Source organism: Silurus meridionalis, chromosome 3 (genome assembly GCF_014805685.1).
Source record: "Silurus meridionalis isolate SWU-2019-XX chromosome 3, ASM1480568v1, whole genome shotgun sequence".
Classification (NCBI taxonomy): domain Eukaryota; kingdom Metazoa; phylum Chordata; class Actinopteri; order Siluriformes; family Siluridae; genus Silurus; species Silurus meridionalis.
Window position 1 is genome coordinate 12,842,185 of NC_060886.1, and position 133,423 is coordinate 12,975,607.

Genomic DNA, 133,423 nt, shown 5'->3' on the forward strand with positions numbered 1-133,423 from the left:
CACTGGTTGGAAGAGGAGACACATCCATTTACAGAAATGTGTTGACTAGTGAGGAGAGTGTATTGAGAAGATGGAGGGAGTATTTTGAGCAGCTGATAAACTTTCTTTCGGCTTCTTCCATCAGGGGTCGCCACAGCGGATCATCCGCATGTTTGATTTGGCACATGTTTTTTACAGTGGATGCCCTTCCTAACACAACCCTCCCCATTTATTCGGGCTTGGGACCAGCACAAAGAGTGGCTGGGGTTGGTTCCCTGGCCGGGGATCGAACCCGGGCTGCAGCAATGAGAACGCAACATCCTAACCACTAGACCACCAGGGGAGCAGCTGATGAACAAGGAAAATAAGAGTAAAGTTTGGATGGTGTGGAGATGGTAAAGCAGGAAGTGAATAGGATAAGTTAGGAGGAAGTAAGAGCAGCGATTAAGAGGATGAAGAGTGGAAAGTTGGTTGGACCAGATGACACTGGACAGTGGAATTTTTATCCAGGTTCAACAAGATTTTGGAAGGTAAGAGGATGCTTGAGGAATGGAAAAGGAGTGTAAACCTTTAAATCTTTAAAGAATAAGGGAGATGTACAGATCTGCAGTAACTACAGGGAGTTGTGGTATTGTATGAGGAAATCAGGTGTGTCGGACAAGTATGTGAGGGTGGTGCAGGACATGTGTGAGGACAGTGTGACAACAGTGAAGTGTGCAGTAGGAATGACAGACTGGGTTAAGGTCAAGTTTGGACTGCATCAAGGATCAGCTCTGAGCCCTTTCCTGTTTGCAGTGGTAATGGACAGGTTGACGGACGAGATCAGACAGGAGTCTCTCTGGACTATGATGTTTGCGGATGATATTGTGATTTTGTGGTGAGAGTAGGGAGCAGGTTGAGAAGAGCCTGAAGAGGTGGAGGTACACCCTGGAGAGAGGGGAATGAAAGTCAGTAGAAGTAAGACAGAGAACGTGTGTGTGAATGAAAGGGAGAGCAGTGGAGTGGGCGCGGTTGCAGGGAGAAGAGGTGGAGAAGGTGGAGGAGTTCAGGTACCTGGGGTCAACAGTACAAAGTAATGGAGAGTGTGTTAGAGAAGTGAAGAAAAGTGTTCAGGCAGGGTTGAGGGTGGAGACAAGGTGAGGGAGGCGAAATTAAGATGGTTTGTGTATGTGCAGAGGGGGGACGTAGCAGAGTGAAGGCAAAAGGGCCAACAAGTGCCAAGCATCTCTCGGGGAACTCCTTCAAGACTGTTGGAAGACCATTTCAGGTGACTACCTCTTCAAGCTCATCAAGAGAATGCCAAGAGTGTGCAAAGCAGTAATCAAAGCAAAAGGTGGCTACTTTGAAGAACCTAGAAAATGATATTTTTCAGTTGTTTCACACTTTTTTGTTATGTATATAATTCCATATATAATTCCACATGTGTTAATTCATAGTTTTGATGCCTTCAGTGTGAATCTACAATTTTCATAGTCATGAAAATAAAAAAAAAAACTTTGAATGAGAAGGTGTGTCCAAACTTTTGGTCTGTACTGTATGTGTCTGAACACACCAGCTTCCTGCCAGGAGTTTTCATGAAGTATAGCTGGAGAGACCGTGTTGGAACCTATCCTTTCCATGAATCCTTACCAGAGGTGGTAAATAACTTTGTACAAAGACTTTGTTTCTGTATTTAAGTAGATTTTTCTTGTATCAATACTTTACTATTTATTTTTTGGACAACTTTTTACTTTTACTAGTTACAGTTTGTTTTTGTATTTATTTGTTTCCATTTATTACATTTTCAAACCAGACTAGTTACTTTACTTGTAGTCTATTTGGTGACATGATCAATATTTTTTCTTCTCATTGCGTGCAATTTTCAGCCCATCAGCCTATTTCCTGTCATTGCACTGCCTTTCAACCGATCATCATTTCGTGGTTATCAGGTTTTACAGACGTTGGCTAGCCTACCAAGCTAACACCGAGCAAGGCAGAAGGCAACAAGAAGTTTGGCTAACGTGGATGAGACAGAGGAAGTCAGCGATGTAAACATGTCTATGAGTACAAAGACATTCCTGATCACTTGATAATGATAATCTTTTCTCTGCTTGTGTGCTATATGATGGTTGTTCAGCCTGGATACATTCATTAGATAACAAAATTTTTTATTTGTTTAGTTTTAATATATTAATATGATGCAGAGGTGGAAAGTAACGAAGTACAAATACTTCGTTACTGTTCTTAAGTAGATTTTTCTGGTATCAATACTCCACTATTTATTTTTTGCACAACTTTTTGCTTTCACTCATTACATTTTTACACAAATATCTGTACTTTCTACTTCTTACATTTTCAAACCAGCCTTGTTACTTTTAGTATTATTTAACAGTAACAGTATTTAATAGTAACGTAATTAGTTAATTTTTTGGGGAGTAACTCAATATTATAATGCATTACTTTTAAAAGTGACGTTACCCAACACTGGTGAATTCTGAGGGAGTCACTGATGTGAAAATAAACAAAAACAAAGACATTCCTCAACACCAATGGCCAAATATAAGGGAAATGTTCAAAATTTCGGTGTAAAAAAGTACTGGCTTTGGAGAATTTGCCGTCAAATTCAAGAAAAAGCACATACAGGTAATCTAACGTTTTATTGTTTTATCTAAGTTTTTTTTTTACAATTTTGTTTGTCTTTTATATAAGGGATGCTGCCACATGTTGCTATTTTTTAAAATAAGAATGTTCTTAATGTTCTTACTTTCTGTAGTATGTAGCTATCATTTGAAATCTGAGGTTTAGTCAGATAGTTTTAGTTGAAGTATAAATTATAAACTTCCTGTTTGAACTTTAATAAAATGCACAGGATAACTCACCTTTAAATCATTCATCATTCGTAAGTCGTCATCATAACTTTGAGTTGTTTTCAAGGACAGCTGGAATAACCCTACAATCTGGGATATGGCCTGGTGGCAAATAAACATAAATAAATAAAAATATACATTTTATATATATATATATATATATATATATATATATATATATATATATATACACACACACACAGTGCGGAAGAAAAAAGTATTTAGTCAGCCACCAATTGTGCAAGTTTTCCCACTTAAAAAGATGAGAGAGGCCTGTAATTTTCATCATCAGTACACTTCAACTATAAGAGACAAAATAAGAATAAAAAATCCAGAAAATCACATTGATTTTTTTAAAGAATTTATTTGCAAATTATGGTGAAAAATAGGTATTTGGTGACCTACAAAAAAGCAAGATTTCTGGCTCTCCCAGACCTGTAACAACTTCTTTGAGAGGCTCCTCTGTCCTCCACTTGTTACCTGTAATAAAGGCACATGTTTGAACTCGTTATCAGTATAAAATGCCCCTGTCCACATTCTGAAACAGTCAGACTCCAAACACCACTATGGCAAAGACTAAAAAGCTGTCAAAGGACACCAGAACAAATTTGTAGACCTACACCAGGCTGGGAAGACTGAATCTGAAATAGGTAAGCAGCTCGGTGTGAAGAAATCAACTGTGCGAGCAATTATTAGAAAATGGAAGACAAACAAGACCACTGATAATCTCCCTCGATCTATGGCTCCATGCAAGATCTCACCCCGTGGGGTCAAAATGATCACAAGAATGGCGAGCAAAAATCTCAAAAACACACGGAGGGATCTAGTGAATGACCTGCAGAGAGCTGGGACCAAAGTGACAAAGGCTACCATCAGTAACACACTACGCCGCCAGGGATTCAAATCCTGCAGTGCCAGACGTGTCCCCCTGCTTAAGCCAGTACATGTCCGGGCCCGTCTGAAGTTTGCTAGAGAGGATTGGGAGAATGTCATATGGTCAGATGAAACCCAAATACAACTTCTTGGTAAAAACTCAACTTGTTGTGTTTGGAGGAGAAAGAATGCTGAGTTGCATCCAAAGAACACCAAGCATGGGGGCATGGGGGTGGAAACATCATGCTTTGGGGCTGTTTTTCTGCAAAGGGATCAGGACGACTAAACGTGTAAAGGAAAGAATCAATGGGGCCATGTATCATGAGATTTTGAGTAAAAACCTCCTTCCATCAGCAAGAGCAATGAAGATGAAATGTCGCTGGGTCTTTCAGAATGACAATGATCCAAAACACACTGCCTGGGCAACAAAGGAGTGGTTTCATAAGAAGCATTTAAAGGTCCTGGAGTGGCCTAGCCAGTCTCCAGATCTCAATCCCATAGAAAATCTTTGGAGGGAGTTGAAAATCCGTGTTGCCCAGCGACAGCCCCAAAACATCACTGCTCTAGAGGAGATCTGCATGGAGGAATGGGCCAAACTACCAGCAACAGTGTGTAAAAACCGTGTGGAGACTTACAGACATCTTTTGATCTCTGTCATTGCCAACAAAAGGTGTATAACAAAGTATTGAGATGAACTTTTGTTATTGACCAAATATTTATTTTCCACCATAATAGCAAATAAATTCTTAAAAAATCGGGCAATGTGATTTTCTGGATTTTTTTTCTCATTTTGTCTTTAATGAAAATTACAGGCCTCTCTCATCTTTTTAAGTGGTATATATATATATATATATATATATATATATATATATATATATATATATATATATATATTACCTTTCCTGCTATATGTGGTTCTTCTCCAAACTGTTACCACAAATCTCGATTGTACAAGATGTCTTTAGATGCGCTATAATACAATTATGCATTCACTTGAACTTGGAAACCCAAACCTGTGCACATAGTGAGCTCCTTGAAGATCTGGTTTACATGCTTTGGAGAGAAAGATCTTAAGTGGCCTGCTATAGAGCTCTGATCTCATCTCTACCATATACCTTTGGGATGAATGTGAACACTGACTTCACCCCAGGTCTCCTCACCTACATCAGTACCTGCCTTTCGTAGCACATTTGTGGCTGATGAACACAAATATCCTTAACTTCTTAGGCTTCTGGGTTACGTGAGCGCAACTGATATCCCATTGTTCTCAGGTGTCAATGTTTAGCAATAGATTAAATAAAAAGGGAGAAGAGTAACCATCACTAACTATACATCATTTTAAAGCTCTAAGCCTCAAGCAGCGATTTTAGATCACTGTTTTTCAATAGAAAACGTATAACGAATGTATTTGCTGAATGTGTGTTAGCAGTACACAACAACAACATGAATAAAAAAAAACACCACTTACATTATTATTGTAATAACGAGTCACAAACACTCCAAAAATCTATTGGAACATCTTCCCAGAAGAGTGAAGGGAATTATAAGAACAAATTGGGACTAAATGTTGAATTCAATGCTTAAAAATTACATACCGTACTTATGACCAAGTGACCCAATACTTTTAGAAATATAGTGTGTGTGTGTGTGTGTGTGTGTGTGTGTATGTATATATATATATATATATATATATATATATATATATATATAAAATATATATTTAAAAATATATATATTTATTCATTTATTTATTTATTTATTTATTTATTTATTTTTAAGTCATCTTAGTCTTTTCTCTGCTTGTATTCTATATGGTGGCCTGGATACATTCAGTTTTTGTATTAAAACATAAATATCATGTGAGGTTCAGTTACCAGCATGACACAAAACAGGTAGTAGTAACGGCTACTTTTTACTTAAGTACATGTCAGAGCCCAAATTTCTTTACTTTAACTTGAGTTAAAAATTATAGTCAGTACTTCAACTTTTACCAGAGTCTGTTTAAACATGAGTATCTGTACTTTTAATTAAGTGAAGGATGTGTGCACTTTTGCCACCTCTCCTCATCACAAATGCACATCAATGATGCATGCTGAGCTCTCTCCTATACTCACCTTTGACTGTGGCCACAAGAAACCCTGGGATCAATGCTAAATCGATGGACGACTTCAGTTTTCTAGGTCTGATGCCATTAAAAAACACAAATCGCTCTTTATTATCAACAGTTTTAAAGTCCTTGGTGTCCACTAAGGACTTCACCTGGCACATGCACAACAGAGCTGCTCTTTCTTGTCATTGCAACCTAAGGTGACTTAAGAAATCCTGTCTAAGCCCTAGACTCCTGAGATTATTCAACACCTGCACCATCAAAAGCATCTTGACAGGTACTGTCTCATATTGTTTTTTAAACTGCACTGCCATCATCCACAAAAAACTGCACTGTGTAGTACAAACTTAATAACGTATAATTGGAGCTGTCCCTCCCTCCAGGACATTTACTCAACACAGTGCCTCGGACCCTACCTATCCAAAACACTATGCACATTGCAGCACTCTGCCAGATGATATTGCAGCATTATTACACGCATGAACAGGCTCAGAGACAGTTTTTCCCACAGGCCATTAAGCTGTTGAATTGCAGCACAGGCTCATAACGGGACATCACACTCTGTACCATAATTCACATATCATACTCAGCAATTTACATAAAGTTTACATTTTTCCCTTGTCACTTTATTTAAGGTTTACACCACTATAATGCATTTATATATTTACTGCATCTACTATAAAACTAACCAATTAGGTATACACCATACAAAATAGAGTATAGTTGTATATTATTAAACTTCTAATAAAGAATAGCTTTATACTGTTTTCTATTATATACAATATAATACCATCTCATAGATCTGTTTCTTTATGGACTGATGTTGGAACTATTTAACAGAATCATTTCACACAGAGTAAACTGTTATATGACAATTAAATTCAAAGTTTTAATTGTGATGATGCATCTCTGGTGAAGTACTTATGGTAATGTATTTGTAATTGACCGATCTGTAATGACACATTGCTGGAAACACATATTTTATATGATGCACCTCACTCATACACTCAACAACTTTATCCTTCAAACTAGATTAGGGATTTGCTCCAGAACCTATACATTTACATTTACATTTACATTTGCGGCATTTAGCAGACGCCCTTATCCAGAGCGACATACAAACGTGCTTTAAATCTCTAGTAGTGAATAAATCTACACTGGTACGCAAGAATACAAACTCAATATAAATATAACTCGAATTCTACAAACTTGGAAAGTGCTAATTTAGGTATTTCAGGAAGCGGTAGGTCTTCAGTCGTCGCTTAAAGATAATCAGGGACTCTGCTGTACGGACATCTAGGGGAAGTTCATTCCACCACCTCGGTGCCAGAACAGAGAAGAGCCTTGAATTGTACTTACCTCTCATTCTGAGAGAAGGTGGTACCAGTCGAGCAGTGCTGGAGGATCTCAGACAGCGTGGTGCAGTGCGAGATGTGATGAGGTCACTGAGGTAAGATGGTGCTGGTCCATTTTTGGCCTTGTAGGCAAGCATCAGTGTTTTGAATCTGATACGTGCAGCTACTGGAAGCCAGTGAAGGGAGCGCAGCAGTGGGGTGGTGTGGGAAAACTTGGGCTGATTGAACACAAGTCGTGCAGCTGCGTTTTGGATCATTTGCAGTGGACGAATAGCGTTCAGGGGAAGACCTGCCAGCAGAGAGTTGCAGTAGTCCAGTCTTGAAATGACAAGAGACTGAACAAGCAACTGGGCAGCCTGTATGGACAGAAATGGTCGAATCCTTCGGATGTTATAGAGAAGAAATCGACAAGAACGAGCAACATTAGCGACATGTGGGAAAAAAGACAGTTCATTGTCCATAGTTACCCCAAGGTTACGAGCAGTGGCTGAAGGGGAGAGCAGAGAGTCATGAAGTGTTATTTGTAGATCTTGACCTGGAGATGAATCACCTGGGATGACCAGCAGTTCTGTTTTGCTGGGGTTGAGTTTAAGTTGGTGAGCCCTCATCCATAAAGATATGTCTGACAAGCATGCTGAGATCTGAGCGGAAGCTGTGGTATCTGATGGAGGGAAAGAAAAGATGAGTTGAGTGTCATCTGCATAGCAGTGATAAGAAAACCCATGTGAGGATATGACTTCACCAATGGAGTGGGTATAGAGGGAGAAAAGGAGGGGACCAAGTACCGAGCCAGTGGTGAGTCTGCATGGGGCAGATGTGGATCCCCTCCATGTTACCTGGTATGAGCGACCTTCCAGGTAGAAAGCAAACCATTCCCATGCTGTTCCGCAGATACCAAGGCTCTTGAGGGTTGACAAAAGTGTCTTGTGGTTGACTGTGTCAAATGCTGCTGAAAGGTCCAGAAAGATAAGTACAGATGATAGCTTGGCTGACCGAGCAGCATGTAGTTTCTCAGAAACAGCCAATAGGGCCGTCTCTGTGGAATGTGCCGCTTTGAACCCAGACTGGTTCGGATCGTGGAGGTTGTTCTGTGAGAGATAGACAGACAGTTGGTTAAAAACAGTGCGTTCCAAAGTCTTAGAAAGAAAGGAAAGGAGTGATACCGGTCTGTAGTTGTTGATGTCTGATGGATCCAGAGCCGGTTTCTTCAAGATAGGAATGACCCTTGCTTGCTTGAAGGTAGTTGGTACATAGCCAGATGTTAATGACCCATTGATGATTGTGGAGATGAAGGGCAGGAGATCTTGCGTGATGGTCTGGAGCGTAGTTGAAGGGATTGGATCCAGAGGACAGGTGGTGGGATTGCAGGATCGGATGACTTGCAGTATCTCATCTTCTGTTAAGGTTGAGAAGCTTGACAGAGACGTAGTGGATTGTTGGCTGTGTTGTGTAATCATTGTTGGAGAGGAAGTGAAGGTATACCATACAGTATACCATACTGTATCCCTGATGAGCAAACCATGGCGACTGTGGCAAGGAAAAACTCATATAGATGTTATGAGGAAGAAACCTTGAGAGGAACCAGACTCAAAAGGGGAACCCATCCTCATTTGGGTGACATCAAGACTGTGATTATAATATTTATACAATACAGAACACTGGAGAGTGAGAACTAACATGAGCACTGAAGTGTAAGATTATGAGTAATGTTCAATACCCTGGATTTGATCAGTTCTTCATATTGTTTCATGCACACACATTCTCACACATTCATGTCCATGGGCAACCTACTGGCATGTATTTTGATGGTTGGAGGATATCAGAGAACCCAGAGTTAACACACACACACACACACACACACACACACACACACACACACACACACACATGTGCATAAGCAGTAACCTAAACTCAGGCTTGAACTGGGTATCTTAAACCTTTGAAGCAGTAACTCTACCCACTGTTATGACATATTTGTAATGATACATTGGTAATGACTATAACAAGCTTTATTATTATTATTATTATTCCTGTGTCGACATAGTAATTGAAACACATTTCATACTTTTTATTCAGGGTAAACTGTGTAAACTGGGATGTGACAGTAGACTCTAAAGTCTAAAATATGTGATACATCCGTGATTAAATATTTTCTGGGGTACAGTGTTACACTTAGGTTTAATCGGTTTTTCACATGGTATCATACACACACATATTTATGCCCACGGGCAACCTATTGGTATGCATATTAAAGGTGGAAGAAACCAGAGAACCTAGTTACCACACACACACACACACACACACACACACACAGAAAAATAAGTGCATATGCATAAAATCCAGAGAAAACGACAGCAGTCCGAACTCAGGATCAAACTGGGTAACTTGAAACTATGAAGCAGCAACTGCTGTAATGACGTTTTGGTCTTGATGCATGCGTGATGACGGATTTAAAATTACAGTTCTCGGATGATTATTACAAGTTTACTAGTGACTCATGGCTTTTTGGGAACTCCATGACGTAGTTTTTTACAAATTATTATTATTGTAATTTTTAGGTGACACTGAAAATTCGGTTCTGATGGACATTAGAGGATAATGAGAGTTGTGATGGTGAGTTCCGGGTGGACAGTAGTAGCAGTAGCAGTGTTGGAGAGATAGGGATGTAGATGGACGGATGCTCGTCCCAGTAGCCGGCCCACACTGGGCGCTCGCGCGCCGCCCCTCTTTTGTAGCCCGGCCCTGGTGACGTCAGTGGCGGAGAGTGTCGCACGCAGGGTGCACTCCTGCCTGCCTGCTTGGGCCCGCACACACATGCACACACACACACACTGTTTCTCACGCGCGGACACCAAAAACCTGTGAGAAACCGACACCAAACGGATTGACGCTACATTTCAGTGCCAAAAAAACCCCCCAAAACCAGGTCACTCGAGTGTTTTCCCGGATCGCCTCTGAGCGCGAGCTGTCTGTCCGGAGTTGCTCGACGGTAAGCGCAGGCGGAGATCTGAACTTGCTGAAGTTGGTCGTACTGCTTTCTTTGGAAGCGAACCGTGGCAGACATGGTGCTCGGTGTCATTTGCTTCAATCGGTTTTTATAAGATTTCGTGCCTAAATCTTACGAAATTGCTGCGGTTTTATTTCCAGTTTGGGGTTTTATTTATATCTATATATATATATATATATATATATATATATATATATAGATATATAGATAGATAGATAGATAGATAGATGTCTAGGAATAGGAATAGGACACCTTTTCTACAGGAGCTCCGGAATGATGATGTGTGTAAAGTGACTTGCATGCCGTATTGTCAGTGCAGGTTGTGTGTGTGTGTGTGTGTGTGTGTGTGTGTCGCCCTGACTGTGAACACACACGAGATGAGGAATGAAATGATCGCTGGCGGAAAGAGCAGTAAAGCCTTTTGTCACACGCGCTGATTTCTGTTCCAGCTTCTCTCTCTTTCTCTATCTCTCTGTCTTTGTGTGTGTGTGTGTGTGTGTGTGTGTGTGTGCTCGCGTCTCTCTTCTTTTTCTCGCTAAACTGTTTGCTCTGTGTGTGGATTAATGAACGGAACTACCCGAGATGCCTGTCTGTAGCACCTTCATGTCTATTAGACAACGTGTTGGTGCTTATTGACAGCGTGGAGAGATTTCACTGCTCTCTCTCTCTCTCTCTCTCTCTCTCTCTCTCTCTATTAACCAGCTGTTTTCCCTAAAATTAGTTGAAACTTCAGCACAGGGGTTGTAGGATATAAATAATAAACAAAGCGTTTCAATAATCTTATATATAGAACAAGAGATTTCCCTGACTGCAGCTTGAGGTCTTAATGTGCTGTGTATTTTGATATGATTGTTTTCACGCCTGTTTTCATGAAGCCTCTGAATTGAACTGTTGCGCCTGAAACGATACTGTTGTTTAAACAAATTTATAAAATATATTTCCGAAATAATATCAGTTTGGCTTGCAAATGTGTCTGATAAAAGGTTGCATTCACACTGTTAGGAAAATTCTTTTACTCATCGTGTAATTTTTAAAAATGAGAGTATGAATAAAAAAATATGAAAGAAAAATGTGTTTGTATTGAGTTGAATGTGGCTGTGACAATGACTGCCACATGACTTAAAAACACAAGTAGTTTTTTAAACATTGCTTTTTCTCTCGGTTCACACTACAGAGAAAAAGACAGCATTTTCAGATGTATCCAGTTGGGAGAACGTTTTTTGACAAAGCTCAGTTTTTCCTGCACAGAAACACTGCCTCTGTGTGCCGAGAAAATCTGGGTTTTCATAATATTTGAATTAATGACTGACCAGATTTGGGCATTTCCATTGTCGCAGATTTTTGTATTGGTGGGAGTTCATTTAAGATGAATCCTTGTTTGTGAACCTTGAAACTCCCTTCAGACTGGTGTGGCATGTGAAATTTTCACATAACTGTTTGCGGGTTTTATTAATACAGTTTTCACACTACTTGCCAATTACATAGAGCATTTCAACATTATGGAATGTAATGGATGTGGAGTAAACGAGCAGCTTCAGGGAGTGGAGAAATCCGAAATCCTCCAGCTAGCTCACTTGGCAAGTAAAATCCTTCAGAGTGCTCCAATTTTATTTTGTGTTTTCTGAAATCCTAGCTGAATTGTCTGCCAAATGATTTAAAATGTCTAGTAAGATTGCATTAATACAATCTGGTGTTTTGGCTTGATGTGACATTATTGGCATTAGGAATTTGCATTTGATATTGTTATAAATTATATGTCATACATGAATGAAAGTAAAAACTGTCAGACAGGCCATGGCATGGTGTGTATTGACACGTCACACTGCTGTAAAGTGCGTAAAGATTATTAGATATTAAACATATCAAATTTCTATTGAAAAGTAAGCAAAACTGTTGACTTTGATATCTTAACGGTTGCTTGATTAAACCAAACGTACAAATGTGTTTGATTGCACTGTATATAGTTTAATGGTGTCGTTTTTATGCGGTTGGTGCTTACTAATGTTGTAAGTTAATAAATGACTGTAAGCACTCTTGTGAACTAAGATGCTTCCCTGTTACTTTGGATGTCTTCCTTTTCTTCCTCTCTTCACTAAACACACTCTCAGACCTTCTTGCATTACAGTAATTAAATTGTAAACCAGTTAGGGTATCACCTGCTCAGCTTCTGTGCTGTTAGTGAATCGAATAGTTCACCACTTTGAAGGCTGTAATCCTGTATTCATAGGCTTATAAGGAAACTTAATTGGAGAGTTGATAGATCAAACCTGCTTATCTGTTTCAATGCTCTTGCAAGAATCCTTGGATCTAATGGTAAGGAAGCTGCCCAGGCAGTGTTCAGTTAAAGTTTAACATATTCTCTTTTTTATGAAGAGTAAATGATGCATTATTCATCAGTATAGAGTTTATCACAGCTTTGCACATTTGTGTCCATTTCGGTTGATGCTCTTGCACAATCTCTTATTTTGTACAAACTCAGGACCATGAGTTACAACAGCAGTACACTGACTAATGCTTGTGAGGGTTCCAGTACTTCCCTTAATAGGGAACAAATATCAGTCACACTGCTAGATGACCATTGCATAATGCTGCAATCCAAACATCACTGAACAGGAAGAATTAGTCTTTCTGAACTGAGTAAAAAGTGACCATGAGCCAGTGGGTATAAAGATGCTCCGAGTAAAAGGGTGTTAAGCACCGCATTCCTGCACATTAATTTATGAAAAGGTAAAGAAAGTACCGATAGTTCATTTTAAGAGTCGACAATGCTCATTTTTTGCTCAAGAAATCACAGTATTACAGGCAGTAATATAGAAACTGTGTGATAACTGCTGATTGAGGCACAGCTATCATGTGCTTGCCTGGCTGCTCTGTTTCTTTGTTAAAATACAGTATGATATGTGGAATGTGAACAGACACACAGGTTATAAATTGCTTCTGGTCTTACTTAGCATTTACTCACATGCTAACCAAGTAACAGCTTGTTTATAACAACTCTGCTGGAGAGACCGATCAGATCAGAATGAGTCCATGTATGAATAATGCAAACCCAACATTGATGTCACCTTTCAGTGGGGTTTTATACACTCATATTATATTGTTAGATGTGAAAATGAAGAACTTTTTTTACTTGTTTGTGGCTACTTGTGATTTTTGTAATGTCCTGTGATCTGCATCAGGCATTGTGCACTGCATGATCACTATTGGCTGAAATGAATAAGTGTTAGATTGTTATTGTGCTAGAGATATGTAAACTCAAGCCTTTTATTTATATTGATAGATTTCTGAGTAAATTGCTCTCTTCATTGTTTGTTCTGTTTAGTTCAGTTACTCCTTGTGAACTGTCCTGACAACATTGAGTTTATGTAGGAATTAAGGGCCAGTCAAAGTAGACTTTCAGTATGTGATAATTTCTTCAGATACCTGCTGCGAAAATGACATCACTGACATGATCAAATATTCCATCTGTTCCTGTAGCAGCAACATCGCAAGCCCGACAAGTCTCTTTTTGACAGAATATATATTTTTTAATTCTGTGTTGTAAAAAAACGAGATTATTTGACACCGTATTGATGTTTTTTTTTATCTTGGATTTTCTAAAGTGGTCAGGCTGTGATGTTCAGATCTTTTATTGGTCATTACTGAACTGCAAAATGTCTTCTCATTAAGATGAATCATTTAGCATTCACATGCATATGACTGGAAGTCAGTTGTTCAATAGTACACGTTGTGTGTCGTTTTACTAAAGAATTTAAGGGGTAGAATCATTGTTGTTGCCATTTCTATGGACTAGGGATTCATTAAATGAATGTCGACTGTGATGGGCTGAATCCTCCTAAATAAAATTCCAAATCACATTGGTGTAAAAATACAATGAAAATGAAAGGTTTGCTGATTTCATAAATGATAACAGTAGGTGAGGGAACTGGACATACAACTTCTCAGCTGTAGACATAGTTTCACATCATACTATCACTCAGTAGAGTTTTGAATAACCAAAGCAGCATTTGATTGTGAGTCAGTTGTAAGTACTGTTTAATAATAATAATGTAATAACAATTACAGACATTTCTCTTGTTAAGCAATGATAATAGGATGCCTGTGGGTTAAGCAATGCCTGTAATGAGTGTCTTTATGTTAACACCATGTTTATTACATATATACCACTAACAAAATGAGTCAGCGTCTAATATGAGTGAGTGAGCTGATAATTAAAGTGAGAACTTGTTTCAAATTGTACTATCTTTTAATTTCTTTAGAATTTGGATAACTTTTTTTCTATATGTAAATTCGGTTGTATGTGTAGACACGAGCACGGTAGCTTTCATTGAAATTGTAATGACATCTTTAAAATCAGTTTTCTTATTATTATAATGAGTTTCTGAGGTAAGCAAAGCTTAAAATGCTACACAGTGTGCAAATAAGGCAGCAATTTCAGTTCAGGAATGTGTGGAGATTTCAGAATTATATAGAAAATGTCAAAATTAATGTGAAGAGTTTTTTTCAGGCTGAGAGGCATAGGGTCTATTTCTACAGATCCTTTACAGTAGGGAAAATACTGCATAAATCTTTCCATGCACAGGGCTGCTCAGTGTGTAAAAATGACTGACACTGCATAGTCGAACAGGAGATAATCAGCTTCCCATGTGAAATTATTTCAGTGTGAGCAGGGTTTTAGTGAGGTCTTAGGATCTGTTTTTAGAGCTAAAATCCATTGGAAATTTCTTAGTTTTTTTAGACAGAAAAATAACAGTTTTAACGTTAGGATTGACACAATTTTTTTTAAATACAGACCTTTTCTCTAAGTAGGTTAGTAAGGACCCAAAGACGTATGTGCACTCAGGTGTATGCTGCATTCCTATTTTGCAATCAAAACTTTTGTTTTTAGAATTAATTATTCTTAATTAATTAGTCATATTTGTGAAAAGAAATATATTTTTATCTTTGTAGTTTAGTGATGTTTGGTCTAGTATTTGTTATCTTTAGTATTAATGATGAGGCATCCTATTGGGAGGATTTGACTGTTTAATATAAATGAAATGGTCATCATGATTTTTTTCCATATTCCAAAATGTTATTATGCAGTGAAATTGCTTTGAATATTTAGGAATTATTTTGGTATTTTGAGTTAATCAGTGAAATTGTATATGAAAATATCTTGTGTTTATTTGCATAAATGTGTGATTTAGAATAAGGCTGATCCACAGTCACAATAGTGAAACGAGTCTTTAAAATACAGATAGACACGTAACTGCATTCGATTGCAGTATCTTTAAAATAAACCAGAATCTTGCTGTTGGTTTGAACTGTAACCCTGCTGTTATGAGGCTTTGTAAACTTGTGTCCAGGACCTTTGAGTACCAGTCACTGAGTTCAGGACAAAGAGCTTCTCACTGTTTTCACTTGCTTTGTGTGTGGTTCACCACTCCCTAGCTGATCCCCTGAACCGTCAGCATTGTTTGGATTGGATCCGCCCCACCCATGATATACAAGGTTAATAATACTGAGGACAGGCACATTAACCGTGGTCCTGAATAAAAACAGCCTGCCATAAACGGCCGTCTGAGATCCTGTCTGCTTTCACACCACTTATGTTTATCAAGTGGTCTGGATTTGAGTAAAAGGATGAACAGTTCAAACAAAGAAATACCCAACTTAGGCAAAAAAAATGTTGAATTAGCATGCCGCTTCAGACATGATTTGTATAAAATTATAGTGTGTGTCCCCTGATAAGCGTATCCAACTGTGAAATTTGCGAAGCTAGTGTTTTGCGTGTATTGCAGCTAGCTTACTCAAATCTCTCCATGACGAGATCCCTCAGCCCCATGACCTAAATATACTTTCAAGTCTCTAGAAATTGACTTAATTACAGCATTCATAGACTTGGCCATGTCTTAAAAGAATACAGCCAAACCCCAGATATTTTGTGGTTCGGACTTTTTTTTTTATATATATATATTGATGTATCACATGTTAGCAGTTTAATGTGCTTTGCTGCATTAGGGATTGTTAAACAAATACAGTTTTAAATAAGCGGACCCTAAGCATTTCTGCACTTTTTAAAAAATTATTATTATAACTTTTAGGCTCATGTGTGATTGTCTGGAGCAGGATATTTTAATCAGACATTCATCAGACATTTACAATGACTTATCCAGCATGTTTTAGTGTGTATTCTATTTGAAAGGGGTCCGATATTTGTGGTGTGGAAGTGGAAAATTGCTTAATCTTTCAAACAGTGAACTGCCTATGGAATCAGTCCCAAAAGAGTTGGCTTCATTACAATAAGAAAGTCCAGATTGCTAGCTTAATCATAAACCATTTCTTCTAACAGATCACTCAAATGATTTGTCAGAGCGTGATTATTTTTTACCTCAGTTTTTGATCAGGCTGCTGACTCATCACATTTCTACTAAGGTCTGAGTAAGGACTTCAAGTTGAAGGAAAGGTTTGATCACATTAATTTTCTACATGGTGCTATTGTAGCCTTTGGAAAGCATTTTCTACATTTTCTACATCAATGCTTATTTTCCAGGTTGCACTCATGATTCATTGCCTGATTTGGGAGCCAGTGATGTAACTATAAATGTTCTTGTGTTGTGAGTAATTGTGCAAATAATTGTCACACTGTTCCTGAACCTGTGCATGAATTCTTTAAAATGGCTGACTGTTAAAGGATTTTTATTCCCAGTGCTTTGCTGTTCAACCACATCAGCAGAAAGTATGTTGCTTGTAGAAAAGAACTGCGCTTTCTAAGACCTATGTTCACAGTCTCTTTAGCATTCCCGATACAAGCGATTCTCACGTTCTCTTTCTGGACATTTACCACTGATTAGCTCTCACTTTACTGAAGGCTAATTGTAAGATATTTGCATTAAAAAGAGCAGTTGTTGCTATTAAAGTGGATGATGAGTACATTTGAACTGATAGGTTTTTAAAGTTTAGCGCTTATGTTTATTCATGCAGTTGTAAGCTGCATGATTTCCTTTTTGTCAGTGGGTTGCAGCTCATGAGGGAAATTGCAATTCAATTGGATTTTGATGTAGTATGCCACAATTCCATGTGTATCCATTTATAATCTTTACTCTCTGCTGGCCCTGCTATGATTGTATTAGGCTTAGTATTGTATATCATTAAGACTGACAGAAGGAGTAGCAAAAAAATCCGCAGTTCATTGTTAAGCTGTTTTTAGTTTAAGTCAATGGAGGCATGTTTTATAACCTTTTGTAAGATGAAAAGAGAAGAACTCAATTTATTTTATGCCATTCGTTGGTTTTACTTACACTATATGGACAAACGTTTGTATGCACCTAACCATAAGATTTGTACGTGTTTTTTGAACATCTAATTCCACATTTAGTCATTAGGTATGGTTTCAGAAATTTGTGTCTAGCCACAAGAGTGTTAGTAAAGCCAGATACTTATGTAGGGTGAGGAGGCCTAGGGTGCAGTCAGTGTTCCAATTTATCCCAAAAGTTTTCATTAGGGTTGAGGGTGAAAGCTCTGTAGCAGGCCACTTGTGATCCACTCATGTAAACCATATTTCTATGGAGAGTTTTTGTGTGCAGGAGCATTTTCATGCTGGAATGACATTGTGTGCCTCCAACATTGAGGTAACAGTTAGGGGCAAAAAACACATATGACTGGAAAAGTTAAGTCTCAGTACTTTTGCTTATTTAGTGTTTATCAGTATGTATGAAATTTTGGGATACCAATAGTGTTGTAGTAGTGTATATGAAACCATTTGGGATTCAGCTTGTGTGAATTATTACAATTAGTCAGGGGATTTTCAATCAATTAAATTCTATTGATGTATTATACATTCTATTATTGTAATTAAAAAATGGACAACATTTATAGTTTGCTGTTAATGTTATAATTGCATTGAATTATGTAACTGCATCTCTATTTGTGACATCTTGCTTAATGAATTTTTTTTTATTCTTTTACTCCTGCTTCAGCTAATGTACAGCTACACACCCTCATGCACATACACTGCCATGTGGTTTTTGGGTGAAAAGTGTTTTCATAAGCTCTGTTTTAGCATTATGTGGTAAGTGAAGATCTCATACTACAGAAAACACCAGACACTTTTTTTTTACCCTGTAAAGTGACTTGGTCGTTAATTCATTCAGCTGTTATGAACACTTTAAAAGGGCATATTATAGGGCAATTAAGGGTCTTTCACAGGCTTGCACCCTCTCTTAACTGCATGGCTGGGTTTGAATTTCCTCTCCAAAATGGCTAGAGGATTTGAACTGTGTGGCCTGAGTCAGGGGGATGAAATTCAACACCAGCCCACACATGTCCAGAGACGGCCAGGCAGTTGGAGCTCTGTCTTTCTGCTCCATCTCCCTTGCTGATTGGACACCATTACATAAAGGAATGAATAAAAACATCCTAGCTAGTTTCATATCATATTAAAGCTATACTATACGAACAAGACTGGTATGTGCTTTTTGAATATTTCATTCCTCATTTATTTCTCATTCGCTGTTAAAATATCCTCCACTCTTCAGGTAAGATTTATCAAAACATTTTGTATTGTATATGTGGAGATTTGTGATTATTCAGCTACAAGGGCGGTGGTAAAGTCAGGTCCAGATGTAGATTGAGGAGGCCTGGGGTTCAGTCAGCATTCCAGTTTATCCCAAAGTAGGGTTAATGGTGAGAGCTGCAACCGGTTCAATCAAGTGAATCAAGTGAAATTAAGTAAAGGGAATATTTTGGCATCCTTATTCAAATATTTGCCTTCAACTTTGTTGTAACAGATTTGGGAATGAAGCATATCGCAGGTAAGCTAGATATTCCAATACTTCTGTCCCTATAGTGAATGTCCACACATACAGAAATGAAGTGGTCAGGGAATGGTCAAAAAGAGATTGAATTCTGGCATTAGTGACAAGATGTTCAAAGACATGACAAAGTTATGAAAAGTTGAACTTTATTTAAATATGGAGCAGCTTGTTGCAACCACTCCAAATGGACGTGAATACATTAGAGTGCACGTGATCCGTCTCCTGATTTGCGGAATGCTATTTGCGTCATCCACTGATAAAAGAAATGCCTACTGGTGACTTCATATTGCAATGACTGGCAACATTCAGTGATAAAATCACTGCACATATGAACATACTTAACTCTGTGAATACACATGCTTGAGAGACAGAGATTGAGGGTGAGTTTGTGTTTTGTTCTCTCCTGTAAAATGCTTTTAAAAGAAAATATCCAGATTTTATGTTGGGGAAAAAGCTAAATAGTAAACATATTTTTTTCCAGCTACACAAATAATTTTTAGGTTTCTATTTAGGATGTAAGCTCTGCTTCATTACAGTAGTAGTGTTACAGTAACACACAAAGTCAGAGGAGATCAAAGTCACAAGACTTAAAGCGAGAGTAAAGTTCACAACCAGCAGTGTGCTGTCGAACTGAGAGAAAAGAGAAAAGCTAGAGTTTGAGGATTTTAAGAACTAAAGAGTTCGGGAAGAATGGGGAAAGGAGTGAGAAATAATAAAATAACCAAAATAATAAGCAATTTGCATATGCAGTGGGATAAATAGCATGTGTAAATATGGGGTGTGCTGCAGGCGATTTACATTTAACATTTTTTTGAGAGAATCATGTCACTGGCAAAGTGGAAGAGGGTTACAGATAAACATTTATCAAAATATAAGTTTTTTTCAAACCCTCATTCTAATTCTCTAGGGCAGGGACTTCCATTTTTGGCATTCTGCTTTTTTTTTTGTAAATTTTATTCAGGGTGCTTGAGCTTGTATGAAGTTTTGTGAATGGGAATGATCTAGATTTGGATTAAGCTTTGCACTTTACTATGTGATTGTAGCATACACATGTAAGTATAAAGAATATCAAAATGACCTGCACTTTTGTAAAACGTCTTTGTTTCTATAAACACAAGCTTTCAGTAATTCAGGGCCTGAAAAAAAAAAAAAAGGAAAAGGAAGGTAAGGTTGGAAAATCAAATGATGTTTTGTTAGATGTGAAGTTTTATTTGCTGTAGTTTGGTGACAAAAGCTAAAGAGATCTGGTTTTCTGCTTGCTAGAACTGAGCTTTAACTGAGAACATTGAAACGGGTTTGACACCAATAAAATACCAGTTGAGTGAATTTAATTCTTATTCTCCTGGAGTTCCTCCTCAGGTTTCTTGCTTCTTTGACTTCAGGCACAGGTATGAAGTCACACTACAGTAAGTGGAGGTACCAGTTATTTGCGTTGTGCACAGCAAAACTGAAACATAATATAATCTACCTGACTCCAGCCTTCCTTCCTCTTTAAAATAACCTTTGAACATAGGCGAGGTTATGATTACAAGATTACCGTTGCCGTGCAACAGTTTCTAAGGAAACCACTCTATTTTACCCTTGCAGGGGTACTTTCGATGACGCTATGCCATTGAAACTCACCTTTCTTTGACCTTGAAGATGTGTTACCACCATGTTTCTTACATTCTTCCTTTTAGTAATCATGCCCTCCATATATTTCTAACTCCTCTACTGTCTTTACATTGCTAACAGTGTTTTATTATGGTCTGTCGGGTGTGTCATAAACCAGTGTATGTTATGACCTCATCACAGTGATTCAGGGATCTCAAGCTGCAAAGGGCTGAATCAGATTTGCTGGCTCAGACGTAGACATGTCTAAGTGCTAGCAATTATCTTATAAGAGTCGACTGTCAGCAGTCAGCTAATGAGCATGTGCTTACTATTCCTCGCCTCTTATGGTTGCTCATAGAGAGCTGTTGGAAACCGTCTGTGTGTTCTCCGTATTTTGTAATAGATATACGTTTTCGTGGAGGAATGGATGAAAGCTGCATACGCTCTTTTACTATTAGAGTTGCAGAACAAGGGCCAACTGATAATTTAAATAGATTAATATTAAGGTTACTGAACAATACATATGTATATGTAGGAGTGGTTTTGTAATTACGGTTTATATTCATGATTTTTCTGTGATTAGTGTTTTATTTCTGAAGCATTAAGTAAAATCCTGTGTCTTGGCTCCAGCTTCTCCAACACAACAATGCAGGGAGGAATCTTTTGTGATGAAATATGCAACTGACCTAATCATTTAGTTTTTTTTTTTTTTTTTTCTTTTTACTCAAATTACAGTAATCCACTTTTAATCGCGGTGCTTACGTTCCAAAACCGCCTGCGATAAACGGACGCCACCCAAAATTGCTTATTTTATGTATACAGTATTGTACTGTATTAACATTTTAATACAGGATAGAGGACCATTAGTTTCACCCCAACTCAAGTTCGAAATACCAATGGGAACTGTTGTATTTCTGAAATACACTCAACATGCAACCTGTTCAGTTCCTTTTATTTTAATACAAAAATACAGAATGTGTGCACATAATTAGCTTTTTAAATGCTCTCTCTCTCTCTCTCTCTCTCTCTCTCTCTCTCTCTCTCTCTCTCTCTCTCTCTGTGTCTCTCTGTGTCTCTCTCTCTCTCTCTCTCTCTCTCTCTCTCTCTCTCTCTGTGTATATATATATATATATAATATACAGTACAGACCAAAATTTTGGACACACCTTCTCATTTAAAGAGTTTTCTTTATTTTCATGAAAATTGTAGAGTCACACTGAAGGCATCAAAACTATGAATTAACACATGTGGAATTATATACATAACAAAAAAGTGTGAAACAACTGAAAATATGTCATATTGTAGGTTCTTCAAAGTAGCCACCTTTTGCTTTGATTACTGCTTTGCACACTCTTGGCATTCTCTTGATGAGCTTCAAGAGGTAGTCACCTGAAATGGTTTTCACTTCACAGGTGTGCCCTGTCAGGTTTAATAAGTGTGATTTCTTGCCTTATAAATTGGGTTGGGACCATCATTTGTGTTGTGCAGAAGTCAGGTGAATACACAGCTGATAGTCCTACTGAATAGACTGTTAGAATTTGTATTATGGCAAGAAAAAAGCAGCTAAGTACAGAAAAACGAGTGGCCATCATTACTTTAAGAAATGAAGGTCAGTCAGTCCGAAAAATTGGGAAAACTTTGAAAGTGTCCCCAAGTGCAGTCACAAAAACCATCAAGCGCTACAAAGAAACTGGCTCACATGCGGACCGCCCCAGGAAAGAAAGACTAAGAGTCACCTCTGCTGCGGAGGATAAGTTCATCCGAGTCACCAACCTCAGAAATCGCAGGTTAACAGCAGCTCAGATTAGAGACCAGGTCAATGGCACACAGAGTTCTAGCAGCAGACACATCTCTACAACAACTGTTAAGAGGAGACTGTGTGAATCAGGCCTTCATGGTAGAATATCTGCTAGGAAACCACTGCTAAAGAAAGGCAACAAGCAGAAGAGACTTGTTTGGGCTAAAGAACACAAGGAATGGACATTAGACCAGTGGAAATCTGTGCTTTGGTCTGATGAGTCCAAATTTGAGATCTTTGGTTCCAACCACCGTGTCTTTGTGCGACGCAGAAAAGGTGAACGGATGGACTCTACATGCCTGGTTCCCACCGTGAAGCATGGAGGAGGAGGTGTAATGGTGTGGGGGTGCTTTGCTGGTGACACTGTTGGGGATTTATTCAAAATTGAAGGTATACTGAACCAGCATGGCTACCACAGCATCTTGCAGCGGCATGCTATTCCATCCGATTTGCGTTTAGTTGGACCATCATTTATTTTTCAACAGGACACGACCCCAAACACACCTCCAGGCTGTGTAAGGGCTATTTGACCAAGAAGGAGAGTGATGGGGTGCTGCGCCAGATGACCTGGCCTCCACAGTCACCGGACCTGAACCCAATCGAGATGGTTTGGGGTGAGCTGGACAGCAGAGTGAAGGCAAAAGGGCCAACAAGTGCTAAGCATCTCTGGGAACTCCTTCAAGACTGTTGGTAGACCATTTTAGGTGACTACCTCTTGAAGCTCATCAAGAGAATGCCAAGAGTGTACAAAGCAGTAATCAAAGCAAAAGGTGGCTACTTTGAAGAACCTAGAATATGACATATTTTCAGTTGTTTTACACTTTTTTGTTATGTATATAATTCCACATGTGTTAATTCATAGTTTTGATGCCTTCAGTGTGAATCTACAATTTTCATAGTCATGAAAATAAAGAAAACTGTTTGAATGAGAAGGTGTGTCCAAACTTTTGGTCTGTACTGTATATATATATATATATATATATATATATATATATATATATATATATATATATATATATATATATATATATATATATATATATATATATATATATATATATATATATATAGTGGAACCCGGTTATGTCGATGTCCTAGGGGGGTTACTAACAATTTTAGTACTTCTGAAGAGTCAACACTATAGAAATTAAACTTGTATATATTTTTGCCAATGTATATTAGTACAGATTAACTGTCCTCTGAATATTACTTAACAATCAGCCATTATTGTCAAACTAGCTGGCCATTTCATCACCTTCACCTTCAGCAAGTCATTTGTTATCTTGGCAGTGTGTTTGGGGTCATTTTCATGTTGTAAAACTGCCGTTCAGCCCCGTTTCTCAAGGGAGGGCATCATGTTCTGCTTCAGAATGTCACAGTGCATGTGGGAACCGCAGCTCCCCTTTACCAGCAGCACTCATGCAGCCCCAGACCATGATGCTACCACCACCATGCTTGACTGTAGGCAAGACGCAATTTTCTTGGTACTCCTCACCAGGGCGTCTCCACACATGAGAGACACCATCTAAGCCAAACAAGTTTATCTTAGTCTCATCGGACCACAGGACATTGTTCCAGTAACTCACGCTTTTGGACAGGTTGTCTTCAGCAAACTGTTTGCGGGCTTTCCTATGAGCCAGCTTCAGAAGAGGCTTCCCTCTGGGACGAAGGCAAAGCAAACAGACTTGTTGCAGTGTGTGTATAGTCTGAGCATCGACAAGTGGACCTTCCGATTATGCAACCTAAACCTAAAGCAATGCTGGCTGCACTCAGGCATCTGTTTTTTAAAGCCAACTTCAGCACCTGACACACAGCACGAGGACTCAACTTCTTCGATAGACCCTTGCGAGGCCTGTTCCGAGTGGAACCCGTCTTGGAAAACCTCTGTATGACCCTGGCCACTGTACTGTAACTGAGTTTCAGGGTACCAGGTTTTAACTGCTCTAATACAATATACACAAATTTGTTTAGTCCTGTCAAGCAGACAAAAACCTGAACACGATGAATAGGAAATGTGGGTTTTCAGGGTTAAGAGATATAAAGCTGTTATCACATAGGGTGTACTCACTTTTGTTGGCAGCTGGTTTAACAATAATGGCTGTACAGTATGTTGAGTTACTTTCAGAGGACAGTAAATCTGTACTGCTATACAAGCTGTACATTGACTACTACTATATACACATATCAGTGGTGGGCGGTCAGGGCCAGCAAAGCTTTCTCTGCTGACCTACATTTACAACCTAAATTCTAATATTTGTTCCATGAAATTGTGTTCATTTATTTTGAACAGTTTATTTTCTTCATTTCGTAGCGTTTCTCCTGGCTGCACTGCTTCCAGTACGTGTTTGTGGATGTAAGATTTTATTTCCAATCAGATTTCAGCCTCTATGTGCTGCTATGTCAATCTAATCTGCCCAGGGTCTTGAAAGTCAGCACTGCTGGCCTTTTACCTTAGAGAATATTAGCAATGAGTCTGTTTCTATAACCATTTAGATTTCAAATTCGCCTTACAGGGCAGCTAGCTGGCCCAGATTAGCATCAGCATTTTTCTGTCCTCTGATTGGTTGGTCAGAGGAAAACTGTTACAGCCAAGTTCGACTGGCGAAACACGTGTGTAGCACGCTGCACACATGAATATATCTAAGTTAGTCTTTTTTATGCCTACGGAAGAAGAGAAATTTATTTGGTTTCGGACATACTTAAAAATCCATTTTCAAGAAAAGATAGACATCGTGAGGAGAGGTTGGCTATTATTCAAGTAATTTTATTCCAAATTTAAAACTCATATAGATTCATAACTCACAGACTGATATATTTCAAGTGTTTATTTCTTTTAATTTTGATGATTACGGCTTACGACCAATATATTACTGAACAAAAAAAACATTACCCCAGAAATGTCGGACTGAAAAGTATGAGCATGCATAGGACTCAATACTTGGCCGGGGCTCCCTTTTCATGAATTACTGCAGCAATGCAGCGTGGTGTGGAGGAGATCAGTCTGAGGCACTGCTGAGGTGTTATGTAAGCCCAGGTTGCTTTGATAGCAGCCTTCAGCTCTTCTGCGTTGTTGGGTCTGGTGTCTCGCATCTTACTCTTCACTATACCCTAAAAAAACTCTAGGCTGTTTAGGTTGGGCGTGTTTGCTGGCTAATCAAGCAGATGGATACCATGGTCCTTAAACCAGGTATCAGCACTTTTGGCAGTGTGGGCAGGTGCCAATTCCTGTTGGAAAATGAAATCAGCATCTCCATAAAGCTGGTCAGCAGAGGGAAACATTAAGTGCTATAAAACTTGATGGTTAATGGCTGCGCTGACCTTGGACCTGGTAAACACAGTGGACCAACACTATCCGATAGCATGGCTCCCCAAACCACCACTGACTGTACAAAACCGGTGCAAAACAAGCAACTTGGATTCTGTGCCTCCAGACTCTGGGACCTTGATTTCCATATGAAATGCGAAATTTACCTACATCTGAAAAGAGGACTTTGGCCCGTCTTTTTTGTCCTTATCCCAGGTAAAACACCTTTGATGTTGTCTCTGGTTCAGGAGTGGCTTTGCACAAGGAATGTGACAGTTGTAGCACATTTTCTGAATACGTCTATGCGTGGTGGCTTTTAAAGTAATGACTTCAGCTGTAGCCCACTCTTTGTAAATCTCCCTCAAATTCTTGAATGAGCTTCAGTACACCTTTTACTACCACATTTTTTCCTTCCATTTAACTTTCCATTAATGTGCTTAAATACAGCACTCTATGAACAGCGAGCTTCTTTAGCAATAACCTTTTGTGTCTTACCCTCCATGTGCAGGGTGTCAATGATCGTCTTCTGGACAACTGTCAAGTCAGCAGTCTTCCCCATGATTGTGTAGCCTGAACCAGACTGAGAACCATTTAAAAGCTTAGGAAAGTTTTGCTGGTGCTTTGGATTTATATATATATATATATATATATATATATATATATATATATATATATATATATATATATATATATATATATACTGTAACTCTTTCCATAACCCCAAATGATATTTTGCCCAATTAAAACAGCATATATTACTTTTTTTTTCTGTGGTAAAATTATCCCTTTAAAATTTCATGCATTATTGCAGAGAAAAACAAGAAGAGATTAAATTGGGATTCATCTGCAAATAAGTTGCACTTTATTATATTATTTTGTTAAATTATAGTGTAATGCAGCATAGAACAAGCACTAAACATACGCTGAGGTGCTGAGAAGCAATAAGTCAGTATTTTCTGTGTATAAGTACAGTTCATTAGTGAGGGAAAGTTATTAGCAAAATAAAATACAATTCTTGTGGTATTGCTGGGATTTGAATTAGCCATGAGCACACAGAACCAGAGAAAAGTAATGCTTTTTTTTTTTTTTTTTTTTTTGGCGAGGTTGCATTAGATGCTTGTTTAAAAGCTGTGCTTACTTATTCACAAGTGGTATGTCTTTTTGCATTGTTTATAAGTCTGTAGGTTGAGAAGAGCCTGGAGAGGTGGCGGTACGCGCTGGAGAGAAGGGGAATGAAAGTCAGTAGGAGTAAGACAGAGTACAGGTGTGTGAATGAGAGGGAGGGCAGTGGAGTGGTGCGGCTGCAGGTGGAGAAGGTGGAGGAGTTTAGGTACCTGGGGTCAACAGTGCAAAGTAATGGAGAGTGTGTTAGAGAAGTGAAGAAAAGAGTGCAGGCAGGGTGGAGTGGGTGGAGAAGAGTGGCAGGAGTGATTTGTGATAGAAGAGTTTCTGCAAGAGTAAAAGGGAAAGTTTATGAGACTGTGGTGAGACCTGCGATGTTGTATGGTTTAGAGACAGTGGCATTGAGTAAAAGACAGGAGATGGAGCTGGAGGTAGCAGAGATGAAGATGCTGAGGTTTTCGTTGGGAGTGACGAGGATGGACAGGATTGGAAATTAGTTTATTAGAGGGACAGCGCATGTAGGACGTTTTGGAGACAAGATGAGGGAGGCACGATTAAGATGGTTTGGACATGTGCAGAGGAGGGACATGGGGTTTATCGGTAGGAGAATGCTGAGGATGGAGCCACCAGGAGGGTGGAAAAGAGGAAGATCAAGGAGGAGGCTTATAGATATGGTGAGGGAAGACATGCAGGTAGTTGGTTTGAAAATGGCAAAAGACATGAGCCGCTGTGGTGATCCCTAACGGGAGCAGCCAAAAGAAGAAGAAGAAGAAAAAGATAAGTCTGTTATTTTCTGCCATAGACATTTATATCTGCAGTCATCGGAATAGCCAATATCACAGACTGATAATAAAAAAAACAACTGAAGAGACAGAGGGAGATAAATTAGATTTGTTTCAATAAATTCCGCAGATATCAATATACAACAGTTATAGCTGTGTTTTAGAAGGCTTTGAGTTTGTCTGTTCCAAATAGAACATTTACTGTGGCATGTTTACTATATCTAGTGTAAATTCTTCCATCCATTGATTTTATTTTTAGATACAATACATGGGGTGGTGAGGAAGTGTCCTGCTATAAGGAAACCATAGACACCCTGCTGCCAGCCTAACAAAAGCATTGCGTGACAAGGTTTTCATATTGATCAGATGTTATTACACCAGAGTACACTCTTTTCTTCTCCATTAGCATGTGAAGGACAGCATATGCTGATGAGGCTGCCAGCATACGCTGGACTGATGCCATGGTCTTGCACTCAGGGTGTTTTAGCAGGTTTGCCTCGTGTTTATTAAGACAGCGTTCACAGCTTTAATTATTTGCTTGCTTAGTGCTTTAATTTGGCTGTATAAGAAGTTATGCAGTAATGTTTTTTAAGCATCATATCTTTTCTGTGGCACATTTCAATAGACAAATAAATACTAATACTATTCCCAAAGCTGTGAAAGCAAACATCACCTCAGATGGTAATTATAGAATAGGGGCTAGACATGGCATGAATATTATTTTAGTAATCGAGTGTTTTAACGATTATTCACACAGTGAATAATTATCTCACACAGTATTGTGATGTTTTCTTTTCTTAAATTCTTATTCTTATATTTCCCACGCACTAAATTTGTGTATTTATCTGCAGCTTTAAAATGTGCTCCAATACCTGCTCTACACGGCCACTGTGGAGGGACTTTTTGGTCTGTATGAAGCACAGTGCTCCTTGTTTAGTTAAATAGATTCATCGAAGCATTGCCTCGATGAATTTTTGTAATCGAATTGCTTGAGTTACTCAAGGAATCGTTACAGCTCTATTTGGGAGTGGTTAAAATGCTGAGAACCAGAAGGGCTGATGGAGTGGCGAGAGCTCTTACATTTCGTCTGTTTGAATGAGCCGACCTGAACCTGCTGTGCTGAGATCAAAAACTTGGGATATTGCCAGACCCCGTCTGTTTCTGCTAAGTGAGCCAGTGCTCCACAGCCAGATATAAAAATTTGTACACTCGTCTAGGTTTTCTTTTTGCTCCATTGTATACCTTCAGTGGCAATAAGACTTGATTAAAGTTAATAGCAGTTACTGACTTAGCCGTTAGGCACTATGATTACTGCTTTGCCCTGATCCTCCATCTTTTTACTCTCACCCTCTCAGCCTCACTCTCACATCTTCGAATCCCTGATGACTGTAATATAGCCATTATTTGCACAGGAAGTGATACGCTCTCTGACCTCTCCATTTCCTGCACCGGCACGTGTTTGTCCATTTGGTCAAAAGTCAAATTCCATGTGGATTTGGCAGCTTATGCACATATTGTTTCAGACTGAGTTGTCTGCTTTCACTCCCTTTGCCTTTCCTGTTCATCTTCCAATATAATCTTTTTGAACTTATTTGGTTACCTAACAACATAGACTTTATGTGGTTTAAGCAACGTTGTAGAACTTAACCTTAGATGGTTTTATACTAGAATATACACTATATATACAAAAGTATGTGGGCACCTGAATATCCCCAACATGTTGCCACAAAGTTGGAAACAGAGAGCCATATATGGTATGATATACTTCACTAGTACTGAGGGACCCAGACATGTTCCAGCAAGTGAAAACATGATTTGCCAAGAGCCCTAACCTCAACCCCACTGAATACTTTGGGATGGACTAGAACATGAAGTGCACATTCTGCCTCCTCACCTGCCATCAGGGCTTGACTTTTCTAATGCTCTTATGGCTAAAAAAAATAAAGTGGGACGGAGTCTGGAGTGTGATATAAATAAAGCACATTTAGGTACACTTTTGCCTATATAGATTTACTTAACTATTTTGCAATTTTAGTTTGCTTCTAAATGAAATTATTGTATGCCTTGAAGTCTACATCAGGTTCTTTAAACATATTCAATGCCACATTCACTCACTCAGGGCTCATCTGAGTGCACCAGTAATTATTGCACTTGGGGTCTGACTAATACACTTACATCCTTCCCCATTATTGGCTAGAGCAGTCTTGTGAGCAGTCACGTATCAAGTTCTCTTTGCAGTGCAGGCTTATTAGGCAGTGGGTAAGAGGAATGGACAGCTGCTTAATGAAGCAGAGACATTGGGAAGCTGAGGTGTGGGATTAAGGGACAAACACTTCCTAGTCTTTGAGTAGAGCTGTTTGGGAAAAGTTCTCAATGCTTAACTGCCAGTTTACTTGTAAGTTCAAGTCAAATCAGTTTCAAGTAGGAAGTGAGTAAAGTAGAATAGTGCAAACAAATTAGGTTGGTGCAATAAAAGACCCAAAGGTGTCCTTTTTAGTTCTTATAAATTCCACATATCCTACCTTCCAGCACTCAATGTGCTGTTATTGCTTAATAATGACATCGTATGCAGAAAGATAGATATAGAAAACAAGATTGTGAACGAAGGCCAGAAAACTAGGGGATGGACTCCTGGATTTATCAGTGGAAATTGCATGCTGATCGTTGTGTGTGTGTGTGTGTGTGTGTGTGTGTGTGTGTGTGTGTGTGTGTGTGTGTGTGTGGTTGGCTGGGGATAAAAGAATGAGAAAGTGTAAGAGGGCATATATAAATAGCTAATATCTAGATGAAGTGTATAGATGGGATGAGATGGGATGAGTGTTTCTGCTGCTTCAGCAGAACTACAGTGCATTAACTCTTGGTGCATTCTCTGTGTTTGGACACGCTGCCAGACGGAACACGGTAGGAGGTAAGAACACGATCTGCTTTTGATGCCTGCCCACTAATCCCTGGTTTATTGTAGGGCAGTAACTAATTACTGTTATGCAGTGATAGAATATATTGTCTGAGCAGTATTTTTAAAAAATGACAAAATAAATGACCTGTATAGGAAAGCTGGTTAATTAATAGGGAACAATTGGTGCCTCAGTTGCTCTGCTTTACTGATTGAAAGATAACGATTTCAGTTTTCAAGCCACCAGTGTTATGTAACTTTAACATTTATCCCCTTTAAAAATTGTACATAATCAGTTAGTTGGACAGACACATTGAAATAACAGTTAGTATATACAACATATATAATATCACTATTAAATTATACCGTATGACCAAATGTACATAGGTTCCTGACCAGTTACCACATATGCAAATGTTAGACATCCTATTCCAGATTTTTGGTGCCTCTTTGAATTGTAATAACCTTCACTCTTCTGGGAATTTTTGGAGAACGGCTGTGGAGATTTGTTCATACAACCACAAGAGCATTAGTGATACCAGGAGGGGATGTCTGGTGAGGAAGCTTGGCATGCAGTCAGTGTATTAATTCATCCCAGAAGTGTTTATTTGGGTTGAGGTTAAGGTTCTGTGCAGGCAGATTCTTTTCAACCAACATCATATATTCATGGAGATCACTTTGTGCACAGGGGTCTTGTCAGGCATGAACCAGGGTTGAAGCTCTTAGATTTAGTAAAGGAAAATCGTGGCCACAATTTGTCCAAGGCCCACAAATGGGACATCATGTGATGATCATGTGTCTGTATACTTTTGGACAAAGTGTCACATACTTTATTAGTTTTAGGTTGAAATTCCAGTGGTCCTGTTGTGCCCTGATCGTTGATCCTTTCTGTGCTATAGGTGTGCATGTTGACAGAGGATGTTCAAAGGGAATTATTCAGCATGCTAAGCAGAATGAGCTCGATGGAACAAACGCAAGGTGAAGGGCAAACTCAGTGTGAGACAGCTGATCAAGTGCTGGGCGTTTATTCACTGTTCAACTTGTCTCTCACATATAGGATACGATCCATCTGCATCCTGTCACAGATATGAATTCTGTGGTGTATGTTGACATTCTGCTGTTTCTGCATATGAGAATAAATAGCTTTTGTCATGTTTCTCTGCAGATCCACAGAGGCCCGGTCAGCTTATTAAAGAAATTATGCACATGTCTGTTGACTGCTTTGGGTTATGCTCGGCAAGCTCCAACTGGGATTTACTGTCTAAATCATAAACGAGAGGAACATGCAGACATCCATATGGACTATTGGAACATTTCCTCCCCTCAAATTGGAATAAGCAGATCAACATTTCTCCCCATGTTTCCGTCATGGGAGAGTGGTGTTTCAGTGGTGAGAAAATGAACAAATATACATCTCTTGCTTCAGGGGATTATGGTGGATGTCTTGTGCCAGAATTTATTTGTCCACGGATTGTGCACAGCAGTGTGCATTGCTTCAGATATAATGCCTTGGGAAATGCACCATTCTGAATGAATACAGTTGATCTGCGTTCACATGTTATTCGATGCTCAAATTAAATAGAAATGACTCTTTTTATCCCCTGTACTCTTTCTCCAGTTGTTATTGTAGAATATTTTGTGTAAAATACATAATGTATGTTGGTTTTGTATTGTTGGATGTAGAATGACATTTACCAAAGCAGGGATGGGAGACACTAATGTGGCGCATTCTTCTTATATCCCACGAGTGAACGCGATGTGAGACAGTTTTGTGCTGAAGAGAAATGTCTTTAATCTTAGTAGCTAGGTGCAAAATGTTTCATTTGCTTCGATTATAGGTTCTAAATGAACTGTTTGAGTTTTACAACCTCGCCTTTGCAGTCTATTTGCATTTACATGGACATTAGATGTTTTTTAAATCTATTTTATGTATGTTAAAGGAGTTTTTCTTGGTATCATAAAAACTAGACATTGTTGTGTAAGCAATGGCTTTCATTGGTTCAGCATTTACACAGGGAGTTAATTTATATCATTTGTGTATGTAATTCATTTATTCCTTGGCAGAACTCCGCTTTCCAATTCAATTATTATGTAACATATACAATATATATGTTTGTTAACGGATGTTTAAACATCCCATTCTTTATTTAGTCCTCATTTGCTCTTCTACTTACCTCCATTATTCTGGGTTCCACTAGATTTTGAAGATTTGTGCTCATTCAGCCACAAGACTTTTTTTGTAAAGTCAGCGTCAGCATTCCAATTCATCCTTAAGTTGTTTAACATGGTTAAGGTCAGAGCTTTGTAGCAGGTCACTCAAGATCTTTTGCGCCAACCCATGTCAAGCATATCTTCATATATCTGGCTTTGTGCAGTATTGACATGCTTGGAAAGGTTTGGGTCTGCTAGTTAAGTGAAGGGAAAATATTATGCTACCACATCCAGAGGCATCCTATGCAATTATGAGCCTCCAACTTTGTGCTTAAAGCTTGTGGAAGAACCATATACGGTTGGAAAATTGAAGCGCCCCTGGTATTTTTGTCCAAATATTGTATATTATCTATAATATAAAAAAGGACCCAGGAAGTAAATGTAGTGTACTTTAAGGAGGATAGTGAACGAGGTAAGATTCAGAATAATCTTGAAAAATATGAAAAACTATAAAAACTATGAAATTAAAATAATAAATAAAGATAAAGACATGAACTATACAGTTTGTGGAGGGTATGTAAAGTGGGGCAGTGCAAATAATAATTTAAGAGAGGCAGTGCAATTATAATTCTTTCCTGAATATGTCCAAGGTGTAGGGTACTCCTTGTTGATTGTGTTAATGTAACACATGAAATGAACAGTGTTTACATTACTGTTTACGTAACTGTAATGTTAGTGTTTATGGAACCAGGTCAGAGATGATGGTGGGTCCTTGGTGTTATTGATGTACCTATTAATAAATGGTATTATCAAAAAGATTATTATTAACAATAAATATTGCTATTATTAAAAATAGAGCATAAAACAAAAGTTACTAGAGAAGCAAAGTTTTTGTGATGCATTCAGATGTACTTTTGAGGCTGTACGAGGTAAAACATCTGCTCTTAGTTCTCCTCCTTCAGCCTTAGAAGCACTTTGCTTGCTCTACATTTACATTTACATTTACATTTGTGGCATTTAGCAGACGCCCTTATCCAGAGCAAAGTACAAAAGTGCTTTATATAGTGCTCTATATGAACAGTATGCACTGTCATTCATAAATCTGTAGACAGTGAGACAATTTTCTCAACTTTGCAAAGAAACATCGAAACAGGCCACGCCTGATCATGAAACTGCTTATCCATCAAGCACTAAATGTAGCAGTGTGAGGAATGCGAAGACGTTGCGCTTCTCTTTTTCGCTCTTCCTTTCAATTCTGTTCTGTGTTTGAATTGTTTCATCACCACCACCTGTTTGGATAATATCTCCTCTGCGTAAACACGTAGGAATGAAACAGAACCTGTTGCCACTAGTCCTATTTAGTTGCCTTTTCCTGTTAAAACCTGTTTACTGTATGATGGAATGTTTTATTCATATGCACTGGCATTGTTTTTCTTTGTGTTTTTTTTTTTTTGTGAATGTGTGTAGACTTATGAATGTCTCTCTTACATGTGTTATATGGAGGAAGTCTGAAGAACTCTTCTTCAGGCCCATAGCAGCCATTTGAGCCTTCAGGTGTTTCCTTTCCCCTCTGCAGGTCTTTCTGTGAGGCAATTAGCTACACTGTGTCTGGGGAGATGATTCTGTAAGACATCAGCTTGTCTCTTGCATTCTGCAATGTTTCATTGGACTGAGTTCTTCCCTGGAAATGCTTAGGTGCTAAGGTTCTGCTGCTGTGTGGTCTTGGCTCTGTTAATGCTTCGCAAGGACATGCTTTAAATTTGACTTAATCACATGCAAGAGAGAATCTATTTTCTCACAGCCTAAGCTGAAAAAAATACCTCAATAAACTGAACTTGTGATAAAAAACAGCAAGGCGGTTTAGAAAGAGGCCACACAGGAAGTACAAATGATTACTGAAAACACAAATGTGCTTTAAGTAAATTAAATAAGAAAGAATGGAAATATAGCAGATTTGATTGGCAGGTCAGCTGAGGTCCCAATCTAGCTAGTTAAGCATGAGTAAGCTGTATGGGAGAGTTGGTCTTTCAACATGCATAACAGTGTGTTAGGTATAAATGATCTGTTCATTCTTATGTTAATTGTGATTCAATATTTTTTTATGTTCTCATTTATCTCATAATGAATTTCTGGTGCATGCTGTGAAATAATTAAGTCTGTCAGCATCATTGCTCAAATGCAGTGGGCGGAATTCATCATGGAAGTAGATCAGATAAACCTCAGTCCTGACTGGAGATGTGCTTGCTTATTGAAACCCCTGGCTCACTTCTCGATTACAAAAATCACTCTTCTGCAATTTGTCATGCTCCATGTCCACATAAAGTCGTATTTTGTCTCTCCGCTGGGAGTGGAATTTGGGTGGATGCCAGACACTACTTTATGTTCTCTAGGAGCAGTCATGATGCGAAATGATTTAACCATTTAAGGTGCAAACTTATTTTGCTATTTTAACATTTATAAAATATTACTTATAATTCAGTGGATAATTATTTTTTCATTTGTTTATTAAGGTTACCAACACTGTCCATTTATAACTCTTAAGTGCATTTGTATTTTAACGTTATACAGAAAGCATATGCCAGACACATTTGCATATTTGACAATGAACAATCTATTTTGTCCGTTGGGTCACTGCATTGAATGGGAAAACGTTTCTGGTTACAATTTGCATATCCAAATTATTATTATTACTGTTGTTATTATTTGAAGCGTGTAATAATTACCCATTTTCCTGACTGAGTGGCTTCTTCTACAGAAACCGAGGGACCATCGTTTCTGCTGCTCAGTCATTACCTTATCAGTTACCCGAATCTTTCCTTCCAAGGCAGCACAAACTGAGCTCTTTATACAGGATCAGTGTTTAGGGATTTTTAAATTAGATTTAAATCATTAACATTCAGAGTAATCTATAACAAAAAAAAAGGAAGATCATCATCTTTAGAATGTCGACATTTAATTAAATCAGAGAATAAATTGTTCACTTTCACCCATCAATGCTTGTTGTTCAGAATCTTTTCGGCTTTCTGGAGTTGCTGTATGCTGTAGCATTGAAAATGCCTTCTTTAAGTTCAAAGGTAGGCATTCTCATGGCTACAGCATTAAAAGAATGAATAGTAAAATTAATAATTAATTATGTAAATAAATAAATATTAAGAAAATGTTCATTTTTGTTAAAAGATTTTACTTGTATTAAAGTATTTATTTTGCATTGTATTCATTGTTTCACCATGTATATATAATATGCATCAGAAGATCATAATTATTAGACTGTGGTATGAGATTGCTCTCTCTTTTAGAGGCCTAATCACAACATTGCCAGAAATATTTATTTAAAGGAAATTAAATCAGCTTTTGTTTGTTTCTATAGATGCTTTGACTTTTGTACAAGCAGGCCTCCGTTTAACACCTCAGTTCCACTTAAAACTGGGACTTCCCCTGTTATAATATTACTACTATATACTATATGGACAAATGATTTGTGAATAGATGTTTGAACATCTTATTCTACATTTGGTCTCCATTTGCTTTTTTTATTACCTCCATTCTTCTGGAAAGGTGTTTCACTAGATTTAGATTGTGCTTGTTTAGATATGTGCCCATTCAGAACAAGGACATTATTATAGTCAGCATCAGCATTATAATTTTTCCTAAAGGTGTTCAACATGGTTGGAGCTCTGTAGCAGCTCACTCAATATCTTTTATGCTAACTTATGTAAACCATATCTTTGTGAAGCTGGAGCAGGTGCATTGTCATGCTGGAACACCTTTAGGTCTCCTAGTTTAAGTGACAGGAAAATGTTATGATAACACATCCACAGACGTCCTATACAGTTGTGTGCGGTAAACTTTGTGATTTAGAAATTGTGAGGGAACCATATATGGATGGAACAATCAGGCATCCCAATATAGTGTATATCATCCACTATATATTCAAAAGGATGATAGAAATGCCATAAAAATGATACAACAGTATATTATTATTAGTAGTAGTATTTCTTTTTAAGTCATACAAGTTATTCATAGTACTTTCACTTAGCCTGTATGTGGTATGATAGTAAATTAATTGTAAAGGTCAGCTTGAATGTCCTGACCCTTTTGCTTGCCCTCATGCACTGCCATAGCAACAATGCAAACAATAGTCGGAGTGCTAGAAGGTGGGTGAAGAAATGTTAAGGGTGAATGTAGGAGAATGCCGAGGGCTAGAACAGGGATCAGGAGTTTGGCCTGCAGTATGAGTGTGAGAGCTGTCAGACCTCTGACATGGACTGAGGATATATAGTAAAGGTGGTGGATGTAGTCAGAGTGGCACAATGATCCTGCCTTGTTCTTGCATTTGACTGACTGTGATTGTCAGCCCTGATTGACTCGTTTTGTTCATGACATTTTCATTTACGGACACACACACACACACACACACACACACACACACACACACACACACACACACACATTTATACTGTGTATAGATTCGAGCTGAAGCATAGAAAGAGAAGAGTTTAACACTGAAGTGTTTGAGTAAAAAAAAAAAATAAAATAAAAATAAAAAAATGTAGTAGTAACTGATACTCAGGGTTTCAGTAATAGGATATTGAAATGGTCATATATGTTGTTAATAGCTAATGCATTGGTTTTCATAAAAAAAAAAAATAAAAAAAAAAAAAAAAGAGGAATAAAATGCCAAATCTTGCAAAATGCAAAATATTTCTTTTAATTTTATATAATAAATTTTTTAACTTATATATTTAACTTCTATATTATTGAATACTGTATATTGTTGACCATCGCATTGTTTTCTTGTCTAAAACAAAAAATCATAAAAGGCTCTTGACCGAAAGAATTTCAGTTTGTTTATTTCCGAGGCCGAGATCCCAAAGACGATCGTCACAGCATTAAAACTCATGCTGACAATAGAGATTTTGTTTGGTACAACAATAACACATTCATTAGACGAGTGGCTAGGAAACTCATAAAAGAGTAACGCAAAAAATATTGATGTTTAAAAAGAAAGAGATGTGGTTAAATGTGACTAAAAGGCACAATAGAAAGCAGGCAAACCTGCAGCATGTTGACTGACTGAGCATCATTTTGTGCACAGAATCAAGCGGTGAATGCGGTGTTGTACAATGCAGCTCAACTGGTTGCTTAGTTATATATATATATATATATATATATATATATATATATATATATATATATATATACACACACACATTTATTTTATTTTATTTCTTTTTTTATTTATTTAGTTTTATGGTCAACAGGATTGTTTCTTTTGTACTAAATTATGAATTGACTTCCAGGTCTTTTTAGGACTGGGCATGCTTTCGTGATTTGAGGACACACCATTATTACGTTATTATGCTAACCAAAAAGGTTTTTTGGGTTAAATACTTCACATCACGATGTAAAATGTCATTGAATCATTTAGTCATAATGACATTTAGAAATAGTGACTAATAACACTGTGACCTCTTCTCATTTGTGTGCCATTCAAACAGCAACTTGTTAGTCATTGTGCAATCAATAACACATGACAGACCGGATGGTTATTCTATACTGGAGTGATATCACAGTCTTTACACAAACACACACACACACACACACACACACACACACACACACACACACACACACACACACACACACACACACACACACACACACACACACACACACACACACACACACGCTCAAACACTCCCAAAATCTTCATGTCGCATCACAGCCAAAAAATTGTTTCATTAATTGTTTCATGAATACCAGGCACTTCACACATTTGTGTGTATTCTGATTTAGTGGCATGGAATTTAGAAGGCTGTTCCTGGTTTCAGTTCTGTTGTAGCAATGATCAGCTGTTCATGAACAGCTGTTTTTTTCACCAGTATCTCCATTTGTCTCTGGGAACATATGAAAACCGCTCCCAAACATGTTAATCTACCAGCAAAAATTTATAAAAACAATAGCAAGTTATTATTAACCTGTTACAGTCAGACCAACTGTACGAGTCCAGTACAGTAACTCAGTGTTTATGATATTGGATTCTGGTTCTGAAGACCGCAAGTTTAAATCCCAGCACCACCAAGCTCCCACTTCTGCACTGTTAACCCTCAACTGCTCAGATAATTGTAAGTCACTGTGGATCAGGACATCTGCCAAATATTCGATGACAATCTCAAATTACATTCATAAATCACCTATAAATGCTTCAGTCAGTTTATTTGTAAACTGAAGAGGCAACTAAGGTAACTTTGCATTTGTTTTCAGGGTGTGTTTGAACAGCTGCATCATAACTACTTAAGAAACACTGCCACTGACTCGCTGTCAGAGCTTTTTATCAGCATCCAATTACCAGAGAATTTATTCAGTTATTCATCTTATTTTTTGTGTTGCTTTTTTTTTCCAGTCGTATAATGCCCATGTGACGGTCAGCATAGATTTTATGCATTGTAAATTTGCAGTAGTGTGTCACTCTTTCCTCCTTTTCTTTGTCTTAGAAAAAATACATTTATTTAATAAACACAAACGAAGACATTCTGTGAGTGTGAGCTTATAGAACATACAGGACAGTGTTCAGTGTATTGACCTTAAACCTTAACCTGCTCACACTGAGCCAAATTGTGCTTTTCTTCTCTTTTAGCCCAGTTCAGGAATGTTGACGAAGAAATGGTTCGGTTAAACGTGTTTCTGAATGGCGATGAATGTGCTGGTTTTCTTAGCATAATGGAATTGAAGACCGGGTACAAAATAATGAAAATAAAAGGAGAGGTCAGGGTCCTTTCCCAATTCAGTTTGACCCAGAAGGCAAACACAAGGGATCTGCCAGTTTTTTCCTTTTTCATTTTGTCTTTTGTGTCCTCTTTTTGTAAAGGGCTTTGTGCACAAAGCTTGATAACTCAAGTGGGTGTGAAGCGCTGATGCAGCCAAAAGGGGACCGATTTCAATCCTCTTTGAGGGTTCATGCCAGATCTGCGGCACTTTAGTTTAGTTTCAAGCAATTTTTCCTTGACCTCAACTTTTTTATTGGTTTGTTTGGTTTACATGACTAATGTAAATTTATTGTATTAGCATATTTATGTGTTAGTTGACAGACGTATGAGTTCAAAGCATTTGAAACTGAAAAAGGAGTGTGACACAGAGGGCCTGGTTGAAACGCGGGTGTTGAGATAGCCGAACTCAAGCCTCACGGATGTATTATCTGTATTAAATGCTTTAATCCTCCAGAGTGCAAGACAGAATATGGGACTGTTAAGTGCTGCTGGGTTATGGGAAATGTTTTGTACCCGAGAGACCAAATCTCCTCAAGGTCAGATTATGGCTTTTCCATTTCCTTGACAAAAGACAGTTAAAGCAGCTCTTTTAAACAGCACTGTTGCATCTTGTGTGTAACTTTTCTACTGTGCCATATGTGGTCTATTTCATGTTCTCTTCTTTAAGATTTTTTATCTGAAATATGGTATCAATCTAGATACAGCTACTAACCGAACGTGCACGTTTTTATATGCTTTTAAGGTGACACTAAGCCGAGGGTGATTGATCGCTACCAAGTGGTTTTGGATGAATTTTCAGCTGTCGGGATTGATGTCCTTCTCAGTGGCTGAGGCATCGCTCTTCTTAATGATCCTCATTATTAAGCAGGCGTACATATTTGAGTGGGCATGTCTCCCCTCCCCTTGATTAGTTGCTCGATGGCCATCGATCATCCTGCCATTTCCATGGAGACCTAAGTAATGCTGTGAAGGAGTAAGAAGGCCAGGGAAATAAACCCCCTTTTAAAGACAGAGAGATAACACAGGGATCTACCGAGGGTAAAGGCTACAGCTAATAACTAGCACAGGATGTATGTTGATTAGAGGTTGACCCATTTTACCGATACCGATAGCTAGGTTGGATCATACTTGCTGATAATCGATTAATGAATCTATAGTTTTTAAAATGGGTACTGGATAAAAAAACAAACATAAAAAAAAACAGTACTGGATAATGAAAAAGTGCTAAATGAAATACATCTGAATATATAAATAAATAAATATAATTCTGTAATGAAAAACGTTTAAATAATAAATATAATGCTCTCTGTGTAGCGCGCAGCCTAACATGTAAAATCTCTGCCATGTTAGCATCTCAGTTGGAGCAGTGATTTCTTTAGTTTGGACTGAATCAGCCTTAAAATGCTTCAGGAAAACTTTGCTGTGTTCTGGATCATGTTTTCAGTTCACCAGTGTTTATGCTCTCAGTGTCCTAGCATTCACAGAAGCTAAAGTTCTCCCACGCATTCGATTTTAAAACATGTCGAAAGTTGTATTCTTGGTTGTTGTACCCTGTCCATGTGCCAAATCCAGTACAATAACCCCTAGCCACAAACTGTAGCAGCTATCTTGGAAGGAAAAAGAAGCTTTTTCTATTGCGGCTGCCTTTGAAGTAAAGGCCAAGTAGCGTTTTCTTTTTTTTTTTTTCTGGGAGAGTAGGAGCAGGAATGGAACTGTAGATTTGTGAGTATTGGATTTACAGATATATTATTAGGTGCACCGTGCATTTCAAAAGGAAATGTGATACCGTTAGAAATGGTGTTGACTGTACCAAGAGGGCATCGGTTTCTTACAACAGAAAAGCGTACACCACATCATCAGGAGAGCATCTGCTGAAATCCCAATGCTATAGCCATTGGGATGGCAAATGCTCTCTTCTTTGTTGATTACACCAATACTAGCCAATAGGGCTGTAACAATAAACAAAATTCATACCTCGTTTTTTTTGGTACAATTTCAGTACAGGAAGAAATGCAAAACATAAAATTGCTTCCCTGTTTTTATTAACGCAGTTTATTATTATTTACATTTGGGAACATCAAGGTTTTTTTTTAACTGTATTAATAAAATACCTGCTTGGTTAAATACTATATAAAATAAAAAGTATATATTACACAAATTAAAATTAATTAAATAAAACCAAATAGATGAAAAAAAAATGTATTCACTATTTTACATTTGTGAAGATATGATCTACTTAACTGTTCTACTTATTTCAGCATACTTTAACAAATGTCTTCATTCCTTCCACCCTTCATTCATTCTCTCCCTCAATATGATATTTTAAGAGAAATTCTTGAAGCAAACACTAAAGAATCCATATACAATATTTCCAGAAGGGAGTGAGTAGCCACAGTGACACTGCACTAACTCTAGTTTCTTTTTATACCCCTGGCATTGTTATGTATGTTTTCAAGTTTATTAATAATAATAATAATAATAATAATAATAATAATAAAATGTGCTAAAATGACTAAAGACTAAACTTTCCTGAAGGAACTCAGATTTGAAATATGCTCTTTTTAATTCTGAGATTATATGAGGGAGAAACCCTGAGAGGAACCACAACTAAAAGGGAAAGCATCATTTGATACTGGATAGTATGATTATAAATAATTCCCTTTTATAGCTGTGTACTATAATGGTCAAAAAAAGCAAATAACCAGGAAAGTAATTATATTTTTCACCTCATTCTATTCAGTTGAATTTCTTAACTTTTTATTAATGGCGATTTGAATGCAAAACTGTTTTTATTCCAATGGCATCTTCATTGTATAGATGTACCATCTGCAGTTATCTCATGTATCTCATGTAACCTGGGCATCTGTGACCTTTTACTGTACTGTATTATGCTGCACTGTGACTAAAACAGTTGAAGCAGTTTGAAAAGATGTAGTTGGTTAATGAAAGAGAGCTGACATGTGGCTAGGTGTGGGTGGGTGAACAAATTGGGAAGTAATAATAAAAATGTAACAGTTCACATATATTTTGTTATTTATTCATTTTAATATCCAATATTCGAGTTTTTCACAGAAGCAAGTCAGATCATTGTTTTCCTGTTTTGATATCTGATCTAGGATTTAATACTGATATCGCTCAAATATGGCACCTACATATCAGGTTGGTGAGATCTCCATATACAGTGAAGAATAAATGTTTTGTTAGGCTCAGTTTTTCCTCAGTTGATGACCAAGTAAGTGCTTAAGTGCTAATACATCCTCAATTCTGTCTTTTTTTTTAAATTGACACTTGAAGTGTAGCCTCGTCCATATTTCTGTCACACTGTGTACCAGCAGAAAATGAATGACACTTCAGGTCTAAATTAAAGCTCAGGCTCAGTCTTAGCACACTATTGGCCATTGTGAAGTGAAAGAAAAAAATAATTAAAAACGGATAACAGCACTTTTGTAATTCCTGTGTGGGTTTGTAATGCTTTTTTAAAAAGGGTGCTATTTTACAAAATACAGTTTCCCCTTTTAAAAAAAAAAAAAAAAGAAACTGATTATTTATTTATTTGGGTGAGGGCATGTATGAGTAAGCATGCATGGTTGTGGGTGTGTCATGAGTGTGTGTGTGTGTGTGTGTGTGTATGTGTGTGTGTGTGTGTGTATGGCATGTCTTTTTTTGTGTGTGTAGATCAAATAAACGTGATCAAATGAGATGGCATCTTAATTTCCATATGCGTCATCTGAAATGAGGCCACACGTTTCAACGTACGCTGCTCTTTTGTAAAAGCCGGGATTACGCGTGTCCACACATTTATAGAAAGATGCGCACAGATGCTTTCAGTATGATAGCCCTTGTCTTTGAACATACAAACACACATGCACACACACACACACACACACACACACACACACTTAAACATGTTCACTGCTTCCCTAATGGCTGTTTTGACTGAGTGGCCATGCCTGAGGGTCTCTCGCAACAGGAGCGCACGGTTTTAAGTGTGCTTGCCTGCAATACCATGAATACTTAATCACTCAATTACTATTCAGTGCATATTCAGCCATGCAACAGTGCCATCTTATAACCCATGCAATCCATCTGAGAAATGTCAGATTCATTAACCATTTTACTCATTTATAAACACCAGCTGCAGCTCGGTGCGCTCGGCTTTAGTAATAGAAATATGGTTTGAAAAGCTCTGCTCATACTTTGACAGGATGTGTCATTTTTAATATCTCTGTGTGAAGACGCATCTATATTTAATGCCATGAACAGAATGGATTAAGTAACCAAGTCTTTGTAAATGTACATTATCTTTCTCATTTAAAGCACACATGCTCACGAATGTCCTCCTTCCTTTGTGTAACTGTTGCTCATAATATCTTTCTCACTTTCTCGTTCTCATTCTCGTTCTCTCTCTTTCTCTCTCTCTCTCTCTCTCTCTCTCTCTCTCTCTCTCTCTCTCTCTCTCTCTCTTTATCTACCTACCTATCTATCTCTCTGATTATTTCAGTCATTTTCTTGCATCTTTATTGTGCATATTTGATGCAAAAAGAAACTTCTGGGTTTTTTTTGTTTGTTTGTTTCAGCCTATAAACTATCATTATATTAATCTTTGTCTGCCCATCTAAGAGTAAGGAGAGGAGCTCATGTCACCCTATTCTATATTTATATGGTGAACCTAGAAATATACAAAGCTATACACACAGAAAAGAAAGATTGAATGGTGACTACAAGAGTAATAATGTGCTTACCTGGAGAAAAATACACAAAGGACTGAGATAAATACTTTTGCATGAAATGGGTAGAGAAAGGATATAGCTCTGAGATGGAGTGGTGTACCATAACTGACCTTAATCATTACTATGATTCAGACAAAAGACAGACTTGATTATATATGCTCTATTTAACATGGCTGTATCATCAGGTAAGGTAGAGAGAGTCAGCCGGAGAGAGAAAAGGTTATAGGGAGTGAGAGATGTTTTGAAAACATTTCGTTTTTTTGTGGGTAGTACACCTTGTCTTTACCAAAGGATATGTCAAAAGGACATCACGACTGTGCAAAATATCACAGTTTTCAGTTGTTATAATGTTCCTGATATAGTCGTTCTCTTTCTTTCTTTCTTTCTGTGGCTTCAGTGGGACTCGATGAAAGATGACAGAGGAGGTGATTGTTATAGCCAAGTGGGACTACACCGCTCAGCAGGACCAGGAACTAGACATCCGGAAAAACGAGCGCCTGTGGCTCCTGGATGACTCTAAAACCTGGTGGAGAGTCCGCAATGCGTCCAACCGCACAGGTTATGTCCCGTCCAACTATGTCGAGCGCAAGAATAGCCTTAAGAAAGCTTCGATTGTAAAGAACCTGAAGGATACACTTGGTAAGTGATAGGGTGTTCTAACATGATTTTTCTGTCAAGTCTGAACAGCCTAAAGCTGTAGTTATAGTTTTGTTCTTTATATATAGAAAAGGTTTTTTCATCTTTATATTATGTATATAAGCTAGTTTTGTTTGTGTATCAGGAATTGCAAACATTGCAACTGAAATTGATCGAAAATGTAATATTCATGATCCTGGTTTATAAAGAGGTTTGTCACTTCAGCGCACACTTCCCTGTGAATGCAGTAGTAACATTTATTCACACAACATTCCCACTTACATGTCCCTTGACTGGTATAAATAAGGTTGGTATCTTATAGGAGTTTATTTTACTTATTGGGAGTTTTTTCTTGCCCTAGTCGCCATGGCTGCTCATCAGGGATTAATGCACACCATTCACCTTATTAACTCTTTAAATTCTATAAAGCTGCTTTGAGACAATGTCTGTTTTGAAAAGCGCTATAGAAATAAACTTGACTTGACTTGACCTAATTTCATGTCTTTGTTAATGAGACAACCACGAAGCAGCCACTAATTTAAAAACTTTCTGATATCAGTCAATTAAAAGACGTTTTATACGACTTTCTGGGAAAGAAGTGTGGTATAACATTTATTAAAAAAAAAACAATAGCCATACTGAGAAATATCCAGCTTTTATTTGCATTTTCATATTTTGTGAGGTTTATGATGAAATATTGGGTGTAATATTTGCTCGATTTTGACCTCATACGTTCCCATAATAGCGATAAATAGTCTACCTTACAAACGCATGACTGATGTAATGATGAGCTGTCTCCTCTCTGGCTGTCTGAAATGCAGATGTGCTTCATAAAGACTCGAAGCTCCAATGTGACATTTTGATCTTTTTTTTTATCATCCTATAATGACTGCTACTTATAATAATGGTTGCAATAACCAGTGTTCCGATGTTTATTTTGAAGGAGCAGTTTTGTACTCATGCACACTGTATGTCTGTAGGTTTTGCAAACATAATTAACCCTGTTCTCTAATGAATAGAGGTTTTGTCTCATGTTTTTCCCCTCGTGTAGGAGGAAAGGCAAGAAGCACAGTGCCACTCTTTTTAGCTAGTCTTTGAAAGGGCCTCCTCACTCACCCTTCTTGTAAGCGGTCCTGTGTGCTGAAGCTAAGTGGTCAGTAGGGAAGCAGCCTATCACAGCATTTTGCTTGAGGTGGAGATGAGTGGTAGGAAAGGGTGGGTCCAGACTTTCTTAAGTACTGTTATTCACTCTGAAATAAAGCTCCTATAAAATGTCTTTGAAAACGTATTATGATCATCATATCAGACATCATCATGACAGTAGCTGGAGATTTATTACAAGAGAGTAAAATACATAACATTTAAATACATGAATATAAGAAACGCAGTAAAATTTGTAGAGGAGACCAAAGTCATTGGTTTGATTCAGAGTTTGGGGTTTGGTGTGTTATAAAGCAGCTAAGCCCTATTCACACAGCTTTGCTGATAAATGTTTTATTAATTTACTAGGACAGGGTTAGTTTATGACTCAATCAAAATAAAATAAAATGAAATACTGCCAATTTGCCTGGAACCAGATCTAGTGATATTTTGAGGTCTTTAAAGAAAGCATAACATTTTATAATGCATTTGTACTAAGACTGCTGTCAGGCACTTGTCACGAAAAAAAACAAAAAAAAAACAGTTTAGGTTTCTGTAAAGATCATTTCTTTCTATAATTTCTGTTTAATAATAAGTATTGGAGAGGTTTTGGAAACTATAACCGAACAGACAGTCTGGTCTAAATATTTCAATAACTGCTGATTTGGAAATTTGAAATTGAATAGGCTCTAAAGTTTTGGTGCAAAAAAGAAAAACATTTGGTGAGCAGCATTTCTGCATATGTAAACACTTCGATGAGCGGTGAAAGGAAAATGGTCAGACTTGCTTAAGCTGTCAGAAAGGATTGGATATCTTGCATAACCAAGCTATACAATTGTAGTGTACAGAAATGAATCTCAAAATCCAAAACACATTGAACCTTAAGGCAGATTGGGCTACAGCAGCAGGATACCACATCAAGTTCCATTTCTGTCAGTCATTATCAGAAAGCTGAGGCTGCAGTGGGTACAGACACAAACCTGCCTTGTGTCTATAGTCCAAGCTGGTGTAGGTGGAGTAATAGTTTTTCTTGACATACTTTGGACCTGTTTATAAACACTTAGATGCCACAACATTGAGTTACCTGAGTGTTGCTGCTGACCATGTGTGTCCATTCATGTGCATAATTTGCCTTCTATTGGCTACATTCTGCATGATAATGCACCTTGTGAGAAAGTAAATTTCTCTTTCTGGTGTCATGAACATGACAATGATTTCAATTCAGGGTTCCAGTTCATCTTCCAGTTACTGCATCTGAATCAAGCAGAACATCTTTGCAAGATTTGCTGCATGAACATGCAACTGAAAAATATGGAGGAATGGCAGGGTTGCAGGAAATCGTATGGAATCGATGCCATTAAGAATCGAGGTTGAGAGCGAAAGTTGGCCATACCCAGCCCTCACTGAGAAAAAACTGGCCCTCGTTGAGAATATATATATAAATATTAAACCATTTTTTTTACTTTATAATAGGACAGACTTTGTTAGAATAATGTGCAATAAGAAAATGATTCTTACAAATACACATGTTAAAGCATATTTTGTCTGGCAAACATGATACATGTTCTGTGTGGAGAACAGGCATGCATGTGTGTGTATTTTTTATGGAGATAAGCTCTTCTACATATTAAAGTTTTGGTCACTTAGGAACTTTCTCCTGCTGTCCTGAACCCTTTCTCAGTTCTTTAGTCAACAGCTTCTTCCCTGTGCAACTTTGTTCAAAAGAAATTCTTCAGAACAGTTTCACATTATGTCACGTCTAAGACAGCCAGCCCATAATATTCTTGCGTTCAAGGTCTTTTTTTTTCATGTCTCTCCTCTTTTATTGTTTTCAAAAGTTCAGCTCACGTATTGAATGCACTTGGTGGGACGTGCTTCTATTTTTTGATTTCCCAAAAGCTTTTTGTTCTGTTTGCATTGTTGCCTTCATTCTCTGTCAGCAGAAGCCTGAGAAGTACAGACAGCTCCCCAGGAAACACACTCTCAGATCACTAAGAGAGCAAAAGTTTTGACTGGTACTTTGTTTGAACTGTATGTTGTTCTTTGTATGCACTGGGCCATGTCCTCGCTCTGCAGGCATCCGTTTGCCATATGTCATGAGTGAGTTGGATCAATAATGTCAATGTCTGTTTTTAGACTTAAACAGCAATTGCATCACTCAGCTTAAACTAAACCTTTCAGACCTGTAGTTTTAGACTTCTTTTTCACTTCTCTGTTTATTCTTGTAATTGTGCAGCTACGTTAGGATATTTTTCCACTTTTGTGCTAATGCTACATGTACTGTTCACCCCATGTCATGTCCTGAGTTGAATGTTCAATCATAAACTTCACCCTCATTCCAAATTTTAATGTTACATACTGTATAATGATGCAGCCATACTGACTCTTCTAAAATGTTGTGGGGTTTTTTATAAATTTTGCACTAACTGCTGATATATCCAGAAGGGTATAATTTGCAAATACACTAGGGGTGGGTGCACTGAAAGGGCAGATGTAAAAAGCCTTTCAGTTTATATGATGGCTTCTTCGAGTGTTGTGACAGGCATCAAATGTTCCCCTGCGTCTACACCTCTGTTATTGTATGGGTCAATGCCTGCCAGATCGGCTTTTTTATCCTGCTGTGATGGCTTGACAAAATGAAGCCCTGACACGTTCAACTTCTACCCCCTCTACCCCATGCCCTATTGGCTGGTGTGCTTAAATCAGTTCTCTTGCCATCTATGCATTTTTGTCATTATGGTCAGCAGACACACCCCACAAACAGACACTCCACCAGCAGGTCGGTAAGAATATTCTCGAAATGAAACTGGTACAAAACTAGTAGTGTACAAAAGGTTGGAGACCTCTGGTTTTAGAAGGATTATCTTTCTTGTCTAAGTGTAGGATATGCCTTATATGCCACTATCTGACAATAGAATGTGTCCTACTTAGCACAGGTAATGTATCTGTCCCATTTGCAGGATTTAAATAGATGCAAGTACTTTTTCCATAGGATGTGTGGAAAAAGATGTGTGTTTCGGATGATTTGCATTCTCTCTCCTGTGTCACTTGGACAACATGTGAGTCTGCACAATGCGGCCAACTTTATTTCTTTATACTCCAAATAAGCTCCTGATAAATATGCTAGTTTAAGGAGAACTGGCTTTGACCCTGACCCTTTCCTGCTCTCTATATCATCTAATCACACCACTATAAAAGCATTTACTAAAGATTCTGGAGCTCTGATTCAGCTTGCAGTGCTTTATTAGATCTATTAGATAAGAGTCTGTCTAAATGGCTATCAGCTCTCTGCAGCCCTTGGAGCCAGAGAAGGAATAAATATTTAATGTGTAAAAAAAATAACATGACCACAGGCTCATATAATAGTTTATGTTGCATAAAAGAATTCAACAACAGATCAGTGTAAAAAAACTAAGTGTTGATGCCACAGCACTCTTAGAGCATACGTCTAAATGAGTTCAGTTTTTTTTCATGTATGCCCACCCGACCCACACTTCTCGTGTGTTTCAGGTTTGGGCAAAACGAAAAGAAAGACAAGTGCACGTGATGCCTCTCCCACACCAAGCACAGATGCAGAGTACCCATCCAACGGGAGCGCAGGAGGCAGTGGAGTCAGTGGGGCAGAACGGATCTTCGATCTGAACATTCCAGCAGTGGTGAAGTTCTCCTACACAGCAGAGCGCGATGACGAGCTGAGTTTAGTTAAAGGAGACCGGGTGGTGGTGATGGAGAAGTGCAGTGACGGCTGGTGGAGGGGGAGCCATGACGGACGTGTGGGATGGTTTCCTTCTAACTACGTCCGGGAAGAACCGGCGTATGCGGATACAAGTGCAGGGTTTGGAGGGGACACGTTGGGGGGGATTCGCTCCCTGAGAGCAGGGCAAGGAATGGGACTTGCCAATGGCCGGCTGACAGGCACAGGGAGTACAGTATTTCACGTGGTCCAGACTCTGTACCCCTTCAGCTCGGTTACTGATGAGGAGTTGAACTTTGAGAAGGGTGAGACCATGGAGGTGGTGGAGAAGCCTGAGAATGACCCTGAGTGGTGGAAGTGTAGAAACAGCAAGGGCGTGATTGGCCTTGTGCCGAAGAACTATGTGGTTGTGCTTAATGAAGGGCCTGCTGTGCGCAACCTTGCCTCCCCTCCAATTAGCCACATGGGCCCATCCCGTACAGGCAGGTTTGCAGGCAAGGAGTGGTACTACGGTAATGTGACACGGCACCAGGCAGAGTGCGCCCTCAACGAACGAGGAGACGAAGGAGACTTCCTTATAAGAGACAGCGAGTCCTCGGTGAGGATCAACCTTCTTTTTTCTTTCAAAACAGAAAGCACACAAAACATATACTAATGCTGATATGGTTTGCTTTTATCTAAAGTGTTTTGTCTGCTAGTAAAAGCAGCAAGAAAAAGCCCATCTGGGTGGTTATGTTCAGCTGAAAAAGATTACTGCTGCCATCTTGTGGAGAAGTGTTTAAAATGCAGTTTTATTGTAATATTGTTTTACTTTTCTCTCTCTTTTTCTCTCCCTCTTTCTTTACCATTTACAGCCCAGTGATTTCTCAGTGTCTTTGAAGGCAGTAGGAAAGAATAAACACTTCAAGGTGCAGATGCAGGATGGAGTCTACTGTATTGGCCAGCGACGTTTCAACAGTATAGATGAGCTGGTGGAGCACTACAAAAAAGCTCCCATCTTCACCAGTGAACAGGGAGACAAACTCTATCTGGTCAAGCCTCTTGCATGAACTCGACTCTATTCTACTGGATTAATTTTGCCTTTCTTTCAGTATTTCTTTTGCCCCTTTTCTGATCTCTACCTGTATCCTTGTAGGACTTTAATCAAGCCTTGGGGCTGGATAGCAGGATCCTTTCATGAGGGAAAACATAATTATTTTGGCTTAAAGTCCTTTGCTCTTCACCTGGCTATTTTGAGGAGAAACTGGATGTTCTTTTAAGTTGAAATACCCATAAGCCTGTTAAACATTCTTTGTTTCAAGGCTGAATTCCAGCCTCTGAGGATGACCTAGAAAGAAATATGGTCTGATTCACTGTGTGACCATTGTTAGCACTCCCTCTGCCTTTGGCGTACAGCTCCTCTGCTCCTACTGGCTTTGCTAAAATAGCATCTGCGTTTAAAACCTGTTTCACTTCAACTTAGACTGTTTCAGATACTTCACTTTGTGCATTAATGAGAAGCAGATCAGGCCAACAGTAGGATGGGTTGATTTTAGATTTATATTTTGCACTATTTGATGCACATGATTTCAAAGGGTCAACGAGCATAAAGCGCACAGTGGGATGCAGCCCAGATTGTGTGTCCACTTAAAGAGCCGATATGTAGAGCACATTAGCTTCTTCGCATGTCTGCCACTGTATCAGAATTCAGTTTTAATGTATTTCAGCACTGAAGCTAAATAGACCAACTATTAATTGGAACTGTGCTCTCTCTCTTATCCTCCCGAGACTGTTTCAGCCTAGAAGCCAATCTCAAAACGCTGACTTCCATTCATGCCAGCTCTCAATCTCTCCGACTCAGTGCACACAGAGAACTTTGGTTTCTCGGTTTTTACTGTATTCAGCTCAAATGTTTACCGCGAACACAAGTCGCTCTTCAGGGTTCCTTTAGGTTCAGGGTAATAATGGGGCTACATCTATCAGCCTTGATACACTAGAAAGAGGAGGGTCTAGGCATCTTTATTGACCCAACCTGGGGTTTGAATGTGTTTCCTACCACAGCCAAATGTGCCACATATCTCCTGTATGACAATGCTTAGTGCTCTTAACAACTCAGAGTTCCCTCACACACACACACACACACACACACACACACACACACACACACACACACCTTCTCTTCTCTTAATAACATTCACACTTGCCTAGCTGATTGTAAACACTAAGAGTAATAATACATATTATTAGTTATTATTAGTCAAACTGTTTTTATTCTCTTTCCTTTTGCCACATCTGTCTGTTTACCAGGACGAGTAGTGTTGATCGAGGTTTTTCTTTTTTTTTTTAAAGATATGTCTGAATGTTATTGAGCAATGTTATTTAATTCTTCCTTTTACAATATGTACATATATACATAAAAAAAAATATATATATATATATATATATATATATATAAATATATATAAATATAAAGATAAGTTGCATTTATGAATTGTTTAGATCCAACATTATGGTACTGTACTGAGGACAGTGTGGTGAGAATTTAAATACTTTTGTTCAATAAAAGTTTTGCAGAATAACAGAAAATGGTTTTGCTTTCATTTTACTTTTTATCAAGTTTTATCAAGTACAGTGACACAGTGGTGAGCAGACACGAATGGCCCAGAGACTAATTCATCCACTAGAGATCCTTGCTTGATTTGACTGAGCCTTAGTACTGCTTACAGACTACACACACTCACAGAACACTTTATTTGGAACACTGTACTAATACTTTTGTAGGAGGTCCAATTGCTCTCAAAACACCCACAAAACTGAATAACATGGATTCTCCTTTGACATTCTTGTCCATGATTGCGTCACATAATTCCTGCAGATTTTTCAGGTGCCCTTTGGTTTACCTGCAATTCTCTGGTTCAGGGTTTAGATCCAGGACTGGGAAGCCTGCTGAAGAACACTGAACTCATTGACATGTGGAATTCATACTGCTCAGCTCAGTGTTTGCTCATCACAACTGTTCAGAGCAATTATCTGAGGAACTGTAGCCTTTTCAACAGTTCAATACAATCTGGCTATTATCTATTGGCCTCTCTCATCATTAAATTGGTTCCTTCCACAAAACTTCCACTTGAATTTTTTTTATTTTTTTTTGTCTTACTATTAAATCCAGGAGACCAGAAAATAAAGACATATTTAAACTAGCCGTTTTGGTACCAACAATCATGCCATACATATTTTATTTTGCTTTCTGATGTTCATGTAATCAGACATTGCACTGCTGCCACACAAATGGCTGCTTAGATCATTGAATGGGTGTGTAAGTGTACAAGTGTTACCAAAAAAGTGTTTGGTTAGCGTCTGTAACACGCTGAAAAGTGTACAGTGGAGTCTCGATTCAGAGATTTCCAGAAGCAGTGATCTCATCTTTCCTCAGTAAAAGCAAACCACTTAAACATACAAGTCTCCCACTTTGCATATTATTTGAATGTGTTTTACACAGAGCACACACCAAATGTGTGCCAAATTGTTTGTGCTGTGTTTATTGTTATCATGTTACAGCACTGCAGTCAATAGCAAATGTTAACAGGTATTTTGTTTGCGGTGTTCATTATAAAGTTACAACACTGGAAAGTGATATTCCTCCCGCTGATCTGACGCAATTGTGCAACCTCATTATTGTGATTGTTTAAGCAATGAAGCTGCAACACGACAAGTGATACCACAAGCAAGTTTACCAGTCCAGATCTAAACTGTGCATAAACTGCTCTGCTTAAACAGAAAGGCTGGGCCAAATTACTGGCAGTAGACTTTAAGTCTTTTTTCCCAAAGAAGTAAACCAACATACAGATATCAGTTGGTGGGAAAACTACACCCTATTATTCAGTGTCATGTAGAAATCTTAGCAGCATTAAGTTGAAGTAAACATTTTTTGTAAAAGTTCAATTTTGCTTTGGGTTCATTGATGTTTGAGGGCATTTATTTATGCACAGTATTTTTTTTTTTAATCTTGCCTCTTAACTGGTTTAAGGTATAAGTATTGACCATCCTAACACCTTGATTTTTCCATTTTCAGAACTCAGGATGTTGATTTGCTTGTGTAACTGGAATAATTGTCTGTTGAACCACCCAGATTGGATTGCTAGATTTATTTTAAGATTTTTTGTTTTTTTATTCGTGTCCATCCATGTCTCAATGACTACAAGTTTCCCAGGTCATGTGGCTGCAAAACATCACTGTGCCAGTGTTGAGTGTGTGGAGGGTGGAGCCGGTAACATGTGTTACAACAGATTCTGTGAGCATCGTATGTTGTGACCCTAGAGGGCGCTGTTGCTAAAATGCAGCTTAAAATAGATAATCTAGAGAAGCTCGACCCTGCTGTAAGTCTTTTTATTCAGCACTTTATTACCCAATAACAATGATTCAAATGTTTTCCAAATTCCTTTATTTGGAATAACAATAATAATCTTATTGTTGTTAATTATATATTGTTTTTAATTTTATATATATATATATATATATATATATATATATATATATATATATATAGAATAAACATTCATACACAATGTTGACATAATGAATAAAATAAAAAAATATATACAATTAACAGTTTAAAGTATCCACATCTGACTACATGTCTATTTATTAGCCTTAATTAATAAATAACATTCAGGGTGTAACAAAAAAGCAGTCATGAAAATAGAGAAGGCAAACGCATTTGAATAGCTTAGTTTTTGGGGTTTTTAATACTGTTAATTACTTTTATGAACAGTTAATGGGACATCCGTGCACGGCCCCAGGCGCGTTCTCGCACCAACATTTAATGAACAGTGGACGCTGATGTTACTACAGATGCATTTTTTGCTTTGAGAATGTTGATGGAGAAGTAGAGAAGATCATTGTGTGTTTGTGGATTTAAAGTATGAAAGGGTGCCGAGAGAGGAGTTGTGGTGTTGTATGAGGGAGTCAGGTGTGTCAGAGGAGTATGTGAGGGTGGTGCAGGACATGTATGAGGAGAGTGTGAACAGTAAAGTGTGCAGGAGGAACAACAGAGGTGGAGAAGGTGGATGAGTTCAGGTAACTGGGGTCAACAGTGCAAAGTAATGGAGAGTGTGTTAGAGAAAAGAATGGAAAAGAGTGCAGGCAGGGTGGAGTGGGTGGAGAAGAGTGACAGGAGTGGTTTGTGATAGAAGAGTATCTGCAAGAGTGAAAGGGAAAGTTTATAGGACTGTGGTGAGACCTGTGATGTATGGATTAGAGACAGTGGTATTGAGTAAAAGACAGGAGGTGGAGCTGGAGGTAGCAGAGCTGAAGATGTTGAGGACAGGATTAGAAATGAGTTAATTAGAGGGACAGAGCATGTAGGACATTTTGGGGAGTAAAGGAGAGAGGCCCGATTGAGATAATTTGGGCATGTGCAGAGGAGGGACATGGGGTATATCGGTAGGAGAATACTGAGGATGGAGCCACCAGGAAGAAGGTAAAGAGGAAGGTTCAAGGTTGTGGTGAAGGAGGACATGCAAGTAGTTACTTTTAAAGAGGCAGATTTAGAGGAGAGAGTAGTATGGAGACGGATGATCCGCCATGGCGACCCCTAATGGGAGCAGTCGAAAGAAGAAGAAAGACGCTGATGTTTGAATTTATGCTGTTTGCGTTGCGAATTAAAGAATAACTCAAGATTATCTATTTTAAGATGCATTTTAGCAACAGCGCCCTCTAGGGTCACAACATACAATGGTCACAGAATCTGGTGTAACACCTGGCCCATTTTCTTTAAAATTATTTTGTCTTTTTTAATCATACAGATAAGAGCAATAAATCATTCGAATCTGTAAAGGGTCTACTTTTATTTGTATGCACTTATAATAACAACAAAACACTGTGCTTTTGTAAAATAAAGAAAACAGACAGGATATCCTCTCTGCCGTCTCTGTCATCTCCCTTCACAAACACATAAATAAAACAACTTGAAAATGAGTGAATACTTGCCTCACAAACATAATAAATGTATTAATAAAAAGCTAAAGCTTTAAATACAATTTCACATCAAAAACAAATACTATCCTCTGATTATGAAATCCGTAAAGTTAGAAGAGGTACAGTTTCACTTCATTGACCGTCCGTGTGGAAACAGCAAAGGTTCCTTTGGTGTCCTGATTATTTACGTAATTTAAAATACCATAATTAGTTTAAAATATTTATACAAATCTTGTCTTTATGTTTAATATTGAGTATGGTTTTACCACTAATAAACATACAATTGCATAAAGCATCCATATTTGTCCATGCCCATGTTGATTAGAGTATTAAAAAACTTGAAGAAAAGTATTAATTTAAGGTCATTTAGAACAAATAAAAATGTACGATTAAGTTGCGTTTAATGTTGAGTTAACTCATGAAAATTATGCCACTAATTGCGATTAAATATTTTAATTGATTGACAGCACTAATATTGAAGTGACATCCAGTTACCAGCATGACCCTAAAACAGTCAGTAGTAATGTATTTTTTAACTTAAATACATGTCAGAGCCCAAACTTCTTTACTTTACCGTGAGTAAAAAAGTATAGTCAGTATTTCAACTTTTACCAGAGTCTTTTAAAACATGAATATATTTACTTCTATTTAAGTGAAGGATGTATGCTTTTGCCAATGAACATTGTCTCAAAGCAGCTTTACACAGATAATTTGGTGATATGTAAGTTTGTGAGCAAGCCAGTGGTGACTGAGACAAATGGTGAAATCCCCGATGGCATAAGGAAGAAACCTTGAGAGGAACCAGACTCAAGAGGGAACCTATCCTCATCTTAGTTGCACCGAATGTCCATTTACTGCAGATAAACAATGTTGCGGGGTACAGTGATGATGATCATAAGCAAACTGTAGTCCTGAGTCAGTGTAGCAGACTGTTGACATTAACTACAGTCCAAATCCATCCTCAAAGCTTCCGTTCTTACTCCGGAATTTCATGGAACCACCCAAGGCGTTGATGAGAAACATCAATCGAAGAGGACACTATCCAGAGGCAAGCCTGGACAAAGTGGAAAGATCTGTGGAGGGAAGAAGAGCAGGAACAGTGGTCACTTGAACCTCAGGAGCATGTTTAACTCGACTGAGAGAAAGAGAGAGAGAGAGAGAGAGAGAGAGAGAGAGAAACAAGAGGTGAAAGGAAGAGAAGGATATGGATCATTATGTGTCCTTATTGTTGTATGAAAGTTAAGGACACTGTGTAGTTGGGGACTCGGGCAAGACCAAGTACCGAGCCTTGTGGGACACCAGTGGTGAGTCTGCACGGGGCAGATGTGGATCTCCTTCATGTTACCTGGTATGAGCGACCTTCCAGGTAGGAAGCAAACCATTCCCATGCTGTTCCGTGGATACTGAGGCTCTTGAGGGTTGACAAAAGTGTCTTGTGGTTGACTGTGTCAAATGCTGCTAAAAGGTCCAGAAAGATAAGTACAGATGACAGCTTGGCTGACCGAGCAGCATGCAGTTTCTCAGAAACAGCCAAAAGGGCCATCTCTGTGGAATGTGCTGCTTTGAACCCAGACTGGTTTGGATTATGGAGGTTGTTGTGTGAGAGATAGACAGACACTTGGTTAAAAACAGTGCGTTCCAGAGATTTAGAAAGAAAAGAGAGAAGTGATACCGGTCTGTAGTTGTTGATGTCTGATGGATCCAGAGCAGGTTTCTTCAAGATGGAAATGACCCTTGCTTGCTTGAAAGTAGTTGGTACATAGCCAGATGTTAATTACCTGTTCATGATTGTGTAGATGAAGGGCAGGAGATCTTGTATGATGGTCTGACTAGTCAGACTATTTCACTGAACAAAGCGTTAGAAATCTTTAATCAGTTCATCAAAATACTGAATGACAACACATTGCATATTTAGACCTTATGCTCACTATTTCATTGTTGGTTAAGAAATTGCAGACAAATCCTCTCAGACAGAGCATGCTGAATTTAATTCAGACATGCTTAAAAACACACTATGTCCTTTTCCATTTAAATAATAATGTGCTTGCTGAAACAAGAGCTTGATTGTACTTAATAAGTAATTTACACTTCTCCACATGAAAGACCTTGGGTTAAACATTATTTGCCCACAATGTAGAGTGATTAGTGTAAGTACATGCTGTATAAAATGAAGCACAAAAGCATTTAATCCTTAATATTTATTTCGTGTTAGAATATTTTGCAATAAGTGGATGATTGTAGTTGTCTTGGGGTTTGGTTAAGCATGCATCATGTTCATTTTACCAGTGGGTGTCACTGTTACACACCACATCACTGCCTTCGGAAGAAAACCAAAACATACAGACAAAACATACACACACAAAAGACCACCAGCCTGTTGATGCATTTAAAAAATATTATAATCCGATTGTTATAGGCTTAATGTTAATGGCGGCGTCCTTTTTATATCTATGCTAAGAATGTTGTTTATATATGTTATGTAATGCTATACATTTACAATTTATTTCCCCAATATTGCTGTGAATTTTTTTTTTCCAGGGATTGTAGGGGATGTTCACCACTTTCCTCTTTGACAGTAGGTTTCATCTCTTCCTGTGTGAACAGAGTACAGTATTTCATTATATGAGATGTGAGATTCTCATTCATGTATGTGACAAATAAGATTCATGTATGATTTTTTCCACATTGTTAACATGAACAATATAAACCATTTTAACCACTGATCTAAATGTAAATATACAATTATTCATACACATAAAAAGGTAGATGTAGATGTGTCAAATAAACTAATTAAGCCCTGATGGAAGATGTCTGTTTTGGCTTTTGCGGTACAAATTTTGTGTCAGTCTTTTAGCACCCTAATTGTAAAACAACATATTGGCTTGGCTTTTGTAGTAGTATAACCAGAAATTAATTGTCATGAATCTACAGAAAATAGTATATAATATTACAAAAGTAGGGGAAATCTACCTATTTTTGGCAAAAAAAATTTGTATTATTGTTATTGATGAAACAAGTTGCTATAAGAAATCACATAATTAGTTGGATGGAGTCGGTCTGCATGTAATTAGCTTATCACATGATCTCAGTATACACATATCTGATGTGAGAGGCCCCAGAGTTAAAGAACATACCTGGAAGTTCTGGAAAAGTATTAATCAGGGTTTGGCTAGAAAAGCAAAATAATTCCAAACTTTTCAGCATTTTACAGAACACTGTTACATTCATTATACAAACCATGTAATGGTAATTAAAACAATTAGATCTTCCTTTATTTATGAAAAGAATATAGCAGACCTGTGGCCCTTCTTAGAGAATGTCCACTAAAGTCTGTGCCTGGATAAGCAAGCTTTAAAAACAGAAGCACCCTAAAGGCTGAAGGTAAAGCAGAAAAAGCTCAAAAGCTCAAAAGCTAAGATTTCACAAACTATACTGATATTACCATCCACTTAATTATTGTGGACTGTTGAATACATTTATGACATATAATGACAGTTCAAATCAATTTAAATTTTAGCTTGCAACATTAGAATATGTGCCTAATCAAAAGGGGTAAATACTTAGGCAAAGCACTGTATTCATGTTGCATGTTAGTATTAAGCATCGCAGGTGCGATGCTTAATACTAACATGAACTCTTGTTCTCATTGGCAGAGTTTTGAGTAAATTGTGAAGCTGTTTAACTGGAAATATGTGCTTATTTGGGCTCATCTCTCTGTCTGTACAGTCAAAGTGGGTCTTTCATCAGTGAAGGACTCACATGGGCATGTGGAGTCGACTGCTGGACTGGCACACTGCCCCTGGGAAAAGCAAACAGGGCACTTTGACTGTGAGGTGCCATACAGTGGTCTACAGAGAAGAATGATACTAGCTTCTGTCTATAATTTTCCCATCTTGGGTTCTGTTAGAAAATCTCTCCGGTGTAGAGCGTTTTTGTATGAGCTGCACTGGTCTCATCTCCAGGTACGTCTTTTGTTTTTCTCTCATGTATAAGTAACTCCTACTGGTGTATTCTACTTGTTTTTAGTTAAAATGACAAAAGACAATTGTGGATATTTATTGGTTACAGATTATATATTTTTTTATTTGCATACAATGTATTTCCTGTTTGTTTCTAAATGATATAAATTGCAACTTTTAAACCATCACATTTTTTAAATATATATTCTTTAATGTATTTTTTAATGAGTTCTTAAAATGTGTTTCCTTTTTGCATGCGTCAAGCATGCATACAAGATTCTAGCAAAAGCTGGTTACGGTCAAAAATGAAATGGTAGAAGGCCATATTTACAGTTTACATTTATTTGACCTGTTGCACTAATGGAACAATGGCCGATTAAAAAAAGAAAAAAGCATATTTTATAAATAAAATTAAACATGAGCTAGTCATCACTGATCTCTGTTGGCTCTAAAATCAATAGGGGAAAAAATACCTGATTCATTTATTCTGTTTTTGTCTAATTTGCTCAGTTTTGAACCTTTTATTTTACAGATTGTTCCTGCAGCATTTGTTAAACAGAATATTACACACATGTAGCCACAGCAATGTAGCTCTTTTTATAATAATATACTGTACATATACATTTTAAGTATTCCCACATAAACTCATGTTTATATCAAAAGCTGATTTTTCACTTTTTACTTTATTCCCAGACCAGTCTATTTTTATTTTATTTATTTTAGATGATTTTAGATTTTTCGGAGCTTTTTGCGTTTTCATTATGTATGAAGTGCATCCCCTCTTTTACAGGTGGAATTACAGCATGTCTCATCAGAGAGTCTTGATGTTACTCTGCACTGTGATTCTGCTTCCTCTCTCTATAGCAGGTATGCTACCTGTATAATGATGTAGTTAACATGGCTAAATACACTTTATGGCCAGAGGTTTGTAGGGACCTGACCATCACAGTTATACAGTATGTTGTTCTTCCTCAAACTGGCAAAAAACTTTTAAGAACTCAATTGTATAAAACTTTGCATGCTGTTTGCATTACAATTACCTTTCAGTGATACTTAGAGGTCCAAACTTGATAGAATGGCAATACCCATGTGAATAAAATGAGGTCCATGGAAAGGTTGAAGCAAAAGCAGTCAACTGAATAATATGGGTCTGATTGGTCAAGTGTCCCCAAACATTTCTTTATTTGAATTCTTTTTCTGTTCCAAATAATGACACATTTGTACATTCTTGGTAGATCCCATAGACCTAAATTATTATTAATACATAAAACTATTATAGTTTAAAATTTTAAATCAGTTCAAACTGAAGCAAACATTTATCATGTTTTTGTGTATTAGTCTCTTACTCAGGAGCTGAAAGTGGAGAGGGCTCTCTTGATTTATCACAAGGTAGGTACCATTTTAATGTGCCTATTTATTTTTAAAAGGTTCTATGCATATTTCCCTCAGAGATCTACACAATGCACCTTTTCTTTCTTCTAACATAGATATTGTGAGCAAGAGCGACCACCAGGAGACGTACATCATGCCATACTGGAACATGTGGAGTTCAGACTTCTTTGGCTGGATGGAGGAGTTAAGAGCTCAAGGGGCATATGATACACTCGTGGACTTGGCAAGAACCTATTGGGCTCATTTTCCTTTGACCAGCTATTTAGGTTATGGCCTTCATCCTGAACAGTCAGAGGATACTAACAACTGACAGCATCTGGATATTGTCTGTGTGCTTCCTGGTTCTTTAAACAGCTGAGTAGAGTTTATGATTTTGTATATTTGCTTTGTATAGCCTCTTAAAGCTTTTATTAACTAAACCAAATTTACATACAACTATACACCTCTTCATTATTTGTTCATTGTTATTTTGACAGCTACCTGATTAAAATAAGTAGATTGTGAAATTCATGTATTAGACCACGTAAGTGAGATTGCTTATTTATTACTGTAAATGTTTTACAAACACATTAACTGACACACTCAGCTCCATATTTTTTGGCACGCATCATAAAGATGAACAAAGTGAGCATGCAATAAAATAAACTGGCCAGGTTTTTGAGCTTTTGAGTCAGTAATATATGATTAGATTATATGAGATCATTGCATAGTACAGGTACCCAGCAACAAAATGCAGATTAACATCTACCAGAAGTGCAAATAATGGCATTGTGCAAACTGACAATGTAAATATATGTACAACAAATTAATATATATATATATACACACACTGCACAAAGTGCATCCCTCACATTTCAGCAACCATTTTTGTATATCCTTTCAAGGGACAATACTATAGAAATAAAACTTGGATATACAGTATTTTTGGCTGCTCACTGCAACAAGTTGGGTTACATGGCTGTTGTCCCAGAAGGAAGCCTCTTCTGAAGCTGGCTCACAAGAAAGTCTGCAAACAGTTTGCTAAAGACAACCTGTCCAAGAGCATGAATTACTGGAACCATGTCCTGTGGTCTGATGAGACAAAGATACATTTGCTTGGCTCAGATGGTGTCCAGCATGTGTGGTGACACCCTGGTGAGGAGTACCAAAGAAATTGTGCCTTGCCTTAAGCCATGCATGGTGGTGGTAGCTTCATTATCTGGGGCTGCATGAGTGCTACTGGTACTGGCGAGCTGCGGTTCATTGAGAGAAACATGGATTCCAACATGTACTGTGACATTCTGAAGCAGAACATATGTTTCCAACATAATAACAACCCCGAAAACACCAGCAAGATGACAACTGCCTTGCTGAAGAAGCTGAAGGTGATGTAGTGGCCAAACAGAGGTGGCAAAAGTTCACACATCCTTCACTTAAGTAGAAGTAAAGATACGTATGTTTTAAAACACTCTAGTAAATTTTGAAGTACTGACTGTCATTTTTTACTCAAGATAAAGTAAAGAAGTTTGCGCTCTGACATGTACTCAAGCAAAAAAGTAGCATTAGTACTACCTGTTTTAGTGTCACACTGGTAAGTAGACATCACTTTATATTAATATAAGGGCTGTCAATCAATTAAAATATTTAATCGAAATTAATGGCATGATTGTCATGAGTTACCTCAAAATTAAACGAAACTGTTCTAAATGACCTTAAATTAATACTTTTCTTCAAGTTTTTAATATTTTAATCAACATGGGCTTTGACAAATATGGATGCTTTATGCAAATGTATGTTTATTATTAGTACTCAACATAGAGCATGAAGACAAAATATTCTTGTTAATGTTTTAAAGTAACTATGGTGTTTTAAATTACATAAATTATCAGGACACCAAACGGAACCTTTGCTGTTTCCACACGGACGGTTCATGAGGTGATACCAGAGAAAATGTACCTCTTCTAACTTTCATATGGATTAAATAATCTGGGAATATTTGTTTATTTAAAATGTAAAGCTTTCTATTAATATAGTTATTATGTCTGTGAGGTAAGTATTCACTGAGATTCAGGTTGTTTTATTTATGTGTATGTGAAGAGAGACGGCAGAGACGTCTCCTCAAGAATTATCAAATTATAACCTGGAGGCACGCTCTACTTCAATTTCGTTGATGAAAACAGGGGAATGCTACTGTTACATTTCAAAAGCTCTTTAGTCTTCGTGGCATTGGGGGTGAGGTTGTTGGTGGGACACCATGCTGCTAGGCTCCTCTTTGTAGGCCAATTCTTTGTTGTTGCTGATCTGGTCGACCACTGTGGTATCATCTGCATGCTTGATTAGAACGTTGGAGGTTTGCAGAGGAACACAGTCATGGGTGGGAGACATATTTCATTTCTCCAAGATACATGAAGTACAAGGCACATCGGAGTACAGCAGCAGGAGATAAGTGTGAGTATTCTGACTGAAAAGAATACTTTCTTTGTTCATGCTCACTGAATTGCACAATTTATAACCAGAAACATTTTTAATTAATCTAATTATAAACAATATAATCTTTTTTGATTATTGTTTTTACATGGCTGATTCATTGGTGCATTCTCAGACACTGTTTAGGTGCTGTTTTGTTTATCACATTGGGAAAAAAAAGTCTTCTCTTCATAAGCAGCATAACTAAATGCTACTTGCATGAGAATGAAACCTCCTGTTTTACAATGTGCTCTAGGAAATCAGCCATTAAAGAAAATAACAGAGTATCAGTGTTTACCTCCCACTTTAATCACAAGCAGTTGCTTAAATTCTATAGCAAATAATTACCAGTCTTTGCCGGTGTCCTGCAGACATAACATTAATTAGTACATGCCACGGAAGCTTTAGTAGCATACAGTACATCTTAGATCCAAGAGTTACATTGGGATTGCTGTGTTTTATTATATATTTTAGCTCATTTTGTGTTCGCTCTGAGCAGTTGAAATAAAATTTTATCAGTTAGAGCCTCTTATTAAACGTTTACGGTAAATCTTTTATTTTTACTTTTACTGGATTTTGGTCTCATCTCAACTGTCCATGAAGAATGAAAGATCTACTGATATGATTATATATATATATATATATATATATATATATATACACACACACACACACACACACACACACACACACGCGTAGGTCGTAAGTCGACCTGTGTGTGTGTGTATATATATATATATATATATATATATATATATATATATATATATATATATATATATATATATATATATATAGGAAAAATAATAATCCTGTTGAAAATATTGTGACTCTTTTTTGGAGCCCATGACTTGGATCTGGATTCGTTGGCACTTGTAACTGCTCAGTCCTTTTTTTCCTTTTATTTGAGAAAGTAAAGTAAGCAGCTTATAAAAACATCATCCACATCTGTATAACAGGAGTAAATAAAAATGGCTAGTTTATTTTCCCAAGCTATTGTGGGTAGTGTGCAGTACAACGTGCCCTTGAGTAACTTGTGAGTGAAGAAAAAAACAGTGTGAAGAGTGCAGTGCCAAACTCTTACCCCTTCACAGGTAAACACTATACAGACTGCACATCAGTGACCCCCTCTTCTGTACTTCTCTTCATCTGGTGACACTGAATGGCTGACAAAAAAAAATAACAATAAATAACAATATACAGTCTGTTAGTGTAGGTTCATTCAGAATCTATCTCTGTTCCACAGATTATTATTTTTTAATATGTGTGAAATTAAAACAACAACCAATGTTATAAGTTGTTTGTTACATTTTCTATGCCAAATAATGCTATACTGCACTACCTCATGCCGTCAGGGATGTCCAAACAGCTTACATTGTGGACTCGATTAAATACAATTATGTATGAGTCATAGACCATAAATTAAAGGAGAGAAAGAAAAAAGAATGAAAGAATAGACCTGCTGAATTACCTGACCTGATTTTAAGAACAAATTATTCAGAAAATAACTAAGAATGGGGAAAAAGAAGTCAAGTTTGTAATGTAAGCAGGACATTTTAAATATTGTTAGCAAAAATATTTTATTTGCCTCTGCATTGTGATATTTTCTAATGAATGTAGTTCTGTTCCAACAAGCTATTACCTTAAATGAAAGTACCCTGGCCAGCTACTTTGCATTGTGCTCAATCCAGATTCACATTTCAATGTAGTCTTTGTTTCTGTCTGAAAAGTTGCTGAGGGAAGCAAAAAGACTTCACAACCTGAACTCATTGCCAAGAGAAATGTTAAAACAGATTACAGGTTTTGTGATCCCCCCTCCTCTCTTCTAGTTCAAATTTCTACAGTTGGAACATCTGGAAATGAGTTTTTTGTCTGTAAGAACAGTAACTACATTTATTTAACCTTTTTTGTGTGTCGCACAGTCTCTATGCACATATTATTATTGGATCACTATTAATTATCAAAAAATACTGTGACCCAAATGTCCAAAACACACCTTTTTTCTTTTGTTTTCATGGTATTTCTCCCCTCGGGCAGTAGAGCAAGTTTCCACTGGGAGTATTTGCATAGCTCCTCTCCCCTTCTCTTTCCCTCCACTGCACCCTGACCCACGACTGTAAACGAGTGCAGTCTGAGAAAAAGAAAAGGAGTCCATGATGATGTACCCAAAACTTTACCTACGGCTGTTTACTTTCCTGGCAATAATAACTCTACTGGCTCTCTCAGGTAAATGCTTTTCTCTAAACAATGCTTTTTACACACATCTGTTTAAACTGTCCTGTCTGCCCATTAGCTATCAACATTACAAAATGCACTTATCTCTGTTCTGAGACAATCTTGATTGGAGGAACTAATATGCTGCACTTTGAAACCTATTGTAGATATGCATGAACAATTAAATGCAGTGAAATGCCTAAACCTACACTAAAAGTAAAAGCGCGTTCTTAAGGGTTCTTTGTTCAGCAACTCAAGCTTTCACCACAAGTTCTATACATAGCATGGGATTAGTCTCTTTGATTGTTATACTATACTTAATTAATTTATTTATTTTAAAAAAGACTTCAAGGATACACAAGCAACTTTGTCAAAGAGTACAAAATGAAGTCAGTGTGAACTACAATGAAATTATTACATATAAAATCTTAACAATAGAAACACTGTTTTTTACTGAAAAATAAAGTTCTGTGTTTGGTGTTTTGCTAAAGAAAAGAGATGAAAAATACTGTTTTTGTCTTCGATGTGTTGTCACAGTTTGTTTAAAGAAACAAAAAGTGATCATGTTCCAGGCAGGACATATTGCATCACACACTAGAAAAACATTTAAAGAACCTACAGGCAAAAAGGATGTCCAGATATAGGACATCTTCCGTTTGCTTTTCATAAAGACTGTTCTGCATGTAAAAAATTCATGGTCTGGTCCTGCTGCAAAAAAGTAATTTATTATTTAATACATAAAAATGTTATAGTCTTTTATTAAAGATTTGAACATGTGGCTGTAAACTGACTGTTTAATTCTCTTGTAAATATGTTTTATAAATGTTTTTGCTTGATGCCAAGTATTTCTTTTATTGCAAACCATCAGAATATAATGTAATACATTTCTGAATAGAATGCAAAGTGGACGTGCAGCCAGAGTCTCTATGGTACCCAGAAGCTTTTCTTTTGCAAGCTATAATGCAAAGATGAAAAAAAGAGAATAGGATATTAGATTACAGAATGGATTGTGTCTATATACATGCAATATCTACTTTCAATGCAAAGAGTAAAAAAAAAGGGCCCAGATTTCTTAGTTTCCTGGAAAAATGTGTGTTTTGGGAAATGTGGTTTGGCTACAGAGTTTTGATCAATCTGTTAACCTGGTTAATAATATTACCATGAACATGATAAAGGTGGAATAAAGGTATATTGATATGTGATAGTGCTGGGCTACCCTAGAAATTCACTTTAACTAGCTAATAGCATGGGTAATGGTTAATAGGCCTTATTCTTTGTCCTGCTCCTCCTAAATATCTGGAAAGGAGCCACAGCTATTAATGTCCAGAGTTTTTACAGAAGACAAAGAGACTTTAGAGAATTCGACCAGTTCAGTGTTGTTTAGACAATGGCCATAAGTATAATAATACAAGATGACATTTTGAGATCATTCATTCATTCTGGACTATTTCAGCACTGCTGTATATAACTGTTGTTCAGGCTTTGTTTGGGGCTCCTGTAAACAATCTCTGCTAAATACCTCCATATGCCAGTAGCTGTTCATTCAGTGCTGAGGAATGTGCAGCGTGTGCATTTTATGGAAATCAGTGCTCATGAATAATGGAGTGATTCAACTGAGTTTGTATGGAAAATTTGTCCAAAGTAAAGTAACGTGTTTTGCTGAAATTGTAAAATGAGTCTGATTCAATTCATAAATGTTTCCAGATGCATCCAAGCAGAGCACTTTGCACAAAATCCTGAAGAAGAGAGAAGGTATGTAAATATCCCGTGTCAACTAAACCTAAACTGCCCTCGGCCTTTCCAGCTCTGATCTTGATACTTATATTTAGACAGCTCTATACTTTTTCACGGCTTTAATATGACCAAAAAAAACTATTTCCACACTTTTCCTCTTTAACTGTCTGCTCTCTGTTACTCTCTAGTGGAGGGTGAGGTAAAGGCTGCAGATGCTGTGGCAGTTCCTCCATCCAAAGCCAAGCAGTTCCTGGCTTCTCTTCGAAGGCCTAAGAGGAACCTGTGGGACCGCAGTCGTCCTGATGTGCAGCAGTGGATCCAGCAGTTCATGTATATGGGGTATGATGAGGCGGTGAGTTACAGGTTTTGATACTAAGGCCTTAGTATAATTACGAGTCTGTGAAGTTGTTCATGATGTCTATCTTCATTAAGGGTGTTTATGTAAGCAGAACTTATTAATTGTGAATTATCCTATGTAGGACAAATACACACCGATGGCATTATTTAGCTGCATTCTCTGTGTGATGTTTAGGGAATTTCAGGAAATATTTAAAGGTTGGCTTAATCCTTAAAACAAAAAAGGATTGATATATTTTTTCATTCAGCCTGGTCATTTTCTATTTCTACCACTTTCCTTTCAGCTACTAGTTACCCCAAACTCTCTCACTGATGTTCATATAAAATCACACAGCAATTGAATGCCCTTTATAAACATTCATTGTCTGAGGTTCACATTTTATTTTCCTTTCAGAGACTAGAGACTGACCTGGCATATTGGATGGACCATGCTCGTTCCACAGATCAGGGACGGCAGCATCACTATGATGAGAATTCTCCCATGGGTCCTCGCTATAGCACCTCTTACAGACACGGAGCAAATGTCAACTATGATTACTATTAGCTTTTGGCTTCTCCTCAGGAATCAATCCATGTGAATCAATTGAATGCAATTCTGTGGATGAGCAGAGCCTCTTGTGATAAAGAATTTTCTTCCTACTCAAATATTTTTTAAATGCGATTTTGAGTAAATACTGTGCTTGTTTACGTGTTTTCTGGGTGGCTGCAATTGTTTTTCCCAGTGCATGGGGAAAAAACACTTTTTTGCCTGTACATGCCTGATTTCCTTCCCAGAGTAATCTAATCACATACATTATTGATTATCTTGGTCACCTGTAATGCAGTAGTTTGGTCAATAATCTTATTGATTAGATGGACTCTAATTAACTAATAACTGCCTCTTCCTCTTAATAATCTCAGAAAATTTGGATAATTTATAAAGAAATCTTTTTATGCTTAGTGTAACAAATTATAAGCAAACTATATAAAAAAACATCTAAACTCAATCCTGTTTAGATTGGTAAAGTTCACAAAACATTTACTTCATGGTGAAACACTTTTATATAAAATGTCTGTTTTCCCCAATTTCTTCATGTGTGCATGCATTTCTGTTCAATGAACATCCTGAAGGTGAAGCAAGAACAAATAAACTTGGGTTATCATAATTATCATCACTGAATCACAATCATATCATAATCACATCACCAAATACACATTTAAAAAGTTGAGAGTTAAAGAGTAAAATAATGAACAGTGTAAATATTTTATTAAAATAGCCTTTTTTTTTTTCACCTGAAATCAGAAAAAGCACAAGTTCTCTTTAAATTGTGACAATGGCAACAGTAGACTTGGCTCAAAATGACATAAAAAAAAAAGAACGAAAGCAGAAACATGTTTCACATAGTTTTCTCTTTTCTTCAGAACAGCGACGAACGTCCCACTGCAGCACATTCAAGATAAATAAAGTGGATCACTACGCTCAATCATAAATCTCAAAACACTGAAACAAAGACATCATTTAAAAAATTATCACATCGAAACAAATCTGCATGGCATATATGCACAAAGATGAGTTTTTCCCAACATTTTCTTAAATAATAGGTAATTGACAAAAATCCAAAGTGCAAGATGTTGAATATAGCGTCTGTTTTTCTTTTCTCTCTTTTTTTTCTTTCTGAGGCACATTTATGAAAAGCAAGCAGAAAAGAGGCAGTTCTCGCTAGAGTTGCTTTTCCAAAAACCAGAGGAAAAAGAAGACCAAATCACGCAGTTTATTGGGAAGGGGAGGGGTTGTAATACCTCAGTGTAAAATGGCTGCTAGAGGCCACATGAGCCCTGTCCCCTCATCCCTGAGAGAAAAACCTGTTCTCTAGTTGTGTCTTGGTCTGCCTTTCTTCATACGGGCAGCCTTGGGCTTGGGAATATACTGATTATTAGCTTGATGTTCCAGTTCCTTGCTGAAATACTGAATAGTTTTGTTCAGCCCCTCCTCCAATGGCACCTACAGGAAAATCCAACACACATTACACATTAATTAATAGTAACATTGCCTAAAGGAAGTATTGGGATTGAAATGTCAGAAAATGTTTCTGGAGCTTTACAGGCTTTACTTTCACCAACCAGCAAATCTCTTTCTGCTCCCCTGACACTCTGTATAAAAAAAATTGAAAACTATCTGCCTCTCTATTGTGGTAACCATAGTAACAGTAATGGCAAACATTGCACATGACCAGCAAGGACTGTGCAGTTATATTAAACCTACACACTACATATGAAAACCAAAAACCGTTTGGATATACAACTAAAAATGTCAGACTGCCTTTTCATGCGTCATTTCGGCCAAATATAAAGTAAAGAATGGGGACGAAAGCGTTTTTCAACTTCAAAACCATTCTTTAGTTAAAAGCTCCATCTCTACAAGGTGTCTAAAAAGGTAAAAAACGTTTAATTAATATAACATTTAATTTACACTTACTGGCAAAAATTCCAAAAAAGGCAAAAGATTCAGCTTTTAATGATCTTGACAAATCACTAGTCAGAAGATTAGCAAGAATTAAACAAATACAATAGATCTCTCCCTGCTCCATTAATCTTTTTTTGGGTTCTATTAATAAGCTTATAAGGCCTGTAATAAGCTGCACCAGGTTTTGTACAAAATGTAGTACAATCTTAAAAAAAAAAACCCATAAGCATACAACAATTGTATATACACTATATGTACACCTGACTAAGATTTGTATGTTCTTCTGAACATCCCATTTCACAGTTTATCTCCATTTGCTCTTATAATAACCTCCACACTTTTTGGAAGATGTTTCACTAAACCTAAAATTGTGGTTGTGGAGATTTGTGCTCATTTAGCCACAGTGGTGTTAGTTAAAAAAGGGATTTATGTAGGGTGGCAAGGCTAAGTGGTTCATTTCAGCTCATCTCATGGTGTTCTGGAGGTTAAAGCTCTATAGCAGGCCACTCGAGATCTTTCAATTCAATTTGATTTGTATTGCACTTTCACAAAGAGGTGCCTAGAAGTTTCTCTCTTATAAGTTTCTCCCTAATAAGCAAGCAACAACAACAATGCCAACCAATGTAAGCCGTATGTTCTTGGAGCTTTCTTTGTGCACAGGGGCACTGTGCTACTGCAATAGATTTAGGTCTCCTGGTTTAAGTGAAGGAAAGGTTTAATGCTACTGCATCCAAAGATTATCCTATGCAGTTGTGCGCCTCCATAATTTGCTGCAGTGAAATGTTTGGGGAAAATTCAAATAGTCTTCTTGTATGCAAAGGTAAAAGTATATAAGAGGTGGGCATAAATGGTGGGCATAAATGGTGGGCACAAGATGTCTGAAAATTACACTTGTTTACTTTTGTTCTGACCGATGATGTGCACATTTTGCTGAACATATTCGGATCGGCCCATTTTCATAATTTGGTTTAAAAATTTTCCAACACCCTGTACTACCAAGGAATAAGACACAGCTACCATGTAGCACTTCAATCAAGGGGTGTAGGATTACCAGTATGTACAGTGTGGTAAGGCTCAGAAAAGAAAAGGTGTAAACCACTTACTTTGGTCATGCAAACTTAAGAATATTTCATGTAATATCAAGTCTATTGTTTAAATTTAAGTAAACACCAAAAATGGAGGCAATTCCTCAGTGCATGTTTGGCAATTAAGAGTGTGTTGTAGTGCTCACCACAGGCTCCCAGCCGAGCAGCAATTTAGCTTTGCGGATGTCTGGCCGCCGTCTCTGAGGGTCATCCTGTGCTTCTGGAAGAAACTGAATATGACTGCGGCTCACTGTACAGAAACAGAGCAAGAGCATGTGCAACAGGCATCAATTGAGAGGAAGTGAGGGGAGAGAATGTGTAGTCAGGTAATCATGTCTTTTTTTTTATTTTTATTTAACTCCACTTATTACTTACCAACCAGGCTTTTAATCATCTGAGCAAATTCCAATATGGTATGTTCTTCAGGGTTTCCCTTAAAGCAGAGCAAATATGCGAGGAAATTAAATTGGTGCCGGAGTGACAAAAGTTTAAATTAACCTTTGGTTCATGTGCTCGGTGCTGAATGCCAGTGCAGTCGCCATGGCTGCTCATCAGGAATAAATGCACACCATTCACCTTAACTGTTCATTTTTGTAAAGCTGCTTTGAGACAATGTCTGTTGTGAAAAGCGCTATAGAGATAAACTTGACTTGACTGCTAAGAAAGGATATTAACAAATATAAAATGCTCTGAAATGTCTAACAGCAGATTTAATCAGTATTGAAGTGTTACAAACGACTTATAAATCATTCAGTCGGTCAGTCGGCTAATCGTTCAAGCAATTAATTACTAAAATTCTCACCAGGTTAACAGGACTGCTGATGTTACTGTTCATCAGGGCCACAAGTCCATTCACAAGATCGCTGAAAGAGAGGATGTTACAATGCAATACTGCACATTAAAAAAAGAATGGAGAGAAATTATAGAATGTAGCAAAGGTAGAACACATGATACAGAAAATACGCCACAAATCACCCCAGAATAACCATTTGAAGCTAAACAGGCAGAAGCAATAATTCTGTTTTTACTATTTGTTAGCAATCAACTCTAGAATACATGAATAACATACAGTAGTTAGCTTGTTACATCCAATTCACAAATTCCAAATATCTATTGTCTGGTCCTCATCACTAGAAGACCTGCACTAATAAAAAACTGGATGCATTTCAAACTGCAATATAATGATTACAGAGCCAATGATTGTACACTCAGCTACCTCTTTTTTGGGTACATCATCTTTACACATTCACCAGCCATATTACTAAGGACACATTCATTCACGCAATTACCATATTAATTAATCATGTGGCAGCAGTGCACTGCTTTAAATTATGAGGATACAAGTGAAGAGTTCAGGAAGTGTTCACAGAAACCATCAGAAAGGGCAAAAATGTGATCTCAGTAACTGTGACTATGGTATGCTTATTGGTGTCAGGGCTGGAATGATTCTTCTGTACCTTTATAATTACACTGCTGTTACATGATTGGCTGAAAGGGTAATGGCATGCATGTGCAGTGCTACAAATGCTCCTATTGAAATGGCAATGAATGCATCTATATAAATACTGATTATAACCCATACTGAAAACATTCTCACTATCACCTCTCTTCCTCCTAGATTTTAGATCTCTATCTCTTATTCACTAAAGGAACCTTAAATAATGAAATGACAATAAAAAAATAGAAAATAATAGAAAATAAATGATTACACTCTCATCAATGTCCGCTATTCAATATCGAAAAAGAACAATTAACTGTGCTCTAAAATGAAGAAAAATGGTCTTCTGTCATAATTTTTTTTGAGTTATCTTGCTTTCTATTAGTTAGGATATTGTTCAGCTATTATGTGATTTCTTGGCAACTTGAAATTGTAATGAGTTGAGCGAGTCTCCTAATTAAAATTACATAGCAAACCAATTGGGACTGGTATAAAGCATTTTTACTGGTAGAGAACAATTCTAGGAGAGTTGTCCATTAAGATCAAAATCTCTGATGGCTTACCTGACATACTGAAATGCTCTGGTCTGAGATCCTGAACCATAAACCTTAAAAAAAAAAAAAAAAATTAGTGGCTCCATTCTAAAAAGATTAAAACATTAGCTTATAAGTGGTATTATGGACATCCAGCACACAAAAAAAACTTTTCCATCAACATATTGTTACTTGAGAATAGTGTGTGTAGCAGCTCACCGTCAGGGGCTCCCCCTGTAGCGCTTGCAGGATAAAATTACTAACCACCCGGCCATCATTCATATGCATGCGAGAACCAAATGTGTTGAAGATCCGTGCTACTCGTACTTCTACACCCTCCTGAAGGACAAAATACATAAGGATTCATACATAAACTGTGTGCAAGAGTTATATATAAATAAAAATAGAAACAGATGTGTGAATAGATTTCAATTATATATTATATAAAATTAATTATATATTTAATAACTTTATATTTAACAGCATTATATTACTTTTTCCCCCCAATAAAAAAAAACAATAATAATAAAAAAAAACAAAAAAACAGGAAAATTCAGGCAGGTTTAGGTATAATGTAGTGCAATAGAATTGTGCTATGCCAGGAAATTAGCAATCATATTCACATGAAACAGTACAGGAATATTAAGTTACCCATGGATTTGGATAAAAAAAAATTCATATCATCATAAGATCAGATAATGTGGTGTATGAATGTGAATGAAGATCAGTGTGTTCACACTTGTGTGAGCAGAGAGGTAATGTGGTAAGACTGCATGTGAGATGTGATCTGATATAACCTGATTAGACAAGGAGATAACAGGAGAACTTGACTTATGTGATGAGAGTTTGCTAATAAAAGACTAGCTTGGAGCAAAAAAAAAAAAAAAAAGGGGTGTATGTGTGTGTGAAAAAGCTCTTTTTTTTAATTTTTTTTATAGCTGCTGCTTCAATACATTTCCTAACTTAAAAGAAGATTTAAAAAGAAAGGAAAAAATTAGGCAAGAGAAAAAAGCAGAATAATTTGTAACACCAATAATGAACAATCGTAAATAAATAGAAGAAAAATGGATTTTGTGGGTCCAATGCAATGATCAATTCAACGCAGAAGAAATTCAATAAAGTAGTAATAAATTAAATTGACTTAGATCAGGAATTCATTAGGAAAACATTTACAAAAAATAAGCAATTTATGTATGTGCCTCTCATGCAAAAACATCAATTAAAAGTCAATGCTTCTGAATTCAATTGTAAATGTCAGGCAACATACCTTTTCATCAAAGATAGCTTGTATTTTAACAAAAGAGTTTCAGATTCACCTCTATAGTGAATAACACATGTCGTACAAATGGCAAATGTGAAAAAATAACTATAGATTTACTCTATATATGTACTCGTATCTGTCCTTCGGAAAATATTTCCAAGATGGTCATGAAATTCTATGCAGGTATGAAAGTCTGGGAGAAAGAATGTAATGACATTACACCGCAAGCATATCTCTGGCTGTGGTGAAGATGATAAGAAATTAATAGATGAATGGACAAGATTCCAGATGCAGTCTGATCTACCAAAGGCTGCTGCCAATCACTCGGATTGATATTCACATGCAAGGCTTTAAAGATGACTAAGAATGTCAAGAAAACCCAATAAAACATCTGTATGTACATTTTAAGGCCACCAGACTGGCCATTTAAATATCAATCTCCAATAAGACAGCTCTCTGGATTTCATGTTGGTTTGTTCTTTTTAACCACAAATGCAGTCTTTACATGCAAACCCCAGGACTCAAATCAAAAGCAGATATTCAGAGTAATTAAATGTTCAAAGTAAGCAAGTAATCTAACAGGGCAGCACCAGGACAAAAAGATACACATGCGAGTCACAAATTCCAGTATTATAGATCAATAGAGGAGCCCAAACAAACAGGCCAGTTAAAAGCTAAAATTCTGATTAAATCTCTCACATACAGCTTTTGATTTTAAAACTAAATCTCCAGGGAATACCAAAAACAATAGAATTGGCCATGACATCCCAATATTTTCAGAGGGAACTGAACATAACAGACAAAAGAAATGAGCAGAATTCACACTAAACATTAAGTTATTGTGTATATATATATATATATATATATATATATATATATATATATATATATATATATATATATATATATATATATATAAATTTATTTTTATTTTTATTTATTTAATTTTTTTTTTAAGGTTAAGGCTAATATGATAAAATGCACAGTTTTTGTTCATCCCACTTGGCACATGTAGGGTCCATCTGGTGTTTTTCCAATTTGGTCCATCAGAGGTGTAATAAACCGTGTAGATAATAAAAAGCTGAAATATTTAATCTACAGTTGTAACCGGCAAAAGCACACACCCTCCCACCAGAATTAGTTCTGCACGATAGATAAGAAGTGCTTATTTAACCAATTTACGGTTTTGTCCTCGGTTTTCCACTCAAAGCACTGTACAATTCTGAGGCTTCAAGTATATAAAAACTACAATTCATCTTATAAAGCAGATTGAGATCAGCAATGAAAAACTAACCCTGGAATAACCCAATAAATTCACATCCAAAGATTACTAGGTTTGTTATATTTACAGTGTCTTCATTGATGAGTGTTGCTGTACATTAACCACAAGTTCTTTGGAAAAGAGAATTACTCTGTAACTTAACACAAATCTCGTTATTCAACAATTATTATGACTTTTTTTTTTTTTTATGCATATTGAACTACAAGCATGAGACTTAAAATGGGTATAGTTACCATTTACTGCAGTATATCTGGACACTTATTAATGTTTATTATTTGACAAAAGTTCTTTTACTTTAGAAGTGGAGAGTTTTGACTGACAAAAGGGCAGCAAATAAGATTATTATATTTAGACAAATGCTTTGATTTGCAGTGATAAATAAGACAGGTCAGCTACAGTAAGAACAAAAAAATGTTTGCATTGATTCTGAAGGACCTACCCGTCACACCTGAAAGATTAGCACTTTGCTGTACTTTTTTTTTAATTTGGCTGGATGTATTTTTTGGGATTTTTTATGGACTTTAAAGTGTGTGTATTTTTGTAACACTGATTCTTTTGCAACAAGATAAATATAAATAAATATGCAGCTTTTCACACAAAAAGATTCAAAAGGTTAAGATTAAGTTAAAATCAACAAATCTGCTCAACTGCATTCCTTTCCCTCCTTAAAGTCCAATGTCTCTCTCACATCTTTCTCCTAGCAAAATGATACTGTAGAAATTATTCATTTATTAATGTACTATGCACTATCAGACATACCTGTTTCATGTATGCATAACACATAGTTTCAGCCACACGCTTTCCTTCATCATAACAAGCCCTCGGTCCGATCGGGTTCACATGACCCCAGTAGTCTTCATTCTGAGGATGCACCTCTGGATCTATAAGTGTACACAGACACAGGGCAAATCATTTACCCACAGGTTAATTTAATATGATAAGCTGTCCAATTACTCACAGAATAGAATATACAAATAAGTACACAGCCCTAGGAAGCCCAATCTAAAAAAATATATAAATAAATAAATAAATAAAAACCCTGCTGGTTTGCAGTAACAATGTGTGTCAGTTTGGGTCTCATTATAAGAAACTCAGTAGGAGTGTCAGAGTGAGACAGTCATTAACCATGTCCTCCAGCTTCAGATCACCACACAACACCTGCCACTTTGTTTCAAATCATGCCATCATGCATGTCCTAAAGCACAGTTTTCTCAAAATCTTTACATAAAATAAGCAATAACTGTAGTGTTATAAATCGTAGGTCCTATAACCACAAACTAAGCAAAGAAAATAAAAACAGCCTGTAAAAAGCAAAGAATATAAACTTTGTTTTGTGTGTTATTGTTTTTTTTTTTTCTTTATTTGAGGCATAATATCTGCTATTTAATTTAGTTTGCCTTTTGTTAGGATTTGTCTTTCCATGGCCACTGCCAATAACATAATTTTCATTACTGAAGGACATTCCCATACCTCCATACACCTCTGATGTGGACGCAAGTAGCAGTCGAGCACCCACGCGCTTCGCCAGCCCTGATGATGAAAAGAAAGAAGAAAATCAATATCCTATTGTCAACTGGATCACGTGTGCTTTTTTTGAACGAAATACAGCTATCATGAACCACATAATCCTGAATCTGTATAAACGAAGCACTTATACAGTATGTTTCAGAAGGCACCGTTTTCTCCTATTGTAAACCTTATACACACTCCAGTCTGCCAAGGCCTTCACACCAATGTTTGAATCTGTGCTGGCAGGTGGATTAGGAGTGCAAACAGCATGCTCAAACAGTTTCTTATTATCATTTAATTTAAATCAATTCATAAAACGAATTAAAAAGTGCCCTGTTTGACTATTTTCAGCAGACCGTTTTAAACAGAATTCCCTAATATTAATTAGGGATTAATAACCATGGATTAGTTATTATTATAAATATAAATCTATCCAATAATTCAAACATATTTAAGCAATATATAGAGGTTACGTAGAATTGTATTGACAAACAAAATGCAAACGTGAATCTTTCAGGCGACAAACTGCAGATGAGAGGAGACATCACTAATGCAACACTGGAAAAAGTTGGCAGAGATTTCAGGCGATCAGTTTTTAATTCGTACAATTTATTCCAGATTCACATGTTTGGCTCATCTGTTATGTTTGTTAGGAAAGTATCTCGGGATTACAAATCAGCACACTGCTGAGTTTTTATAAAGATTATACAAGATTTATAAAACTAGGATAGGAATGTGTCTGTTCACACTGAAAATTTAGTTCTGTAAATGTTCTAAAATACTGACTACAATTTAATTAATATCACAAAGTAGCAACAGTGGAAAGGTAATGGAATAAATTTAAGTAGAATGTCTTGTAGTAGAAAACACTTGTAATAAATCTCAGGATGCAGTTTAAAATATAGAAATTCACACATATATGTATATAATATACACAATGTGAGAATGTTGGGTATTTGTTTACTATAAGCTTTACAGTTTTCTTTTTTTTTTTGTTCTGTCAGGCAAATAGCTCTCTTCTGGAATATCCTGCTGCAGTCTAGACCTCAAAACTTGCACGTGTAAAATGATTTGTTCCACTTATCCAAAAATACCAGCAAAAGCTAATAACTTCATGAAGAACTCCTGTGCCTTTCTTCTTCCTGCTGCTTGCAGCTGGAGAAACTAATATAGAACTGAGTAGGGGGTAATTTAGACAGTAAATGGAATGCACTAGTGAAGCTAGAAAGAAGGGATTTGATTTATTTTTTTTTAGGACACACAATATAACCTTTCATAACTTCAAAGCTGTTTGACAACACTTACCTAGCATATTTAGGGTGCCAATAGTGTTGGTTTTTAGGGTCTTGATGGGATTATACATGTAGTTGGGAGGTGATGCAGGAGAGGCCAAGTGATAGATCTGATCCACTAAAATAGAAAAAATGCTTTAGTATTCAATAGAATCTTCTCTTGAACAACATGCTGCTTATATATAACAATATATTATTGTTATATAAATATAACAATAATCCAAACAGGAGCACATTAACTGTAAACAATACAAAGCAAATATGGACGACTACCTACAGTCAAAGTAAGAACATCCACTTTCAATTCTATGCTTCTATGCATCACAACATATTAAAGATCATCTGGTCTTATCAGATCTTTAAAGAACGTGGATACAACCTCAAATGAACAACATATAACATTACACTGTCATTTTTAAAAAAAAAATAATTTTTAAGCCAAAATAGAAAAACCTAGTGTGAAAAACGATGTACACCCTTACTGCTTCTGTATGATTTAGGAGTCTAAGTAGCAGCCCGGTGATGCTAATTAAATGCCCTTGATAAATTAATCATCAAGTTTGAGCACCTTCACTTAAAAAAGTTTTTAGCAGTTTTCCAGTCTGGAGCTCTAGGTGAGTGTGTTAATGCAACGCCAAGAGGGAAAGACATCAGCATTGATCTTACAGAAGCAAATGTGGCTGACCATCACTCTTGGAAGGGTTAAGGCTATTTCCAAACAATACAAAGTCTATCATTCTACAGTGAGGAACATTATTCACAAGTGGAAAACATTTGAGAAAATTGCTAATCTTCCCAGGATTGGACATCCCTACAAATTCACTGCAAGGTCAGACCGTGTAATACTCAGAGTAATGGCAAAAAACCCAAAAGTTACATTGCAGACTCTGCCGGCCTCAGTTAGCGTGTTAAATGTGAAAGTTTCTAACATTACAATGAGAAGACTGAAAATATATATATATTAAAGGTTATCAGGAGAAAGCCTCTTCTCTCTACAAAGGACATGGCAGCACAGATAAGGTATGCAAAGCTACAGCTAAACAAACTACATGACTTCTGAAACAATGTGAAAGAGGAGATGTTAGACCACAATGCACAGCACAATGATTTGCAAAATCAGCAGAAATGCCTCATTCCGATCAATCATGCTCGTGGAGGGGTGAGGATTTGTCTGAAAGTATTTTAGTCAAATGTAAGGCCAACTGAACAGCAGTTTAAGCTTGGTTGAAATTAAGTTTCAACAGATCAACGATCCCAAGCATGTCAGCTGATCTACAACAAAATGGTTAAAAAGTACAGAATCACAGTATTACAATGGCCTGGTGAAACCCCAACCTGACTGAAATTCTTAGCAGGACCTTAAAGAAAGCTGTGCATAGACAAATGCCCTAACGAACTAAAGCAACAATGTAAATTCCTCCACAAATTCCTCCACAATGATGCGAGAGACTGATAGTTATACAGAACATGTTTACTGTTATGTTTTTGCTCCTAAAGTTGGTTCTACAAGCTATTACATCATAAGGTGTACGTGAGGTCATATTTACCTCTTTCTAAGAGTTGTTTCCCTTCGGATAACGCAAAAACCATACATTTTGAAATGGGTGTACTTTTTCCTCAGGACTGTAAATATGATGGCCATTTGGTTCATTAAATATATGTTTGCTTTGTAAATCAAAGGACCAAACAAGATATTATACAAGACTGCTATTAATTAAAGCTGTATTCTATAAAAACAACATCTGGATTCATTTATTTAAGTAAAATCAGGCATACAAAAAAAACTATTTAAATTAAAATCTATTCAGCTTCAACAAGATGAGTTCTGCAAATAATTCTTTTATATTTAGTTATTATTGTAGAATGAATACTAGAATGTTATTTTGTTTTTAGTGCACTCAATACAGTAGTTATGCATACTCGTGCATGCAAAGACACCTTGTCAGTTAGCTAACTGGCAAAAGAAAGGAGGACTGATGAATAAGAAGAAGAAAAAAAATGCACATTCAGTTTCAACACTATTAATAAAGAAGTGGCAAAATGCTGTCATGAGGAAAGTCAGCTACAAATTAGAAATGAATCATTCATATCTGCAGTTGACAGACTGGTGGTAAAGCACTAGTCAAATAAATGTTTAAGTAAATGTATGATGCACACGTAAACACAAATCTATGTCACACCGAAAAAAGCAAACAATATTTTTAGTAATTTTTGATAAGATGACCAAAGACATTCAAATTTCTGATTTTACAAAAAGAATAGAAAATCATCAAGTCAGGCAATTGTTACAATCAGAGAAAATAACATACATACAGGACAATCATTTAAATGCATTGCTTTTGAATGAAACGCATTGCAGAACACATTAGAGTCAGTGTTATAAGTCAGATATATTGTGGCTTCAATCCTTTCATTCTTATAGCAGCTGTCCACACATGCTTAAATGCATCATGAGCACTGTTAAGGGATTGTGCCATTAATTGGATATATTTCCAATCATTCTGCGGTCACTCCAAATGTCTGATAAACAGGCTGAATTCTAAAAAGAAGTTTCTTTATAAAAAAAAAAGCCGAAAATTCTATTATGCATATTGTTAGAAATAAAGAATAGCTGCATGCATTAGTAGCTCCTTTCACATATATACACACAAATCATGCTAGTCAGAATAAAATAATGCATTCTAATGAAGTATAGTATGTGCTCTGCAATGTAAAAATCATGGTTTTGACAGGATTTGTTAGTAATGTTATCTACATCCACATTTATACAATGCTCTGTGCAAAGATTTTTCAATGTCAATCACATTCCAATTAATTTTAATTATTTAAAAATAATAATAAAATAAATAAATAAAAAAATGCAACTCGCCTTCAATATACAGTGGTTCCACCACATCATGGTTGATGAGCTCAAAGTTCTCATGGCCAATCCAGTGCTCCACATTACGCTTGCGGCCGGTAAAAAAGTTATCCACAACGGTCACCTCATGACCGTCCATCATCAGCTTATCAGTCAGGTGGGAGCCCACAAAACCTGCACCACCAGTGATCTACAGCGAGAGAAAGTGTATTGAATGACTTATTCAAAAGAGAAAACTAGCATATAAATCTAACATGTGACAATACATACTTAAAAACAACTAAATATTTCTATCTGTGCTTTCATTGTATTAAGTGCCTCTACAAATTATATAGACCTACTACTCGAAAGCTAAATTACCAAATCAAATTATACAAATTTCCTCGCATCCCAGCCAATTCTCTTTGCCAAGTCTATAAACTACAATTCAATATCTGATTGTTTTAATGCAGACTTTTAGTGCACTACACTGCTACAGATGAAAAAAAAAAAAACATTTAACAGCATCCCTTCCATTACAAGGGAATTTAAGTCCTTGCTAATGAGAATTGTTCTTCCTAATCTTCTGAGACAACTCTCTCCTTAGCTTTCTGTAGTCCATGTTCAGTGTGGTGCAAACCATGATACCAAACAACACAGTGACTATTTTCTACCCTTTAAATAGGCAGAATGACATTACAAGTTTGAAGACACATGTAATGATGTGATAGAAGGGTATCTAAAAGAGTGAAAGGTAGAGTTTATAGGACTGTGGTGAGACCTGCTATGTTGTATGGTTTAAAGACAGTGGCGTTAACTAAAAGACAGGAGGTGGAGCTGGAGGTAGCAGAGCTGAAGATTTTTCAGATTGAGAGGTAAAGATTTTCATTGGGAGTGACGAGGGTGGACAGGATTAGAAATCAGTTTATCAGAGGGAACGTGCATGTAGGACGTTTTGGAGACAAGGTGTTGGAGGTGATATTGAGATAGTTGGGACATGTACAGAGGAGGGACATGGGGTATATCGGTAGAACAATGCTGAGGATGAAACCATCAGGAAGGAGGAAAAGCGGAAGCTCAAGGAGGAAGTTTATGGATGTGGTAAGGAAAGACATGCAGGTAGTTGATTTGAAAGAGGCAGATGTAGTTTGGAGATGGATGATCTGCCACTAATGGAAGAAGACGACACCTGTAATGCTAATTAAAGGGTACACTTTAGTTTAACACGTCTGTATTTACATATTTCCTTAATCATTACAGAACACTACTAGGTTCCCAGAAAATAGCACAAATATGAACATGAACTGCCATTGGTTAATTCAAAATATGCTTGTTTTATATATCTAGACTAGACAAGATCTTTTACAAGACAAATCTTGCATTGCTTCATTTTGTAGTCTATAAGAAAAAACAACAACTGCAACATCTTAATGAATGTATGTACCTGAAAACAGCCTCACAAGGAAAGCTATTTTAAAATTCACTCCAGTGTAATGAGTTCTGTTAAGGATTTTTCATACTTCAAATTTTCATGTTTAGTTTGTATGGTAAAACTCATGAATGCTAGAATGCTCTTCAACTGTAGTACACTGAAGGAAAAAGAGCAAGGACAAGTGCACTCAACACTGGAGTTATGCATACACACATATGCCTCTTCAGTAAGAACAGAAAGTTTTAGAAGACTGAACTATAAAACAGCAAAGTTTTACAAGAATTGTGTCGTATTCTTACCAAAATCCTCTTGCGATCCTTCTCGGAGAGAAACTTCACAGGTGGATACTTTTGTGTTAAACTGAAAAATAACAATCACAAACTGAGGAAAAGTTGCTTCCTAATAAAAGCTTATTGCAGGCAACAAAATAATAAGTGATGATAGAGGAAAATACTAATGTTTATATTTATTAATAACATTTTAAAGAAAAGATTTCAGGATAAAGAGGCAAATAATATCAGGTTTCATACTAACCAACCATTACCTTGCTATTTACCTTACGAATATTTTCTAAAACCTCAGAAAAAAGTGACAGACAAACTCCGGCCACAAACTGTTGCAGATCTAACACCTTTTAAATGTTAGAATCAAGCAGAAATGCATGTCATTAAGCCAACAAAATGATGTGGCAAAATAAAGAAAATATTTTAGATATGCTTATGTTTTTCCAGTGATTGGTAAAGAAATTAGAAGTAGTTTAGTCATGTTGTTGGAAATCAGTTATCGGTGTCCTAGTGTGTAGTGAGCCGGGGCTCTTTCCAGTCCCCAGACGTGTGTACACGTGACCAAAAATAAATAAATAAATAAAATAAAATAATAAAAATAAAAAAACAAAAGTTTCACAACCTAGGGAGCTGATTGAGACAAACCCTCTGATGGGATGTTATTCTTCAGTATACAGAATACAGTATACACATTCCTCTCCTTAAGGCCATGCCTACTCATCACCTCTGTTCCCTTCACCAACAAGCCCATTAAGTCTGCCCCAATCACTTATCTTTCTTTACTAGGTACACCTTCTACCTCTCCATCTAACTTACTCCTGAATCTCTCACAACTCACTTGTGAAGCATAGGCACTGACGACATTTATCATCACCCCTACAACTTCCAGCTTCACATTAAATCACCCTTCAGAATCACCCCTACATTATTTCTCTTTCTATCCACACCATTGTAGAACAGTTTAGAACCTTTCCACTTTTTCTCCTGGTCACACAACATGTCTACCTTTCTCCTCTCCATTATATCAGCTAACTCTCTCCCTTTACAAGTTATAATACCAACATTTAATGTGCCCACCCTATCCTCCACTCTCCTACACTTCTCCTTTCCCTGCTGTCTTGTCTGTAGATGTCTTGCTACTCTCCTTCAGCCAACAGTAGACCAATTTCCACCAGTACCCTGTTGGCTAACAATACCTTTGGGGGGTAATTGGTAAACCGGGCCTCGACGGATCCAGTATGAAATTCTGGTTCGTGATGTGCTAATTTTATTTGGCACATGTTTTACTCTGGATGCTTTTCCTACTGCACTCCTACCCATTTTTACGGGCTTGCCACTGGCTTGTGCAACCCTAATGGCTGGGTTTTATACAAGCCTGTATGCTAAACATATCAGAGAATAGCCTACACAGAGAAAATTGGCATCAGGGCTTTGAACTAATGAGAAAGAAAAAAAATCCTTAATTTATTTATAATCTTGGCTCTATTTGTGCCTCAGTCCACTTATTTGTGCTACATCTTGACATAAAGAGAACAGCAGATACTAAGCTCTGTACTCTAAAATGTCAGCAAAAAACACTATCAAGTAAGAAGAGTAAAAAAAGAAAGATGTATACGAGATTGAAATCATACCTGAGCTCAAGATCCCGAATCTTCTCTCTTAAAGGTGCAACGGCCTGTAGAAGAATAAAAATAAAAACACACTGTAAAAACAAACATAAAAAAACAAATGTATATGTTGAATAGGAACAGTACATAAAAACAAATAAATTCAAACGTTAAGCAATGAATGTTATAGCTTAGGGAAAAAAAAGAAAAAAGAAATCAAAGGGGAAATTCGGGCAGATATGACAAGCGAATAATTAAGGTTTTTACTTACAAACATCAATAAAATAAATAAATAAATAAATATCAACATCAAAACATCAAATATAAAAACATTTCTTAGGCAGATATGAACACCGCATTCTGCTAATCAGTCTCTGCCTTTGTTCAGCAGCGATTAGATAATGGTGATTATCTTTAATTATTTATGCTTCTAAAGCATGTTTACCTCATTCATTTCAGCACCTAAACCTGTACTGCCTCTTTAAACATAACAATAAATGCAAGAGTACATCATATTTAATGAAACAATTCTAAGACCTGGCACGAGGAGCACACAATTTCATTACAATTCTGGCTACCTGATTTTTATTTAATCAACTGTTATTAGACCTATTCCTGGAAATACAAATTGCAATAAATGAAAAATGGGATAAAAAAAAGGGTTAAGTAAGGTTAACATTATTGCAACACAATAAACTATGAACAATAATGAAAGATTAAGCTATGTTCTCTCTCATAGTAAAAAAATAAGAGTAAGAAGCCAATGTTTTTCATAAGGGGTTATCATTTAGGGAATTAGGTCACTTTGAATGTTGGTGATGTTTAGCCAGGTTTGCAGTAGAAGAGTATATATTGACTAGGAAGCAGTATAGTAATATTTTAACGATCTGGCTGAAAACTAAATTTCTGGACAAATAAGCAGACCTGAAGAAAAGCATTTTAATCAAATCTTGTTCATCAGATGTCCCAGGATAAGTACATAATGATCCATCTCATACAGGATTATATTTTGTATTAGCAGACCCTTACTTAGCTAAACACTACACAGACCTCAATCCCTCTACATTCAACATCTTCACAGCACAGTCATGCTTTCTCTTCGCTGGTATTTTACATTCCACCAATGTTTATCTGAATAACTACACATCATATCTACATAGAGTGTAGAGTTTCTATTTTCACATGATGACTATCTCTTGTAAGTGTGTTGCACAGACTCAGAGGGCGACGTCCAGATACCACAGAAGACCCGTAATATGTACTTTTCATGAAACCCAAATGTGTCTCGGTAGTTTACGCACAGTCCGTATCAGCGAGTGTGTATGCATTTAAAAGGTCAACCAACCTCATCTATCCTCTGCTCAATCTTCAGCTCACTTTGCTCCTGAATCAACCTGTGCAGCAGAGAAACAGATTCATGTTGATGGCACATATTACCCCAAAAGCAAAATTTTTATAGTCAGATACTGAGTGTTTTAATATACTTTTATACTTATTTATCTATGTTACTTTACTCCTTTTATTTAATCTTGTATTTCTTTCATGTTTACAGGTTGGACGGTTGTAAAAAGCATTTCACTATATACTATACTCTGTATAAATGTGTATGTGACAAATTAAATTTGATTTCGATTTGAATTTTATTATACAGCCTGATTGTTTAGTTCTTTGGTGAGTGGTAAATCAGATGTTGGGGGAAAATACTTGAAAATTACACACTAATTAATAAACATGCAGATGCATTTACATTCTTATATATTATTATGCACTAGTCTTATACTGACGAATGACTCAAAAATACTAATATAAATGCAGAAGAAACACTAAGAATATACTGAATATTTAGTTTTCCAGGAGAAAATATTTTCTGTTGAGTGGCACTTATATAAAGTCATTCAAAAATAGTTCACTGTTATGTCTTCATAGTAAGTCTAATCTAAATAATTATTATAAAAGATAGGCACTGTAATAGTATATAAAAGATTGATTGTTTTGCTCCTGAGCTGCATTTATCTATCTTGTATATTATGTATTTGTGATTTTTCTTGTTTATTGCTCATTATTTGTTTGACCCAGCAGATGGTGCAAATGTCTGGAGCAGCAGCCTTTTCCTTTACCACACAATTCTGCATAAGCATAATTACAACAAACATCTTCCAAAACACTTTTATATGCAATATAGTCAAAACACAGACAGAAAAATAACTGAAATCCGAAAGGAAGAACCCTGAGCTACATTTTTACCTCATGTTGGTGTAGGTTCCCCAGACAGCTATGAAAAAAAGACAGAAAAACAAGAAGCATTGTTAACATCTCCAAGTAAAATGAGCATAAATACATTCACTGTGGAATAAAAATGCAGCATTGACAATTGAAAATAGATAGTAGGCAAAATATCTTAAGTTTATTATATAGCATACTTTATTACGTTTTACAGAATGAGCTTTAACTTTTCATTTTGCAATCCTCCCACATCCTAAGAATTTTGTTGTTTTTTTTAAGCTAAGGTTGGTTTTCCCATTTAATCTAAAGTGCTTAAGTACAGCCCATCTTTCACAGCAATGGAAATAACAATGATGAGAATTATGCGTAATTTATAGAGCCATGCCATGCCACCACACTGTCAGCTTCATTGTTCTTGGTCAGCATTATATGCACTAATGCTATACACCTATGGGAAAAGTAATTTTTTTGTCTTTTGGTAAATTAATACATTCCTAATAATAATAATAATAATAATAATAATAATAATAATAATAATAAATATTACTATAAATATACACTGAAACAGTGCTGAATACTGTAATGATCCCGAAGCCTTATGCAGTCTGTCTTTTGAAAAAAGTTCTCAAAATGTGAAGGAAAGTTTTTCATACATTGTGCCCTAAAAATTCGGTGAAAAACACTTTTTAAGCAAAATGTCTTCCAAATGAATTAACACCCAGGTTATATTAAATAATTTTCCAGACAGCCTTTAAGAATGCCTTTGATAAAAGGAGGACATAGTTCATGGCTGATGTTAGAAGGTTTTGCAAAAGAGGAAAATGGCAAGTACATCACAAACAAACAAAACATTGCTGCCAAACATTAACAAATACAAAAAGACTGGAAGTTGTCCAGAAAAAACAATAAAAAAAACATCCACAAACATCCACTGAATGAAAACTGATTTTAAACTGACAGATACATGTGTTAAAGAAATAAGAGATTGGATGACCCATAACTTTCTACTTTTAAATTCTGATAAGACGGAGATTTTGCTCATTGGCCCAAAAACTAGTATACAGAAGCTCCAGCATCTCAACCTGCATTTAGACGGATGTTCTGTAACCACTAGTTCAACAGTAAAAGACCTGGGAGTTATTTTAGACAGCAACTTATCTTTTAAAAATCATATCAACCAAGTTACAAAAACAGCCTTCTTTCACCTTAGAAATATTTCTAAACTAAGAAACATGTTGTCTATATCCGATGCAGAGAAGCTTGTCCATGCGTTCATGACCTCCAGAATAGACTACTGTAATGCATTACTAGGTGGATGTCCTGCATCATTAATAAACAAGCTACAGTTAGTTCAGAATGCGGCAGCAAGAGTTCTTACATGGTCAAAAAAATATGATCACATAACCCCAATCTTATCATCCCTACATTGGCTTCCTGTTAAGTTTCGAATAGACTACAAACTACTGCTACTCACTTTTAAAGCACTAAACGGTTTAGCTCCTATGTATCTCTCAAGTCTTTTAACTCGCTACAAACCGTCACACTCCCTTAGATCTCAAGACTCTGGGCTTCTAGTAGTTCCTAGAATCACATGCACATTATCAACTTGTGCTGTTAATATCATGAACAGCAGCTACGCTAATTGCTCTCCACTGCTTCTCTTTCTCTCCCCATCCCGAGGCTTCCTGAGGTTTGGCCAGCTCCAGTCCTGTCCCACCTCGTGAAGATTATGGACTTTAGATGCCGAACTCGCAAACATCCTGAACCATCTAGGGATGTGCCAGTGCCATTTGGATCCCACTACATGTGTGGAGTTTTGACATTAGACCTCCTGGCATGGAGAAGCTGTTGCTGGATCTGTGATGATCACAAATGTTGAGCTCAGTAGCTCCTACTTTTATACCAAAGACTGTAGAAAGAACATTACTTATAATCTTATACTCCAGTACTCATGTTAGTTCTCACTCTTCAGTGTTCTGTATTGTTGAAAGATTTCTGATCAAATTCTTGATGTCACCCAAATGAGGATGGGTTCCGCTTTTGAGTCTGGTTCCTCTCAAGGTTTCTTCCTCATTACATCTAAGGGAGTTTTTCCTTGCCACAGTCGCCACGGCTTGCTCATCAGGGATAAATACACACCATTCACCTTGACTGTTGATTTCTGTAAAGCTGCTTTGAGACAATGTCTGTTGTGAAAAGCGCTATAAAAATAAACTTGACTTGATACATTCCTCTATGTAGGAATACTTTTGGATAACCATGATGATAATAGAAGCAATTTCTCAGTACTCCAGTAATTTAATTCTGATACAGCATTAAAGGCTTGGGTTATTAACCATCAACTACTTTTTTTCAAAATATTGCATAAATATGGCAATAATTCATAAACCACTAGGGAGAGTATTCAGCACCTTGGAGAGCAGCTAATCATTATAGCCATTGAGCTGAAGTATTAATGTGTTGATGTGCAAGACAGCAATTAAAAAATAGGTCAGGAAAATCAATTATTTATGATCACTTTAGTTATTAGCATAGATTTTATTGTCGATGCATCACAGAAAAAAGCCTTTATATTTGGGCAGAATGCGACACACTGCTAAACTGTTGCCTTCTTGTCGGCCCTACAGAGCACCATCCACCAGAACAGCTAGGCATTAATCATTTTTTCCTGCAGCCTATACTCTGCCTGAACAATTAAAATACTCATACCTACAAATTGTCCATCATAACTGACACATTTATACATAGAATCCAATGGTCTATTTGTAAATCCCACACTTGTAAATAATAGCTGTACATTCATTTAAACAATATTTTTACTTCTGTATATATTGCATTATTTAATTGTCTTTTTTACTATTTGGTTACATTATGTCTGTACTTTCTCCTGCACTGGAAGCTCCTGTCGCCAAATCAAATTCCTTGTGTGTGTAAACATACTTGGTAATAAAGAATTTCTGATTCTGATTCTGAAACTGTTGGGGGAAGTGTTTATTTGGGCATATTACACATGACTGTCCAAGGTAGCAAGCCTAGAGCAACCAGATGGATGCTTCTTTCTTTTTTAATTTTCATTTAGCAAATTATAAAATGTCTTTTTTTCTGTAGCTGTACAACTTCCCTTCACTTGAACCAGGAGGCCCAAATATGTCTCAGCATAACAATATAAAGCAAAAATGGTTTCCCAGGTTGGAGTACAAGAGTTTGAGCGACCTGCACAAAGTCATGACTTCAACCTCACTGAACACCTATAAAATGAACTAAAAAACACCAAAGACCTCTAACCCAACATCAATAGCACATGAGCACATAAATATGGGCCTTGCTCAAGGGCCCCAAGAGTGGCGGATTGACGATACCAGGGCTTGAACCCCGGGACCCCCCAATCAGTTAAACTTTAACCACTGAGCTACCACCTTCCAACCTAAGTGTGGTGGTGATATGCCCAACCTGTTTATTCAGATGACAAAATATTTTCCTATTTCTCTTTTTATATTTCAATTTGAATTTCTTGAAAACAAAAACACACCATTAACATTTCATTCAAATTAAAGGAAAAACATGTCCCACAATAGATTTAAAAAATAATAATAATGTTTTATTTTACAAAATAATCTATGATACAACTGTCTGCTATAGTTTCACATAATTGGTTTGTGATGTGGCAAAAACTAGCCCATGTCACACACGGCCTTTCAGCAGGCTGTAAATAAGGTCCGAGATGACATGTCTTTTCGGTTACACAGTGTTCAACAACAAACAGCAAGAGAAAGATCGCATTTCCTATGCAGATTATTACTTTAAATGATAACATGCAGTGTTTGCTGATATTGTCGCTATAACAGTTTGTTCCCACACTCAAGGCCTGTCACTTTTCAGTAAATTTTGCAGTAGCTTAGGAGAAAAACATACATCTGATAAAGAAAATATTACATCTGATCAGATACAGAGTATATTGTAAATATCAAACTTTCTACAGTGTTAATCAGTATTGTATGCAATCAGGGCATGAACATCTTGAGGAGGAGGAGGAATGATGTTTTTAGCTTACATCATTTATAAATTATAAACATGTAAGTCTGAAATTTCTCTTCACTTCATGTTTGGGCAGCATAGGTATAATATGTATAATTTCTGCCTCTGAGCTTTAGGATCCCTCATTTGGTAGACAGTAGTTCAGCACAGAACTATACTGCACATATGATGCACTTTATTCCAACTATAGTCAATACTTCCACCAACCATTTATATCACATTATGATATAGTTTTTGTTGTTTAAAACCAACGATGATGGCCATCATCGATATATAGATGTGTGAAAAGTACACACTCTGAATTCTAAGGTTTTATGACAATAGGTTTCTGTACATTATCAGGTGGTAGAAAGAGGTAAATACAACCTCAGATACAACGTATTGTTTAATAGCTTGAAAAACCACACGCAGCAATAAAAAGAACTAATCACGTTCCGTATGACTTTATCAATCTCTCACGTCATTGTTGGGGAATTTTGGCCCACTCTTTTTACGCAATTCAATGAGGATTACTGGCATTTGTAATAGGCACAGCTTCCTTAAGGTCCTGCCAAGCATTTAAATCGGGTTGAGGACTTTGACTGGGCCATTGCAACACCTTGATTTTGTTCTGTTTTTCAATTTCAACCTACACACAGACTTATTCGGGTTTATAGGTCACGAACAGTTAGGGGAAAGAAAATCACTTCACGTTGTACTGTGTACGGTTGAGTTTGACAAATCAAATTTGACTTTGGTTATAATTTGCATATTTGCTTCTCCAGGCTGAAACTAATGCCTTGGGTGAGCCAGTGGTTAATTTTGTGCCTGGTGTGGTATGTTCTCGACTACACACAGTTCATGAACCTGTCTCACCAGCTTGTAAACAGAGGGAAATTTAATAATTACCACTAGGTAGGTAGGGTGTGTGTGTGTGTGTGTGTGTGTGTGTGTGTGTGTGTGTGTGTGTGTTCTTTGGGTTCTTTGTGAGTACTTATAACTGTCCAGATGACCATTTATTTTGCATAATTTCTCACCCAGACTGAAATGAATGCCTAATAAGCCACTGGTTGTTAATGCTCTTGATGTAGTGCACAGGCACTCTACACACCCATCCCCACAGACACAGTGCATCCTGTTTAATAAAGTTACCAAAGTTTCATATGTGGAAAAACATGCTATTATAAGCAATGTGCACTCACAGGCGATGTATGCGATGAGGCCGAGGGCGACGAGGAGTTTCATCATTCTTCGGTTAATGACAGTAATGATCCAGCTCATCCGCATCATCTACACCAAGCAGATGCAGCACTCAGGCCGGAAGTGGAGCTCCCTCACAGCCACTGCATCATTCTCCACGTCCCGAGTGACAAACGCTCCAGCACGGCTCTTACTTCACCCTCCCAAATTACTCTCCCGATCTGTCTCTCCTTTACAATCCAAACGGAAGCAGAACTCACTTGATATGGTTGAACACTCCAGGAGTCCAGCCGCATAGACATATATGATCAAGTCGAGCTCCTGCTCTGCTAGCTGGCTAACTATGCTCTCTAATCAGCGTTTCTCTCGAAAATAAACCTGTTCAAACACTCGCCGTGTTTTGTGCTTTCGTCCAATTTACCGGTACGTCACAAATACCAGTTGCATTACTCTCGTCCCACACAACAACTTCCGGATTGCTTGCTAGCCTGGTAAATCGACAGCTAGCTATCCTACAACGCATGACTTCAACGAAGACATTTGACTCGTTGCCCCGAGCTGTTTATTTCACCTTTTCTGACACGGACCCTGCTTCAGAGAAGCGACCTGCTACTCCGACCTACTTCTTCAACATCCCAAGCTATTAATAACCGAAACAAGAGTGCAAACACACGCCGTGTTTTTCACCCTTACGGATTCTCGAAGCGGCTGGACACAACACGAGCGATGACTTCGGTTATCGATTTAACATCCTGCCGCGGTAGCAACACCGTTCTGGCCTAAAGTGTGCACAAAAGGTGTACAATTTAAGACACCAAACTTTTGAACACTTGTATAACACACGCTTTTCTCATTCTCGTGGTCTAAAACTAAAGCTAAGACGCGTAAATGTTTTTACACAATAAATTGTTCATGAAGCTAAGGGAAAAGCAATGGAGTATAGATTTCCTGATCACGAGAACAGAGCTTCATTCATGGAGTGTAGACAGCACAGCAGTATTCTCTTCACACATAGCTTACTTCATAGAGTAATTTTCCATTTCACATGGTTTTCCCATAGACCAACAGTTATGCTAGTCAAATGAAATATTGTCCTAATAAAGAAAGACACATTAATTTCAGTTTACACATTATATGGTGATTATAGTGAGGGTATCAAATATGCTTAGTTTATATTTAAAAAATAAATCACATAGCACTTATGAATGCAAATCTACAATCGTTTAGCTACCTGCAGAACTATTTGGCTCCTGACTTTTAGGCCAATTTTATGCGTTTCAATACCAACACTTAGAAAGCTACCTATTACTATAACTTGGTAACTAAATTAGGGTTGATTGCTACACAAGTGCATGCTCTACTGTTAGATATTTCTACTTCTGGTGTTGTAGAACTTATGTTTTAACAATGTCATTGATAAAATCTTAGTTAGTGATTACAGACCCACAGACAGACACAAACAAATATAGTATGTGACAATGATATTTTCCAGGTTCCAAAAATGATTAGGAATGTATTTTTTGGATGTAACACGGTTCTTCTCTCAGAATGAGAGGTAAGTACACTTCAAGGCTCTTCTCTCTTCTGGCACCAAGGTGGTGGAATGAACTTCCCCTAGATGTCCGTACAGCGGAGTCCCTGATTATCTTCAAGCGACGACTGAAGACCTACCTCTTCCTGAAACACTTAAATTAGCACTTTCCAAGTTTGTAGAATTCAAGGGTTATATTTATATTAAGTTTGTAATCTGGCGTACCAGTGTAGATTTATTCATTACTAGAGATTTGAAGCACTTTTGTACGTCGCTGTGGATAAGGGCGTCTGCTAAATGCTGCAAATGTAAATGTAAATAGTAGTTGTAATTGTTAATGAAAATGTTGATTCTGAGAATTTATTTCTTTAGGATCATACAGGAAACTTTACTTTCTGTTCTTGATTTTTGTATCCCAGTTGTTCATTCAAAAAGACTGTACTATGCACTCAGTGATGTTATAGTCTGAATTCCATATTCGACAGGTGAAAATGAATGATTCACTTGAGATTACTTTTCGCCATGTTTTACTGGTTGTACATATATACTGTGACATTTACCTGCTTCAATTTTGCAAAAAGAAAAATTATTCTAAGCATATATAATGTACAACAATAAATTCCTCAGTCTATATTTATATTTTTCACAATATTTGGGTTAAAAAAATCTAAATCAGCATTTAAATATAGTGTCCACACATTTTCTATGTATTTACTGGTTTTATGGCATTCAACAATAGTTTTTGTTGAACAGGGGATTAATAATAATAATAATTATAATCATCATCATCATCATTTTTCAAACTTAGCTAAATAGTAATATGACAACTTATAAACTAAACAAGAGCACAATGTGGTGAAAAACGGTGTGACTCTTGTTTAGTGTTGACACTGCTAAGTTATTAAAATCTTATTATCAGTCAGTGCAAAGGGTTCACAGCAGCTGTTGGCAAAGCAGGCATTGTAGAGGCATTCCAGTAACCAGTGATCGTGTATGACGGCCTTGGCAGACATCACTGTCGATGACCTTGGAAAGCACATGAGGCAAAGAATCAGTCAGGATTGTGAGCTGAAGCCATTTGCACAACAGAGAAGTAAAAATCCAGCCAAGGAACATCTCTGACTAAAACTTTCTTGGGATGCTCATTGCTTTAATCTGGCTTGAAGTAATCATGCAGAAAGACCAACATCTACTCTTCAGGTGTCAGCACATGTATTAGTTCTCCTACAAGACACCTAAAATTGCAGAAATATTAACAAAGAATCTTTTTATACAAACAGAAAATACCAATCCCTGCAAATGTATGCACAAAAACAACTGCAAACACACATAACTTTAATTAAGTCTAGAATGTTCTTCACCGTTTTACCCCCTGATTAATCTCTTGCTCATTCACACTAAGAGCAGTTTATATGATTACATCTCCAGGCGTAAACAAGGATGTACATATTACTTTGTTTCTCATCTAAATGCCATTTGATTGCTTAGACTAAATGTAATTAAAACAAAATACTAATTATTAGATTGAATTACGTAGAGTAAGTGTAAATTCCCATAGAGATCGTTTTATTTAGGGCTTTGCAATTGCATGATCAAATTATTTAGATTAGACAAAAACAAATGGTTATATTGCAAGTTAATTAAATCTTGTGGAAACATTGTAAGCATTTAAATAGAGTAATTTCTGTGAGCTGTCTTTTTTCTGTAATTTTCAGTGCATGGTTTCTGACAATCCTGCAAACACAATTTTCACTTTTTGATCATAAAGGGAAAATAGTATTATAAACCTATACCAGGCTTGAGGTCAGTTATTTATTAAGGAGCAGTGTTTGCTCTTTGGAGTTTAAAGGCCATTTAATTGCCATTTTTTTAACCTTAATAAATACACAGTTCAGCATCCATCCTTAGCACTGACTCTAATGAGACAATCAAATTCCCATGATTCAATAGTAGATATTGTCACACATCTTTTTGTGTTGATGGATTGTTTGATGGTCGGTCTGGTTGATGGTATTTTTTCTAATCAAAAAACTCTCAAAACATCTGTATAGTTTTGTCCAACAATCATGGAAGTAAATTGGTATATTTTGTTTTATTAACACATACAGAGTCAAACAATTTTCAAGTTTTTTTTGACCATTTGAAATGTGGATTAGGATGTAGGCTGTATTTTATCTGTACTGTATGTATGTATATATATATATATATATATATATATATATATATATATATATATATATATATATATATATATATATATGTGTGTGTGTGTGTGTGTGTCTGTGCATTTCCATCCTGAATTTCCACCATTTGAAAAAGTCCGAATATTTACTGTGTCTTTAAAACACTCCTTTGCAGATTGCCTAGTTATATATTGAGTCTGAGCGTTCTCTGTATGTCTTAAATTTCACTTCTTAACTGGAAAACATTCATGCTGCTGTGTTTTATAGTCTTCATATATATCATATATATATATTCTCATACCAGTATAGATTTGTTATTTCAATCACCCAGCCACACATCCTGACACATCTCCTATGCTAACTCATGTTGACATTTGAACAGAGACAGGCTCGCTATACCATAGATGCCTAAACTAGTGCCCAAGGGACATATGTTGACCTTTGATTTGACCCTCCATGTCATAAATGAGAAGAGGATAAAAAGGGAAAAAATCTCATTCGGAAAATCTCGTGAAAAATAAGGATCAGCTTCAAGTCTCTTATTAGAGGTCATTAAATAACTGTATTAGGCATTGAACTCAGTTGTATCAAGAATAATAGATTGTTTCTCATTGCACAATAAGTTTCACTGAACTTTAAAATTAGAACTGCCTTAGTTAGGCAGAATATAGACTTTATATTGTGAAATACATGAGAGGAACAAATTTTTTAAATATTGCTTGGTACAATGAAACATTTATTTTTGGTTCATGGCCCAAAATCAAGTCTGATTTCTGGGAGCAGTGACTACAACTAAACAGCAAAGCAGAGATGTCTAGGGTTAGGGTTAAATCATTTTTAGGGTTAGGGTCAAATAATTAAAATGTATTTCTTTATGCAATATCAGTAGATAATGATTTGTGTTTATACACACAAATGCTGACATTCTTCAACAACTACAACAATCATCTGCAACATTACAAATCTCGTCTTTCAAACGTTCTTATTATTTTCACACGTTATGTCTTTAGGCATCAGCATTATCTTTATCTAACTTTCTTATTTCTGTGATTTTTTATTTTTATTTTTATTTTTTTTCATTCTATAAACAACACAAGAAGAACGATTTAAAATAAGGTTCATAAGTTGTCAGCAGTAATTTTTTTAAAAGGTAAATTATGTCTATGTACTTTAACATAGTACACAACAACAACAACCAAAGAATAATAATGTATGAAATTGCATGTATGTATTGAAATACACACAATCCTGCTAACCGAATTAAGCTGGATTCCTCAGAAGGTAGTATTAAGAGAATGCCTTTGTGTCGGTGTGTAGAATATATTTTTTATTTGAGTAAAATGCTTGTTTCATGTCTGAAGTCAGAATCAAGTGCTCTGGATTATTACACTGCCTGTTTGTCAAACACATTGGAAGCATGGTAGGAGCATGGTGCAGTGCAGGGTGAGATAAGTGATGTAAGCTAGAGAGGAGCTGGTCCACTTTTGGGTTCAGGAATCAATGTTTTAAATTGGATTCAGGAAGCACCAAGTACAGGAAGCTACATGAAGCCAGTGGAGGTAGCATAACAGTGGGGTGGTGTGGGAGAACCTAGAAAGGTTGAGAAGAAGTTATCCAGCTGCACTGTCAATCAGCTGCAGAGTTTAAAAGTCTTTCTTAGGCAGGCTGTACTGCAAGGAGAAAGTTGTAGAATAGTCCAATCTTGAGTTGATTGGGGACAGAACAAGTGCCTACATGGCCTAAGTAGGTAAGAAACAAATTCTCTTAATGTTGTCAAGGAGAAATCAACATTTCTGTGTTAGATTAGCAATTTGAGAAACAGTTGAATGTCCATGGATACCCCAAGGTGAGATCAGAGAGATATTTAGATAAAAATCATACCTTTGAAAAAAGATTTAAAAGATTCAAAGGATGTTAAACCAAATGATTGGATGCCAAACTGTGCTCATGTTGTGTATGTATACAATCGTTACTTGAAAAACAAAAAAAAGTTTTTCATGCATAATTATGTAAGAATACAAATGTTTAATTTCAATTATATACTCCGTTATATTTCACACTAAATATATTTTCATGAAGCGTAGAAGTACCTTTTCACAATAGTGAAAATTTACTTTTGATCTAATATACAGAGATCTTTGCCACTAAAGTCTGCTAAATAAATACAGTTGTTCTGCATTTAGTGTATTATTCTTAGGGACATTTCTCCTGGCTCTCTTTATTACAGTACAAATTAGATACGCTATCTGATGTTTTTTTCACATGTGACATAAAACCTAATTTTTATTTATTTATATATATATATATATATATATATATATATATATATATATATATATATATATATATATATATATATATATTTATATTTTTCAAGTATTTGTTTTTTAGCCTATTTAAAAGCTATTAGAAAACTGTCAGTAGATGAGCGATTGTCTGGGTTCCCCTACAACTAATACCAAGTAGGACCAAGTGCTGCATTAATGCTATAATATGTAGTGTCGTCGTATAAAAGACCCTTTTTCTTAAATGATGTAGGTCTGTATTTTCTATTCCTGTACCAGAACTCATAGTAATTTCCCACTGTATGTTTTCTTACAGAGTAAAATATATTTAAAATGACTGCAATGGCATCCTTTTTAAGAAGACTGTGTTCCCTATTCTGCTGCTTGAAGCCACAAGAGGAAGCTGAAAGCATGACTGAGAGCCATGAAATTCGGTCATTCAAAAAAAGGGGTGTAAAGTATGTCAATTCTGTGTTGCAAAACCTTTTCTTTTGTCTGTGTGAAGTCCTCAGAAAAATCACTGTACGAGTGTAACTAAACATAAACATGTTCTACTTGTTTACCAGAAAAAAAGTTTTCACGTTTCGAAGGAAGCAAAAGATGGCCAGCCTGCCTGATCAGCATCATGACAAGGCTGTGATCAGTGAACACAAAATAGATACTATTAATTTGTGTCCAAAAATCCTTATAAAGGAGATGATTCATTCTGATCAGCTCACTGTGGCAGAAGTTCTTGCCTGAATGTCAGCCTGAGGAGCAGGATAAAGGTGGTGAGGGTTGTGAAACAGAATATAGTGAGAAGGAGGTCGTAGCATCTTTGGACAATGGCTACTGTGATGATGTGGACGATGGGGAAGAGGAATCTAAGTTAGACAAGAAAGAAGATTTCTCAGATGCAGAGTTTTCAGCAATTCCCTCGGAGAACAACGAGTCCTTGAACAGCAGTGATTCTGACAATCCGCATCACTACTTCTGCTCTACTGAACCCAAAGTAATGGCTTCAGAACTTGAGTACTGCATGAATGATGAGGATGCTGTTTCTTCTTATTCTCAAGAGAAAGCTGTAATGGATTCAGATGGTGATCACTGTGGGGATGAGAATAAAGACCCTGTTCCTTATTGTCCTCAAGAGAAAGAGGAAACCACGTAGAGTAAAGAATGTTCTGACTCATCTGACAACAAAGATCCAGAAATGGCTGAAGAAAGCAGAGACTTACGGGAGTCCTTAAACAACACTGATCCTGACACTCAGTTGCGGTTCTACTTTTCTGAACCCAAAGTAATGACGTCAGACTTCAGTGATCAATGTGAGGATGAGGATGCTGTTCCTTTTTGTTCTCAAAAGAAAGAGGACACTGATTCTGTTTGGTCTGATGAAGAATATGCAGGAAATCCCAGAGACAGCATAGAATTCTGGAATTTCTTGAACAACGGTTTTCCCTATAATCCAGTGTACGTCTGTCTTAATGGAACTAAAACAAAGGCATTAAGCACAAAGACAACAGGGAAAAAGGTAGATATCTATATGTATGGCTAATAAATTTAATACGTTTTGGAATATGGCTGTAACCTAAAATGTGGAAAAAGTGAAATGAATTGAATACTTTTCATATATATATAATTTCACATCACTAATAAATCATGGGTTACTCTTATAGGAAAAGATACAGATTTATTGATGTTCAATATGTTATAATGTTATAATTTATCTTTAACAAAAAAAAAGATTAAATATATTTGCAGCAAGGATGTTTAACTCCGTTAGCTGCTCTTGACTACACAGTAATGTCACAATTTCAGTTGTGAAAATGTTGCATTCAATTATTTGAGTTAATCTGTATGATTAACACACATGTAATTCATATGTCCACCAAAAAATGCTTTTAAAGCTGCAAAGAAATATGTAGAAGCTTTTCAAGATGTAGGGTGTATGTTCCTTTATATATATATATATATATATATATATATATATATATATATATATATATATATATATATATATATATATATATATATATATATATATATATATATATATATATATATATATATATATATATATATATATATATATATATATATATATATACATATATATATATATACATATATATATATATATATATATATATATATATATATATACACTGGTGATCAAAATTAGAGAACAATTTATAAACAATTGAACAATTCTGAAATAATGTCATCTTCACTGCTCAACAGTTGAAGGAGTTTTTGTCCTGTCTATACCATGCTACCAGAACACCTGTTCCACAAAATAAATAAGACATTTAAAAAAAACATTATTTTGCAGAAAACACACTGATCAAAATTAGAGAACAACAGTGACTGTAACATGGAAAAAGATTACAACTAAATTTTCTGAAGGTTACAACAGTCAACAATTAGTAGGAAGTGTACAGGCCTCTGCTCTGAATGACTTCAGCACATCTGCGGCCACAGGACAGCACTAGTCTCTCACACTGCTCTGGTGTGATTTTGGTCCACTCTTCTTCCAGTCTCCTCCACAGTTAGTTGACTGTAGTGGGTTTCTTGGCCATAACTAAGTCGCCAAGGATTTTCCAGAGGTTCTCTATTGGGTTGAGATCAGGACTCTGGGCAGGCCATGTCATTATTTCAATGTTTTCAGTTTCAAGGAACTGCTTTACCCATTTTGCTGTGTGACATGGAGTGTTGTCCTGCATGAACACTGCGGGCTGATTGGGTGATAAACGCAGGGAAGGAACCATATGTTGTTGAAGAAGGTTCTGATAAACATTTGCATTCACTCTGCCATGTAGCTGTATAAGAGGCCCAACTCCTGCTGCAGAAAACATGCCCCAAACCATGACACTTCCTCCTCCACTTTTCACTGACTTCTTTACACACTTTGGGTTTAGTCTTTCTCCAGTTTGTCACCGAACATAATGTTTCCCATCGGACCCAAATAAATCTAACTTGCTTTTATTACTGAAGTGAACTTTGGACCAGTTCTCCTCTGTCCACACAACATGCTTAGTCTAGCCTTTTGATTCTTTCTGCTAATGAGAGGTTTGGTCACTGCAGAGTGGGCTTCCAGTCCAAATGCTCTTAAACGTCGAGACACTGTATGACGAGACAGATCTTTACCCTGTTCAGCGCTAAACTGGTGAGCAATTCCAGCTGCAGTGTGGAAACGATTGCCCATTGAGATCCTCTGCAGTATCCTGTCCTCTCTTGTTTTTGTCTTCCGTAGACGACCGGCCTTCTTGGCAGACTTGAATGAGTTTGTGATTTTGTAAAGATTAAATTTTCTTGAAATCACAGATTTGGAACGACCAACTTGTATTGCTATGGCTGATAGGGTCATCCCTTTGACCTTCATCTGGACAACCTGCTGCCGGAGGCTTTCAGTCACTTTAGAATGGCCCACCATCTTGCAGAGTCAGTGAAACTGGAAGTTAGGCTGCCAGTTAAATAGGGGTTTACAGATAATCAAGGAAATTAGCACCAGGTACCAGATTAACACCAATAACTGGGAGGTATCTGAAAGTGTTCTCTAATTTTGATCAGTGTGTTTTCTGGAAAATAATGTTTTTTTTTGGAAATGCCTTAGTTATTTTGTGGAACAGGTGTTCTGGTAGCATGGTATAGACAGGACAAAAACTCCTTCAACTGTTGAGCAGTGAAGATGACATTATTTCAGAATTGTTCAATTGTTTATAAATTGTTCTCTAATTTTGATCGCCAGTATATGTGTGTGTGTGTGTGTGTGTGTGTGTGCGTATATATATATATATATATATATATATATATATATATATATATATATATATATATATTTTTTTTTTTTTTTTTTTTTAAAGTTTGTCTTATGTAAAGGAAACGATCTCTTAGACCATTTAATACAATTCTTACTCTGTGAATAAATCCCAATGACCTCTGACATAATTTATAAAGAACATAAGGATAACATTAGACATATTACAAAATTACATCAGGGCAGAAAATGCACAAAATGTGAATTAACATCACATGTACAGTGTAAACGTGGAAGGCATGCATGTACAAAAGATAAAAAATTACTTTATTTCCAACTCTTTTTCAACAAACTAGACATTTCTAAATGTTCTGTATTCTCTTGTTACACCATGTTGACATGTTTGTTTTTCACTCTGTGATTGTCCTTTCCAGGTGCGTTTCAGCAAGGAGGTGACTGTCCATATACTCAAGGAATGGCCCAAGTGGAGTAAAGAATGTTCTAAATCATCTGACAACAAAGATACAGAAATGCCTGAAGAAAGCAGAGACTTACGGGAGTCCTTAAACAACACTGATCCTGACACTCAGTTGCGGTTCTACTTTTCTGAACCCAAAGTAATGACGTCAGACTTCAGTGATCAATGTGAGGATGAGGATGCTGTTCCTTTTTGTTCTCAAATGAAAGAGGACACTGATTCTGTTTGGTCTGATAAAGAATATGCAGGAAATCCCAGAGACAGCATAGAATTCTGGAATTCCTTGAACAACGGTTTTCCCTATAATCCAGTGTACATCTGTCTTAATGGAACTAAAACAAAGGCATCAAGCACAAAGAAAACAGGGAAAAAGGTAGCTATCTATATGTATGGATAATAAATTTAATATGTTTTGGAATATGGCTGTAACCTAAAATGTGGAAAAAGTGAAATGAATTGAATACTTTTCATATATATATAATTTCACATCACTAATAAATCATGGGTTACTCTTATAGGAAAAGATACAGATTTATTGATGTTCAATATTATGTCTAATCATTATAAAATGTAATAATTTATCTTCAACAAAAAAAAAAGATTCATTATATTTGTAGCAAGGATGTTTAACTCCGTTAGCTGCTCTTGACTACACAGTAATGTCACAATTTTAGTTGTAAAAAATGTTGCATCCAATTATTTGAATTAATCTGCATGATTAACACACATGTAATTCATATGTCCACCAAAAAATGCTTTTAAAGCTACAAAGAAATATGTAGTATCTTTTCAAGATGTAGGGTTCCCTAGTAATATATATATATATATATATATATATATATATATATATATATATATATATATATATATATATATATATATAATATAATATACAGTGGAACCCGGTTATCTCGCCCTCGGTTAACTCGACAACCCTATTAAGTCGATGTTTTTGAAGTGGAACCGCCAAATTCTCGCCTTTTCTAAGCATTTTTTAATCGGTTATGTCGCCGAACCCTAATATCTCGAGCACAAGGGGGGAAAAATTTGCCATTTAACGTCGGTTATCTCTGTGCAGCCGCAGAAGAACTCGCGAAAGTGGCGGAAAAATCAAGCCTTAAAGCTGCTACAGGTGTTGTATTGTATACTGGTGAATCTCTGCTGTTAGTTAGTGCACATATGCCTTTTGTTGTTAAATGTTATGCGATGAACGGGAGGCGAAAGCCGCGCTTGGCGGCGCGGAACGTGGGATGAGCAGCATAGAATGAACACCGGCAGGATCGGGGGGGGAATCCGCGGTGCGCTTTGGGAAGAAAAGAAATGGCCGTGAACCAACATATACCAACAATAACGGACAGTGAGAGTGTGGAAGTTTAAATAGGAGCTGGTGATGATGCTAAACGAGCACCATATGCGCGCGATTGAAGCTGGGAGCTTCAGAGAAAGCGGCCGAGAAAGCACCTCGCCGAAGGGGGCCGAAGTGGGCGTGGCAGGTGGATTCCTGACAGATAAACATGTACTGTATTTATTTTTATAGCATGCCTTCATCAAACAAATCACGGCAACGCTGTTGTGTAAAAAAACCCTTCAAAAACACGTGCATGCACATTCTCATTTATTAACGCACATCATGTACATAAAGAAATTTCAAGCACGTTAATATATTGCCGCCATTTTGATTTTTGTTTATCTCGATCATCGGTTATCTCGATGCTTTTTGGCGACCCCCTAGGACATCGACATAACCGGGTTCCACTGTATATATATAATATAAATAAAAAAAGTTTGTCTTATGTAAAGGAAACGATCTCTTATACCATTTAATACAATTCTTACTCTGTGAATAAATCCCAATGACCTCTGACATCATTTATAAAGAACATAAGGATAACATTAGACATATTACAAATATACAAAATTACATCAGGGCAGAAAATGCACAAAATGCGAATTAACATCACATGTACAGTGTAAACGTGGAAGGCATGCATGTACAAAAGATAAAAATGTACTTTATTTCCAACTCTTTTTCAACAAACTAGACATTTCTAAATGTTCTGTATTCTCTTGTTACACCATGTTGACATGTTTGTTTTTCACTCTGTGATTGTCCTTTCCAGGTGCGTTTCAGCAAGGAGGTGACTGTCTATATACTCAAGGAATGGCCCTTGAAAGTCAGGAAGCACGAGATGAGTCTTGTTGGATGGAGATGGGAATTGATTGACAACGTTTTAAATGGAGAGTGGAGCTAACTGAAAAGATCATCAGCCCGTATCTCGAAGCTCAGCACAGAGCCAATGGTTTGAAACGATTTTCAATCTGCCCTGACTTGTCATGCTTTAACAACAACAACAACAATTTAGGGCAGCTGCTTTTATAATCATAATATCAAATCAGAAAATATTATTAAGGTAAAAGCATTTTAATTATGTGGTATTTTTTTATTTACCTCAAGACACTAAAGTTACTGACTGCACTGTAATATTTTTGTTCCCTCTGTTAGTGTGACAATTTTGCACTGATCCACAATTTTATATTTTATTACATGTATACAACATTCCTGAATATACATTATGTGGTGCTTTTGTTATGGGTTGGTGCTAAAAACAGTTTCCAATAAACGTTACATTTCCATTTGCTTTACTGGCTGATTTTATCTGACACAAAATTGGTTTCTTTAAGGATCCAGCAAAGCCGCTCTGTAGTACTGGGATTTAAACAAACAACATAAAGTGGATGCAGTATATAAGTGCAGAATGACTGCAGAGTTTAGTTTTATTCACAAGTACATGTGCCCACTACTTGGATCAGGATCAGGATTTATCTGTCATATACATATATCTTTCTATCCACCCCCCCCCCCCCCCCAAAAAAAAAAAAAAAAGAAAGAAAAAAATAATAATTTGATTGTGCGTAAGGTGCTTTCTACAGTATTATACATTCATTTCACGTTATGAAACCAGGAGATACTGAGCAACTCATAAAATAAAAATAAAATAACATTTGAGATCATCATAGATCCAACACCAGCTTCCCCATGCCAGAGCCTTATAAACACTTAGAGGTCCAATGTCCAAACTCTACATGAAGTTGAATCCAAATGCTGCTGGTACAGTACATCTTTAGATGTTCAGGATGTTTGAGGGCTCAGCGTCTACTTCTTAAAAGGTCCATAATCTTCATGAGGTGGGACACGACTGGAGCTGTCGCAACCTCAGGATGCTGAGATGGGTGGAGAAAGAGAAGCAGTGGAAAAGAATTAGCGTAGCTGCTGTTCATGATAGTAACAAGCACAAGTTGATAATGTGCATTTGATCAGATGTACTGGAGCACAAGGTTATGATATGATATGTGTTATGTGTAGGTCTTGCTAAAAAGATATGTTTTTAATCTGCACTTAAACTGGGAGAGTGTGTCTGAGCCCCGAACACTGTCAGGAAGACTGTTCCAAAGTTTAGGAGCTAAATGTGAGAATCTCTACCGCCTTTAGTGGACTTTGATATTCTAGGAACTACTAGAAATCCAGAGTTTTGAGACCTTAATACCTCAAATACTTAGTTACTGTACTTAAGTAGATTTTTCTGTATCAGTACTTTACTCCATTATTTATTTTTCTGACAACTTTTTACTTTCACTCATTACATTTTTACACAAATATCTGTACTTTTTACTTCTTACATTTTCAAACCAGCCTCGTTATTTTTAGTATTATTTCTTCTCATTGAGCGCTGTTTCCAGCCCATCATTCATTCTATCATTGTGTGACTTTTTCACCATATCACTGGTGTATTATTTCCTGGCTATCAGACGTAGACATAGGCTAGTGGAGCTAACAGTGAGCAAGGCAACAAGAGGATTGGTTAATGTGAATTCAGAGGGAGTCACTGATGTGAAAATAAATAAAAATAAAGTCATTCCTCAACACCCATGGCCATATATAAGGGAAATGTTTGAAATTATTGGTATTGGATGCTGCTACATGTTGCTATTTTTTTTTAATAAGGATGTTTACTCAGATAGTTTCAGGTGAAGTATAAATTATAAACTTCCTGTTTGAACTTCAATAAAATTCACAGGATAACTCACCTTAAATTTGTCATTCGTAAAACATCATAATAACTTTGAGTAGTTTTAAAGTACAGCTGGAATAACCGTACAATCTGGGATATGGCCTAGTGATGACAAATAAATAATATTATAAAATTATATTTATTTATTTATTTATTTATGTTTACTTATTTGCCATCACCAGGCCATATCCCAGATTGTGTAATATATATATATATATATATATATATATATATATATATATATATATATATATATATATATATATATACACACAAAAATATTGGGACACCTGACCTTTCCTGCTATATGTGGTTCTTTTCCAAACTGTTACCACACGCTGTTATACAATTTTGCATTCACTTGAACTTGAAAAGCAGCATGGCAATGACCCTGTGCACAAAGTGAGCTCCTTAAAGATCTGGTTTACATGCTTTGGCGAGGAAGATCTTGAGTTGCCTGCTATAGAGCTCTGATCTCATCCCTACTGAATACCTTTGGGATGAATGTGAACACTGACTGCACCCCAGGTCTCCTCACCTACATCAGTACCTGCCTTTCGTAACACCCTTGTGGCTGATGAACACAAATATCCATAAGCACACTCCAAAATTCTAGTGAAACATCTTCTCAGAAAAGTGGAGGGAATTATAAGAGCAAATTGGTACTAAATGTTGAATTCAATGCTTAAAAATTGATACATACCGTACTTATGACCAGGTGACCCAATACTTTTAGAAATTTAGTATAAATATATGTACAGTGGAACCCGGTTATCTCGCCCTCGGTTATCTCGACAACCCTATTAAGTCGATGTTTTTGAAGTAGAACCGCCAAATTCTCGCTTTTTCTAAGCATTTTTTATCGGTTATGTTGCCGAACCCTAATATCTCGAGCACAAGGGGAAATTTGCCATTTAACGTCGGTTATCTCGGTGCAGCCGCAGAAGAACTTCATGAAGTGGCGGAAAAATCAAGGCTTACAGCTGCTACAGGTGTTGTATTGTATACTGGTGAATCTCTGCTGTTAGTTAGTGCTAGTGTTCGTAGTGTTAGTAGGGGCGCGGCGCGGCTTTGGGAAGAAAAGCGCAGCCGTTGAGAGAGTGCCGGTGGGAAGGCACGTACCGGGAAACGCATGAGCGATAACAACAACCGCCATGAACCAACATATACCAACAATAACGGACAGTGAGAGTGTGGAAGTTTAAATAGGAGCTGGTGATGATGATAAACGAGCATCATATGTGCGCGATTGAAGCCGGGAGCTTTAGAGAAAGCGGCCGAGAAAGCACCTGACACGCCGAAGGGGGCCGAAGGGGGCGTGGCAGGTGGATTCCTGACAGATAAACATGTACTGTATGTATTTTTATAGCATGCCTTCATCAAACAAATCGCAACGCTGTTGTGTAAAAACCCTTCAAAAACACGTGCATGCACATTCTCATTTATTAACGCACATCATGTACATAAAGAAATTTCAAGCATGTTAATATATTGCCGCCATTTTGATTTTCGTTTATCTCGATCATCGGTTACCTCGATGCTTTTTGGCACCCCCCTAGGACATCGACATAACCGGGTTCCACTGTATAATAATAATATAAAAAATATATATATATATATATATATATATATATATATATATATATATATATATATATATATATATATATATATATATATATATATATATATATATATACAGTGAGGAAAATAAGTATTTAAACACCCTGCTATTTTGCAAGTTCTCCCACTTAGAAATCATGGAGGGGTCTGAAATTGTCATCGTAGGTGCATGTCCACTGTGAGAGACATAATCTAAAAGAAAAATCCAGAAATCACAATGTATGATTTTTTAACTATTTATTTGTATGATACAGCTGCAAGTAAGTAAGACACCTGTCTATCAGCTAGAATTCTGACCCTCAAAGACTGTTAGTCTGCCTTTAAAATGTCCACCTCCACTACATTTATTGTCCTAAATCAAATGCACCTGTTTGAGGTCGTTAGCTGCATAAAGACACCTGTCCACCCCATACAATCAGTAAGAATCCAACTACTAACATGGCCAAGACCAAAGAGCTGTAAGAATAAGAACACTTCCATCACAGTAATGCAATGCTCTGGTTTGCCATCTCCGCTTCTGACCAGCTTAAGTTCCCGCGGCTCGCACGTATGAGTGCGCGATTCTACGTGACTACGTTCATTTTAATTCAGTATTGATTTTTTTATGCAAAATAATTTAACTGAAAAGTAACTCACATTACTTTTTTAAAAAAGTAACTCAGATATTAATGTGTAAATTTATAAAGTAACGCGCTACTTTGCTCGTTACTCCAGAACAGTAATATTATTACGTAACACACGTTACTTGTAACGCGTTACCCCCAACACTGGAAATGTTGCTGGGTCTTTCAGCATGATAATGATCCCAAACACACCACCCGGGAAACGAAGGAGTGGCTTCGTAAGAAGCATTTCAAGGTCCTGGAGTGGCCTAGCCAGTCCCCAGATCTCAAACCCATAGAAAATCTTTGGTGGGAGTTGAAAATTCATGTTCCCCATCGACAGCCCCAAAACATCACTGCTCTAGATGAGATCTGCATGGAGGAATGGGCCAAACTACCAGCAACAGTGTGTAAAAACCTTTACAGAAAAGTTTGTTTTCTGTCATTGCCAACAAAAGGTGTAAACCAAAGTATTGAGAAACTTTTGTTATTGACCAAATACTTATTTTCCACCATAATTTGCAAATAATTTCTTTAAAAATCAGACAATGTGATTTTCGGGATTTTTTTGTGTGTTCCTATGATGAAAATTACAGGCCTCGCTCATCTTTTTAAGTGGGAGAACCTGCACAATTGGTGGCTGACTAAATACTTTTTGCCCCACTGTATATATATATATATATATATATATATATATATATATATATATATATATATATATATATATATATATATATATATATATATACAGTGTATATATATAAAAGTATATAAATACTTTTTGCCCCACTGTGTGTATATATATATATATATATATATATATATATATATATATATATATATATATATATATATATATATATATATATATATATATATATATATATGTGTGTGTGTGTGTGTGTGTGCGTGTGGAAACATAGCAAAAGTTCAGTTTGGTGTCCTGATGATTTATGTAATTTAAAACACCATAATTACATTTACAAAAATATTTTGTCTTCATGCTCTATGTGAGTGGTTTCACTAATAATAATCATCCATTTGCATAAAGCGTCAATATTTCTCCATGTCCATGCTGATTAGAGTATTAAAAGCGTAAAGTATTAATTTATGGTACATTTAGAACAGATTTAAAATGTGTGATTAAGTTGCTATTACATATTTTAATCGATTGACAGCCCTGATATTAATATGATGTGAGAAAACTGGTAGTAGTAATGGCTATTTTTTACTTAAGTACATGTCAGAGCCCAAATTGCTTTGCTTTAACTTTTAACTAAAAAACTACAGTCAGTACTTCAACTTTATCCAAAAAATTTCAAAACATTAGTATCTGTACTTCTACTTAAGTAAAGAATGTGTGGGTTTTGCCACCTCTCTATGCTTCCAAATGCAAGTTGAAATGCTGGAGCTTCTGTTTACTGGATTTTGGGCCGATAAGCAGAATCTCTGTCTTATCAGAATTTTATAATAGAAAGTTATGAGTCCAATCTTTTAATTCTTTAACAAACTCAGTTAACCGAGCCAAATGAAATGTTTCGTCTGGTTTTAATGAGATATATAGCTGGGTATCATCAGCATAACAATGAAGGCTAATCCCATGCCTTCTAATAATAGGTCCCAAGGGAAGCATGTATATTGTGAAAAGCAGGGCTCCTAGAACTGAACCTTGTGGCACCCCATAATTTACTTGCATTAACCTGGATAGTTCTCCATTCAAGTGTACAAAGTGGTAACGATCAGACAGGTAGGATTTAAACCAGCTTCATTCCTGTCCCTGAACGCCAATGTAATTCTGTAAGCGATCCAGGAGAAGGTCATGATCCATAGTGTTGAACACAGAACTAAGATCTCGCAAACATCCCGTACCTTCTAGGGACATACCAGTGCCAATTGGATCCCACTACATGTGTGGAATGTAGATTGATATCAACATTCCAAATAATTGGGCAGACACCATCTTTTCTAAATGGAAGATTTGAAATTGGTTCTGTAATTTGATAGTTCATTTGGATCCAAATTAGGTTTCTTAATGAGGGTTAATCTTAATGATTAATAACTGCCAACTTGAGGGGTTTAGGGACATTGCCTAAAGATAGTGAGGAGTTAATAATAATGAGTATGTTACAATTCTTTAGTTTAGTTTAGTTAAAATGGGATCTAACAGACATGTTGTTGATTTGGCTTTGGTGATAACATTGTACAGCTCTTCCTGTCCTATACTTGTAAAGCATTGTAATTGTAGAGTTTTAGGTGAGATTGGATCAGGAGATGCTGTCAGAGGTCCTGAGGAGCAAAATGGAACACTTAACATAGGGCTTCCAGTGAAGCATAGCCAGGAGCATGGACGCACAGGGAACACAGCATTAGGTTGTCTGGTGTGATCTATGGCAGTGACCTGCAGATCGGCCAATGAGTGAAGGGCAATTGGGACCTTATAAAAGGGACGGGTAAATGGAGGACAGGTGTAGGTGATTAGTAGGAGGGAGAGGCTGAGCGAGAGTGTTGAGTGACAGAGGAGATCATAGCTGATGGTTCTCTGTCAGATTTGACCTCCTCAACTGTGTTTCTAAAACTTACATTTTTTTTCAGTGAAGAAATTTATAAAGTCCTGTTTTTCTTGTTTTCTATGCGTTTGCTCAGGTGCTCAGCTCTTTAAGTGCCTGTCTGTAGCTGAGCATACTGTCTTTACATGCAAATGTAAAAATCTCCAATTACGTTTTTCTCCATTTTCTTTCTAGATTACAGACTGCTCTCTTAAGGGCATGAGTATGACTATTATACCATGGTGCAGGTGTTTTTTCTATAACATTTTTTATTCAGATGGGGGCAACGGTGACCAATGTGCTAGTGAGGATAGTGTCTATGTTGTTAGCCATTTCGTCAAGATCATTAGCATTTAGGGGTTTAGTGAGAAATTGAGATACATCAGGCAGGTTATTTGTGAATCTTTTCTTAGTGGTCGGATCAATAGTCCTACCAAATCGATAATGTGGTGAGACGCAGCTAATCTGCTCCACCGGTAGTGTGTACTTTCTTTCTTTCTTTCGGTTTCTCCCATTAGAGGTCGCCACAGCGGATCATCCGTATTCGTGATCCGCATGTTCGAATTGGCACATGTGTTACACGGGATGCAGGTTGTGGGTGATTCTGGAGTGAGTTAGATGGAGTGGTAGAATGTGTACCTAGGAAAAAAATTAGTGATTGAGGCAGACTTTAATGGGCTTGTTGGTGAAGGGAACAGAGGTGATGAAGTGGTGATGGGTAGTTATAGCTTTAAAGAGAGGAATGTGGAAGGGCAGATGTTGTAGATGGTGCTAAAAGGATGGAAATGGCAGTGGTGAATACTTATTTTAAGAAGAAGGAGGATCATAGGGTGACGTATAAGAGTGGAGGAAGGTGGACTATGTTCTATATAGGAGATTGTTGGCAGAGGACAGTTTACCTAGACAGCATCAGATGGTGGTCTGTAGGATGGATTTGAAGGTAAAGACGAAGTAGCGGAGAGTATGGACTGAAAAAAGAATAAGATGGTGGAAACTGAAGGAGGAACACTGTAGTGTGAGGTTCAGGGAAGAGGTCAGACAGGGGCTCAGTGGGGGTGAAGAGGTGCTGGATGATCGGGCAACTACTGCAGAAGCGATAAGAGAGACAGCTGGAAAGGTACTTGGTGTGACATCTGAAAATAGTAAGGAAGACAGAGACATGGCGGTTGAGGGATGAACTGAAGGTGAGCATAAGAGAAAGAGGTTGGCAAAACAGGATTGGGATTGGCAGAGAGATGAGAAGAGTAGGCAGGAGTGCAAGAAGATGCGGCAGCAGGTGAAGAGGGATGTGGCAAAAGCAAAGGAAAAGGCATATTACAATCTGGAAGGATGTGCTGCAAGTTAGAGCAATAAAGGATGGAGATGGAAAAGTGCTGACTAGTAAGGAGAGTGTGTTGAGAAGGCGGAGGGAGTATTTTAAGCAGCTGGTGAATGAGAAAAACTAGAGAGAGAGAAGGTTGTATGGTGTGGAGATGGTGAAGCAGGAAGTGGATAGGATTAGTAAGGAGGAAGTGAGAGCAACGATTAAGAGAATGAAGAGTGGAAAGTCGGTTGGACCAGATGACATACCGGTAGAAGAATGAGGATGTTTAGGAGAGATGGCAGTGGAGTTTAACAAGATTTTGGAAGGTGAAACAATGCCTGAGGAATGGAGTAGGAGTGTGCTGGTACAGATCTTTAAGAATAATTATTGCACTTCCTCATTCCACCACCACATCTCTTTTTCTTTCTTTCTCTTTCCAGATGTCACACCAAGTACCTTCCTAGCTGTCTCTCTTATCACTACTGCAGTAGTTTCCCAATCATTCAGCACCTTTTCACTACCGCCGAACCTCTTAAGCTTGCAACTCAGCAGACTGTTTTGAAACAATTGCAAGAGCGATTGAAGGTGTTATATACACACACTGCACTAAAACAATAGTCAGATCTGTCAAATGTAACAATTTAATCCAAACTCTATAATAAAATGTTCAGAAGGAGACATTTTCATGATCCGTGTCTTTGTTAAGCAAAATGCCTTTTTTCCACAGACGTATTAAATTAGCTGTTGTATTTTTGTATGTCTCTATTCAGGACAGCTACAGCAATCCCATGGATGCCACATGTCTGAACAGTATCTGGGCCCACCTGCATTAAATTGGGGCAACGGGTTACACTTACACACACCCATAAATGTGGGAGATGGGTATGGAAATATACCCAGGAGCCATCCACATAGTATACTGCAATTACATATAAAGAAACAGTTTCATGACCTCCCGGTGTAGCACCGGATCCAAAATGTGCAACACAAATTTGCTGTAACACAGATTCCACCTGTTTTCTGGTCAAAAACATAGGATACTCAGGTGCATCATTATCTTATCTCATTACATAACACTACTGCCTGGTATAAACTTAAAAGGTATCCAGGATCGGACGTTGGTGGTATATATAAAAATGACAACCATGGTCAAGATCCTAAAAAGTGTTACTCCATCAAGAATTTAAAACCAGAACTTTACACATGCACACATACCATAACTAACAATGCTACACATCTAAAGTTCAGTGAAGACACTGATCATGTTAAGGATTTCTCAAAACAATTATCAACAATGATTTAACAAGGTAGGAAACAGATAAATATCAATATGCAAAACTTTATATCTATAAATCTCTGCAAATATTTAAATTTTCAAATGATCACTTCTACAACACGCCCCCCTGGGTGGAGATAATGAGACAAACGTAATTCTCCTGGAAGCTAAGACGAGGAAATATGACAAAGCGCATGTAGCACTTGGCTTCACTGTCACTACGGTGGGAGACGAGGAAAGACCGGTGTGTTTACTGGGTCTAAAAATGTTGGCAACAGACAGCATGAAGCCAAATAAATTAAGGCGCCACTTAAAGACATTACACCGCCACTTAAAGACATTACAGTTTATCAAAAAAACAATGTTAATAAAGTTTTTCTTTGTTGTAAATGTATCTATATTTCTTTCTTTTTTTCTTTTCCTTAATGTTAATAAGGATACAATGTTATGCAGAGGTGTACTTATAACAATTTTATAGACAAATGATACTATTTACAGTCGCTCCGGAGAGTTGGGGGGCGCGAAATGTTTACTTTATCCTAAAGGGGGCGTAACAGAAAATAATTGGGAAGCACTGCTCTAATCTAATATCATTTTCAAATTCACAACAATGCAAGTGTGATTTTAACAAGAATAGCAACAAAAAATTTTGATTAAGCTCACTGGTAAGTGAGCTATTTTTAGAAAAGGACCGTGGGCGACTTATGTGATTAACGAAGTACATTTACAAGTACAACTACTCGGTTATATTCCACACTGAATACGTTTTCATGAAGAGTTTTAATCCTATTTTGTTGTGGAAATTAAATAACAGTCACCACTAGGTCTATATATATATTATATAACATGTATTTTAGCTTGATGCTCTTTTTACAATTGTAGCTGATGGTCATTTTAATTGTTGGCAAATTTATTTTGATCTTTGCCTCTAAAGTGGGCTAAACAATTACAGCTGTTCTGCATTTAGTGCAATAGTAGGGGCATTTCTCTGGGCTCTGTTTTTTTGCATATTTAAGACAGTACTATATGTGATATAAATTTTATATGCGAAATAAAACCTGGATTTTTTTTCCTCTTCTTTTAATTCAGATCAAGTTTTGAATGTCACTTTTCATGTTAGATAATGACACAATCTGGCCCAGATTCTACACTGTTTTAATAAATATTTATTTATTATTGGGGTTTTTTGCACAGTACTGTTATGTTATAAGACTTGTTTTTACCCTGCTGTCAAGTGTTAGGACATTGTGTAGTCTATGATTATTTCTCTACTGTTTAATACTAAATAAAATTATAGTAATTTAATTAATTAATTTAATTATAAAAGAACTATGACATGCTCAGGAATACTGGATTAATTTTACAGTATAATAACGTTGCAGTTTGATGCTCAGGTAAATACAATGACAACATGGCTCGTTTAATGTACTCTAAATATTACAGTTTTTCTTCATAATGAAGGTGGTATGTGTGTTAGGATTTCGTTATATTTTTTCCCAGCCTGGGTTTGTCCTTTCTTTTTTGATTTCTATTTTCGGAATATGACGAAACTGGAACTCAATACTAGCTCTTGTGAGTCTCTGGGACTTTCTCGAAACGTCATGAAACATGTTTTGGTCACGTGACATTCGGTTTCCCTATAAGGAGAATTTCCGCCGCCTTGGCCCCGCCCCTTACGTCATACGCAACTCTGTCTATATAAGGGTGGTTGAGGGTGTAGGATAACACACAGCAGCCATGAGAAGACAAATATATGATAAGTAACCGCAGCGAGAAACTTTCACGGACCAACATACGATGGATTGTTTTTTTATTATGACACCGCTTTATTCCAAACCAGCGACTGCTCTTAACGCTCTTATTAACATTTTAACTCGAAACCTTCACTGGAGCGCGCACCAGGCAACTGGCTGATGTGTTTATCAGAGGTAAGACTCACTCCGCTCCGGTGATCAGTTTCTCTTTAATTCAGATCAGTAGAAAATACATATCGGGTTATAATGAATATAAAATGGGTTAGAAAACTGTCAGTAGATGAGCGGTTGCCTAGGTTACCCTACAATGTTGACTACCACGTGAATTACGTCATAAACGTTCATGGTTTCTTGTGGAGATGTGACGGACTGTCTGTCTATCATTTTTGCTGGTATTTTATTATTTTTTTTACATTCCTATTTAATACTCGTATTTCTATTTAATGTTCGTATAGTCTATTTTTGTATTATGTACATAGTCTTGGCTAAACATAGGTGGGAAGTAATGAAGTACAAATACGTCGTTATTGTACTTAAGGAGATATTTCTGGTATCAGTACTTTACTTCACTCTATTTTTCGGACAACCTTTTACTACCTACCACTGGTTTATCATGTCCTGGTTTTACACACCACAGATGTAGACTAATTTATGACGCTAACAATGAGCAGGCAGAAGGCAATAAGAGGTTCGGGGTTAACGTGGATGAGACAGAGGGAGTCAGTGATGTAAACATGACTGAGAACATTCCTGATCACGTGATCTTTTCTTTTGCTTGTGTTCTGTATGGTGGCTGTTCAGCCTGGATACATTCATTAGGGCAGGGGTCACCAACCTTTTAGAAACTGAGAGCTACTTCTTGGGTACCGATTAATGTGAAGGGCTACCAGTTTGATACACACAGTTTTCAGTTTGATCTGAAATAACAAATTTGCTTAATTTACCTTTTATGTTATTATTAATAATTAATTATATTCATCTATGTGAAGACACTGATCATGTTAATGATTTCTCATAATAATTATCAACAGTGATTTAACAAAGTGGGAAACAGTTATTTTTAGAAAAGGCCTGCGAGCTACTCATGTGGTTCTTGCTGGCTACCTGGTGCCCGTGGGCACCATATTGGTGACCCCTGCATAGTAATGACAAAAATTTGAGATTCCTTTGTATTAATATATTATGATGTGAGGTCCAGTTACGTGTGACACTAAAGCAGGTAGTAGTAATGGCTACTTTTTACTTCAGTAAATGTCAGAGCCCAAACTTCTTTACTTTAACTTGTGGAAAAAAATGTAGTCAGTACTTCAATTTTACCAGAGTCTTTGAAAACATGAGTATCTGTACTTCTACTTGAGTGAAGGGTGTGTGTAATTTTGCAGTCCCCGACGCTAAATGTATAGTGTTATGTTTCTACTTTTGATAGTCACCAACAGCTGGAATCAAACCTGATTCTGATCATCTGTATTATTGAGATTGTAAAATATTTTTTGCTTCCTTTAATGTTGTTGTTCTGTATTTTCTATTCCTTTACAAGAACTCTTGTAGTAATTTCACATTGTGTGTTTTTCTTAGAGTAAAAAACTTGGATTGACTGCAATGGCATCCATTTTAAGAAGACTGTGTTCCCTATGCTGCTGCTTGAAGCCACAAGAGGAAGCTGAAGGCATGACTAAGCGCTATAAAATCCAGTCACCCAGCAGAAAGAGTGTAAAGTATGTAAATTCTGTGTTGCAATACATTTTCTTTTATCTGTGTGAAGTCCTTAGAAAATCATTGAGTGTAACTAAACATAAACGTGTTCTTTTTGTGTACCAGAAAAACATTCTGCATGTTTGGAAAGATGCGAAAGGTGACCAGCCTGCCTGAGCTTGAGGCTGTGATCAGCGAACACAAAATGGACAACGCTTTCGAGTGTCCAAAAATACTAACAAAGGAAATGATTTATTCTGATCAGCTCGTGGCAGAAATTTTGCCCTCGGACTTGCCTGAATGTCCGAGGGCAGTGGGGAGTGGTGATGGTTGTAAAACAGAATATAGTGAGAAGGAGGTTGTAGCATCTTCGGACAGTGGCTACTGTGATGATGATGTGGACGATGGGGAAGAGGAATCTGAATGGGACAAGGAAAATATTTCATATATAGAGTTTTCAGCGACGCTCTCAGAAAACAAAGGCTTTGAGTCCTTGTACAGCAATGCTTCTGACAATCCGCACCACTTCTTCTGCTCTACTGAACCCAAAGTAATGGCTTCAGAACTTGATTACTGCATGAATGATGAGGATGAGGACGCTGTTCCTTGTCATCAAAAGAAAGAAACAAAGGTTTCAGATGAGGATGAAGACGAATCTGAATGGAGTGAGGAAGATTCTGATTGGTCTGATGAAGGAGATGATGAAATACCTGCAGAAAGCATAAAGTTTTGGAATTCCTTTTTGAACAAAAGTGATCCCTACAATCCACTCTACATCTGCCTTACTGGAACTAAAACAAAAGCATCAGAGATCCAACAAATCGACACACCTTCAAACCCCAGTGCCAGAGAAGATGAACACGATGCTGTACCGTGCACAAAGAAAACAGCGAGCAAGGTAGATATTTACAGATATTACATCAATATTAAATCATGTTGTTTTTGTGGGAAAAGATAAGGATTTATTGACATTCAATATTATGATTATCTTAATAAAATGTCATTTTAAATATTTGCTGCAACAAATGTTGGTTAAAGGGTAAGAAATGGAGCACCGTTTGCTGTGAATAGTGATGCAACAGTGTGCAAGTGACAAGAAAGGACATTTAACACCAACATAGCTGCTCTTGACTACACAAAAATGTCAGTTTTAGTTGTGAAAATGTTGCATTCAAATGTTAAAATATTTGACTTAATGTGTATAATGGACACATGTATTTAATGTCCACTTAAAAGCATGTGCAACTGCTTTTAAATCTACAAAAAAAATATAGAAGCTTTGCGAGATGTAGGATGTATGCTCCCAAATGGTCTAACAGACCACTCAATAAAATTCTTACTCTGAATAAATCCCAATGACCTTATAAATCATTTATAAAGAACACAAGAAAAACAAAATAAATATTACATATATACAGAATAACAATAAGGCAATCAATGCAAGAGAAGAGAAATATCACAGGTACAGTGTAAATGTGGAATGCATGCATGTATAAAGATAAAAATTCACTTTTGTCAACCATTTTACAACAAACTAAAAATTTCTCAATATTGTTCTGTATTCTTTTGTTACACCATGTTGACATGTTTTTCACTCTCTGATTGTTCTTTCCAGGTGCGTTTCAGTAAGGAGGTGACTGTCCATATACTCGAGGAATGGCCCCTTGAAAGTCAGGAAGCACGAGCTGGGTCTTGTTGGATGGAGATGGCAATTGATAGACAGCGTTTTAAAAGGAGAGTGGAGCTAACTGAAAAGATCATCAGCCCGTATCTCGAAGCTCAGCACAGAGCCAAAGTTTTTGACCGATTTATTGAACCACTCTGACTTGTCATGCTTTAACAACAATAATACAGGGCAGCTGCTTTTATAATCATAATAAAAAATAAGAATATATGTTTAAAGTAAAAGAATTTGAATTATGTGGTATTTTGTATTTACCTCAAGACACTAAAGTTACTGACTGCACTGTGAAAATCACTTTTTTTTTTTTTCTTCCCCCTTTGGTATTGGGACCAATTTGCACTGATCCACAATTTTATATTTTATTACATGTATACAACATTCCTGAATATACATTATGTGGTGCTTTTGTTATGGGGTTGGTGCTAAAAACAATTTCCAATAAACATTACGTCACTTCCATTTGCTTTACTGGCTGATTTTATCTGACACAAAATTGGTTTCTTTAAGGATCCAGCAAAGCCGCTCTGTAGTACTGGGATTTGAACAAACAACATAAAGTGGATGCAGTATATAAGTGCAGAATGACTGCAGAGTTTAGTTTTATTCACAAGTACATGTGCCCACTACTTGGATCAGGATCAGGATTTATCTGTCTGTCTTACTTGAAAGAAAATGCACATTTATCAGTAAAAATTCTCAAACTAGTCCTCTGGGCCTCATCCACATTTTTGTTTAATTGCAATGTTATGTGTCCTAGAAAATAAACGAATCGGTGATTGATTGTTCATGTACGATTCGTTTATTTTCTGCTGGACGCGCATGAGCAACGCAAAATCTCCGTAGTGTGTACAGGAAACAGATTTGAGTAGTTCGTCAATCGACGAGTCGTGCATTCTTTTATCACGTGACTCTCGTAGACGCTACACAATGCAATAGATCGGTTTTTTTTCGGTCTGAATCTTGACGTATTAGAATAAAACAGAGCCGCCATGAGGAGAGAAATACGTGAAGCAGAAGCGCAGCGAGAAACTTTCACGGACCAACATATGATGGATTGTTTTTTCATCATGGCACCGCTTTATTCCAAACCAGCGACTGCTCTCAACGCTCTTATCAGCATCTTAACTCGAAACCTTCACTGGAGCGCGCACCAGGCAACTGGCTGATGTGTTTATCAGAGGTAAGACTCACTCCGCTCCGGTGATCAGTTTCTCTTTAATTCAGATCAGTAGAAAATTTGTTTTCTAACCCATTTTATATTCATTTATAATGAATATAAAATGGGTTAGAAAACTGTCAGCAGTTGAGCGGTTGCCTAGGTTACCCTACAATTTTTGACTACCACGTGACTGGCGAATGCTCCCTTTAGAATTACGTCATAAAGACCTTCGACGTCATAAGCGTTCATGGGTTTCTTGTGGTGATGTGACGGACTGTCCGTCATTTCGGAGTTTGTTTTGTTGCCGGTAAGTCGCTAAAAGATGAAGTGCTGCATTAATGCTATTATCTGTAGTATTTTCGTGTATAAAAACCTTTTTTTTCTTTAAAGTTGTCGGTCAGTATTATATATTTATATTTTTTATAGTAACTTCTTATATTTTTCAAGAATTTTCTTTTGCCTATTTAAAAGCTATTAGAAAACTGTCAGTAGATGAGCGATTGTCTGGGTTCCCCTACAACTAATACCAAGTAGGGCCAATTGCTGCATTAATGCTATAATATGTAGTGTCGTCGTACAAAAGACCCTTTTTCTTAAATGATGTAGGTCTGTATTTTCTATTCCTGTACCAGAACTCATAGTAATTTCCCACTGTATGTTTTCTTACAGAGTAAAATATATTCAAAATGACTTCAATGGCCGACATTTTAAGAAGACTGTGTTCCTTCTTTTGCTGTTTGACGCCACCACAAGATGAAACTGAAAGCATGTCTGAGAGACATGAAATCCAGCAGTCATCAAGCAAAAGGCGTGTAAAGTATGTAAATTCTGTGTTGCAAAACCTTCTCTTTTATCCTTGTGAAGTCCTCAGAAAATCATTATGAGTGTAACTAAACATAAACATGTTCTTGTTTACCAGAGAAACAGAGAAACCCAAGACTGAAAAGGCGCGAAAGGTGTTCATGCTTCCTGTGCACGAGGTCCTGACCAGCGAATACACACCAGACACTTTTTGGAATGCTGAATTTTACTAATAGCTGTAATGATTATATTACAACGTTGTCGCTCTGTAGTACTGAACAACAAGAATAAGGTGGACGCAGTATAAAAGTGCAGGACGATTGCAGAGTTTAGTATTGTTCATAAGTACGTGTCCACTACTTGAATCTTGATTTGTCAGTCCTACTGTCCTTGAAAGAATGCACATTTATCAGTAAATGTTCTCAAACTAGTCCTCTTGGCCTCAACCTCATTTTTTTTTCATTATTATGTCATGTGCTGTAGAGAGAAATTCACATATCACAGCAGCACAGAGAGTAAAAAGTATACTATAGGCAATTTAGATTATAAATGAAAGATAATAAGAAAATAAATATAGATATACAGTATATAAAGAAGTCCATAATTATAAAAACAAAGAAACAGATATGGTTTGTACAGATACAGTGAAGGTGTGATGTAGTGCAGTATCGTGTTTTGTGTACACTTTGTAAACATTGCTGATGCATCAGCAGATATGAGTTGGCCTAAAAATGTAGACCCGAATATTAGGGAATTGGTTTGAAATCGTCTGATTAAAAGGACACCAAACATACATGTTGGAGCAGAAAGCTGCTAAAAAGAGTAGTAAAGGAGTGCAATTTGTGTACAGTTTATCTGCTCAGTTTATCTCACCACATGTTTACCAGATCCTGCTCCCCTATTTCTTCCTCCTCCTGCTCTTCTTTTTATTAATATATATATATATATACAGTGGGTAATGGAAAGTATTCAGACCCTATTAAAATTTTCACTCTTTGTTATATTGCAGCCATTTGCTAAAATCATTTAAGTTCATTTCTTTTTCTCAATAATGTACACACAGCACCCCAGATTGACAGAAAAACACAGAATTGTTGAAATTTTTGCAGATTTATTAAAAAACAAAAACAAAACTGAAATATCACATGCTCCTAAGTATTCAGACCCTTTGCTGTGACACTCCTATATTTAACTCAGGTGCTATCCATTTCTTCTGATCATCCTTGAGATGGTTCTACACCTTCATTTAAGTCCAGCTGTGTTTGATTATACTGATTGGACTTGATTAGGAAAGCCACACACCTGTCTATATAAGACCTTACAGATCACAATGCATGTCAGAGCAAATAAGAATCATGAGGTCAAAGGAACTGCCTGAAGTGCTCAGAGACAGAATTATGGCAAGGCACAGATCTGGCCAAGGTTACAAATAACAAAAAAATTTCTGCTGCACTTAAGGTTCCTAGAAGCACAGTGACCTCCATAATCCTTAAATGGAAGATGTTTGGGACGACCAGAACCCTTCCTAGAGCTGGCTGCCCGGCCAAACTGAGCTATTGGGGAAAAGAGCCTTGGTGAGAGAGGTAAAGAAGAGCCCAAAGATCACTGTGGCTGAGCTCCAGAGATGCAGTCGGGAGATGGAAGAAAGTTGTAGAAAGTCAACCATCACTGCAGCCCTCCACCAGTTGGGGCTTTATGGCAGAGTGGCCCGACGGAAGCCTCTCCTCAGTGCAAGACACATGAAAGTGGAGTTTGCTAAAAAACACCTGAAGGACTCCAAAATGGTGAGAAATAAGATTCTCTGGTCTGATGAGACCAAGATAGAACTTTTTGGCCTTAATTCTGAACGTGGTATGTGTGGAGAGAACCAGGCACTGCTCATCACCTGTCCAATACAGTCCCAACAGTGAAGCGTGGTGGTGGCAGCATCATGCTGTGGGGGTGTTTTTCAGCTGCAGGGACAGGATGACTGGTTGCAATCGAGGGAAAGATGAATGCGCCAAGTACAGGGATATCCTGGACGAAAACCTTCTCCAGAGTGCTCTGAACAACAGACTGGGCCGAAGGTTTACCTTTCAACAAGACAATGACCCTAAGCACACAGCTAAAATAACGAAGGAGTGGCTTCACAACAACTCCGTGCCTGTTCTCGAATGGCCCAGCCAGAGCCCTGACTTAAACCCAATTGAGCATCTATGGAGAGACCTAAAAATGGCTGTCCACCAACATTTACCATCCAACCTGACGGACCTGGAGAGGATCTGCAACGAGGAGTGGCAAAGGATCCCCAAATCCAGGTGTGAAAAACTTGTTGCATCTTTCCCAAAAAGACTCATGGCTGTATTAGATTAAAAGGGTGCTTCTACTAAATACTAAGCAAAGGGTCTGAATACTTAGGACTATGTGATATTTTAGTTTTTCTTTTATAATAAATCTGCAACAATGTCAACAATTCTGTTTTTCTGTCAATATGGGGTGCTGTGTGTACATTAATGAGGAAGAAAAGTTAACATAAATGTTTTTCGCAAATGGCTGCAATATAACAAAGAGTGAGAAATTTAAGTGGTTCTGAATACTTTCTGTACCCACTGTATGTATGTGTGTAAATATATATATATATATATATATATATATATATATATATATATATATATATATATATATATACACACACACTTGCAATCAGAAATATTCAACCAATAAATAGTTTTAAGGATTTATCAATAAAAATCTTTTTAAAGTGCAGGATTCTGCTTTGGATGGCTTCTTAATGAGTTTAGTGATACATAAAATCAACACAGAAAATGTATGATGTAGTATTTGTGTATAACAGTATATTTTTATGTTAAGATTGCCATGTCAATTATTTAACCCCAATATACTATTGTTGTTTTTAAAGCTTTCTGACAGTTTTTATGGCCTAAAGTGGAGCTGAAACATCATTAAGCCTTTGGGAACTCTATAACAATCCTTTATTTGCTTCCGCTGTGATGCATGTATAAACCCCGACCATGAAGGTGTTTAAGGTGAGTTGCAATCATGGGAAAGACAAGGGAGCTTCCACAAAAGCTGAGAGAGGAGATTACTGCATCACATCTGAAGGGCCTTGGGTATAAGAAGATTTCCAAAAGATTTAACATTCCAAGAGACACCATCTGTAATGCGTTACTAGGTGGATGTCCTGCTTCATTAATAAACAAGCTTCAGTTAGTCCAGAATGCAGCAGCCAGAGTTCTTACAAGGTCAAAAAAATATGATCACATAACCCCGATCTTATCGTCCCTACATTGGCTTCCTGTTAAGTTTCGAATAGACTACAAACTATTACTTCTCACTTATAAAGCAATAAATGGTTTGGCTCCCGTGTATCTATCCAGTCTTTTAACACGCTACAATCCGCCACGCTCCCTGAGATCTCAAAACTCTGGGCTTCTAGTAGTTCCTAGAATAGCAAAGTCCACTAAAGGTGGTAGAGCATTTTCACATTTAGCTCCTAAACTCTGGAATAGTCTTCCTGACGGTGTTCGGGGCTCAGACACACTCACCCAATTTAAGTGTAGATTAAAACGTATCTTTTAGCAAAGCCTACACATAACACACATCACATCATAACCTTGTGCTCCAGAACATCTGATCACATGCACATTATCAACTTGTGCTGTTAATATCATGAACAGCAGCTACGCTAATTCCTCTCCACTGCTTCTCTTTCTCTCCCCATCCCGAGGCATCCTGAGGTTGCTCCAGCTCCAGTCACCTCCCACCTCGTGATGATTACGGACCTTTAAAGAAGTAGATGCCGAACTCACAAACATCCTGAACCATCTAGAGACGTACCAGTGCCATTTGGATCCCGCTACATGTGTGGAGTTTTGACATTGGACCTCCTGGAGTGTTTAAAGGCTCTGGCATGGAGAAGCTGATGCTGGATCTGTGGTGATCACAAATGCTGAGCTTATAAAACTCGGAGCTACTAACCATATAGACTGTTTAAGACTGCAGAAAGAACATTACTTATAATCTTATACTCCAGTAATCATGTTAGTTCTCACTCTCCAGTGTTCTGTATTGTTGAAAGATTTATGATCAAACTCTTGATGTCACCCAGATGAGGATGGGTTCCCCTTTTGAGTCTGGTTCCTCTCAAGGTTTCTTCCTCATAACATCTAAGGGAGTTTTTCCTTGCCACAGTCGCCACGGCTTGCTCATCAGGGACAAATGCACACCATTCACCATCACTGTTGATTTGTGTAAAGCTGCTTTGAGACAATGTCTGTTGTGAAAAGCGCTATACAAATAAACTTGACTTGACTTGACTTGACATTGGGAGCATTATAAGGAAGTTTAAAACTTATGGAACAGCTGCAAACCTGCCTGGCCATGGAAGAAAGCTCACAATTTCATCAAGGCTCTTAGCAACGTAGTCAGGACAGCTAAGAAAAACCCCCATGTGACTGCAAGACAGCTACAGGACAACATGATGGAGGCTGGTACAAGTGCTTCAGTGGCAACTATAAGACGTGCACTGAATAATCAAGGACTTCATGGCCAGACCCCAAGATGCACTCCATTCTTGACCTCAAGGAACATCAGGAGTCGATTAGAATGCCAGGAGGAATTTGAATAAAACTACAGAGTTCTGGAAGACAGTTCTATGGACTGATGAAACCAAACTGGAACTTTATGAACATATGGACCAGCGGATTGTCTGGCGTGCAAAAGGTCAGGCTTATGACCAGAAGAATACCATCCCCACGGTCAAGCACGGAGGTGGGGCAATAATGATGTGGGCAATCTTGATTGTGTACCTGGCATCATGGATTCCCAGAAATACCAGGTCATTTTGAAGAAGAATGTGATGCCTTCTGTTGACAAATGAAACCTTGGTGATCATTTGATCTTCCAGCAAGACAATGATCCCAAGCACACCTCCAAATCAACCAAAGCTTGGTTGGGAAAAAGATGCTGGAGTGTCCTGGAGTGGGCATCTCAGTCAGCAGCTTTAAATCCAATTAAAAATCTTTGGTGGGATTTGAAGAAGGCAATTGCAGCACGGAAGCCGTCAAACATCACTGAGTTAGAAGCTTTTGCACGTGAAGAATGGGCAAAGATTCCAATCGAGAGGTGTAAGAAGCTTGTCAGCACTTATTGAAAATGCTTGTTAGAAGTTAGAAAAACTAAAGGGCGCTCACAAGGTACTAAAGTGGGGGGTTGAATAATACTGCACGTGTTACAAGACTTTGAACTCATTTGAACTTCAAAGTTAAGTCAACTTCTGTTGTCAAAATAACTCAAATATGTATCAATAAATATTGTTTGTTATTTCACAAGTTATTTTTTCCATTTATTTTCATTATCTTTCATCAACATCACTGTATTGTCTATTGAGGTGAGGGGGTTGAATATTTCTGATTCAGTGTGTGTGTGTGTGTGTGTGTGTGTGTGTGTGTGTGTGTATGTATGTATATATATATATATATATATATATATATATATATATATATATATATATATATATATACAGTGAGGAAAATAAGTATTGGAGGGGTCTGAAATTGTCATCGTAGGTGTAAGAGAAATAATCTAAAAAAAAATCCAGAAATCACAATGTATGATTTTTTAACTATTTATTTGTATGATACAGCTGCAAATAAGTATTTGAACACCTGAGAAAGTCAATGTTAATATTTGGTACAGTAGCATTTGTTTGCAATTACAGAGGTCAAATGTTTCCTGTAGTTTTTCACCAGGTTTGCACACACTGCAGGAGGGATTTTGGCCCACCTCCAAACAGATCTTCTCTAGATCAGTCAGGTTTCTGGCCTGTCGCTGAGAAACACGGAGTTTGAGCTCCCTCCAAAGATTCTCAATTGGGTTTAGGGCTGGAGACTGGCTAGGCCACGCCAGAACCTTGATATGCTTCTTACAGAGCCACTCCTTGGTTATCCTGGCTGTGTGCTTGGTCATTGTCATGTTGGAAGACCCAGCCTCGACCCATCTTCAATGCTCTAACTGAGGGAAGGAGGTTGTTCCCAAAATCTCGCAATACATGGCCCCGGTCATCCTCTCCTTAATACAGTGCAGTCGCCTGTCCCATGTGCAGAAAAACACCCCAAAGCATGATGCTACCACCCCATGCTTCACAGTAGGGATGGTGTTCTTGGATGGTACTCATCATTCTTCTTCCTCCAAACACGTTTAGTGGAATTATGACCCAAAAGTTCTATTTTGGTCTCATCTGACCACATGACTTTCTCCCATGACTCCTCTGGATCATCCAAATGGTCATTGGCAAACTTAAGACGTGCCTGGACATGTGCTGGTTTAAGCAGGGGAACCTTCCGTGCCATGCATGATTTCAAACCATGACGCCTTAGTGTTTTACCAACAGTAACCTTGGAAACGGTGGTCCCAGCTCTTTTCAGGTCATTGACCAGCTCCTCCCGTGTAGTTCTGGTCTGATTTCTCACCTTCCTTAGGATCATTTAGACCCCACGAGGTGAGATTTTGCATGGAGCCCCAGTCCGAGGGAGATTGACAGTCATGTTTAGCTTCTTCCATTTTCTAATGATTGCTCCAGCAGTGGACCTTTTTTCACCAAGCTGCTTGCCAATTTCCCCGTAGCCCTTTCCAGCCTTGTGGAGGTGTACAATTTTGTCTCTAGTGTCTTTGGACAGCTCTTTGGTCTTGGCCATGTTAGTAGTTGGATTTTTACTGATTGTATGGGGTGGACAGGTGTCTTTATGCAGCTAACGACCTCAAACAGGTGCATCTAATTTAGGATAATAAATGTAGTGGAGGTGGACATTTTAAAGGCAGACTAACAGGTCTTTGAGGGTCAGAATTCTAGCTGATAGACAGGTGTTCAAATACTTATTTGCAGCTGTATCATACAAATTAATAGTTTAAAAATCATATATTGTGAGTTCTGGATTTTTTTTTTTTTAGATTATGTCTCTCACAGTGGACATGCACCTACGATGACAATTTCAGACCCCTCCATGATTTCTAAGTGGGAGAACTTGCAAATTAGCAGGGTGTTTAAATACTTATTTTCCTCACTATATATATACATGACGCTGAATGTCTGCTCACATACGTAGGTCGAACCAAACAAAGTCAGCATCTTCTGTGCCGTCTTTCGGAGGGTTGGAAACATGGTTTCGTTAAGTGAAGCATACAAGTCATTCAGTTTGAGAGCGCTGAACTTCTTCGTTAAGATGGAGTCAGTTCCAGTTGCACTTCTGGTGCGGTTTCAGGGTCTTGCACGGTTTCAAGTGCAAAGCGACGGCTGATATTGTACTCTGAAAACCGCGACAGTTTCTTGGCATATTAGGCATACAGCCTTTGATCGGACTTCAGTAAAAAAATATTTTGTTGTCCACTCCGTATTAAACATTCGGCGCTCCCTATCCACTTTTCTTTTCTTTGATAAGCTTATTTTTGCAGAAGGGCTCATAAGTAAAGAACAGAGTAATACACGCGAACAAGGTCAATGTAGCTGAAGTGCGACATCTTTTGGGGAAACGTGGGCATTACAGGGGAAAGGTAAATTAAACAATGTTTACCCATACCTATTTTAATAGAATTTGGTCACGTTCGGCGGGCCGGATTAATAAACCCACCTGGCCGTGTGTGGCCCGCGGGCCGTAGTTTGCCCATGTCTGCTTTAGAGAATCAAACAAAAAAGATCACTGCTGTGTGGGTCATGTTATTTCCTTGCCTGTGTGTGTGTGTGTGTGTGTGTGTGTGTGTGTGTGTGTGTGTGTGTGTGTTTATTGGATTTCTTGTTTTCCTCTAAATTTCTCTATACATTTAATTTAAGAATAAGAATCTGAATGTCTGTGAATTTGGGGTGAATGTTTTCTTTCGATGGATGTAAAAGAATAGTAATGATAACCAGGATATCACCTGCATGTAAGTTATTCATTTGACAATCTAAATAGCGTTAGTCTCTCTCTCTCTCTCTCTCTCTCTCTCTCATCCACCCCCCCCCCCCTCCCGTGCGTGCGTGGGTGAGATACTCCGTTTTGTTGTGTTGCATAGGGGAGGCAATCAGTCCAACAGAAGGAGAAATCCTATTAACAGAAACAGCAGGTCGCATGAATGCAACGGTGCTGACTATATTGAATTTGTTATGCACCTTTTGATGCCTTATTCATTTGTTTTACAATATAAAATTAAGATGTTAAAGTTGTTGTTTAAGTTCGTATCTGCAATGTGATTTAGGAAAGCCGTTCTCTCGAATGGACTGAGTTGAGCTTCAGGATGAGCGATAAGGACCTGCTCGGTGTTCTGGATGGCGGCTCGAGCGACTCTCCTCTGCAGAAGCTCTCCCCGGCAGGTTTCGTTGCGCTCGCCGTCTTCTTGGGCTTTATTATGACGTTTGGCTTTTTGAACAACTTTCTCGTATTGCTGCTTTTCTGTAAGTTTAAAAAGCTCAGGACGCCGGTGAACATGCTCCTGCTGAACATTAGTGTAAGTGATATGCTGGTGTGCGTGTGTGGTACGACCCTGAGCTTCGCCTCCAGTGTGCGCGGGCGCTGGCTGCTGGGGAGAAGCGGCTGCATGTGGTACGGCTTCATCAACTCCTGCTTCGGTGAGGGACTTTCACATCCATCCATGCTTTTATATATTTACCTGTATAAATGTTTTCTGTTGAGGCAACTTTCCTCAAATCTGTTTGCTTACTGATAAAAAACAAACAAAAAACAAACAAGGTGGTGGGATCGCAATCTTATCCTACGTTTAGACGGTATGGAAACCAATTATTACTTCTACCATAGTAGTCATTTATTTGTGTTTTTATGTTCATATTTATTTTATATATCTATGCAAATGGTTATGCATAATGGCTGAATTAAAACTATGCCACATTAGTACAACTGAAAATATGATAGAAATCATGGGACAGCCTGCTGAAGAAGACGACCACCTGTTGCACGTTCAATGCGCGAGACAAGTGTAAAATGCGTACATATTGCCATCGCTCGCGCGCGCGACGCAGGACCGACCTTGTTGAGTTGAAAGTCAAAGTGCGCATGCAGTTCCACCCCGAGCCGCCTGACATTGCCCTCTGCCTCTGCCTGAGACTGAATAATAGTCCATAGACCATTTAATCTCTGTCCAGTGGTAGTCACTGGACATGTGCAGGTTTCTGCATCGTGATGGCACAGTGCTACTGATGTAAGAGCATCTTCCTTCAGGGGTTCATTTGGTGTTTAAGATCATTGACAAACTACCACTACAGGTCCAACCATGGAACCAGTGATGTCATTACTGCAGTTTTCCCACATTCTATGTTAGTGCAGATGTTAAATATAATCCATCATAAATGACACGGTTTAGATTTGCTTTATACGTTAAAAGGGGCTTAAAAGGGAGTTAAATGAGGGCATACTTGTAGTCAGGATTGGACTTGGTGATTTGGCAGCCTGGGGCACCATATAAGAATGGAGAACTATAATAAAAAAATAGGGCCCAGTGCTTCAACATCAACTAACATTTTCAGCACATTTATTAACAATGATCATATTATTATTAATATTATTATTATTAAGTAATATATATGTATATGTAATAATATGTTCTCCTGAATTTGACTTCGGGATATTTTTTTCGATGTGCTCTGCATGCTGGAAACAAACCCAATGACCCCTGACCCAATCTTTCTATCAAATTAACTGTGAGAACTGATTGTTTATGTATTTATGCAGCACATCTCATTTCCATAATTCCTGTATTCATAAAATAATGATTAAATAGCAGCATAAAAATCTAGTTTACTACTGTTGCTGCTACCACCACCACTACTACTACTAATAATAATGCGGATTATTTAAGTATTTGGTATATAGTGTTAATATTGTTTGCTAAGTGTCAATTGTGTCTTTGTGGGCGTGAGCTTACCTTATTTACTCTTGTTTCCCTTCTCGATCTTAGGTATTGTCTCTCTAATAACTTTGGTGATTTTATCTTATGAGCGATACAGCACAATGACCGTGCATAACAACCGAAGACAAAGCTACCTCAAACACTTACTGGCAGTCGGTGGCTCATGGCTGTACTCTTTGATTTGGACCATACCACCCTTGTTGGGCTGGAGTAGTTACGGCTTAGAGGGAGCGGGCACCAGCTGTTCCGTTTCATGGACCGATCATTCTCCCAAATCTCATTCCTACATCATCTGCCTGTTCGTCTTCTGCTTGGGTCTGCCAGTGCTGGTGATGGTGTACAGCTATGGCAGGCTGCTATACGCGGTCAAAAAGGTGAGATCTGGACTCTACTCATTAGTGAGAGACTGTCCGTAGAAGGCAGAGTCTGATAGAATGTTTAACAAAGGGCTTCCTCAGTTAATCTTAGTGCTGTGAAATTCAGTGGCATTTAAACCACTGTGAGTGATTCACACATTTTTATCATGAAGGTCAAACGACAAAATCTGGTACTGTGAAGTGATGGGATCCTGAAAAAGGCAACTACTGCTAGACATACAAGTAAAGAGTGTAAAAAATACATTTAAGCTTTAGGACAAAGACTAGCATATCTGCATTTTTTCTTATTCCACTGTATGTTATGCACAAATGTTGACTCTTCATTCTTTCTCATGTTTAGTTAGGGAAGATTCATAAGACAGCTCGAAGGAGAGATTACCACCTGTTGATTGTGATCATCACCACTGTGGTGTGTTATCTGCTGTGCTGGACACCATACAGTGTGGTGGCCATAATGGCTACGTTTGGCCGACCGGGAATCATTACACCAGTAGCAAGCATAGTCCCCTCTCTACTTGCAAAGAGCAGCACAGTCATCAACCCAATTATATACATCTTCATGAACAAACAGGTAAGAAATCATAATCATTAGTAACACACTAAATCCACATAGTGCCTACATTGAAAATTCAATAGATTATCAGCTACATCATTTAAGAAAATGTATAAATATAAAGCTACAAGAAAAAGAGGTTATTCACAAGTGAACAGAAGGCTTTATTGAAGATTTGAACTTGGTAAGACAAAAACAAATCCCGAGAGTTTTAGTTACTATGTTATTTTCAAGGTATGGACTGGCTTACTGAAAAAACATTTCCGGAAGGTTTTGTGCACAATTTCCATGCACCGAAAAACAGTAGTGTAAAGTGTCATAACAATGAGACACCACACTGTTTTAAATGTTGTTTCTTAATAAAAAAAAATTACACAAAAAGCAAGTAGACCTAGAGCTAATATCCGTTTCAGGTACTAGTAAAATACACATTACATAAGGCCTTTATGTAATACATTTTCTTTTTAAATATGATTTTTGTCACAAACTCCACTGGCCCAAGTAAAATACTTTTCTCGTTTGACAACATAGTAATATAAAATACACCCATTGCTTATGCATGTTTATTTCCATGTTAGAAAATGCAAAACATGAACACAAATTTAATCAATTAATCAAATTTGCATTAAACGAACAAAGACATGGCATCAAAAGCATTCAATGGCTTTTGAAGGCTAACTGGCTTAACTATGTACACTCTTTACATCAGGCTTCAAATGTACAGTATCATAATTGTATCAGGTCATATTTTTAAAGGCTGTGTGGTGGTGAGGGAGAGAGAGAGAGCACGAGAGTCCATAAATAGCTCAACAGTGATTATCTGTCTTGTATTGGCAAGAATAGCCATCACATTGAATTTGAAGTAGAAACAGCAAGCGAGTCAACTTTATTTTAAGGATATTGCATCCAACAGACAGCTGTTGAATTAATACAGTGCTCTCACCTAGAGCTGTTGTCAAAAATCAACCCCAGCTATACACCACTGAGCATTTTAATGCCACTTTCTGAAAACAGAATAACAAAACACAAAATGGAAGTGACTGCATTCAGATCTTAGCATATATTTAGGACATTTATCCAGTCATTATTCATTTTTAACCATTCACAATTTAACCTTGTAATTTTGTAGATTCATGTTTCATGCCCTGAAATTAGGGATGTGTATTTAAATAATAAAAAAACAAAAAGTTCACCCAGTATTCAACTGAAGCTGGAACTGGGAATGTTTTCACTGCAAATTCAGTGTCCTGGCCAACAAGACATGCAGAAAATTGTTGCTGTCAAATAAATTATGGAAAAGACTGACCAGCAGATCAGTATTGAGCCATCAAGAAAGAAATCTAGCACAGGTTCACAGCACCACAGTTCCAGTCCATAGTACAGAATCACAGCACCGACAATTACAGCCTCAAAACACACAGAGGCCCTTTACCACCTGATTAAAAAAAAAAAAAAAAAAAAACCACAACACTTATTTGGCAATTATTGCCAATACTCAAAACAGTGCATTGATCTCACCAAACTGCCCAATATGACTTACTCTATTCCTGTTACCTAAACCACTTCAATAAATTTCAAGTAAGTTAGCCTTAACCTTGCTTCTTTACATCTTAATTATAGTTACACTGTCAAATAAATATATTTACCAACATTCACCTTACAAGCCCTGCTACTCAACATGCAGTGTCCACTTTGCAGTGTAAAATGAATCAAAAAGAGTTTCCACAAAAGATTAATGTAAACTGATCCGCTTCTGTATTTTAAACAGATTTCTGTGTAACGAAATCACAATTCTTTCGG

The 133,423-nt window shown here is 37.2% G+C and overlaps 7 protein-coding genes and 1 long non-coding RNA gene across 13 annotated transcripts in view; 6 read left to right on the forward strand and 2 right to left on the reverse strand.

Moving 5' to 3' along the window:
• Positions 1-9,915: 9,915 nt before the first annotated feature.
• Positions 9,916-52,135, forward strand: nck2a (NCK adaptor protein 2a). 2 transcript variants are annotated; one of them, XM_046845558.1, is made up of 4 exons: positions 9,916-10,149; positions 44,503-44,744; positions 49,392-50,173; positions 50,430-52,135. In XM_046845558.1, the coding sequence occupies exons 2-4, from the start codon at positions 44,519-44,521 to the stop codon at positions 50,622-50,624; spliced, it is 1,203 nt and encodes a 400-aa protein (XP_046701514.1). In that variant the 5' UTR covers positions 9,916-10,149; positions 44,503-44,518; the 3' UTR covers positions 50,625-52,135. The 2 variants fall into 2 exon arrangements, with proteins under 2 accessions (XP_046701514.1, XP_046701515.1); XM_046845559.1 differs by lacking the exon at positions 9,916-10,149 and adding an exon at positions 31,641-31,847.
• Positions 52,136-59,356: 7,221 nt separating this feature from the next.
• LOC124383058 (otospiralin-like) lies at positions 59,357-61,324 on the forward strand. The gene is made up of 4 exons (XM_046845428.1): positions 59,357-59,492; positions 60,280-60,356; positions 60,828-60,878; positions 60,977-61,324. Exons 1-4 carry the CDS (start codon positions 59,467-59,469, stop codon positions 61,189-61,191), a joined length of 369 nt encoding a protein of 122 aa, XP_046701384.1. The 5' UTR covers positions 59,357-59,466; the 3' UTR covers positions 61,192-61,324.
• A 4,075-nt stretch (positions 61,325-65,399) lies between these two features.
• Positions 65,400-68,782, forward strand: ecrg4a (ECRG4 augurin precursor a). Its single transcript, XM_046845427.1, has 4 exons — positions 65,400-65,552; positions 67,245-67,292; positions 67,463-67,626; positions 68,026-68,782. The coding sequence occupies exons 1-4, from the start codon at positions 65,480-65,482 to the stop codon at positions 68,173-68,175; spliced, it is 435 nt and encodes a 144-aa protein (XP_046701383.1). The 5' UTR covers positions 65,400-65,479; the 3' UTR covers positions 68,176-68,782.
• A 73-nt stretch (positions 68,783-68,855) lies between these two features.
• uxs1 (UDP-glucuronate decarboxylase 1) lies at positions 68,856-92,974 on the reverse strand. The gene is made up of 15 exons (XM_046845426.1): positions 92,076-92,974; positions 86,881-86,908; positions 85,982-86,030; positions 84,661-84,704; positions 83,045-83,105; positions 81,344-81,524; positions 78,488-78,592; positions 77,144-77,203; positions 76,433-76,554; positions 73,350-73,469; positions 73,161-73,204; positions 71,962-72,022; positions 71,535-71,592; positions 71,306-71,409; positions 68,856-69,612 (listed from the first exon to the last, which is right to left on the reverse strand). The coding sequence occupies exons 1-15, from the start codon at positions 92,161-92,163 to the stop codon at positions 69,481-69,483; spliced, it is 1,257 nt and encodes a 418-aa protein (XP_046701382.1). The 5' UTR covers positions 92,164-92,974; the 3' UTR covers positions 68,856-69,480.
• Positions 92,975-115,417: 22,443 nt separating this feature from the next.
• LOC124383383 (protein phosphatase 1 regulatory subunit 15B-like) lies at positions 115,418-119,298 on the forward strand. Its single transcript, XM_046845984.1, has 4 exons — positions 115,418-115,637; positions 117,039-117,178; positions 117,282-118,053; positions 118,771-119,298. The coding sequence occupies exons 1-4, from the start codon at positions 115,623-115,625 to the stop codon at positions 118,978-118,980; spliced, it is 1,137 nt and encodes a 378-aa protein (XP_046701940.1). The 5' UTR covers positions 115,418-115,622; the 3' UTR covers positions 118,981-119,298.
• Positions 119,299-120,224: 926 nt separating this feature from the next.
• LOC124383384 lies at positions 120,225-121,230 on the forward strand. 2 transcript variants are annotated; one of them, XR_006925267.1, is made up of 3 exons: positions 120,225-120,305; positions 120,668-120,815; positions 120,918-121,230. It is a non-coding gene; the product is annotated as an uncharacterized LOC124383384 (long non-coding RNA). The 2 variants fall into 2 exon arrangements; XR_006925266.1 differs by lacking the exon at positions 120,225-120,305 and having other exon boundaries at positions 120,538-120,815.
• Positions 121,231-128,823: 7,593 nt separating this feature from the next.
• Positions 128,824-133,423, forward strand: part of tmtops2b (teleost multiple tissue opsin 2b) — a 7,187-nt gene continuing 2,587 nt past the window's right edge. Inside the window, exons 1-4 of the mRNA XM_046842653.1 lie at positions 128,824-128,913; positions 129,029-129,398; positions 130,742-131,067; positions 131,411-131,641. Coding sequence (XP_046698609.1) covers positions 128,902-128,913; positions 129,029-129,398; positions 130,742-131,067; positions 131,411-131,641 — 939 coding nt within the window. The 5' untranslated portion in view covers positions 128,824-128,901. The remainder of the gene's footprint in view (positions 128,914-129,028; positions 129,399-130,741; positions 131,068-131,410; positions 131,642-133,423) is intronic.
• The window catches only part of st6gal2a (ST6 beta-galactosamide alpha-2,6-sialyltranferase 2a), a 41,110-nt gene continuing 39,453 nt past the window's right edge, over positions 131,767-133,423 (reverse strand). For all 4 annotated transcript variants that reach the window (XR_006924808.1, XM_046842631.1, XM_046842620.1 and 1 more), the window contains one exon: positions 131,767-133,423. This exon is cut by the window's right edge. The gene's annotated coding sequence lies outside the window, so the exon portion shown is untranslated.

Bases quoted from the DNA above. Each gene is read 5' to 3' on its own strand.
- nck2a (XM_046845558.1), top strand. From the start codon at position 44,519: ATGACAGAGGAGGTGATTGTTATAGCCAAGTGGGACTACACCGCTCAG. The intron at 44,745-49,391 runs GTAAGTGATAGG...CGTGTGTTTCAG, and splicing joins GAACCTGAAGGATACACTTG to GTTTGGGCAAAACGAAAAGA. The intron at 50,174-50,429 runs GTGAGGATCAAC...TACCATTTACAG, and splicing joins TAAGAGACAGCGAGTCCTCG to CCCAGTGATTTCTCAGTGTC.
- LOC124383058 (XM_046845428.1), top strand. From the start codon at position 59,467: ATGAGCTGCACTGGTCTCATCTCCAG. The intron at 59,493-60,279 runs GTACGTCTTTTG...CCTCTTTTACAG, and splicing joins TGCACTGGTCTCATCTCCAG to GTGGAATTACAGCATGTCTC. The intron at 60,357-60,827 runs GTATGCTACCTG...TTTGTGTATTAG, and splicing joins GCTTCCTCTCTCTATAGCAG to TCTCTTACTCAGGAGCTGAA.
- ecrg4a (XM_046845427.1), top strand. From the start codon at position 65,480: ATGATGATGTACCCAAAACTTTACCTACGGCTGTTTACTTTCCTGGCA. The intron at 67,293-67,462 runs GTATGTAAATAT...GTTACTCTCTAG, and splicing joins AATCCTGAAGAAGAGAGAAG to TGGAGGGTGAGGTAAAGGCT. The intron at 67,627-68,025 runs GTGAGTTACAGG...TTTTCCTTTCAG, and splicing joins ATATGGGGTATGATGAGGCG to AGACTAGAGACTGACCTGGC.
- uxs1 (XM_046845426.1), bottom strand. From the start codon at position 92,163: ATGATGCGGATGAGCTGGATCATTACTGTCATTAACCGAAGAATGATG. The intron at 81,525-83,044 runs GTAAGAATACGA...CTCTCGCTGTAG, and splicing joins AGGATCGCAAGAGGATTTTG to ATCACTGGTGGTGCAGGTTT. The intron at 69,613-71,305 runs GTGAGCACTACA...ATTTTCCTGTAG, and splicing joins TGCTCGGCTGGGAGCCTGTG to GTGCCATTGGAGGAGGGGCT.
- LOC124383383 (XM_046845984.1), top strand. The intron at 117,179-117,281 runs GTATGTAAATTC...TTTGTGTACCAG, and splicing joins CCCAGCAGAAAGAGTGTAAA to AAAAACATTCTGCATGTTTG. The intron at 118,054-118,770 runs GTAGATATTTAC...TGTTCTTTCCAG, and splicing joins CAAAGAAAACAGCGAGCAAG to GTGCGTTTCAGTAAGGAGGT.